The following is a 121,896-nucleotide window of genomic DNA, read 5'->3' as shown; positions in this document are numbered from 1 at the left end:
GCTACACATAGTTTTCTGCAACACGTTTTTATTTCTAAAAGCTCAAAGAAATTGATTTAGTGACCATGGTTTCGAATTTTGTATTCTCTACTATATTGAATACCAAAATGCTTTTGTTATTGTAATGTATTAGTTTTTGTGATTTTGTCTGAAATCACAGTAAGTACAACTGACAACTTGTTCCCTCCTTTCATTGGAAAGAAGTGTGAGAGGGAAAACTACATATTACTATATCTTCAGTCAAATTACCGATACATTCCTTATAGCGCAATTCTTTAATACCAGTAATAGACATTTAAAACATAACACTTTTACTTTATCTTTGTTGCTATCCTTTTAATTAATTTTTATCTTATTTTTCTACTAGTTTGGTTCAAATTTTATATTTATTTGTTTTGTAAAATCAAGTTTGGTTTATAGTATAAACAGCAAACACTTTTATCAATGAAACTCACAACACTGTTTGAGATGCTCATTAACTTTATTCTACTAAACAAAAACACATGCATAGGGAGACTTCATTGCAGGACCAAGAGGTGTCTCAGAAATGATCATTTCAAGGTGAACTTCATTCTTCATCAAGTCCTTTCTGAAAAAAGAAAGAGGGGAAAAAGAGGATCATTAGTGATCATTTTTTGATTTGAAAAGGAGAGCTGGATTGTAAATGAAGTGAAAACAGTCAATACTCACTCTACAGTGATTCTGCAGTAAGACTACAATGCATGCTTTCGCTTTTATTTTTGTCAATGATCCTTGAGATAAAAAGCTAGAATTTGTGTTGGTGATCTGTCAGCAGGATGCTAAGAGTCCTACTATTCCGGACTAATACTTTTTTTTAACATGTAAACATACAAACCTTTGATCCCACATCACGGCTTTTGGCGCGTAGCTTGTTGACTTGAGACTCAGCAATGTCAGCTCGCTCCTCAGCTTCATCGAGCTCATGTTGAAGTTTGCGGAACTTGGTTAGATTACTGTTGGCCTGTTCCTCCTGTAGAATAGAAACACAATATTGTTTGTAAAGAAAATATTCAGTCAGTGGTCAGATGTAAGAGCGGTATTTAAAATCTGTATAACTTACAGCTTCCTCTGCAGCCTTCTTGTAGGACTTGACCTTTAGCTGCAGCTTGTCCACCAAATCTTGAAGACGTGCTAGATTTTTGCGATCTTCTTCGGTCTAATTAGTACAAATTTTTACATAGTTTTGTTTCTGAGTATAACTTCCATCAGACAAGCTAACTGGTTCAGAATTAAAGTTACCTGATAAGTAAGCTCCTTGATACGCCTTTCATACTTTCTTATTCCCTTCACAGCATCGCTGGCCTTTTTCTGCTCATTTTCCACCTCATTTTCAAGTTCCTTGACCTATAAAATTCAGATCCCACAACAAAATTCAGATAACATCGCTTAAATTTAGACCAGCTATTTATTTGATATATAGATGCTGTAGTCAAAGAGATTATAGGGTGAGACTCAAGTGTTATACCCACCCTGGCCTCAAGCTTCTGAATTTGCTTCTTGCCTCCCTTCATGGCGATCTGCTCAGCTTCATCCAGGCGGTGCTGCAGGTCTTTGATGGTTTGCTCCATGTTCTTCTTCATTCGCTCCAGATGAGCGCTGGTGTCCTGCTCTTTCTTCAGCTCCTCTGCCATCATGGCAGCATCAGTGATGGCCTTCTTGGCCTTCTCCTCTGCATTCCTGCACTCCTGCACTGCCTCCTCCACTTCAGTCTGAAGCTGGGATGTATCAGCCTCCAGCTTCTTCTTTTGATTTATCAGGCTGGTGTTCTGGTGTTCAGATGATAAATATGATTTTTTAAATTCCTGAGTATATTTTTAATAGATAGTTTCTGTATCAAGTCTTCTCCAGTCTTACCTGTGAGTGCAGTAGCTGCACTCTCTCACTGACATCCAGCAGCTCTTGCTCTGCAAGTTTGCGGCTTCTCTCCGTTTGATCCAGAGCTGCTCTCAGCTCCTCCACTTCAGCCTGAAGAAGGTTGTTGCGTCGCTCAACAATGGCAATGTTTTCCTTCATATCATCACTGGCTCGCAGAGAGTCGTCCAGCTGAAGTTGAGTATCCTTGAAGATAAAAACCCCCAAAATTTTAACTGATGTTTCACTTTGGTTTTGATTTTTGTTTCAAAGAAGTAGAACTGCTTGTTTATTCAGACCTTCAGATGGGCATGGATGGCCTTAAGTTGTTTCTGGGCCTCGGCTGCCTGCCTGTTAGCCTGGCTTAGCTGGATCTCCATCTCATTGAGGTCTCCCTCCATCTTCTTTTTCAGACGCAGAGCCTCGTTCCTGCTGCGTGTCTCAGCCTCCAGAGAGCTTTGAAGAGTATCCACAGTTCGCTGGTGGTTTCTTTTCGATTGCTCCATTTCTTCATCTTTCTCAGCTAGCTTGCGCTCAATGTCTGCCTTTACTTGGTTAAACTCAAGTTGGGCTCTGAGAATCTTCCCTTCCTCATGCTCCAGTGTGGCCTGTCACAAATAGAAATTAGACACAATGACTACATAACTTGTAATTAATTAATACTCACAACCTAAAATCTTTCAAATTTGAAAAAGGCCACTATGCAGCAGCTTACCTCTGCTTCCTCCAGAGCTGTCTGTATCTCAGACTTCTCTTGTTCCAACTGCTTTCGAATCTTCTCAAGCTCATGAATATTCTTTCCACCCTCACTAATTTGTTCAGTGAGGTCAGATATTTCCTCTGAGGGCATATTGTAAGAAATAAATGCCGTTATACTGTGAACAAACGGTTCATATATGATTTTAATGGGTAATTAAGTCACCTTGTAAGTTCTTGTTCTCTCTCTTCATGGTCTCCAAATGTTCAAGAGATTCTTCATAGGAGTTCTTCAGTTTGAAGAGCTCAGTGCTCAGAGACCTGGCATCTTTCTGAGAGCTCTCCAGCTCTGTTTGAGACTCCTCGTACTTCTGTTTCCACTCTGCCAAGACCTACAAGAAAGTTTTCATTTTAGATAAAAGATTGACCTTCCGCTTCAGTGAAATAACAAGTGCCGGATGAAAACCTTGTCAAAGTTTCTTTGTTTCTTGTCCAGAGCAGCAGCAGCAGCATTAGACCTCTCTACATCCACCATGAGATCTTCAATCTCATTCTGCAGCCTGTGTTTGGTCTTCTCCAGAGAGGAACATTTAGCATTCACTGCTTCAACAGCCTCCTCAGCCTCCTGCAGACGCTGAGCCAGCTTCTTTCTAGGTGATGAAAATATGTATTTGTGGTTAAACGCTCTTTACCTTTGCTGAGTTAGTGGACTTAGTGTATTTAACTTACTTGGCCTCTTCTAGTTCTTCAGTCCTCTGGATGGCATCAGTTTCATACTTGGTTCTCCACTGAGCCACCTCAGAGTTGGCCTTGGACATGCTACGTTGCAGTTCAGCTTTAGCCTCCTGCTCCTCCTCATACTGCTCCCTGAGCAGGTCACAGTCATGGCGAGCAGACTGCACTGCATGGGCTAATGCATTCTTGGCCTAAAAGAAAGTGTATCTTTATGCACTGGGTGTAGCAATGGTCTCTACCTAATGAGGTTACACTGATGATTATTTGCTACCTTGACTTCTTCCTCCAGTTGTCTTTTCAGGTCTTCAATTTGCTGAGTGTACGGACAGTTTTTCCTCTCGTGAGTTGAGACACCAGAGAATCCTTTTCCTCAAGCTGCCTCAAAAGTTCACCTTATTTAAGCATAACATTAAATTCAGTACCGCACACCGGCACAACTAAAATATGCTGTTCAGGTCTAATGCATACCGTTCTCAGTTTGAAGCTTTGCTCTCTGCATGGTGAAGTCATTGATGGCACGCTGTCCCTCTTCTGATTTTGTTTTATATTCATTCATCTGGTCTTCCAGAGACCTGCACATTTTCTCCAAGTTGTTCTGTGAACAAAAAGCAGTAGATGGCCAATCATGTACTCAATTATAAAATTAATGTTTGATTTGGCAATGAGAACAAACCCTAATACCTGAAAGTAACTTACCTTTGCCTTGACAATTTGTTCCATATTGGAGACCACGTCATCCAGCTCCAGTCTGAGCTCACTCTTCTCCTTCTCCAGTTTCTGCTTGACTCTCTGCAGGTTGTCAATCTGCTCTCCCAGCTCAGCAACACTGTCGGCTTGTTTCTTCCTGAGTGTGGCAGTAGTGGATTCATGGTGCAGAGTGGCCTCTTCGAGGTCTCTGCGCAGTTTCTGGAACTCGGCCTCCCTCTTCTTGTTCATCTCAATCTGGGCAGCTGTGGCTCCTCCAGCCTCCTCCAACCTCTCACTGATCTCCTCCAGCTCTCTGGCCAGGTCAGCTCTCTGCTTCTCCACCTTGGCTCGAGCAGCTCTCTCTGCCTCGAGCTCTTCCTCCAGCTCCTCAATACGAGCCTAGACCAAAATCAAGGCACACCATGCCATGAAATTTTGTTGCTCTAAGTTACTTTTCACCACTTTTCACACTTTGTTCTATTCTTTTATCACCTGCAACTCCTTCAGTTTTTTCTGGAGCTGGGCACTCATTACTTGTTCATCTTCTATTTTACCGTTCAGCTGACTAATCTCAAAATCTTTCCTGTGGATGGAAAAAATATATTTTGCTGGTACAAAATAACTTTGTTATGAAAACCTGTGTTAGACGTTCAGTTCTTAATTCTTACTTTTTCAGCCTCTCTTTCGAGCTGCTGCTTATCATTTTCCAGGTCCATGATACTTTCTTGAGCTAACTTGAGGTCTCCTTCAAGCTTCCTCTTTGCTCGCTCAAGGTCCATACGGACTTTCTTTTCTTGCTCTAAAGACCCCTCAAGCTGTGGGGAAAAAAGTAAATATATATAAAATGTAAATACATAAAAAAGTATTATTATTTAAAAGTTCTTACGTCATCCACTTGCTGCTCCAGCTTAGCCTTGGCCTTGGTCAGAGTGTTGACTTTGTCTTCCTCACTCTGCAGGTCGTCCAGAGTTTGTTGATGAGCTTCCTGTAAAGCTTTCTTTTCCTTGGTCAGCTTGGCAATGATCTCATCCTGAGCAGCCATCTCTTCAACAAGGTTCTTGACCTGTTGCAAGTAAATGATGCTATTACAAATTCTGTGCACAGTTTAGAAACATGTCTCTTTTTCATACCCTTATTTTCAGAAATAGAAATATCAAGTACCTTGTTCTCAGTGGCATGCTTCTCCTTCTCCACTTTAGCTAGAGTTAACTCTAAGTCATCGATGTCTTTCTTCAGCTCGGAGCACTCGTCCTCCAGCTTCCTCTTCTTAGCAGTCAGTTCTGCATTCATCTCCTCCTCATCCTCCAGCCTCTCTGTCAGCTCTTTGATTTTGGCCTCCAGCTGAATTTTGCTCTTGATCAGCCCCTCACATCTTTCTTCAGCATCGCCTAGATTGTCTTGCTCCTGAAGACAAAAAGTATGACATACGCATTAAGTCGACAAACACACACAATACATGTGATGTTGATATTTGTTGTCATACTGTAAGAAACTATCCTTTAACATACAGCCTGAACTTGGAGCTGCAGGTCGTTCTTTTCTTGGAGAAGAGTGACCATTTTCTCTTCGAGTTCTTTCCTGCGGGCTTCTGATTTTGCATAAGCCTCTTTCAGTTTGGCAAACTCTTCCTTCATGTTGGCCATCTCTTTCTCAGTCTCTGCTGACTTCAGCAGAGGTTTGATCTTGAAGAACATCTTCATCCAGGGCCAATTTTTGACCCCCATGAAGGCACGGATGTTCCACTGGATCACAAGAAGAGCATCCCTGCAGACATTTGACTTGTAAACAATTCTGTAGTAATCCAGACTCTGTTTATTTAATGTCAATTAATCGTTTTTTCTGTCTCCAGTTTGTGAGTTTGAAAGTATCCATTATATCTAAATAAATCTGAAAATATTAATTGTCAGAGTAAATTGTTAAATGTTGCCATTGTTGTACTTAAATTTGTAAACTTTTCCTTAAACAGCATGTTTAGGTATTCTTTTGTTCTCCTCCCCGGCCTGTTGAATGCTGGGGAGGCTGTAATGTTTAACCGCAGGCACAGTCCATGTGAGATTCTGGTTTCCTTATCTTGTGATGGATGTTCACTCCCGGCCATTTAGAGGCTCGCCTATGCTTGTATATGGTGAACCATTAAAGTTAGGCCATATACGGGTGTGGGGAGATGGCCTGTGGATAACTAGGAAATGTGGTTAAACAGTTGTAAGCATATATTGTGTGGCGGGAAGTCATGTATATACACACACACACACACACACACACACACAGTGCTTTAACCTTTTGTGACCATATGGGTGTTACAATGGGTGGTGCTTGTATTCACTGAATAAAAGGCTGCAGGGAAGGCTGTTTCTTTGAAGTTGGCTGGGAAACAGGTGAGGAGCGTTCAGCTCCAAGAGCCTGGTTCCAACCAGCCTTCCCTTGCTATCAAGTAAAGACCGGTTTTGATGCATTCTCAATCATCCAGGAAAATAAATCTCCAAAAGTTGATTCTGTTCATCTGGACGTAGCGTTTTCTGGGAGAAACGTTTCGTCACTCATCCAAGTGACTTCTTCAGTCTCAGCTGACTGCAGGTTTCCCCAATCTTATAAACAGTACATTTGCATAATGACTGAAACCAGCCCACTGAAAGAACAATGGGCTGTGAGGTCAGTTCCTTAATCATAATTATGCAAATTCTCATGACCATTGAACAACAACCACTGACCAAAACCCACTGACCAAAGACCACTGATCAATGGCCATGAGTACCATTCACAGAGAGTTGGGGAATGGCTGCAATCACAGATGTATATACATCGGGGAAACCAAACAACCTCTGGCAAAGCGGATGGCACAACACAGAAGAGCTACCTCGTCAGGCCAGGACTCTGCAGTCTATTTACACCTACAGGCCAGTGGACACTCTTTCAAGGATGAGGATGTACACATCCTGGACAGGGAGGAACGCTGGTTTGAACGTGGAGTCAAGGAGGCCATTTACGTGAAAAGGGAAAGACCATCTCTGAATCGAGGAGGGGGGCTAAGGGTACATCTTTCGCCATCTTACAATGCTGTGATTGCAGCCATTCCCCAACTCTCTGTGAATGGTACTCATGGCCATTGATCAGTGGTCTTTGGTCAGTGGGTTTTGGTCAGTGGTTGTTGATCAATGGTCATGAGAATTTGCATAATTATGATTAAGGAACTGACCTCACAGCCCATTGTTCTTTCAGTGGGCTGGTTTCAGTCATTATGCAAATGTACTGTTTATAAGATTGAAACCTGCAGTCAGCTGAGACTGAAGAAGTCACTTGGATGAGTGACGAAACGTTTCTCCCAGAAAACGCTACGTCCAGATGAACAGAATCAACTTTTGGAGATAAAGACCAGTTAAGTTGTTGTCTTGCTTTCTTCATGGGTGATGAGTCTCTGAACTAGCGGGCCTGCTGAAGCGTAGAACCTACATTAATGAATAAATAAATTACGTTCTTTATTTAATTTGTACCCTTTATGAAGATGTTTTCGGTGTTCCAAGGAAAATACAATAGCTTGCTAGGATAGTGTAAGGTATTGAGACTATAATACCGTGTCAGAGGACTTTTACACCAAACTCATTTGGTTCAAACTTTTGGACTTCACCTGATCCTAAAAGTAATGTTGTGAAACCTCCTCAAAACTAAAGACCCTAGCACACAACCTAGCGGTGTTTTTGACTTTCAGTTAATGAAAGGAAGATGAATGCTACCTTTAGTAAAATGTTTTGTCATTTCTTTGATATTCCATTTTTCATGTAACTTTTGAACTGATTTGAAATCGGAGTTTCATTGTACCAAATACCTGCGTTCAACAATCTTCTGAAATTCAATTCTTGCAAGAACACCTCGGGATCTTGCTTGTATCCTCGTGATGATTAGAGCTAAACGGTCATCTCGCATCTCCTCCAGCAGTCCAAGCAACCCAGCTTTGAAGAATACCTAAGATCAAGAAACCCATGTTGAAGGCACTTTTTGTGTGTGTTAGAATTACTCTTGACCACTTTATTATCATCATGGACATGATAACACCAAGAATAACAGCATATGCCAAAATTTGTTCTATAGTACTAACCTTGGTGTGACCCAGTTTGTACTGGTTGTGATCTATATCCAAAGAGCCCAAAAGCTTCTCTGAAGCCTTTTTGTTATCGATGAACTGTCCTTCAGGAATAGCACTTGGGTTTAAAATGCGATACCTGGAAAAAAAAGTGAGCATTTCAGCTTTATTTTATATTACATAAAATGTCAAACCACAAAAACACACCAGAATGGATAACTAAGAAATTTGATGTTGCTTTATCTTTATATTTTCCAACTGTCGATGTATCTAACAGACACCTCTGCTTGAAATCTCCATAGAGGATCCTGTTGGGGAAACCCTTTCTGCAGATCCTGATGCCTTCCAGCACACCGTTACAGCGCAGCTGGTGCATCACCAGAGGGTTCTCCATGGCCCCTGGAGTCTTGGTCTCGTTGGGGATGATGCAGCGTACAAAGTGAGGGTGAGTCGACCTCAAGTTGGTCATCAGCTTGTTCAGGTTCTCCTGATAGCACATCATAGAGAAAAGAATTGCCATTGTCCTTCAAAATACATTACAATTCGAAATGACTTTTAAGGTCCTAAAATCAGGAATAATGTTTCTATTAACCAATTTATAACATGTACAATTATACATATCTTACCCTGTGCAAAGCTGATACAGTTTGGAAGGAAGAACCTTTCTTCTTGGTTCCACCTTTGCCCTTCCCACCAGATTCAGCTGTAAGATACAGTTGTTATTTGTGGGAAAGTGGGCAGGGGAGGGTTGGGCCAATAGCTTATTACATGATGCTTTAATAATCACTTGTAAACTAAGATGCTAGTAATTTTTTAAAACCTACCTGAATCAGCTCCTGCATAATTTGCAAAGAGAGTTGCAAGCAGTTTGACGGTAGACTTTTGGTACAATGTCACAACAGTCTCATTCAGAGGATCCTTGTTCTTCACCAACCAGTTGTTGATATTATAATCAACAGTTCCAGCGTAGTGAACCAGGGCAAAATGAGCCTCTGGTTTTCCTTTGACAACTCTGGGCTTCTGGAAGTTGCTGGATTTTCCCAGGTGGTTGTCATAGAGCTTAGCTTTAAAGGTGGCATCACTGGCTTTGGGGAACATGCACTCCTCTTCAAGGATGGACATGATACCCATGGGCTAAAGGACAGATAGTATAAGTGTTTGTTAAAGACTATATTTGTATTAGTTTTAGCTGAACATGTAATTGTACAGTGTCACACCTTTTCAATCAGGTCGATACAGGCCTGCAGATCCATGCCAAAGTCAATGAAAGTCCATTCGATGCCCTCTTTCTTGTACTCTTCCTGCTCCAGTACAAACATGTGGTGGTTGAAAAATTGTTGCAGTTTTTCGTTGGTGAAGTTGATGCACAGCTGCTCAAAGGTGTTGAACTGAAATGAAATGGACCACAGTATGTTCATGATTAAAAATGCATCCTTACATTAGGGACAACCATTTATAAGATTATAAGAACTTATTTTTCCAAACTCACATCAAAGATCTCAAATCCAGCAATGTCAAGCACCCCAATAAAATACTGGCGAGGCTGTTTGGTGTCCAGGGACTGGTTGATTCTCACTACCATCCACAGAAACATCTTCTCATACACTGCCTTTGACAGCGCACCGATAGCATAGTTCACCTAACAAGGAAATGCATAAAAGTACATCTTGATAAACTTTAGTGAATTATTTTGGAATTCTCCAAAAGTTTCATATTATCTCACCTGGGCCACATTCTGTCCCTTGGTGACCCACTCGTTTCCTACTTTGACTCTTGGGTGACAGAGACCTTTGATGAGGTCAGCAGAGTTCAGGCCCATCAGATATGCAACTTTGTCAGCATCTGTGGCAAAATAGCAGTTTTGATTTAAAGTCATCAGTGCCCACAGAGATGCTCACTGACTGTAGTTTGTCTTCTCTCACCTTCAGTACCATCGGCCTCTGCTTGCTCTTCTCTCTGCTTCTGTTTAAACTTCATGTTGCCATAGTGCATGATTGCACCAGTAAGCTTGTAAATACTGTTCTTCTCTTCTTGAGTGAAGCCCAAAACATCAAAGGCTTCCTGACAAAAATCAAAAACATTATTTTACTATTTTCTTTTTTGCTTTTGAATTTTTGACTAAAATTGCTGCAGTGCATCTAAGATTCAACTCACATCAGTGGCCATCAGCTCTTCAGAATCATTGATAGAGGCTACTGTTGTCTCTCCTTGGGAGATGAAGGCGTAGTCATAAGGGTTGTTGGTGATGAGCAGCATTTCTAAGGAGATAGAAAAATATAAAATTACAAAATGTCTAGCTGTTTTCCATATAGTGATAGTTCTTAAGGTTAATGACTGTGTACCCAGAAGTTCAGGCTTTATCTGAGACAGGATCTGGTAGAAAATGTGGTAGTCCCTTTCAGCTTTGAGCTGGAAGGTCACACGAGACTTTTCTAGAAGGTCTATAAGAGAAATCAATTATTTGTAACTTATCTGGTATACAGATAAGTTGCATGTAATAGTTAAGTCTACTTTCAAATTTTCCACATAAACACAGTTACTTACAAGTTTCAATGTCAGCAGAGGCCAGCTTTCCTCGGTTGTCAAAGTGAATACGGATGAATTTCCCCTGTTAGGTGGAAAAAAGCAGATTTTAGTTTTGTTTATTCTGTTCCACTTAGGTATTGTCATTTATCATCATATAGCCATGCACAGGGTTGGTTGACAAAGGAGAATGCTAGGGATAGAGTGAAGTTGAGGCAGATATTCCACTGTGGTGACCCCCAAAGGGAGTAGCTAGAAGAAAAAGATGGAGATGATAAAGGGAAAGAAGAATCTAAAGACACTCACAAATCTGGAAGAGTTGTCATTCCTGATGGTCTTGGCATTGCCAAAGGCCTCTAGAGCGGGGTTAGCCTGGATGATTTGATCCTCCAGGGTTCCCTGATGTGAAAATCAAAGACAAGATCTAAAGTGCAAAGCTTCCCAAGTGGAATTGTGATTGTGAAAAGCATCTTGAGGCACTTGTTGCTGTGATTTGGTGCTATACACATACCTATGAATTGAATTGAATTGAATTGAATTGAATTGAATTGAATTGAATTGAATTGAATTGAATTGAATTGCAAATGTTTGAAAACCTTCTTCTCTGCAGCTGGATCTTTCTTCCCACTTGGGACAGCAGCAATGCTGGCAAAGTACTGAATGACACGTTTGGTGTTGACAGTCTTTCCAGCTCCAGATTCTCCACTGAGTCGAAAAAAGACATACATTTCAAGACCAAGAAGTATATCTCTTAACTGCTGAAAAAAGACTCTTGTTGGTAAAGTTACTTACGTGATAAGGATTGACTGGTTTTCTCTGTCTGTCAGCGAGAGAATATCAGAAAATCAAGGAAAATGCGACAATGTCCAAACAAAATGTCATTCAAGATGAATGCTAAAAGGGATATTTGTACCTGCCAGCATGTACTGGTAGGCATTGTCAGAGATGGAGAAGATATGAGGAGGAGCTTCAGTCCTCTTCTTTCCTCTGTAGGCAGCGACCACCTCCTGGTTGTAGACTGGCAGCCACTTGTAGGGATTGACAGTCACACAGAACAACCCAGAGTAGGTCTGATAGTTGGTGAAAAGAGAAGAGCAAAGTGTTAAATATGTAGAATTTGTGGGAGGGCAGTTAGTGTGTTGTGCTGTCAGCTCACATAGATCATCCACGCTGCGTAACGCTCTTTGAGGTTAAACAGCACAGCTGGTTCATGGAGGAAGGTGAACATCGCCATGTCTTCAATTTTATCGAACTTTGGCGGGTTCTGAGGGTGCACATCGCAATCCTTCACTGTGACAGTCTGCAAATGGAAATCAAACAGTTAACAGCCATGTTAACCAAAACAGCACCAAAGTCCTTTGTAGACACATAAATAAATAAATAAATAAATAATTTTTTATTTATATAGCACCTTTCAAGACAGAATCACAAAGTGCTGCACATAAGATTACAAGTCATAAAAAGATTTAAAAAGAGAAAATAAAACAGGCAAAAAATTAACCAAAAGCAGTTTTAAAAAGGTAAGTTTTGAGTTGTTTTTTAAAAACAGCTACTGAGTCCACAGTTCTTAATGCTTGGGGGAGAGAGTTCCACAGTCTAGGGGCCATGTACACACTTATGCAGAACCTGAACTTTATTCACCTTTCCAAATTCAGTGTCAGCAGTGACTTTGTCGCCATCGCGGCTAGTGATGGTTGCTTTAACGTACTCAACTGCAGGGTCAGGAACGAAGCACTCTTTCTTCATATCAAATGGGCGAGTCTGGGCCTCCAGACGCTCCCTATCTGACTTTCTCAGGTAAGGAGCCGCCGCCCCAAACTCTTTCATGGCAGCATCCCCCATTTTTCAACCTGTTACAAATGTGAACGTTAGTCTCTAACATGAATGCAAGCTAGAATCATTCATTGACGATTATTGACGGTGTGAACTGCAGTCGTTTAGCCATCAGTTACCAGGTAAAGTGTGAAAAGAGGCAGGAATAAGCTACAACATCAAAACAGAAGAACAGCAATCATGTCATTACAATGCAGTGTTCTGCTGCCAAGTCTTGTATTATGACATTCATGTGAGTGTCACACGTACCACTCTCATAACTGTTGCAGACCAAGAATGCCACCCACCCACCCACTCATGACATTTTTTTTATTGCTGCAATAGTGTGGTGTCAGTCAAAAACTAATATGTACAGAGGCAAAAGACTTTCCAGTCAGTTTTATTTACGTTGCCAATTACAAAATCTCAGCTTTGCCTCAAGTTACAGTACAATCTTTACACCATTCAAAACTCATGTTTTAATACTTTGAATTTCAATACAGAATTATGGCATAAAAACTAGGGGTAACAACGATACTCCTATCGATATTGAAACCGTTCGATACAGTGCTTTCGGTTCGCATATGTATCAAACAATACAAAATTTTAATTATTTTATCAACTTTCCTTCTGACGGTGCTGTCTGTGTTGAGCGCTCAGTGGATCTGCGCTCGACAGTGCAGCCTAGGCGGAGTAGTCGAACGCAGATTCACTGAAGGCAGGGCAAGCTAGCGAGACAGAAGTTAAGCTCTCCTTGCAACATGGCAAATTGAACCTCCCCCACCCTCATTCAGATGTGGGTTTGGAACTATTTTGGTTTTCATGTGAAGTATGACCCTGAAAGGTAAGCGCTTCATGGACTAAAGTAAAACAGTATGTTGGATGTGCCAGCAATGCTCAATTACATGGGTGGGAACTAGTGTGTTAGCGCAGTTAGCTCGTTAACGTGTTGGCCGTCCAGCCCCAAGCACGGGGTGATCCGCGGTAGCTGTTAACGGAGATTTGCCGTGTTGTGGCGTTAACGTCATTTCAACGAGATTTACGCTGACAGCACTAGTGGGAACACAACGAATATGACTGCACATTTACTCTGACATCATCTAGTGCAAAGACAAGTGGAGCAGACAAAAACAACAAGCAGGCATGCTACAAACTTTAACCCGAGTCATTTAGACAGCCGTTAGCACATGATTCTCCTTATGGGGACCTGATATGTTTAATATGCTGCTGAGAATATAGCCCAGAAGAAGCTATAGTATAGCTTTTATTTTGGAAAGAGACATTTCTCTGTAATAAACTCTCTTTTCCAAAGATGAGTGATTCCTCAATCAGATACAGGGCTCGCAAAATCGCTGGCCCGACGTCCTGGGGCCAGTGATTTTTCTATCAAAATCTATCTCTGCCCTGCCCGTCGGCCTATCGTAGGAAGGAAAAGTCTATGTCAATGCTTTTGCATTCTTTCGGAAATGTAGCTGGGTAATTATGTCATTGGCATCGGTGAGCCACTGTCAATATGTGACATATTGAAATTGCGTTTGAATTTGCGCTTGTTTTTTGCTTTCACTTTGCAATCACGTGAACTGTGTATAGAGAGCGACAGCACTGATTGGTGAGTGATGATAATTTGCGCACCAGTTCCTCTGACATCGTCTTATCAATCGTTAACTTACTATGCAAACGTGACAAGTGAAATCTCCCGCAGCTTAAACATGTGAGAGGTTGATCGCGCAGAGAATCGCTGAGCGTTATGTGAGTGCCTGTGTAAAAGCAGCAGGATATATATTTTAGTTCTGCTGAGCCAAATAAGACAGGTCAGGGTGAAGAAGTGACAGCCAAAGAAAAGCTTACCACAAAACGGAAAAGTTATGACAAATCAGACTATAAGGCAAAAAGAAAGTGCGGCTTTATGGTTTCATGGACAAAAGAATTTCTGTGGCTGCAATATGACGAGCTAAATAACCAGGGCTGCACATAAGTGGTCCGCAGGTGCGCATTTGCTGTCAAAATAAAAAACGCGCACAAGATAAGAAGATGCAACGCGTGTTTGCGTACATAAGATTTTCAGGAGGAGGACAGACATTTGCTTAAAACTCTTAAAGATGTCGAAGAAGCTCCTTTAAGCAATTACTTTGGTGTTCCTCCACCTCCAAAGAAATGTCGGAAGGAATCCAAACCACAAAAGAAGCGCGTATTCTCGGAAAAGTGGTTGCAGGAGGTGAGCTGGCTTCAAACAAATGATGAACGCACAGAGATTTGGTGCAGAATGTGCTGTGAAAATTTAATAAATGACAAATTAAAAAGGCATGAACATTTTTTTTTGTATCGAAAAAATATCGAACCGTGACACCAAAGTATCGAACCGAACAGTGAATTTTGTGTATCGTTGCACCCCTAATAAAAACCATGATGAGAATAGACACCCACTTACTTAGAGTATTAAAAATAAATCGTGCACATTTCTAGTTAAACCACAAAAATGTAAGTCCTAACTGAGGGTCATTCCTGTTCAACTCAAACCAAGCACAGCTTTTACCTAGGGTGGGTTGGATTCCAAAAAGAAGAGCAGGATCTGTCAGGACTTGCTGTTTAGACCAGAAGAAAAAGCAAAACAAGAAAAATTCCATTACCACTACCACACAGCATCATAATTTATTACCCCACACTAATACGATGTACATGTAAAGTATGGTGACCTTCTATTCTGAACATTAAATTATATGTAAATGTTTTGCTTACCTTTGTCTCTAAACCTTCAATCAAGTGAAGCGATGAGCCCTGCAGCTGACATCTGCCCTTCGTCCTTTAATAAAGGTTCTTTATCCACCAAATATGGCCTGAATTTTTGGAGAAAGGTTACACATTAAAAAAGCATTCTCCTAATTGGGTAAGTTGTACTGCTGCTATTTGTTGCGTTCACCTTGTGACAAGCAGGGCGAGAACAATACAGGACAAAAAAAGGGGAGGGCAAGAGGTGGGGATCAGGGACAGGCTTGATATCAAGTGACTCTTATTTTATTCGTTTAATTCGTAACGGGTAACTTTATATATTGTTTGTAATACTGATGAAATTTAATACTTCAAGTCATATTTACAATCTTAATATTTATATTTGTCTGGGTTTTACTTACTAGAATATTCCACATGTATTCACTATGTCTGATGAATCTTCAGCCTCCGTTCTATAAAGTCATTATTGTCACATGGTGTTGGTTGTTTGCTTACAGCAGCTGATAATCTTTCCTGATTACAACTTGCATACAAGGCAAAGCAAATGGTCTGTTTAGATTCAGGGGTTATGACAAAAAATAATCATTCATAATTCATTCAAAACCTGGTTACAAACACTAACTTTGATTTTACTACTTAGCACCAGTCAATTCAATGCCCCTTTTCCAAATTCCAAACAAAGTAGACAAGCAAAATGAATAAGACTAATTTGCTCCTAAAATATTGTACCTCTTGAACAGCTTTGGCCTCATTGCTCATGCTAAGATGTTAATCAGAAAGGCAAACTTCAGCAAAGGTCAGGCATGTGAAAGGAAGGTGAAAAGCATTTCTGGAGTCACTGCTGCTGAAACAAAGTATAGCAGCTGTTGTCAAGTGAGAGCTAAGATCACTCACCACTGTTCTGCCCAGTTTGGTCTTCACCCTTTGTCTCACAGTGTCGTCATGGCATTGTTCCCTCTCCTTTGGCCTTGAGGACAAAGATAACCCTGTGAAATTCTTCTCTGGATTTTTTCTCTCTGATTGTGAAGGGCGGCAGTATAGCAGAAGTGCATCCTTTGATGTCACGATGGACGGGGGTAACAGGTGCACATCACTGAAAATGCTCCATATGTTGAAATGTATCTGTTTGATGGTGTTTTCTAAATGTTTGCATTAAAGCACTGGGAAGTTTTAGCTAATTAGGGTTTTATGCCGAGTATTTTCTGTGCCCACAGTCATTGAACATTAAAATTAGATGAACATTGTCGTGGGGAGAAGCAGAGAACAGATTTTATTTTGATATCCTTTATGTGACGCAGACAGATCTCCATTATCAGCCCTTAATAACTGAGGGAATTAGAAATTTGGTTTCCTATGGTAAAATGAGAATGACTTTCACTGTGGTGCAGAGCAGTGTTCCAGTGGATCAGAGATTGCTTTCACATTGTTGGACTCATTCTCATTCTCAGCTGTTTAAGCCCCTGTGGAAATCTTCATCTGCTCTTTGGTCCCTTCCTGGCTTCCATCCCTCATCTAGCTGCCGAACCGCTCTAAGGTAAGGTCATGTGTTCTTTCGTGGAAAAAATAAATGGTGTCACTTTATGCTGGGGGTGTCTGTCTAATAATCCTAAAGTATTTCTAAACATCAAAGGCCTAGATGTTAAGTAGTTGACGCACAGAAGCCTGTAGCACAGAGGTGACGGTATTAAAAGGCTGTCAAGCCCCAAGAGTCAAAGGAAAGACAACAAAGCCACGGCTTAGATGGTTGTGTGTGTCTCAAAGTCCTGGATAGGAAAGAAATAACACGAAGCAATTTGCTTATTTTCTTATAATCTCTCCATTAATAGTGAGACCTTTGAAAGACAGGGCTGTGTTAGATCAGGGTCAGCCTTCACTAAACCACTGACAGCACAAGAAGGTGTGCTTCAGTCTCTACTGTCCTGCTGCAGAAGCATAAATGAACGGTAAGCCTGTCAAAGATTCAAATAGGAATACATTTGCTGTAAAATGTGCTCTTATTTTCTTAGACATACTCTAGTTTCTTTTTTGTGTGTTTATATGGTTTATTTCCATCTATATTTGGATGTAATGTGATACATTTTCTCTGAAAGTAGCACAGTGAAAATTGATGTCTTTTAAAGAATAATTCTTATTAGTTGTTTTGTTTTACAGCGTTAAAACATCCGTATATCACAGTGAGAGATTGTAAGCAAACCTGAGATATGTCCAACAGTTGTTTAGTGCATTAGACACGAGGCTTCTTTAACCAATGTTGTTTAATTACAGCCTGGTCTAAATGATCAGGATATTATGTTACAACAATTATACTCAACTAATTACACTGTTTTTATATTTGACCAGATTATAATGTGTTACAAAAAACACACACAGAGATATAAAGTTAAAAATGCACATCATAAATATAGTAAATAATTTACTCTTGAATTCTAATACTGTCCTCCTCTGGTTTTAGGGAAGATTTTAATCATATTTATTCATTTTCTGCTGTTCAGAGTCACATTGTTAGAGTATTTTAAACTGAGAGTATTTTTTTCTCTCACCCTTTTACTTAGTGAAAGTAACTATTTCTAGCACTGCCGTCCACACTCACCAATGGTCCTTGTGTATATAGTAGCATAAGATAACAAGTGTTATTGTGCTGATGGCAAAGAACTCATCGCGTTACAGTTATTTCATTGAACAAGTGTCACATTATGAAGTCTCTTCACTAAAAAAGCTTTGCAGCTAATTTTAAGACATCAGGATCAGTGGTATGGGACAAGACTGAGTAAGAGGACATACAAGCACTTTTACTTTGAAAATGACACTTTATTGGGGAAATAATTTTTAGGCTTCATTCTGTTTAGCAACCATAAAATTACCATTATTCTTCCCTCAGATTTATTATAAAAAACAACAACATTTTTTAGACCATTGCAAGTAAATTTAAGCTGAATACAGACTCTCATTATAGCTTTTCTATTTTTTTCCTAAACATATTTTTGTCTACTTTGAGTACTGCAGCTCGATAAATCTCAAAAACTTGCTGGATTGAGTTTTAAAGGCTTCACGCAGAATGAAATCTGCATTTGCAGAAATCTATGCCTGTGGCATATGCTGTATGAATGATTGTAAATAGGGTGGAAAATATTTTCAGAATACCCACTAACAGTTAATAAATACAGAATTCAACACAAGGTGGCAGAAGTTACCCACCTAACATCACACCCCAAACATGATCCTGTGTAAAAAAATATAGTGATTAGTAACTGATTAGCTTCACATATTGTTAATGTGGTAACACCTTACACTTAATATCAGTTTGTCCTTAAGTTCTTTTGGTACTTTATAGAATTTTTATACCTTCAAAAACATTGGTATTTTGTCAGTGATGAACACGTGAAATGTAAGTTTTATATGTTATTATTGACGACTTTATGTGGTGCTACTTAAAAATGAATAAGCACACATTAATTTGAATGCACTTTGCTTTATTCTACAGTTACTTTGGAGACAAAGGAGAACCAATAGAGAAGATCCCAAAGGTCTTAGGTGGCCGTCTGTGAGTTTCACTCCTCATCTAGCCCTTTCTGTGATGAAGAATGATAAGAAAGCAAACAATGAGAGACAGATTAGTGACTGAGGACTAACAACACTCAAACGTGTCAGACAATAAGTACACCAGTAATTGCTGCCTTAAAACTAATATTCCCATCGATCCATCCATTCGCTTCCGCTTATCCTGTATCAAGGTCGCGGGGGGGCTGGAGCCCACCCCAGCTGTCTCATGGTGAGAGGCAGGGTACACCCGGACAGGTTGCCAGTCTGTCACAGGGCTAACACATAGACACAGACGACCATTCACTCTCACATTCACACCTATGGGTAATTTAGAGTTTCCAATTAACCTGCCCCACTAACTGCATGTCTTTGGATGGTGGGAGGAAGCCAGAGAACCGGGAGAGAACCCACGCAAACACAGGGAGAACATGCAAACTCCACACAGAAAGACACCAGCGTGATGGTGGAATTAAACTCAGGACCTTCTTGCTGTGAGGCAACAGTGCTAACCACTGTTATATTAAAATACATCAATAGAAAATAATTTTATTCACTGAGAAGCATAGGCTTCCATAGTTGAGTGTCGCTGATGAGTGTCTGTACTTATCATTTCATTCTATACTAATATTTATAACCTTCCAAGCTAAAAAGTTACAGCTAAGCCAAAAATGTGTTTTTATCTCTACTTTTATCACAGATAACATTTTACTCAAAATAAATTTATTTTATTTTCATGTTTAAATTCTAAATACCAGCAATGATCTTACATTCAACAAATTCACTGAAAATACTGCAAGTAGCAACAACAGTGAGAGCTGGGCTTAAAATTCAGTTATGAGACTGATGAAAATGAAGTATTGCTTTGTCTGCCGCTGTGCTTGAGTTTGGGATATTTGGGGCACTTTTGGGTAATTTGTAAAGGCCTCCACCCGTCAAATACATCTTAACCTTCCTTATTCTGTTATTCTTTGTTATATAATATTATACATTATATATAATAGTCCTCAATTCATCATATCAGTGTCTACCTCCAGAAGAATTTATTGTTTTGACATTTAAACTGATATTTTCTTCAACTATTCTAATCTACAAGATTAATATTTTGATTTTAGACTATTATTGATTTTTTTTCAAGAATGACCATTTTCATTTGCAGAGAATACAATGTTATTAAATCACACTGCAAAATCTAACCAATAAGGCAAGGCTTGAGAATAAATAAGTAAAATAAGCAAATAACATAAATCAGCAGGACTCTCTATGATGACATCACAACATTGATGGCTGTCCAGTGCACTGATATCAGAGAAAAACAACCACTTGGCAAAAACAACATCAGTGCGTGGGTCAGGATTCTGTTATTGCATCATGTCGGCTCGGACAAAATCAACACTCAATGTTTCATGAGACCAGAAATGTAGCTGAAAAATCTTGAAAAGCTTCTCCACATTTAAGGCTCAAGGCGTGTCTATAACTCACTGAGTTAGCTAATTCCAAATCTGAATTATGATGCTATAACTGGAAATTTAGACGTTTTTGTTTGTTTTGTTGTTGTTGTTTTTTTAATTTGTTGGTTTTTAAGAAGGTAAAAATATGGGTAAGTAAAGCAACACAGACAATATGTTAGCAAGCTTCATTCACTGCATAAGAGGACAAATTAGTATCTGTCCAAAAGCTGGAAATACATAAACACACAAATTAATCACGAGGTCTTTAAAAAGAACTATACATATATTTAGTGGATGGCAGGAGATAGCTTAAAGCTGTTTGTTACATCCAACCTCCGCCCTTTTTATGACTCATATACTGTTATATTTTTTATTTTTTAGCTTCGTAAAAAACAAACATGTAAAACTACATATTTTTAGTGAAAACTGTCACCTGAATGAGACAAATGAAGAAGGCTTCTGTGAGATGATAAAATAATAATAATACTAATAAAATAAACTTGCACTACTAACCAACCACTAATGTAAATGCCACTAAAACAAACCATACAACTCAAAATAAATGGATTTTTAAAGCATCGCTTCAAATGTGTTTATTGTGTCCTTTTTTAATGAGCCATTTTACAGATTGCAGAATAAAAACAACTTTAAATTAATCGTGTTGAACTGATAATGACGCGGTGAGTTATCGTGAACATCATAACAGGGGTGGAAAACTAGAGAAGCCGCTTACCTTAGAGCCCACGTCACGACTCTTGGCACGCAGCTTGTTGACCTGAGACTCAGCAATATCAGCTCTCTCTTCAGCCTCGTCCAGCTCGTGCTGCAGTTTACGGAACTTGCTCAGGTGAGTATTGGCCTGCTCTTCCTACAGGATTCAAAAACAACGCAGTCCACAATATTAAGAGGCACGGGGGAGTCGACGTTTCTTGAAGCCACATGATCGTAAAATAAAAGGTGTCGGCACAGATGTAGCCAAAATGTTTGTGTTGCAGCAAAAATATGATATTTTATGTATCGAACAGCTATGTTTAAAACTGCGAAAACTTAAAGTATGGGAAGGAATATTTAGGTTAAAAGAAAGAGGAAAAAATCAAAGTTAGAGACAACTTTGTTAGGAATAAACTCACAGCCTCCTCTGCAGCTCTCTTGTAGGCTTTGACTTTGAGCTGGAGTTTGTCAACCAGATCCTGCAGACGCAGAATATTCTTGCGGTCCTCCTCAGTCTGAGTAAGCCATGGAGACAGATGAGAGAAAATAATGAACCTTTGTAATATTTCCGAAAACTCTGTGCGAATTATTTTGTTAATCTGTGTGTAAAGGGGCAGGATAAGAGGACTCCTGTGACTGAAAATGTATATTTGCCTAAGATGAAGCAGCACATCTAATAATTTATGTCAAGTAACAGGAACACAGACCCCTTTACTCATATCACACAACTATACATTAAATGTGCTATTAACTTCCTGTTGCTGAAACTGAAACACAGTAAAGGTAAAAATGTGAAGATATTAAATTCTTTAATAAGAGTCACACCCTGGACTTGCTGCTGACGTTAAGGAAACTTGAATCAATGTACAAAATTAACTATAGCAGGTTTTCATTTGTGTAGATTTCACAATAATAATAATTGATTTGAGAAATTACTGACTGAGTATATATATATAGTATATATACTCATATATATAAGTATATGAATATATATGAATATTAATTATTTATGTACTCAAAATGTCTAAAAAGAAAAAGACCTGGTATGTGAGCTCCTTAATGCGTCGCTCGTATTTACGGATTCCCTTCACTGCCTCGCTGCTTTTCTTCTGCTCCGACTCCACCTCGTTCTCAAGCTCCCTCACCTGAAAAGATGCAAAAATCATTTTCTACAAAGACTCTGGTCCACCACAAATTTTAAAGTATAAACATTTATTACAATTTTAATAAAAACACATCAACTAAAAGACAGTAAACTAAATTAAGTAAAAAAAAAAAATACCTGTGATTTTTCACATTTGTGTACTTGTGATTCTTACCCTGGCCTCGAGCTTCTGCACCTGCTTCTTGCCTCCCTTCATGGCGATCTGCTCAGCTTCATCCAGGCGGTGCTGCAGGTCTTTGATGGTTTGCTCCATGTTCTTCTTCATCCGCTCCAGATGAGCGCTGGTGTCCTGCTCTTTCTTCAGCTCCTCTGCCATCATGGCAGCATCAGTGATGGCCTTCTTGGCCTTCTCCTCTGCATTCCTGCACTCCTGCACTGCCTCCTCCACTTCAGTCTGAAGCTGGGATGTATCAGCCTCCAGCTTCTTCTTTTGGTTTATCAGGCTGGTGTTCTGTATATTATTAAGGTGTGCAATGCAAGAATATGAGAAAAAGTGTCCATCTGCACTTTAGAAAACGTATTCATACATCTGCATGGTTGCAGTAAACAGAACTCACCTGTGAGTGCAGTAGCTGCACTCTCTCACTGACATCCAGCAGCTCTTGCTCTGCAAGTTTGCGGCTTCTCTCCGCTTGCTCCAGAGCTGCTCTCAGCTCCTCCAGTTCAGCCTGAAGAAGGTTGTTGCGTCGCTCAACAATGGCAATGTTCTCTTTAAGGTCATCGTTGGCCCGAAGAGAGTCATCCAGCTGAATTTGGCAATCCTTGACGAGACAACATTATTCACATTAAAATTTATACCCAGTTTGAATGTAAAACATCTGAAAATTCTTTCACTTTTTTTTAGTTTACCTTCATATGTGCATGGACAGCCTTAAGCTGTTTCTGGGCCTCGGCTGCCTGCCTGTTGGCCTGGCTTAGCTGGATCTCCATCTCGTTCAGGTCTCCTTCCATTTTCTTCTTCAGCCGCAGAGCCTCATTCCTGCTGCGACACTCGGCTTCAAGAGAGCTCTGCAGGGTGTCGATGGTCCTCTGCAGGTTTCTCTTGCACTGCTCCATCTCTTCATCCTTCTCGGCCAGTTTGCGTTCGATATCAGCTTTAATTTGATTGAACTCAAGCTGGGCTCTTAGAATCTTACCCTCTTCATGCTCAAGAGAGGCCTAGTGGGCAAGAAGTTGCAGAATTACACATAATGGCAGTTAGTTTTACTTAAAAATGTCTTATTAATTATTCAGAGCATGTACCTCAGCTTCCTCGAGAGCAGACTGAATCTCACTCTTCTCCTGTTCCAGTTGTTTCCGTAACTTTTCCAGTTCATGGATACTTTTGCCACTCTCACCAAGTTGCTCAGTGATGTCAGAAATCTCCTCTATGGGATGTCAAACACTGCGATTAGGATGACTTTAAAGTTTAATGCTGTGTCTACAGATCTTGTGCACAAACACCACCAGCAGATCCTACCCTGTAAATTCTTGTTCTCTCTCTTCATGGTCTCCAGATGATCCAGAGCTTCCTCATATGAGTTCTTCAGTTTGAACAGCTCAGTGCTCAGAGCCCTTGCTTCCTTTTGGGAGCTCTCCAGCTCGCACTGAGACTCCTCATACTTCTGCTTCCACTCAGAAAGAACCTGCAGTGTAACAAAGGCCAACAATAAGTCTGTGTTTGCCAGATTGATTATTCCAATTGACTTATTCCAATATTAGAAATAGTGCTCAAGGAAAGACAACATTTATAACATTCACATTCACTCTTAACAAATGTGCTCAGAAGGGGGCAGCCTGTTGTGGATTGTTGTGGATGTGAACTACCACACGCTGCATGTGTGTTTATATTCTGCTTTAATAGCCCCTGTGGGTGCTAAGATTTTTTCTAGTGTAAGGCTTTAGAAGCCACCTTGCCTATTGATACTTTTGTCACAAACACTTCAGTGTGTTTCACCTTATCAAAGTTTCTTTGTTTCTTGTCCAGAGCAGCGGCAGCAGCATTAGACCTCTCTACATCCACCATGAGATCTTCAATCTCATTCTGCAGCCTGTGTTTGGTCTTCTCCAGAGAGGAACATTTAGCATTCACTGCTTCAACAGCCTCCTCAGCCTCCTGCAGACGCTGAGCCAGCTTTTTCCTTAAGAAATCATCATTCAGAGCTGTTTAATTTAAATGCAGCTGTGTGGTGGATAACTAAACTCTGAATTCAACTGCTACAAGTGGCTGCTTGGTCATCCAACAGACAAACTTTTTGTTCGTCTTACATTTTAGTAGGAACATAATACAAACAAAAAGCTGATCTGATAGACGAACGGTAAAGTGTCTTTAGGATAATAAACCATCTATTTAAATTTCAGACTCTTACTTGGCCTCTTCTAGTTCTTCGGTCCTCTGGATGGCATCAGTTTCATACTTTGCCCTCCACTGAGCCACCTCAGTGTTGGCTTTGGACATGCCACGCTGTAGTTCAGCTTTAGCCTCCTGCTCCTCCTCATACTGCTCCCTGAGCAGGTCACAGTCATGGCGAGCAGACTGCACTGCATGGGCCAGAGCACTCTTTGCCTGTTAAAAGAAAGTTATATGAAGAGGTGACACTTTTTAACTGTCTGGTGCTGTCAGCCGGCACTGAAACTTTATTTCACCTTGGTCTCCTCTTCCAGTTGTCTCTTTAGATCCTCAATCTGCTGAGTGTAGGACATTTTCCCTCTTGTGAGTTGAGACACCAAGGACTCCTTATCCTCCAGCTGCCTCGAGAGCTCACCTAATGTTAAGGTAAATGTAGATTGTTATTGTTCAGACCCAAAGAACACAAAAATCCTTGTCTGATTTCAGAATAACAATTGAGTTTTCCAGGTTTAAACACTTTTATACAAAATTGAAGTGGATAGTGTTTTCTATCATAAAAACCAACTACATGTAGGTTGTAGTAAAGGAAAAACATACCATTTTCTGTTTGAAGTTTAGCTTTCTGCATGTTGAAGTCACTGATGCAGCGCTGAGCCTCTTCAAACTTTGTCTTGTACTCATTCATTTGATCTTCCAGAGTCCTGCATGCTTTCTCTAGATTAGTCTGAAATTCAACACAAATGTTCAATATGCATGTATTATATCTATGTCAACATGGCTATGTTAACATTGGAGAAAAGAAAATTACCAAATAATGTGATTTTAGCACACCTTTGTCTTCACAATATGTTCCATATTGGAGACCACATCATCCAGCTCCAGTCGGAGCTCACTCTTCTCCTTCTCCAGTTTCTGCTTGACTCTCTGCAGGTTGTCAATCTGCTCTCCCAGCTCAGCAACACTGTCGGCTTGTTTCTTCCTGAGTGTGGCAGTAGTGGCTTCGTGGTGCAGAGTGGCCTCTTCGAGGTCTCTGCGCAGTTTCTGGAACTCGGCCTCCCTCTTCTTGTTCATCTCAATCTGGGCAGCTGTGGCTCCTCCAGCCTCCTCCAACCTCTCACTGATCTCTTCCAGCTCTCTGGCCAGGTCAGCTCTCTGCTTCTCCACCTTGGCTCGAGCAGCTCTCTCTGCTTCGAGCTCTTCCTCCAGCTCCTCAATACGAGCCTAGATCACAGTCAAAATCACTGTTAAAGACTTTGCTCACTAATAAGTGTTAAACTAGTTTTGATAGTATCACATATTAGTAAGTCATTACCTGAAGCTCTTTCAGTTTCTTTTGAAGCTGAATGGCAATGGCCTGCTCATCTTCAATTTTATTATTAAGCTGGCTGAGCTCAAAGTCCTTCCTGTGGGGAAGAAGGAAGGGCCACTTATAGCACTACTTATATATCTTTACTTAATCTGTTTGGAACTATTAGGATGTGAATGTGCTTACTTTTTCAAATGCTCCTCAAGTTGTTGCTTGTCATTCTCAAGGTCCATGAAACTCTCTTGGGTCAGTTTCAGGTCTCCTTCCAGCTTTCGCTTTGCTCTTTCAAGATCCATCCTAATCTTCTTTTCTTGTTCCAGAGAACCCTCAAGCTGAATGTTATTAGAAAGAAGCAAACTAATGTCTCCATAATACAAAGGAAAATGGTTCACCAATCAAAAAGTTAAGCTAAAGCGGATAAGTTCATTATAATTCTTACATCATCCACTTGCTGCTCTAGCTTAGCCTTGGCCTTGGTCAGAGTGTTGACTTTGTCTTCCTCACTCTGCAGGTCGTCCAGAGTTTGCTGATGAGCTTCCTGTAAAGCTTTCTTTTCCTTGGTCAGCTTGGCAATGATCTCATCTAAAGCAGCCATCTCTTCAACAAGGTTCTTGACCTGTTGCAGGTAAATGATGGTGTTACAAATTCTGTGCACAGCTTAGACACATGACTCTTTTTCATACCCTTGTTGTCAGATATAGAAATATCAAGTACCTTGTTCTCAGTGGCATGCTTCTCTTTCTCCACTTTAGCTAGAGTTAACTCTAAGTCATCGATGTCTTTCTTCAGCTCGGAGCACTCGTCCTCCAGCTTCCTCTTCTTAGCAGTCAGTTCTGCATTCATCTCCTCCTCATCCTCCAGCCTCTCTGTCAGCTCTTTGGCCTTTGCTTCCATCTGAATTTTGTGTTTGATCAGCCCCTCACATCTTTCCTCGGCATCTGCAAGATTATCTTGCTCCTAATATTTGATGATATCCATTAGCGTAGAAGATACAATATCCATGGTTGAGTGTATAAGGAATACTGTGATTAGACTTACAGCCTGAACTTGGAGCTGCAGGTCATTCTTCTCTTGGAGAAGACTGACCATTTTCTCCTCTAGTTCCTTTCTTCGAGCTTCAGATTTTGCATAAGCTTCTTTGAGTTTTAGGAATTCTTCCTTCATGTTGGCCATCTCCTTTTCTGCCTCAGCAGATCTCAGCAGAGGTTTGATCTTGAAGAAAAGCTTCATCCAGGGCCAATTCTTAACCCCCATGAAGGCACGTATGTTCCACTGGATCACAAGAAGTGCATCCCTGTCAAAGATCACCCATTAGTACAACCAAACTCATTATGATCAATAACGTTTTTTTCTGCTCCCTTCAGCTTATTTATATTTAAGTCTGTCTGACCTCCTTTCATAAATCTTCCGGAATTCCACTCTTGCGAGCAGACCTCTTGATCGAGCCTGGATTCCCGTGATTATGAGGGATAAACGGTCATCTCTCATCTCTTCAAGTTGGCCAAGAAGACCAGCTTTAAAGAATACCTTTAAGAAGCACGAATGACATTAATGTATTAGTGTTGAAGAGTTGAATTACAGATTTACAGAATTACAGATATTTCAAAATCTCTATCTATCTACTAGATAGATGCATTTCTGCCTTTTTCGATACCTTAGTGTGACCAAACTTATACTGGTTGTGATCAATATCCAAAGACCCAAGAAGTTTCTCTGCTCCTTTCTTGCTGTCGATGAACTGGCCCTCAGGGATAGCAGCAGGATTCAGGATGCGATATCTGTAAAATCACAGGTGTAAGTGTCTAGGAGCTTAGTATTACAATTTTTTGAAGGAATCGTATAATATGTGATCCTTTTCTTCTTTAAATAAACATCAGTTAACCCAAAAGCTCTTTGAGATTAAAATCTCTCTTTGAAGAGACACATGACCAAGAAGTGGAATGTAATACCTCTGCTTGAAATCTCCATAGAGGATCCTGTTGGGGAAACCCTTTCTGCAGATCCTGATGCCTTCCAGCACACCATTGCAGCGCAGCTGGTGCATCACCAGAGGGTTCTCCATGGCCCCTGGAGTCTTGGTCTCGTTGGGGATGATGCAGCGTACAAAGTGAGGGTGAGTCGACCTCAAGTTGGTCATCAGCTTGTTCAGGTTCTCCTGATAGCACATCATAGAGAAAAGAATTGCCATTGTCCTTCAAAATACATTACAATTCAGTATGACTTTTAAGGTCCTAAATTCAGGAATAATGTTTCTATTAACCAATTTATAACATGTACAATTATACTGATATTACCCTGTGCAAAGCTGATACAGTTTGGAAGGAAGAACCCTTCTTCTTGGTTCCACCTTTGCCCTTCCCACCAGATTCAGCTGTAAGATACAGTTGTTATTTGTGGGAAAGTGGGCAGGGGAGGGTTGGGCCAGAAGCTTATTACATGATGCTTTAATAATCACTTGTAAACTAAGATGCTAGTAATTTTTAAAACCTACCTGAGTCTGCTCCTGCATAATTTGCAAAGAGAGTTGCAAGCAGTTTGACGGTAGACTTTTGGTACAATGTCACAACAGTCTCATTCAGAGGATCCTTGTTCTTCACCAACCAGTTGTTGATATTATAATCAACAGTTCCAGCATAGTGAACCAGGGCAAAATGAGCCTCTGGTTTTCCTTTGAGAACTCTGGGCTTCTGGAAATTGTTAGATTTTCCCAGGTGGTTGTCATAGAGCTTAGCTTTAAAGGTGGCATCACTGGCTTTGGGGAACATGCACTCCTCTTCAAGGATGGACATGATACCCATGGGCTAAAGGACAGAAAGTATAAGTGTTTGTTAAAGACTATATTTGTATTAGCTTTAGCTGAACATGTAATTGTACAGTGTTTCACCTTTTCAATCAGGTCGATACAGGCCTGCAGATCCATGCCAAAGTCAATGAAAGTCCATTCGATGCCCTCTTTCTTGTACTCTTCCTGCTCCAGTACAAACATGTGGTGGTTGAAAAATTGTTGCAGTTTTTCGTTGGTGAAGTTGATGCACAGCTGCTCAAAGGTGTTGAACTGTAAATAAAGTGACAACAGTATACTTGTTTTTAATACTAGTGTTTGTCCTGTCTGTGTTATTTCTTTTGTTGTTGTTGTTGTTGAATTGAGGATTCTTACATCAAAGATCTCAAATCCAGCAATGTCAAGCACACCAATGAAGTACTGGCGGGGCTGTTTGGTGTCCAGGGACTGGTTAATCCTCACCACCATCCACAGAAACATCTTCTCATACACTGCTTTAGCCAGTGCGCCGACAGCATAGTACACCTAATGCAGAAATCCCCCTGTAGCTTTAGAATTTACAGATAAACCCATAATGTAAACCTTATTCCGCTGTTGATCATCTTATTACCTGCTGCACATTCTGTCCTTTGGTGACCCACTCGTTTCCTACTTTGACTCTTGGGTGACAGAGACCTTTGATGAGGTCAGCAGAGTTCAGGCCCATCAGATAAGCGGATTTGTCCGCATCTGAAGAAAAAACATGCAAATTTAATTCTTTCAATGTAAGCATCAGATACAGACACGTTTAAGTTTCAGGCTTTGAAAGAGCTCCTCTCACCTTCTGTGCCATCAGCCTCTGCCTGCTCTTCACGCTGCTTGTTCTTAAATTTCATGTTCCCATAGTGCATGATGGCACCAGTCAGCTTGTAAATGCTATTCTTTTCTTCTTGAGTAAAACCCAGCACATCAAAGGCATCCTAAATTAGAAAAGGGGTGTTTCTTACTTATTTTTACATAGTATCAGAGTGTACAGTGTAGAGTTACAGAGAAGATCCAGGGATAACATGGTATTTGCTCTCCGAGCCTTCAAAATCCTGCATTAAACTAGGACTGTCATCTGACATCAGATATTTAATCCAGTCTATTCAAGTTGTATTCGCTCACATTTCATGATTCAATGATACTCGGTTATAAATACTCCTAAAAGAAATATAAAGTTAAAGCTGACATCTGGAGTGAAAATTTTTTGTGTGTTATTTGAATTTACAGCCTGTCAGGTTTAAATGTAGAATACCCAAAGCATTAATTGAACTAATATGCCTTAATAGCGGCACAGGTGCATATTATTGTTGCATTTCTACTCACATCAGTGGCCATTAGCTCTTCAGCATCATTGATTGAGGCTACTGTTGTCTCTCCTTGAGAGATGAAGGCATAATCATAAGGGTTGTTGGTGATGAGCAGCATCTCTGAAAAGGAGAACCAAAGTTGGATTTTTCATTTTAGTTCTACAGGAGTGTTGTTGCTGGTTCTCGCAACTCAGGTTTTTATTTACCGAGAAGCTCGGGCTTCCTTTGAGACAAGATCTGATAGAAGATGTGATAATCTCTCTCAGCCTTGAGCTGAAAGGTGACACGGGACTTTTCCAGGAGATCTGTAAAGATGTTTGCATTATGTAGGTAGCTGATCATTGCGAACATAGAAATAAATTGGATGAAAGCACAGGAAAGGGACTTACATGTCTCTATGTCAGCAGAGGCCAACTTCCCACTGGCTGCAAAGTGAATTCGGATAAATTTACCCTGCAATGTACGAAGGAAAAAAACATTAAGAGCCTTGGGCAGTGTCAGAATATTACTGTATACCTGGAGTATTTAGGAACCACATTATACTTTCACAAGTATGACAACTTCACCAAGCTGTGCAACATGGTAACTGCAGGTAGTGACCGAAGTGTAACTAGTAAAGTGATAAAGGTGAGCCGCCCCACATAGATTTCCATCTAGAAAATCTGGGATAAGGGTAACACTCCAAGCATGAGTTTCATTCTGCCTGATTACTGACTAGTCTAAACTCAAGACAAATAGATACAGTACAAGCCTAAGCATAAAAAAACAATCAAATGAGTTACTGTTATCAACAAAACTTTACAAATCTGGAGGAGTTGTCATTCCTGATGGTTTTGGCATTCCCAAAGGCCTCTAATGCCGGGTTAGCCTGGATGATTTGATCCTCCAGAGTACCCTAAGAAAAAAAAAGCAAAGCCTTTATTCAAAACACTTACACTGCAGGAAAAGCTCTACATCCTGTAAATTGAAGATTCAAACCTTTTTCTCAGAGCCTGTGTCCTTTTTCCCACTTCCAGCTGCAATGCTGGCAAAGTACTGGATGACTCTCTTGGTGTTGACAGTTTTCCCAGCACCAGATTCTCCACTGAAAACACAAATAGAATGATCAAACAAACAGGACACATTATTCTTCTGGCTGTTCCCTGCACGTCAGCTCCAGTATATCCACCATCCCTCCTGTGCACATGTTCAAACCATCTTAGTCTCGCCTCTTTAACTTTGTCTCCAAGCTGCTTAGCTTGAGCTGTGCTCATTTCTAATCTCGGCCATCCTGGTCATTCCCAAAGAAAATCTTCACATTGTCAACTCTGCCACCTAAAGCTATTCACCATACGTCATAGTAGGTCTCACTACCAAATTGTAAATCTTCCTTTTCACTCTTGCTGCAATCCTTCTGTCACAAATCGCCCCTGGCTCTCATCTCCACCCACCCTGCCTGCACTCTGTTGTTCGCCTCTCTAGTTGACCCCAGGTATTTAAATTCATCTGCCTATGCTATCTCTTCTCCTTGCATGTTCACCCCTCCGCCTGTCTCGCTCTCATTCACCCACACCTCTCCAGACTTTCTTCCGACAGCTCCCACTTTCACTACAGATGACAGTGTTGCCTGCAAACGTTACAGTCCACAGAGATTCCGACTCAGACCCTATTCCCGTTGCCTCGCCTTGAACTCAAGTAGATAATCCAGTCATCTCTATAATAAGCCACCCTCTCTCATTGTACTTGATTTGTCTATGGCAACAAGTGAAAAGCACTATATGAGTTCATTAGAATATGCAATACGTATTAACTGTTTTAGAGATATTAGCGACATTTTAAAGCCTTCTTTTGAATTTCTTTCCTATTAAATTAATGAAATGATGCCAACATTAAATCTTTCCAATATCCCATACTAAGATCTTCTGTTCAAGGACTTCATTTACATACTAAACTGACAAAGCACCACTTAAGCTAATATTCCTGTGGTTAAGTAGACCATCGAGCATGTCAGCAAAAACTGAAAGGTTTCCAGATGCCACTTAGTACAATTCTCACTGTATGGTTTACTGTAATTACCAAGATCAAACAAACAGAGTCAAAATGAATGACTTACGTGATGAGAATTGACTGATTTTCTCTGTCTGTAAAAGAGCAGGACATATAAGTATTTTAGGACAACTCTTACTACAAAATCTTACTTTAATTTCAACATACTTCAACAATGGAAGGTAAATTACCAGTTAGCATGTACTGATAGGCATTGTCAGAGATGGAGAAGATATGAGGAGGAGCTTCACTCCTCTTCTTTCCTCTGTAGGCAACGACCACCTCCTGGTTGTAGACTGGCAGCCACTTGTAGGGATTGACAGTCACACAGAACAACCCAGAGTAGGTCTGATAGTTGGTGAAAAGAGAAGAGCAAAGTGTTAAATATGTAGAATTTGTGGGAGGGCAGTTAGTGTGTTGTGCTGTCAGCTCACGTAGATCATCCACGCTGCGTAACGCTCTTTGAGGTTATACAGCACAGCTGGTTCATGGAGGAAGGTGAACATCGCCATGTCTTCAATTTTATCGAACTTTGGCGGGTTCTGAGGGTGCACATCGCAATCCTTCACTGTGACGGTCTGCAAAAAAGGACACAGTAGGTCTTAATATGGACTTATTTCCAATATATTGAAAGAGATCTATCAGTCTAGGATGAATTATGCCAAACAGTTTGAGAGGAAAAGAAGAAAAGCACAAAACGAAGAAAAGGATGTATAACCCAGTTAAGTCGGTTCGGTGAACAGGAGTACACTGGAGGACTGCTGTACCTTTGACAGACATAAATAATTATGGCTATCCACTTTAATGTGACAATACAAATATTGGCTCGTTAAAAAGGTTGCAAAAGTACCCATTCATTACATAAATGCACTCAAGGTTGGACTGGCTCTTGTCTAGTCTTATTGTTGACTCAAAGCTTTATTCGTTTCATAACTTAGAGTTAACCAGCTAGTCTGGAAGTTCTTAATGCAGATCCTCGCAGCTGCAAGGCTACAGTGTGAACTTGTTGGAGTCTTTTAAATGCTTTTAATTCCACTTTGCATAAGAACCTTAACATATAAGGAAAAAATAAATATTTTACATATTTGTGTGTGTGTGTTTTAGCCAAACAGAGGCTGTAAAATAGTAAATTTCTTATATAACACTTTTCTACTTAAGCATTCAAAGCCTCATTCACCGATTAATACAAGCACTTTTTCTACACCCAAGAAAAATCTAACTTTCACACACATCCATACTCCTGTGAACACATCAGAGAGCAGCGTGGCGTTCAGTATGCCCAAGGATATTTAGGCATGCATACTGGAGACTGGAGCAGCCAGGGACCAAAAGCCAACCTTCCAATTAGTAGATGACCTGCCCTACCTCCTGAGCTACAGCCACTGTATGCTGATATTGCATCTCAAAATATAGAAGAAATTATGTAAAGCTGTACCTTTTACTACTTGGTCCTAAAAATGGTACACATGATTACCTTGAGGTGTCAAAGTTTGTCCTAAGTGGAAAAAGGTTGATTGAAATATATTTTTATTGTACTCTTGCTTCTGAGTGTGTTTGACAAAATAAACAAAATTTCATATTTATGTTCAGTTGAACTCAGCTGTGTCATGGAAAAAAGGCTGTTCTGGTTGTATCTATACTACATTTGTTAAAGGAAAAATAAGTTCACACCATTTTGTTCTTAGTTAGGAAACCAGCTGTATGAAGAGCAGCTGTGCCAACAAATCACTCACCTTCCCTTTCTCAGTCTGAGCAGTGACTTTGTCCCCATCACGGCTGGTGATCGAAGCCTTCACATATTCATCACTGGGGTCAGGAACAAAACACTCCTTCTTCATGTCAAACGGGCGAGTCTGGGCCTCCAGACGCTCCCTGTCTGACTTCCTCAGGTAAGGGGCCGCTGCCCCAAATTCTTTCATGGCAGCATCACCCATTTTTCACCTTGTGTACAACAAAAAGGGACAAATTACTTATGCTGCAGATAAAGATTTTTCTTTTCCTAAATTTTTTACATAACGTTATATTTCCATTTTTCTCCAGTGTCCAATTGGACACACGCTTACCTTTATCCTTACTGAGAAGACTGAGGTGTAATGGTCCTGAGGAAAGATATAATGGAAAATGGTGAGACTGGTCTGCGGCACAGATAAGCCTATAGCATCAAGATCTAATTTCTCTGTTTGTGAGCACCCGTCCTCACGCCTTACCTTGAGATAGAACGGTGACCTGTTGGAGTTTCACCATGAGTTCTCCTTATAAGCAAAGCCCCTCTGCCAAATATGGAGGAGCGCTTTAAGGCCCAGGAATGTTTTTGTGTCTGGTTGGGCTGGGAGTTAGTGAAGGGAGGTGGTTAATGAGTGGTGGAGGGTAATATAGAAATCAGCGGGGATAGAGTCTTATCAGTGATGGAGTCTCCCAACGAGGCCATATTAGGAGCTCCGTGCATGCAGTGCTGTGATTAATCATAGGTATCCTCAAGCAGCCAGGGGACCACAATTCAGTCTTTAAATAGACATGGGGAGGAATTCCTCTGTCATCATCCCTTAAGTGTGCTTGTGTTGCAGGAACAATACATGTCGTACCGAACAGAGGCATCCTCGTTTAAGACAGGCAGAACTAGCACAGGGTGAAGAATGTTTAAATGTATTTAAATGATACACAGATCCTGCAGGGGTCGAAAAACTCTTACCAAAAATGTATTTTAGTAAAACCTTAAGATGTGTATATATTCATCATAGGACAGATACTAACAAAAAGCTGTTCTTTCTGCACATCACTGTTATACATGGTGATTAAATAAAATGAAATAAAAAATACAAAGATCAAGAAATCCTTATTAAGGCCCTGCCCACACATGCATGAGATTTTCAAAAAAGTTTTGTCCTGTCATCAACTTTTCTACAACATTTTAGACTTTTTGGATGAACTCTTGTACTTGGCATGCTCTTAGTAGTGCTATCCTTTTTTTCATAAAACCCCCTATGTATGTCTGTGTCAGTGTAGTGTAAGACAAGTAGATGACAACACTGAATTTATCTTTTTTTTTTTTTTGCTAAAATTCAGAGTGGAGGCGATTTAACTTAGTTATTATGTATCAGTTTTGTTTGTTTGTGTATTCTTTGAATAATTTAATCTGATATGATCAGAAATAAGTGAGTTACAGATTGAAACGTAAGTAAGTCAGCTTGAAACCCAAGGTAGTTGTAGTGTCTAAAACCCAACTATAAACTAGGTGTGAAAAAAATCATTTAAATAAAAATAATAATAAGTAGTAATAGTAACTAATAATAATAACTTTAACAATGAAAACTAACTGAAGCAAAATTTTGTACTTACAAAATATAGGTAATTTAGCAATTTAAAACAATTATTATAAAAAATGCTTTGCGTGTAGTTTGTAGTATCTGCTATAAAACTAGCAAAACAAATATGTGATGCAGCCAGAAGTAGTTTTTATGTTTTATCTATTTTTCTAAAGATTGTGCAAATTTACAAAAACCCCCTTAGATAACAGTAATTACGAAACCCACCAAAAACAAACGCTAACTGCAATAAAAACTAAAAACTGAAACAACAGTGGAAACAGAAATGAGAAAAAATGTGAAAATAACCCCAAATAAAGCCTTAGTGAAAAATGTGTAACCATGTAATCCCTGCTTAGAGCAAAAAAGCATCCTTTGAATATTTTCCCATCCCAAGGATGTTGCTGAAACACAAAAGACGGCGCACAACGTATCTGGGCAGATATTTCAGAGAAGTATGTTATGTATGGTTCTCAATTACTTTAGGAGCTTAGGGAGAGGCATCGTATTGTGTGTAGTTATCACAGAATGAGCTTTGTGGTAACAGAAACAGACATCACATACTGAGTAAGTCGGTCTAAATAAAGAGCATAAGCATTTGAGCTCAACTAGGCGACAAGTGCGGAGTAACACAGACAGAGGTCTGCCACAGGTGACATGCTTGAGATTCACTGAAAGGCAATGATGATGACACACACCAGAGGGCTCAGCATCGCACTGAATCGGTCGTGTTGTGCAAAGGTTACTGTAAAAGGCACCTCCCATTATCAGGCAGCAGCTAGCAAAAGCTGGCCCCATGGTTACAGCCCCGTTTAAATGGCATTGTAACTTTGAAGACAAAGATAACTGTGTGAAATTCCTGCGGCACTTGATCGAGGAGAACAGCCACGGCTTTCAGGGTGCTGCTATTGCTTGCAGCCAGGATCAACTGTAGCAGATGATGGTTTCACACTGATGTCAGTCTCACATAAATCTCCTGAGAGTGACAGATATTATCCCACAGCCTATCAAGTGAGAATGTCCCTGCTTCTTTGTGGAGTCGGAGCTTAACTGCCTTCAACATTGTAGCACGATTTACTTTAGGTCATAATAATGATATGATATGTACATTAACAAAGAAAAAAAGAATGCATTAAAACTCTGTTAAGTATAATCCCATCGCTCAAACCTACTGATATATAGTCCCATTAAATGTTATCTGTATAACTTTAACAATATAATACTGTTTAATAATGTGCAACTTACACACATGCATACATTATGCATAGCACTCATCACAGCCAGCCACTAGCACCAGTAATAACAGCTCCTTGAAAGGTTAAGAGATAAAAGGAGGGTCAACGGCTGCTGACAAGAGCTGAGATTATTTCCATTCTGATAACTTCCCCGGCCCTTTTATTGACAGCTGGCGTCAGCTGGAAGTGAGAGATGCCATGCCCTGCTAAAGAGCAAGTGGAGATAACATCAACATCAACCTTAAAGGTCAAACGTGACTGAAATATTTTCTCTATGTCACAACAAATACACATTGTCACCACATACAATTAATTAAATACAAGGTTGGCCTTGGGCCCAGAGGACGTCCACACGACAGGCAGCTATTGTTACAAACTGTATCAGTGAGTATTGTGATTTTTTTAAAAGAAAAAAGCCCACTTACATAAAAACAATGTTTTTAATGTGCTTACTCTGTATTTCACTGTAGAGTATTTATAAAAGTGCTGTGTAAATAAAGTTATCACTGCCATTGTGGGTTAGTTTTGCAGTCTGTCTAGATCTGGAAACAGGAATGTTTGGAAGAATTTCAACAATGAAATTAGAAGATTAAAAAATGAGAAGATTCTATTGAGAACTTCAAGATACAGTCTAATATATAGCTTCATATGTGGTCTAATTACAGAAGCAGGGAATTGCTGTGTCATTCATGGCTTGTTTTATTCCCTCGAGCGTCAGCTCCGATATCTTGTTAATCACACTGATAATCTTCAGCGCATGCTGTGCTGTCTGTGGTGTGAGCAGAGGTGTGAATGTGCTTTCATTAGCTCATAGACAAACTTCTGTACCTGTGGGCCCAAACAAGAAGTTAAAGATATGGGATGTAATAAGAGAAGACAAAGGGCTCCCTAAATTCCACACAAAGGGATTCTGGGGCCTCCCTCTCCTCCCTCCTCCTCTCCTGCCTCATATCTATATTTAGTCTCCAGCGGAAACAACAACCACTAAGACCTGACAGCAGCACCAAGGCAAAGCTCTAGACAGGTAAGATTAGCAGTTTCTGTAAATGATAAAAGCAATGGTGCCTCTACACCATAGGTGTCAAACTCTGGCCCGCGGGCCAAATTTGGCCCGCAGCCTAATTACATTTGGCCCGCGAAGCCAATACTAAATTATTATTAGAGCTGGCCTACTGGTATTATACAGCTAATATATATATTGTTTAGTATTAAGCTTTGCTTGTTCCATATTCAGTTTTTCAGCAAAACTTGTTTGAGTCCATAAGAAAAGATTCATTCTTAAATCTGGAGGAAGATTTTTTTTTCAATAAATATTAATGTTAGCCCGCGACTTTGTTCCAGTTTTGAATTTTGGCCCACTGTGTATTTGAGTTTGACACCCCTGCTCTACACCATTGCAACTATTAGGGATCAGTAACAGCTGCATTTTCAAATATTATGTTCAAGACACTGTAAAAAAAAAAAACATTAATTGATTAAAAAGTAAATAAACCAACAGAGTCGAACCTGCTAGATTAAGCATGAAGATCCTGGCATGCAGTTTGTATTGCATCCCATTGTGTTTATTTTTCTGTCGATGTTTGCTTGTTAATCCTCTGGAATTCTCCCCAGGCCTTTGGAGCAGACAGACCTGGGCAGGGATTCACTGACCAGCTGCAAGTGATTACAGGCGGTATTACAGTAGGTCCAAGTATGAGCACTGGTTTATGTTTGACCTTGAGGTCCAGGCTCTTGAGCTGTCTTGACCTCTATTTTAAGAACATGAATTTTGTTTTATCTCTCATCTCTTTTAGTTATCATCACTATCTCACTGTTTAACTTTTCTATTCTTTCCTACTTCTTCACTCGACTTCAAATTTTCCCATTTAGGCCTAGAGCTTGATATATGCCAGTGCTTTGGATTTTACACCATAGCACATGTGTTAGCGTGACATAAAGCTTTCCAGTAAAGAACTACAGACCTACATTACTTGCTTTTAATGCTATTGCAATAGCCAATATTTTGCGAGTGTAGACAACTGCTGTTTCCTTGTTTTCACAGCACTGACAGAATCTGTTCTGAAGCCTCTCCTTATCACATTTTATTAAAAGTGATTATTGTTCATGGTCTGGTCAGTTTCACTATTATAGATTTAACTGAACACTTGTCTGCATTTGTAATTGTACACTGGTGTGCTCTAATCCAGTGTACAATTACAAATGCAGACAACAAAGCTGAGAAATCAAGATTAACCCATCCCCAACCACACCCAGGTGCTTTCAGCTGTTGGATTGACCCAAAGCAATTCTCCCATTTATCATATATCTATCTACAGTAGCTTGTGGATGGGCCTGTGTCTAGAATCCAACTGGGATGTGTCATGAAACCTAAATGTGTTAACTACGAGCCACTATCCCATACCTGACTCATGGTTTATGTTATAATCTACTTCAAAGATACTTATTTACTGTAAATGCGAGTTAAGAGAGGACACCTTCAAATGTATTTGACATCAATATTTTTTAGCATCTAGAACATTGTAGCTGCATTTTCACCATTAATAGGTATATATAAAATGTTATGTTTTTAACTACCAGTTAATACAGTATAATCCATGTACTATTGCATTATATTGCATGTGTTAGAGGTCATTCAAGTCTTGTACAATTTGTCATGAACCCACTTTGAAAAAAACAGAACGAATACAATGTTGTGCAACAGCTTAATGAGATTTTATTAGCACTACAGGTTGTAAATAGTGATAGTTGAGGGGATCTAAAACACACAGCAGACAAAGGGGTTTCTGTTGACTCCAAAGCTTCACTCCTCATCAAACCCTTTCTGTAGCAGCCGGGGGAGGTTGGAAAAGAAGAAGAGAAACAGCTGTCAGGTCTCCAGATTAGTGCGGCTTTAGTGCAACAAAGCAACTATATATACATACATATATATATGTATATATGTATATATAATTACAAAGTGATATCAACTGACAGAACACATACTCTATCTGTGCTAAAGAACGAACAGCAGAGCAGCAAACGAGTTAAATGCAGCCACTAGAGGGCAGCACGTGTCAGGGTCAGATGCTGCAAAGTGCATGTGTCAAACCTTGGATCCGACATCGCGGCTCTTGGCACGAAGCTTGTTGACCTGAGACTCGGCGATGTCAGCTCTCTCTTCAGCCTCCTCCAGCTCATGCTGCATCTTGCGGAACTTGCCAAGATGAACATTAGCCTGTTCTTCCTGTTAAGGTTAATGAAACAAACCTGAGTATTTGGAGACAGAAGACGACACCACGTGTAGACTTCACCTCAAACATTACCACACTTACAGCCTCCTCTGCAGATCTTTTGTAGGCTTTAACTTTCAGCTGCAGCTTGTCCACTAGATCTTGAAGCCGCATGATGTTCTTGCGATCTTCTTCAGTCTGTGGAAATGAGAAACAAGGTTACACATTTGGCCTGTGAAAAATTGGCAACCTGTCTAGGGTGTACTCTGTAAGGGCTCTGTCAATCACTCCCATAACCCTAAAGCGGATAAGTAGTGAAGAAAATAAATGGATGGATGGTTTCAAACTTACAAAAAATGCTTAATACAACCTGGGAAAAGGATGTTGATAGTTTCCACAAACCTGGTAGGTGAGTTCCTTGATGCGACGTTCATATTTACGCACCCCCTTCACAGCCTCACTGCTTTTCTTCTGCTCCATTTCCACCTCATTTTCTAGTTCCCTTACCTGGTTGGGGACATGAAATACAGATAACTCTCCAAAAAAATTCTTTCAAGAATTGAAAAATTAAATTTCCCAGAAATAACACAGATATGTAAAAGAAGTGCTCACCCTGGCCTCGAGCTTCTGCACCTGCTTCTTGCCTCCCTTCATGGCGATCTGCTCAGCTTCATCCAGGCGGTGCTGCAGGTCTTTGATGGTTTGCTCCATGTTCTTTTTCATCCGCTCCAGATGAGCGCTGGTGTCCTGCTCTTTCTTCAGCTCCTCTGCCATCATGGCAGCATCAGTGATGGCCTTCTTGGCCTTCTCCTCTGCATTCCTGCACTCCTGCACTGCCTCCTCCACTTCAGTCTGAAGCTGGGATGTATCAGCCTCCAGCTTCTTCTTATGATTTATCAGGCTGGTGTTCTGCATACAATAAACAAAGACAAATGATGTTGTATGATATGCAGTATTTTTGGTCAGCAATTTAATATGAACCTTTCTGTCTGTGTCACCTGTGAGTGCAGTAGCTGCACCCTCTCTGTAACATCCAGCAGCTCTTGCTCTGCAAGTTTGCGGCTTCTCTCCGTTTGCTCCAGAGCTGCTCTCAGCTCCTCCACTTCAGCCTGAAGCAGGGTGTTGCGTCGCTCAACAATGACAATGTTTTCCTTCATATCATCACTGGCTCGCAGAGAGTCGTCCAGCTGAAGTTGTGTGTCCTAGAAAAATGTTAGATCCTCTGGTTATAAATAATCCATTACAGAAATAGAAACATGAGAAATAATTACTTTTTAATTTACCTTCAGATGCGCATGGACAGCCTTAAGCTGTTTCTGGGCCTCGGCTGCCTGCCTGTTGGCCTGGCTTAGCTGGATCTCCATCTCGTTCAGGTCTCCTTCCATTTTCTTCTTCAGCCGCAGAGCCTCATTCCTGCTGCGAGTCTCAGCTTCAAGAGAGCTCTGCAGGGTGTCGATGGTCCTCTGCAGGTTTCTCTTGCTCTGCTCCATCTCTTCATCCTTCTCTGCCAGTTTACGCTCCATGTCAGCCTTGATTTGGTTGAACTCAAGCTGAGCTCTTAGAATCTTGCCCTCCTCGTGCTCAAGAGAACCCTAAGATGGTCGTGAAATCATATTTTGAACTGTTCTTTTTAAAGTTATAAATATATATACACATAAGAGACTGGAGGATATTAGGTTTTAGTCGCACCTCTGCTTCCTCAAGGGCAGACTGAATCTCACTCTTTTCTTGCTCCAGCTGCTTACGGACCTTCTCCAACTCATGAATGGTTTTTCCCCCCTCACCAAGTTGCTCAGTGAGGTCAGAAATTTCCTCTGTGTATGAAAGCGGCTGTGTTCAGTGTACTTTTCTTTCGTACCTGTATGTGTGTGTGTGCATGTGTTGTGAATGTGCATTCAGTTACCCTGAAGATTCTTGTTCTCTCTCTTCATGGTCTCCAAATGTTCAAGAGACTCTTCATAAGAGTTCTTCAGTTTGAAGAGCTCAGTGCTCAGAGACCTGGCCTCCTTCTGGGAGCTCTCCAGCTCACACTGACACTCCTCATACTTCTGTTTCCACTCAGAAAGAATCTGAGATAGACATTGAGATAGAAATGGTATGAATTTAGGCTTAAATCACTGACCTCTCCATAGTTTCCCCTGTATCTGCACTGTAACAACTCTTTGACAAAGCAAGAGGTAGTTACCGGTATTTGTTACAGACATGCCAGGTTTATAGTTCAACATGAAGAACAGAAAGCATGATTTTAATGATTAATGTGTTTGCTGTAGTTTAACGATAAAATATGAAAAATACTTTGTCAAAGTTTCTTTGTTTCTTGTCCAGAGCAGCGGCAGCAGCATTAGACCTCTCTACATCCACCATGAGATCTTCAATCTCATTCTGCAGCCTGTGTTTGGTCTTCTCCAGAGAGGAACATTTAGCATTCACTGCTTCAACAGCCTCCTCAGCCTCCTGCAGACGCTGAGCCAGCTTTTTTCTAAAAGTGAAACACAACTGTTTTTATATTTTGGGCCATTATTTAGTTACTGAACATTTGTACTCTGTAGCCTTCTATAGATATAAAAATCTATCGAAGGCTTGCAGACGTATGTATGTTTACGCTTGCTTCCAATTACATATTAGAAGCTTGTTTTATTTTGTTTTTGCCTGAAAGGGAGCTTCAGGAACAACACTTTCCTTTCAGAAAATGTTAGATTTTACATTTGTTCAGATGACCACAAGAAGTCAACTATGTACGCGGCATTTTTTAACTTTCGAATATAACCAACTAGTATTGTTGTTTTTCTGTCATTCTGGGCCAACGACATCCAGCAAAGGACCCCACGTGCACTGTGGACATTGGGGTGTATGCTCATTACTTGAACTCCTTGATCAAAACGGCTCAAATCAAAACATTGAAGACATAATTATCGTCATCACAGCTGTCGCCACTCAGCAAAATCTTCTGCACCAGCGTTGGTATTGGAGGAAAAAAAAGCTACAAAAAACTGTTTTCAAAGTTTCCTCCAGAGGGTCTCGCCTTATCACGTATACCTTCTCTACCTATCACCTGGAAATCTCAGAGCTTCTGTACTGATACATTATTGAAATGGCACTGAAGATCAAACACTCGTGTCTTCAACCCATCCATGGTACCCGTGCAGCAGGTTGTAAAGATTGGGACGTGTACAACATGCCACGCCACCATTGGATAGTATAAACAGGTATACACAGGCCTTAAAGCAGGTGGTCCTATCTTTACTGTTCTTCTTTTGAGCTCTTTATCATATTTCACAGTTTAGATTAATATCCTTGTTTGTATTTAACTTACTTGGCCTCTTCTAGTTCTTCAGTCCTCTGGATGGCATCAGTTTCATACTTGGTTCTCCACTGAGCCACCTCAGAGTTGGCTTTGGACATGCTACGTTGCAGTTCAGCTTTAGCCTCCTGCTCCTCCTCATACTGCTCCCTGAGCAGGTCACAGTCATGGCGAGCAGACTGCACTGCATGGGCTAATGCATTCTTGGCCTGGATGGATATATATATAGTATATGTATAATGGGGGCAATTATCTTGCAGCTTGGGTTTTTATTTTTAATTTATTTGGATCTATACTAGTTTTGCATACCTTTATTTCCTCTTCTAGCTGTCTCTTTATATCTTCAAGTTGTTGGTTATAGGAATTCTTTCCTCTAGTCAGCTGAGAAACGAGAGATTCTTTCTCTTCCATCTGTCTTAAAAGCTCATCTAAAGAGGTTCAAGTTCATTATATTCCATTGTTCTGTATTAAATGCGTATGACATTTTAAGTGAACACAGGATAATACAAACCATTCTCTGCTTGAAGCTTGGCTTTCTGAGTGGTTAAGTCACTAAGGGATCTTTGATATTCATCACACTTGGTCCTGTATTCATTCATTTGATCCTCCAAAGTTCTGCAGGTCTTTTCCAGTGTAGTCTGAATATAACAGTTCACAGACAGTCTAGATGTTAATCTGTTATTTGAAGAGTGACCAACCACATTTTTAAACTTACCTTAGACTTTACAGTTTGTTCCATACTGGAGACCACATCATCCAGCTCCAGTCGGAGCTCACTCTTCTCCTTCTCCAGTTTCTGCTTGACTCTCTGCAGGTTGTCAATCTGCTCTCCCAGCTCAGCAACACTGTCGGCTTGTTTCTTCCTGAGTGTGGCAGTAGTGGATTCATGGTGCAGAGTGGCCTCTTCGAGGTCTCTGCGCAGTTTCTGGAACTCGGCCTCCCTCTTCTTGTTCATCTCAATCTGGGCAGCTGTGGCTCCTCCAGCCTCCTCCAACCTCTCACTGATCTCCTCCAGCTCTCTGGCCAGGTCAGCTCTCTGCTTCTCCACCTTGGCTCGAGCAGCTCTCTCTGCCTCGAGCTCTTCCTCCAGCTCCTCTACACGAGCCTGGTGCGAGAATAACATGTTGAAATGAGTCAGTACTTTAAAAAATACAGTTAAGACAAAAAACAGTGCACATTTTGTCACCTGTAGCTCTTTCAGTTTCTTTTGCAGTTGAATAATGATGGCCTGTTCATCTTCAACTTTGCTGTTCAGCTGGCTGATTTCAAAGTCTTTCCTGCAGCATTTTTTCTTGTCAGTGTTAGGCAACAAAACAGTGTACATGGTATTCAGTGATGATACTGACTGAACAATGTTGAGATGAATGCTTACTTTTTCAGACGCTCCTCCAGCTGTTGCTTGTCATTTTCAAGATCCATCACAGACTCCTGGGTCAACTTTAGATCTCCCTCTAGCTTCCTCTTAGCTCTCTCGAGATCCATTCGAATCTTTTTCTCTTGCTCAAGAGATCCTTCAAGCTTATGGCAAAAATGAAATATTATTGCATTTCTGAATAGCTTAATGCCCAATATAGAGTCATCTAAGTAGCATAATTTCAAAAAGTTTATATTTTACATCATCCACTTGCTGCTCCAGCTTAGCCTTGGCCTTGGTCAGAGTGTTGACTTTGTCTTCCTCACTCTGCAGGTCATCCAGAGTTTGCTGATGAGCTTCCTGTAAAGCTTTCTTTTCCTTGGTCAGCTTGGCAATGATCTCATCCTGAGCAGCCATCTCTTCAACAAGGTTCTTGACCTGTTGCAGGTAAATGATGGTATTACAAATTCCATGCACAGGTTTGAAACATGATTCTTTTTTGTACCCTCATTGTCAGAAATAGAAATATCAAATTAGTCATACCTTGTTCTCAGTGGCATGCTTCTCCTTCTCCACTTTAGCTAGAGTTAACTCTAAGTCATCGATGTCTTTCTTCAGCTCGGAGCACTCGTCCTCCAGCTTCCTCTTCTTAGCAGTCAGTTCTGCATTCATCTCCTCCTCATCCTCCAGCCTCTCTGTCAGCTCTTTGATTTTGGCTTCCAGCTGAATCTTGCTCTTGATCAGCCCCTCACATCTTTCTTCAGCATCACATAGATTGTCTTGTTCCTACCAAATAGAATTCTTGTTAGTGCTCACTTTAATGACACATTTAAAACAATATACAACTATGGTGTCATTCTTACTGCTTGAACTTGGAGCTGCAGGTCATTCTTCTCTTGGAGAAGAGTCACCATTTTCTCCTCTAGTTCTTTTCTTCGAGCTTCAGATTTTGCATAAGCTTCTTTGAGTTTTAGGAATTCTTCCTTCATGTTGGCCATCTCCTTTTCTGCCTCAGCAGATCTCAGCAGAGGTTTGATCTTGAAGAAAAGCTTCATCCAGGGCCAATTCTTAACCCCCATGAAGGCACGTATGTTCCACTGGATTACTAATAAAGCATCTCTAGAAGTTTTTTCAAGTAAATTAGGGATTCAGTTAAGAATAAAATCACAAAACAATAACTACTGAATGTTTCATGACTAGTATCACGCAGTTGTAGAAGATACCTGCGTTCCACCATCTTCTGATACTCAATGCGAGACAAAACACCACGGGATCTGGCTTGAATCGCTGTGATGATTTTGGAAAGACGCTCATCTCTCATCTCCTCAAGCAGACCCAGCAAGCCAGCCTTGAAGAACACCTAACAACAGCAATGGGTTTTAAGGTTGGAAAATCCTGTTTTTATTTTTGGACATTTTTACTGATATGAGTAACATCTGAGAAGATACCTTTGTATGCCCAAACTTGTATTGGTTGTGATCAATATCCAAAGACCCAAGAAGTTTCTCTGCTCCTTTCCTACTGTCTATGAACTGGCCTTCGGGAATGGCAGCAGGATTCAGGATGCGATATCTAGAAAATGATGATGTAAACTTGTGCTTATAGTGCAGTGGAAATGCTATCAAAGTTTTGAGATACCCCTACTGAAAGTAGAATGAAGCACACGAGTGTTTTTCATATTCTCTAAGGTGTCTAATATATCAGATTTCTTCTTGTATAAAAATATTTTACTGCATAATTAGTAAAAGAAAAAAACTGCAATACTCTGAACTCATGTAATTTCGTAATGGAATGTCTGATTCTTTCTGAATTGGTGTGAGAGTCAACAATGGGACTTTATACATTTCTGAAAAACAGAACGCGAATTTCTTAATGTATTAGGTAAATTTACTACTTTCAAATATTTTTAAGTATGAAAATCTGTGCTTAATGTACTCATGTACTTTTCAACTTTTTTTTCTTTTTGAAAACTTGACGACATGATGATTATTGCTCATTTGGAAGTATTTTTCTTTATAGTTTTTCAAGAAATTGAGTACAAGTTTACACTAAAGAGCTTAAAGCTAGCAACTTAGGTAACTCACCTAGCTTCTCCATACTAAATGAGTTTTTCAATTTTTCAATCTTCAAAGACTTACCATGGATACAGAAATACATCTGTAAAGATTGTGGCTCATTAGGGTTGGTTTAAATTACAAATGAAACGTACTTTAATGTGAAAAAAAATTAATCCAACTACCCTAAACCAGTTACTCATGAGCTCCTATCAGTTGAAGCCTATATGGTGCCCAATCTGCAACAATCTTTTACAGTTTTATTTTGGGATTTTTTTAGTTAATTTAGGCTGCATATCACAATATCTGTCAATGTAAATATTTTTGCAGTAAAATATTTTACACAAGCACTAGTATTGTTCTTGACAGCACTAACAAGATCCCATTTCATATATTAGACAGCTTAGACAGTATGAAAAATTGTTTGTTTTTCTTGTGGTCTGGGTATCTCGCATGTGGGAGCATTTCCAACCTGTGATCTTAATGAGGTAATACCTCTGCTTGAAATCTCCATAGAGGATCCTGTTGGGGAAACCCTTTCTGCAGATCCTGATGCCTTCCAGCACACCGTTACAGCGCAGCTGGTGCATCACCAGAGGGTTCTCCATGGCCCCTGGAGTCTTGGTCTCGTTGGGGATGATGCAGCGTACAAAGTGAGGGTGAGTCGACCTCAAGTTGGTCATCAGCTTGTTCAGGTTCTCCTTTAATGAGGTAAAACAGATATTTAGAAATACTAATGATAGTTGCATGTAAAAACCATTTAGTCTAAGAAATATAAAACATAAGCAGTACCCTGTGAAGAGCAGACACTGTCTGAAAGGAGGATCCTTTTTTCTTCTTCTCTTTTTTTCCCTCGCCAGCTTCAGACATAACTGTTGAGAAAATATGTGTTGTTAGTACTAGACAAGAAACCCTACAAATATCTTCAAACTAGATATTCATCCAGGTGTACCTGAGTCTGCTCCTGCATAATTTGCAAACAGAGTTGCAAGAAGTTTGAGGGTAGACTTTTGGTACAATGCCACAACAGTCTCATTCAGAGGATCCTTGTTCTTCACCAACCAGTTGTTGATATTATAATCAACAGTTCCAGCATAGTGAACCAGGGCAAAGTGAGCCTCTGGTTTTCCTTTGACAACTCTGGGCTTCTGGAAGTTGCCGGATTTTCCCAGGTGGTTGTCATAGAGCTTAGCTTTAAAGGTGGCATCACTGGCTTTGGGGAACATGCACTCCTCTTCAAGGATGGACATGATACCCATGGGCTGCAATTTATGAGTGAAAAGGCAAAATATGAGTGTTTTTTTTTTAAATACCATATTTGAGCTGAACATGTAATAGTTCAGGGTCTCACCTTTTCAATCAGGTCGATACAGGCCTGCAGATCCATGCCAAAGTCAATGAAAGTCCATTCGATGCCCTCTTTCTTGTACTCTTCCTGCTCCAGTACAAACATGTGGTGGTTGAAAAACTGTTGCAGTTTTTCGTTGGTGAAGTTGATGCACAGCTGCTCAAAGGTGTTGAACTGTAAGGAAAGAAAGAAAGAAAATGTATTCAATTGTAATCTTTCTGTACATATTATGCTGGGAGAGATGCAGTTTACTGTGATTACTCACATCAAAGATTTCAAATCCGGCAATGTCCAGCACCCCTATGAAGTACTGGCGAGGCTGCCTGGTCTCCAGTGACTGGTTGATTCGCATTACCATCCACAGGAACATCTTCTCATAAACAGCTTTTGATAGAGCACCAACAGCATAGTTCACCTGTGGAATGGGAACACAAGGACCATACAAGAAGCCACAAAGCAAGGAGGGTGTATTCCTCATTTTTGAATCTAAATCTAACCATTTAAAGATAACTGTATTGAAATATGCCTTCTCTTATTCTCTGACCTGGGCGACATTTTGTCCTTTGGTGACCCACTCGTTTCCTACTTTGACTCTTGGGTGACAGAGACCTTTGATGAGGTCGGCAGAGTTCAGGCACATCAGATATGCAACTTTGTCCGCATCTGAAGAAAAAATAGAATATTTTGATTGGTTTGATTCTGTGCCAAAGTGCCAAACAGAACCACACTGTACCTTCAGTGCCATCAGCCTCCGCCTGCTCCTCTCGCTGCTTCTGCTTGAACTTCATGTTACCATGGTGCATGATGGCACCAGTCAGCTTGTACACAGAGTTCTTTTCCTCTTGCGTAAAGCCCAACACATCAAAGGCACTCTGTAGAACAGCATACAATAATGTCTCAACATCCTTAAAGTGAAAATATCACTTTAAGTAATCGGTCCAAAACTTCTACTGTGCTCTATTAGACCAACACGTGGACTTAAATTAAATGAATGAATTGGAATTAAATGAGAGGTTATAAAATAGCAATAAGTGAGAGCCTGACATCTGTTGCCATGAGTTCCTCAGCGTCATCAATGGAGGCCACTTGGGTTTCCCCCTGTGAGATGAAGGCATAGTCATAGGGATTATTGGTGATCAGCAGCATCTCTGGAAGACACACGAATGAATGAAAAAAGGTGATAAAGGTGGGCATGTGACAATATAGAACCTATGTTTTATATCTTTTTTTATACCGTTCCATGCACTAACCCAAGAGTTCAGGCTTTTTGTTGGACAGAATCTGGTAGAAGATGTGGTAATCTCTCTCTGCCTTGAGCTGGAAGATCACACGAGACTTCTCCAGAAGGTCTGACAAACGTGAAGTAGAAGGTATTTGTGTTAAATATACCGTGTGACTGTTTGACAAAATAAATATTATATAAGTGTTGAAAGAATGTTTGTTCTTACATGTTTCAATATCAGCAGAGGCTACTTTTCCCCTGGTGTCAAAGTGAATTCGGATAAATTTACCCTGAAAAGATAATGTTTGCATTTAAAAACATTCCTCTCACTGACTAATTCCATAGAAACATAATAGTCACAATACTCATGGTTCAGTTGTAAAAATATTTGTCACTCACAAATCTGGAGGAGTTGTCATTCCTAATGGTCTTGGCATTGCCAAAGGCCTCCAGAGCAGGGTTAGCCTGGATGATTTGATCCTCCAGGGTGCCCTGTCATAAAGGAACACTGTGGTTGTTAAATGTGTGAATATTTAGAGGTTATCTCTTTTTTCTGTGTTTTCTTTTTAAATTAAGAATCTCTTTACTAGCAGATTATATGAAATCAGGAGAAACATTTGTAGTCTTTGCAGGTCTTAAGCCATCATCATTGATGAGAAGCAATCCAAGCCTGTCACCCTGGTTAAAAGTGAAAAATTCTTTTGGTTACTGTCAATTAGAATATCTATTTCTCTACTTGTTTTCCATGGTTACCCTGAAGAACAATTTTAAAAAGCCTAACATGTTTTGATAACATAGAGTTTGAGGTACTTTGCATTTGCATTGATGAGCTCTTGGACCTAAGACAGAGTTTACTACTTACCTTGTCCTTGACACTTGCTTCCTTCTTAACACTTCCAGCCGCAATACTTGCAAAATACTGGATTACTCGCTTTGTGTTGACAGTCTTTCCTGCACCAGATTCTCCACTGCAATTGCAAAGTCACTCATCAATACGTAAATGCACCATATTGTAGAATAATGTTGTGTTGTGTATCCAAGACTTTACATACGTGATCAGAATTGACTGGTTTTCACGGTCTGCAAAAAAGTACGTATGCAAAGGTTATGTCAGTATATGTCCCAAAACTTAAACCAAACTGTATCTTATTTATTTATTTATTTATTAGCCTTTATTTAACCAGGAAAATCCCATTGAGATTAAAACTAGGCAGCAGCAGGTGTCTCACAGTTACAGAAATTACTCAAACACAGGCAGCAACAACACATATGCAACAATAAGTGAAAGAATACAAATAAAATTAAATAAAATTAAATTCAAATAAAAATAAAAATAAATAAATAAATAAGTAAAAAAAAATTGTTAAAATGACAATCAATCTAATTGAAACAGTTGCATGTTATGGACTTGGCCTCAAGGATTCGTAGTTTAGATTTAAAAGCACCTATTAATTAAAGTATCTATTAATATCCATCTGTACCTGCCAGCATGTACTGGTAGGCATTGTCAGAGATGGAGAAGATATGAGGAGGAGCTTCACTCCTCTTCTTTCCTCTGTAGGCAAGAACCACCTCCTGATTGTAGACTGGCAGCCATTTGTAGGGGTTGACAGTCACGCAGAACAACCCAGAGTAGGTCTGAGAATATAAAGAAAACCATTGCTGTTAAGGCATAAATGCATTTCTATTTCTAATTTAGAACTTTGTGTTTGGATTTGCTTCAGGCTTTGGACATGCCGCTCATTTGATGGTAACTCCTAGAACATTGTTGTGTCTAGATTCAAGATTCAAGGTCTTTATTGTCAATGCAGTGTGCTAAAATGCCACTTCACCCCAAGCCCCCCGTGGTGCATTTATAAGAATATAAAAAACATATCTCCAACAAATATGAGACTAGAAATTACAAATAAGGAATAACTCACTAAATTTGGGTAAAGTTAAGAGATAAAAAGTACTATTACTAACTATATCTGTGTGCAATAAACAAAGACAGGACAGAGGCAATATGAAGTGGCCATGTGCAATTACCAGTGTTGGGAAGGTTACTTTTAAAATGTATTCCATTACAGATACAGAATACATGCCCCAAAATGTATTATGTAACGTATTCCGTTACGTTACTCAATGAGAGTAACGTATTCTGAATACTTTGGATTACTTAATATGTTATCATGCTGTTTACAACTACATGAATGTACTATTGCTGTGATTTATTACTGTTACTGAAGGTCCGCGGCTCCGAACCGTAGTAAAGGGACCTCTGACTAATACAGTGGGTTCTGTGTCGGGCTCGTAGCCGAAAACTAGCTTTACTTTGTTGTCTGGATCAACTTTGCTAGCGAGAGACAACGAGAGGCGTTGAAAGGCTGCTCCAACGGAACTTATTGTTTCAGAGGAAAACACGAACACGGTGTACAGTCAAGTCTTAATAGCTTACTTACAACTGGGCTCGTCAGGCACTCTTCTTGGCTGCAGTGGTTATTATTATATTTACATGCTTCCAGCTTTTTGCTCGATGACAGCTCGTACTTTTCCTTTTTCTCCCTCCCTCGCTCACAGACACATAACGGGTATGGCAGTCCATTCTCCCTGCAGCACGGACTACACTGCCTATGATGCTACATTCTTTAGGGCAGTAGCATTCTGCCTATTAGCTTAGCACAACAACAACAAAAAGGCCTCTCTCACCCAGGAAACACGCAGAGAGAGAGAGAGCGTCACCCTGTAACCATGGCAACTGTAACGCTGCCGCCTGGAACTACAGAACGTAGCTGTCAAACAACCCAAACAGTCCTGACCCGCCACAATATGAAACAGGGAAGTACCGCCGTGTAATCCATTTATTTCAACAAAGTAACTGTATTCTAAATACCACCTTTTTAAACGGTAACTGTAACGGAATACAGTTACTCATATTTTGTATTTTAAATACGTAACGGCGGTACATGTATTCCGTTACTCCCCAACACTGGCAATTACAGTAAAGTGAGATGATTGTGCAGTAGGAATGAATACCAGGTTCAAGTTATGAGTCAGGATATTGTACACAAGACGGGACGAAGACGTGCAAGATGTGCAAATATAGTATAATTTAGATGTGTTCAGTAACTATGTGACTGAGTTGTGCAAATAAGCGTATTGTTCCTAGTTTGTAGTAGATTTGTGGAAGTTTTTGAGTTTTTTGGGGAGTATTGTAAGGTGTTTGTAAAAGTGTTTGTGTTTATCAGTCCTTTGGTGGTAGTGAGTTGAGGGCTTTGACTGCTTGGGGGGAAAGCTCTTGCTTCTATGTCAACATTTTAAGTACATTCCTAGTTGATGGAATACAGTATTTGCTAAAGTTAGAAAAAATGAAGCTTCTGAATATTTCTGGCAGCCCCCAATATCAAGCTTAACCACAGTTCATAGGTCATCTTCATGCCAACGTTCCCCAGCCGATCACTTATTGCTTGCCTACAGTTCTTACACATCTGCTATCCTGTTTGCAACCCACTTATACGCTTCTCTTCAGTTTCATGCTGTGTCTGATTTAATCAATGCCATCTCATTCCTGTTCTTTTCAGAACATTTTGCTGCTCCTCATCTGGTGAAAGCACCAGACTGCAAATAGGTTTTACCAGGTTTTCCTTGTTTTTGACTTGCTGACTACTCACATAGATCATCCATGCTGCATAACGCTCTTTGAGATTAAACAGCACAGCTGGTTCATGGAGGAAGGTCAGCATGGCCATGTCTTCAATCTTGTCAAACTTTGGAGGATTTTGTTGCAGAATCTGCGATTCTTTGACAGTCATAGTCTGGAAGGAAGAAAATAGAATGTGTTTTGATGATTTGGGTTATGAAACCAAACGTTAACCTCCTGTTGTCTGTGTTACCTGCTTGTTCTGCCCTGTTATTGTCAGCATTACTTGTGTAGTGTTACAGTGCATACCACAGGCTGTCATTGCCAGATGGCAGCAATACCTCGCTTCATCACTCAGCTGCTCTGTGCTGTGAGTGGAGACTTTAATTGCACTAGTAGACAGGCTTTAAATCATTCATAGATTTACACTCAGATTATCACTTTCTCCCAGACATGCACTCATATGCACTCACATCTAATGTGTTTCCTGTGCTGCTCTAACTGACCTGGTTACTGGAGTGTCTCCAGTTCATCAAAATCACCTGACAGATTTAGTTTTATGGTACAGAGTGGTGTACTGAATGATCAAGTGGACCAGGCAATCGATTGCCTACCACTACAGTATGTACGGTAGGCTAAGTAAGATTATATTTGACTTAACTGCAGTCTCACTGTGCGATAAGAACGAGGGCAAACAAAATGCTAAAAACAGCAACGAACTAACCTTCCCATTGTGGGTCTCTACAGTGACCTTGTCTCCATCTCGGCTGGTGATGGTTGCCTTCACAAACTCTTCTACTGGATCAGGGACAAAGCATTCCTTCTTAATGTCAAAAAGACGCGTCGAGGCCTCCATACGTTCCTTCTCCGACTTCCTTAGGTACTGGGCAGCCGCCCCAAACACAGACATCTCTGCATCCCCCATCACAGCACTAATATACATGCAAAGAGTTGGTTCAGAGCTTGATACTTTTTCTTTCTTTTCTTTAAAAATTTACTGCACTCCATACTTATGCAAATGAAAATCTAACTTATTTTCTTTGTCCAAACCATATATAGAATTTCCACTGATGGAAATATATAATTGCCATATAATTGACTCTGTAATATAAGTTGTTATAAAAACTTTAAAGAAAGATCATTTACCAGTGGGTTCAACTCACTGAAGCTCAGACTTCACTGTATGAAATGATGATTCACCTGCAGTAACCAGAGAAAAAGAGTGTTTAATGAGATTCTGCAACATCCTTTTGGGTCATGTAAATGGACTGGATCTTATAAAGTGCTTTTCTACAATACTTAAGCAGTTAAAGTGCTGAATACAACGTGTCTCAGTCACCCAAGTATTTTTTCTACATGCTTTTCTACTTAGTGCTTTCTATCTAACATTCACACTCAGATGGGAGCAACTCAGGGTTTAGTCTCTTGCCCACTTTGGCATGTAGCACCCAGGGATCGAACCAGTAACCTTCTAGATTAGTAGATAACCTACCACAGCCATACAAAGTACACCAGTCCAGTGTTAGCTAAGTGTTAACACCACATTTAAACCTGTTTAGTTTAGACAATGGGAAAATAAACCATGATAACGGCATGCAAAGTATAACCAGACTTACAGAGGCCAGGTGAAGAGAAAGCAGCTGGTAGACCTGCAGGCAAAGCTGGGATCAAATATATAACCCCAGATAACCCTACCTTACAAGGCCAAGGGCACCACCCTGACCTGATAACACACACACACACACGCACACACACATCATTTTCATCACTTATGACAGGGCTCTCCATGGTCATGAGATGATGTCTGGCTGCCCTCTCTGCTTGTTTGTCTCCACCTCTCATATCCAAATAATGGGATTTTTGGGAACACCGCCAGGAACTTTCTGCAGCATAACTCATCTGTGACTCACCCAAACATAGCTTCTCTATCTCTAATTCTGCCACACTTTTTTCCTGTCATCTCTTGCACTGAATTCTTCTTCCAAGTGGGGACTGGTCATGGATGGAAACCAGATTCCATTTACTGCCTGGGCAGAAGGGGAGAAAAGGACAGAATGACACTTGAAAGGCACAAATTGCCACCTTATTTACTTATAGTTACTTATAGTCTACAATGACAATACAACTCAGAACTGTTCACACTTGTCGCGAATGATGTTCATAATGACTCGTTACAGCTGATGCACTTCACAGCTCTGCACACAAGGTTGATACCAGCGACTGAAAACAATCTAAGGGAAAGTAATTTCAGAATAAATGTGGGCCAATAGCCATGTTAAGCTGAAATAGTTTTACATGGAATGACAGGCAATTTGAAAACAGACCTGGTATAGTATGAGACTAATATATGTCGGACTTTCAGATACTCAGGAAAGTCTGCCCTTTCACATTTTTCTCAAATTTGTTCATGTTTTAGCTTTTATAATTATATTGGATGAGTAAGAAGTGAAATTGGATAGTATTAAGTAAATTAAAGATTGAGACATGCTTTGCTAAAGACTTGAGCCACCCCGTTTTTTTTAACACTGATTATTTTTTTGTTATTTTAAAGGCTCGTCGTGAGCAACAGGTTTTTAGGCTTTCTGAAAGTCTTGACTGCTTTGTTAGTTTTTTTCAGTCAAGTCATTGTAACAGACTATTTTCAAAGGAAAGTTATTTGTTGTTGTTGTTGTTGTTGTTGTTGTTAAGCCGCTGAAGACTGACCTATGAATCATTCAAAGCATACAAAAGGCACCTAACTCAAGGTGATTTCCAGTGAGCTATTAGCTGATCCACTCTGCAGTCCCACCTGGAAAGTGTCCGATTGGTAACAGCTTAATTTTTCAGTCTGACAATGATCCCAAACACACTCCCAATGCAGTAAAAACATTGGATAGAAAAAACACGCAAGGAACACTATCAGTCATAGATCGACTTAAATCTTGTGCACGACACTGTATACATCTTTTTTGGTTTTTACATTTCCAACACAGCCCCGTGGGATTAAAAAGCTTTTCCAAGCCCTGAACATTCTGTTTTTTGTTTTGTGGAGTGTGGAGTGCATCTGGTTTTGACAGATACAACTGTTTCAAAGGGTTTGTGAGATTGTGTGAGAACAATTAGAAGTTCATATAGTGCCAAATCACAACAGCAGTCAACTAAACATGCTTTATATTGTAAAGCATGTGCCCCTTTGATTGACAAAGCCAATCAAAGGGGCACAGAGAGACTGATTGACAGCCTAAACTCCAGGAATTAAATGACCCCCTTTGATTCTAGGTGAGGTTGTTTTTCTGGGGAGAGGTTGGATTTAGCTTGGTGATTGAGTGGTGGTCAGTGTTTTGGAATGACTCACTGAACCAAAGCTTGTACTGATGGTGAACAAGTGACAGACGACTTGGAGCCATGGGCTTCGAATACACTTTCTAATAACAGTTTTATTTTTTCAGTTATTATACAGGAAGTTCCACTTTTGATTTTACATGTGGTTGAATTTGATTATGTCTCACAAGATGTCTCAAAGATCTTCTGCACACTCACAGTTTGTAGATTATGAATCCTTATAGATGATGATTATACTGTAAAGAAAGAAAGCGGGAGCGAGAATGACATTTGTATATATGAAATTAAAACTTGAAAATATTTAAAATGTTTAAGCACGAGCAAAATTACATTAAAATAAAATTTTCAAATATGTCTAATTAAATTCTGAGTACACTGAAAGATGTTTGAACATTAACCTGTGACTGATAGTAATACTTTAATCATCCACAGGATAGCCTTCTGAACACTTGCATTTTAAAACTGCAATCCTGAAATGTTCTATTTCTTAGTTTAATTTGAAAACATTTTAACACCTGGCCACATGCGAATCAATGCCAACAGAGGAAGCTATACTGCATCACCACCTCAAGGATTTTCCATTCCTATTGTAAGTACAAAAACATATTTCTGAGAGTACTGGTTGTATTAATGATATTATGTCTGTCAGTTCAGACAGGGTATTATTAGATGCTATTCTTGGTAGCAAATTCTTACACCCATCACACCTCACTGAAGTGATTAGTTGGTCTATTTAAAGCCTCTCACAGCTGCATTCATTCTGTGAAATTCACCCCACCCCAACCTTCCTCTGCTTCAGTCAGACTGTTTTTGTAATCACCACAAACAGGTCAAATGGATTTTACAAAGACAGACTTTCATTTTAAGCTTATGATTCAGTCACTATAGAGCAAAAATAGGTGATTTTTTTTTTTTTTTTTGGAAGACACATTGCCTCCCACCTGGCGACCTGTGCAGCTGCTTTGTGACTGAGTTGCCCAAAGCCTGAGAGTGACCAGTGAAATAATTTAATAGAATCACCGAGCATACACAGATATATCTTAATCACAAGGAGGTTGCTTCCTATTTTTGCTCAAATCACACTAACTGCAATCGTTCCCAGTCAAGCTTTGCAAGTATTACTATTTAATTTATAAACTCCAGATCTGACAGATGCTGAAAAAAAACAAGCAAAGAAACTACCCCGACCCCCCCACCACCACCACCACCACCACATTAACAACAATAACCAAAGCAGGGGACAACTACGCTCTCTTGACCTGTATAGTGCACTCTATGTAGTATTTGAGAGAGCCCGTGCAGAGCTGGACTCCTGTCGGTGGCGCTGTCACTTGGTGTTCGCTCGCTCTGTGGTATAGTATCACTTCCTGTTCCTGCTCAAACACAGTGGTGTTTCTGAGTAGCTTATTTGCTTAGCAGTTTAATTAACAACTTTTAAATACATTCTTTTTTCATAGTATAATCTTCACGTGCTTCATCCGAAGCACACTTTCTGTGTACTCACTACCTAATTTATAGCCAAAGTATTCACTCACTGTCTCTGTACTGTTTCGCTAGCTTAGCTCGTAGCCGACTCGTTAGCACCATGGCTACTTCACCTGTCCCTCCTGCACTTTCTTGCTCATTGTGTCAGATGTTTAGTTACTCCTCGGCCTCCTTTAGCAGTAATGATATCTGTAACAAATGTAGCATATTTGCAGCTCTGGAGGCCAGGATTACTGAACTGGAGACTCGGCTTCGCACCCTTCACTCACCCTTAGCTAGCCAGGCCCCTGTAGCTGGTGCAGCCGAAGATAGCGTAGGCCCCGCTAGCTGTTCCCCGGCAGATCCCAAGCAGCTGCGGAAAGAGGGCGGCTGGGTAACGGTGAGGAGGAAGCATAGTCCTAAACAGAAGCCCCAGGTACACCACCAACCCGTTCATGTGTCTAACCGTTTTTCCCCACTCGGTGACACACCCGCTGGGGGTCAAACTCTGGTAATTGGTGATTCTGTTCTCAGACATGTGAAGCTAGAGACACCGGCAACCATAGTCAATTGTCTTCCAGGGGCCAGAGCAGGCGACATTGAAGGAAATTTAAAACTGCTGGCTAAGGGTAAACGTAAATTCAGTAAAATCATAATTCACGTCGGCAGTAATGACACCCGGTTACGCCAATCGGAGGTCACTAAAATCAATATTGAATCGGTGTGCAACTTTGCCAAAACAATGTCGGACTCTGTAGTTTTCTCTGGTCCCCTCCCCAATCAGACCAGGAGTGACATGTTTAGCCGCATGTTCTCCTTAAATTGCTGGCTGTCTGAGTGGTGTCCCAGAAATGATGTGGGCTTCATAGATAATTGGCAAACCTTCTGGAGGAAACCTGGTCTTGTTAGGAGAGATGGCATCCATCCCACTTTGGATGGAGCAGCTCTCATTTCTAGAAATATCGACAAATTTATTAAACCCCTCAAAATATGACTATCCAGAGTTGGGACCAGGAAGCAGAGTTGCAGTCTTACACGCCTCTCTGCAGCTTCTCTCCTCCTGCTACCCCCCCCAAAAACCCATCTCCATAGAGACTGTGTCAGCTTCCAAAAAGACAAAAAAACAAACTAAAAACCAGCAACAAACAACTTAAACATTTACAAAGAAAGAACAATACAGTATCCACATCTGAACCAAAGAGTAAAACAGTGAAATGTGGATTATTAAATATTAGGTCTCTCTCCTCCAAGTCTCTGTTAGTACATGACTTAATAATTGATCAACAAATTGATTTACTCTGCCTTACAGAAACCTGGTTGCAGCAGGATGATTATGTTAGTTTAAATGAATCAACACCCCGAGTCATTCTAACTACCAGAAATCTCGAAGCACAGGCCGAGGGGGCGGTGTGGCAGCAATTTTTCACACCAGTCTATTAATTAATGAAAGACCAAGACAGACTTTTAATTCATTTGAAAGCCTGATGCTTAACATTGTCCACCCCAGCTGTGAAACTCAGAAACCAGTCTTACTTGTTATCATCTATCGTCCACCTGGGCCTTACACAGAGTTTCTGTCTGATTTCTCAGACTTTATATCTAATTTAGTTCTGAGCTCAGATAAAATAATTATTGTGGGTGATTTTAACATCCATGTTGATGCTAAAAATGACAGCCTCAACATGACATTTAATCTGTTGTTAGACTCAATTGGTTTCTCTCAAAATGTAAAAGAACCCACCCACCACTTTAATCACACTCTAGATCTTGTTTTAACATATGGCATAGAAACTGAACATTTAACAGTGTTTCCTGAAAACCCTCTCCTGTCTGATCATTTCCTGATAACATTTACATTTACAATAATTGATTACGCAGCAGTGGAGAGTGGACTTTATCAAAGTAGATGTCTTTCTGAAAGCGCTGTAACTAAGTTCAAGAATATAATCCAGCCACTGTTATCATCTTCAATGCCCTGTACCAACACAGAGCAGAGCAGCTATCTGAACGCTACGCCAACAAAGGTCGATTATCTTGTTAATAATTTCACCTCCTCACTACGTACGACTCTGGATACTGTAGCTCCAGTCAAAACTAAGGTCTCTAATCAGAAGTACCTGACCCCGTGGTATAATTCTCAAACACGTACCCTAAAGCAGATGACTCGTAATCTGGAGAGGAAATGGTGTGTCACAAATTTAGAAGATCATCATTTAGCCTGGAGAAATAGTTTGTTGCTTTATAAGAAAGCCCTCCGCAAAGCCAGAACAGCTTACTACTCATCACTGATTGAAGAAAATAAGAACAACCCCAGGTTTCTCTTCAGCACTGTAGCCAGGCTGACAAAAAGTCAGAGCTCTTTTGAGCCAACCATCCCTTTAACGTTAACTAGTGATGACTTCATGAACTTCTTCACAAATAAAATTTTTATCATTAGAGAAAAAATTACCAATAATCATCCCACAGATGTAATATTATCTACAGCTACTCTTAGTACCATTGATGTTAAGTTAGACTCTTTTTCTCCAATCGATCTTTCTGAGTTAACTTCAATAATTACTTCCTCCAAACCATTAACGTGTCTTTTAGACCCCATTCCTACAAAACTGCTCAAAGAAGTCCTGCCATTGATTAATTCTTCGATCTTATATATGATCAACCTATCTCTAATAATCGGCTATGTACCACAGGCCTTCAAGGTGGCTGCAGTTAAACCTTTACTCAAAAAGCCATCTCTAGACCCAGCAGTCTTAGCTAATTATAGGCCAATCTCCAACCTTCCTTTCATATCAAAAATCCTTGAAAGAGTAGTTGTCAAACAGCTAACAGATCATCTGCAGAGGAATGGTTTATTTGAAGAGTTTCAGTCAGGTTTCAGAGTTCATCACAGCACAGAAACAGCTTTAGTGAAGGTTACAAATGATCTTCTTATGGCCTCTGACAGTGGACTCATCTCTGTGCTTGTCCTGCTAGACCTCAGTGCAGCGTTCGATACTGTTGACCATAATATCCTATTAGAGCGATTAGAACATGCTGTAGGTATTACAGGTATTGCACTGCAGTGGTTTGTATCATATCTATCTAATAGACTCCAATTTGTGCATGTAAATGGAGAGTCCTCTTCACACACTGAGGTTAATTATGGCGTTCCACAGGGTTCAGTGCTAGAACCAATTCTGTTTACATTATACATGCTTCCCCTAGGCAGCATCATTAGAAGACATAGCATACATTTTCACTGCTATGCAGATGACACCCAGCTCTATCTGTCCATGAAGCCAGATAACACACACCAATTAGTTAAACTGCAGGAATGTCTTAAAGACATAAAGACTTGGATGGCCACTAACTTTCTGCTTCTTAACTCAGATAAAACTGAGGTCATTGTACTCGGCGCTGAAAAGCTTAGAAATATGGTATCTAACCAGATTCTTACTCTGGATGGCATTACCTTGGCCTCCAGTAACACTGTGAGGAACCTTGGAGTCATTTTTGACCAGGATATGTCCTTCAACGCACATATTAAACAAATATGTAAGACTGCGTTCTTCCATTTGCGCAACATCTCTAAAATTAGAAATATCATGTCTCAGAGTGACGCTGAAAAACTAGTTCATGCATTTATTACCTCCAGGCTGGACTACTGCAATTCATTATTATCAGGATGTCCAAAAAACTCACTGAAAAGCCTTCAGTTAATCCAAAATGCTGCAGCAAGAGTACTGACAGGGACTAGAAAGAGAGAGCATATTTCTCCTGTTTTGACTTCCCTTCATTGGCTTCCTGTTAAATCCAGAATTGAATTCAAAATCCTGCTCCTCACATACAAGGTCTTAAATAATCAGGCCCCATTTTATCTTAATGACCTTGTAGTACCATATCACCCTATTAGAGCACTTCGCTCTCGCTCTGCAGGCCTACTTGTTGTTCCTAGAGTATTTAAAAGTAGAATGGGAGGCAGAGCCTTCAGTTTTCAGGCCCCTCTTCTGTGGAACCAGCTTCCAGTTTGGATTCGGGAGACAGACACTATCTCACTATAAGATTAGGCTTAAAACTTTCCTTTTTGCTAAAGCATATAGTTAGGGCTGGACCAGGTGACCCTGAATCCTCCCTTAGTTATGCTGCAATAGATGTAGGCTGCCGGGGGATTCCCATGATGCATTGAGTTTTTCCTTTCCAGTCACCTTTCTCGCTCACTATGTATTAACAGACCTCTCTGTATTGAATCATATCTGTTATTAACCTCTATCTCTCTTCCACAGCATGTCTTTTATCCTGTCTTCCTTCTCTCACCGCAATCGGTCGCAGCAGATGGCCGCCCCTCCCTGAGCCTGGTTCTGCCGGAGGTTTCTTCCTGTTAAAAGGGAGTTTTTCCTTCCCACTGTCGCCAAAGTGCTTGCTCATAGGGGGTCATATGATTGTTGGGTTTTTCTCTGTATCTATGAAGCGCCTTGAGGCGACTTTTGTTGTGATTTGGCGCTATATAAATAAAATTGAATTGAATTGAATTGAATTGAATTTTGCATTGTAGTAACTGTAGACTGGGATTTCTAATCGATTTAAAGGTTTCAAGCGTATCTGAGACCAGAAGTTTTGAAGAAACTCCCATTTTGCAATAGGAAGGGATATTGATTCATCTATTCTCAGTGTTGGGGAGTAACGGAATACATGTACCGCCGTTACGTATTTAAAATACAAAATATGAGTAACTGTATTCCGTTACAGTTACCGTTTAAAAAGGTGGTATTTAGAATACAGTTACACAGAACCCACCGTATTAGCCAGAGGTCCCTTTACTACGGTTCGGAGCCGCGGACCTTCAGTAACAGTAATAAATCACACAGCAGTTGTAAACAGCATGATAATATATTAAGTAATCCAAAGTATTCAGAATACGTTACTCTCATTGAGTAACGTAACGGAATATGTTACAGAATACATTTTGAGACATGTATTCTGTAATCTGTAGTGGAATACATTTTAAAACTAACCTTTCCAACAGTGCCTATTCTGGAGAGTGTCCTGTATATTTTAGACAGTAATTTAGGGGTTTTGAGATAAAGGAATTGTACCACATTTTCTTGTTTGCAATTTCACTTGATTGGGCTTAAATTTCTTTTTCAAAATAGATTTCATTTTTTGACATTCAACAAATCCAGTTTTGATAATCCATATTGTTTAACTAATGTTTCCAATGGAATAAAGTCTATTCTGTAATTGGCTAATGGGTGCTGGGTCAAGACAGTTTATCTACAGCCAGCTTGAAGGCCTGTGGTACATAGTCGATTATTAGAGATAGGTTGATCATATTTAAGATTGAAGCATTAATTAATGGCAGTTTTGTAGGAAAGGGGTCTAAAAGACACGTTGATGGTTTGGAGGAAGTAATTACTGAAGTTAACTCAGAAAGATCAATTGGAGAAAAAGACTAAATGAATATCAATGGTGCTGAAAGTAGCTGTAGATAATATTACATCTGTGAGATGATTATTAGTAATTTTTTTCTCTAATGGTGAAAATTGTATTTTTTAAGAAATTCATGAAGTCATTACTAGTTAACGTTAAAGGGATGGTTGGCTCAACAGAGCTCTGACTTTTTGTCAGTCTGGCTACAGTGCTGATGAGAAACCTGGGGTTGTTCTTATTTTCTTCAATCAGTGACGAATAGTAAGCTGTTCTGGCTTTGTGGAGGGCAGCAAACTATTTCTCCAGGCTAAATGATGATCTTCTAAATTTGTGATACACCATTTCCTCTCCAGCTTATGAGTCATCTGCTTTAAGCTACGTGTTTGAGAATTATACCACAGAGTCAAGTACTTCTGATTTGAAGCCTTATTTTTCACAGGATCTAGTATCTAGAGTCATACAAGGTGAGGAGGCAAAGTTATAAGCAAGATAATCAACCTCTGTGGGAGTAGCGTTCAGGTAGCTGTTCTGTGTTGGTACAGGGCATTGAAGATGATAAAAGTGGGTGGATTATATTCTTAAACTTAGTTACAGCACTTTCAGAAAGACATTTACTGTGATGAAGTCTACAGTCTGACATTAAAGACATTAAATTTAGTGACCTCCGATTGACGTAACCGAGTGTCATTACTGCCAACATGAATTGTAATTTTATTGCAGGATGATTTTACGAAACCAGTTTGGTCAGGATGTATTAAAAGGGGGGTTATCTTCACTAATCTTTTTGAGAGAGCTTTGCAGGTTATTTTAAGTGATATTGGGCGATAGCTGGTAGGAAATACAGGGTCTTCCTGGTTTTAGCAGGGGACAAATTTTGGTAGAATTCATATTTAGTGGTAGTATGCCATTTTCCTTGATTTCCTGCAACATTCCATGGAATACTGGTGCCAGAATTCTTTGTAGAAATCTGCTTAAAATCCACCTGGACCTGGAGCCTTATTATTGGGTAAACAGTGGCTTCCTGGAGTTTTCCTCATGTCAGCGGTAAATCCAGTGCTATTGCTTGACTGTCTAACAATTTCAGAAGGTTTATGTCAAGAAACATCAAGAAACTGATCGATTTTGTCATTGGATGGGTTTACATAAGTGAATATAAAGTCTTGTAAAAGTCTCTGAAGGTGTTATTTATTCTTTTAGGGTCATATGTGTTCCCAGATAAGTCGTTAACGGCACATATGGTCGTTTTTTCTTTATTTATTTTCACTTTCTCTGGTTCACTTAAGATCAACCTGATTTATTATGTTCAAATATTTGCAAGCAAAGATTTCATATAAAATTTTTCTGTTAATAATTTTATTTAATTCTAGATTTGCTTTATGTATTTTGTTCATCATTTCCTGTCACAGGCAGGAGACAGACTTCTTCTAAGGATTTGATGATTTCTTCTAATTCCTGAATACATTTGTTTACTCTTTTCTTTTTATCTCATGAGAATGAAATTATTTTACCTCTCATCACAGCTTTCCCTGCTTCCCAGAGAACAAATGCTGATGTTCCAGGCACATCTTCACCGTCTAAGCCCAAAAATACTGAATAAAATCTTCATCTTTTAGCAATGATCTATAATCATCACGTTTTAATTTCATCTGTAGCTGTGACAGGTCTATGAGTCTATCTGCCTGTAGTTTTTTTAAGCTGGATAAACAGCTCCATGCACATTCCATGTGACCAGTATACTCATACTTGTGTGTGTATAGCTAATGTTGCACGCTACATGTGATGCTCAAATGAATGAGAAAAAAAGACAGACATCAGTCGAGTGTAAAAAAAAGTGCACGAGGTTACATAGAGGTGCAATATGTAGACAAGAGTGGTGTTTGGTGTTGTCTGATTATGTGTGTGGATATTAACTTCAGCAAGCAGGAGGTCCTGACAACTCTGGCACTAAAACTCACTAAAACAAAGCTGACACATCCACAGGATTCAAAATTAAATTTGTCTGCTTGATATACTCAGCTAATCATATGCACATCAGCTGTTCAAGGGCAGTTATTTCAACGCACGAGGACAATGCCTGGCTTTAGACTGCCACATTCATGTCACTTCTAGTTCCTATGAAGTAATCACAAGGTTAGGGTTCAAATCCCTTACAGACCACAGAAAAATTTCTTTTTCCACTTGACTGTACTCTAAATGATAAATATCGCCATGAATTTGTTACAAATATAACATGGAAACTTCAATTTTATGGAAACTTCTTTTTAGCGTTATCCTAATTTCTTAAAGAATATTTGCCTTTTTCCAAGCCGCCACTGTAAATATATGTAAGAATGTATTCTTAATGAAGAAAAAGTAAGGCAAACAGTAGTTCAACTTCAGCTGATATCTCTTGAAAACAAAATACAGATTTTCCAAAACCTCTATGTTTTATGTTGAACACATTCTGTTGATGGCATCAGTCAGATTTGAAACACTGAAAAAATAAACCAAAATCTGCAGTCTGGCTTTGTGAAGTAGTTGCTGTTTAAGTTGACTAGTTCAAGATTAGCTGCTGACTTTTTAATAACAGCACTGTTAATGAATGGTGAATGCAGAATGGTGGAGTCATTTTGGTATATGTCAGTTTCTGTGCACCTTGCACCTTTGAAATCCTACTGGAGGAATGAACACCTGAATGTAGAAGATCCTCTACTACTATAATCATCATCATTAATAAATGTAAACTAAATCTGTTTGGTCTGATATGGAAAATATGGAGGTAATTACTAGCAGTCTTCTACTCTGTTGGTGTTCTTTTAAGTACTTTCTAACCACCACACACATTCACACTGTGATGGATCACTGGGGACAATATGGCATTCAATTTCCTTAGCCAAAGACATTTTGACATGTGGACTGAAGAAGCTGAAGAGTGAACCACCTACCTTCCAACTGGTGGAACCCACCCGTGCCACAACCGCTCGCTGAGCTTGCTGAAGGTTAGCAAGAGATTGTGGGTTGGGTTAAAACGTGAACTTGAGAGTGAACTTAAACAACTACTTCTTACAAGCTTACAACTACTTCCTTCTCTCACTTCAACCTGGTTGCGGCAGATGGCCGCCCCTCCCTGAGCCTGGTTCTGTCGGAGGTTTCTTCCTGTTAAAAGTTTAAAAGTTTTTCCTTCCCACTGTCGCCAAAGTGCTTGTTCATAGAGGGTCATGTGATTGTTGGGTTTTTCTTTGTGTGTATTATTGTAGGGTCTACCTTACAATATAAAGCCCCTTGAGGTGACTGTTATTGTGGTTTGGCTCTGTATAAATAAAACTGAATTGAATTGAATTACAACTAAGGCATGCTGAAGAGCATACATCAGCATCAGCATGCAACACAGGGAACCTTGAAGCAGATGGACTACAGCAGCTGAAGACCACGCTGGGTGCCAATCCTGTACAGCTAAGAACAGGAACCTGAGGCTACAGTTTGCACAAACTCACCTAAATTGGACAATAGAAGATTGGAGAAAAATTGCAAGAAATGATTTGTTTCAATATCTGCTGCAGCACTCAGAGTGTTGGGTCAGAACTTGGTGTGACCAACATGAAAGCAGAGCTTCCTCATATCAATGGTTCAGGCTGCTGATGGGGGTGTATTGTGGGAGAATATTTTCTTGGTGCACTTTGGCTGCTTAAACTCCAACTGGGCATCATTTAAATCACAGCCTGAGTGTTGTTGCTGACCATGTCCATCCCATTATGACCACAGTGCACCCAACCTTTGATAGCTGACAGTAACACACCATGTCACAAAGACCAAATCATCTTAGACTGTTTACTTGAACATGACAGTGAGTTCACTCCACTCAAATATCCTCCACAGTCACCAAATCTCAATCCAATAGAGCACCTTTGGCATGTGACATCAGAATGTACCAAAACGTCTGAGGAATGTTTCCAGCAACTCTTTGAATTCATGCCATAATCAATTAAAGTAGTTCTGAAGTCAAAAGAGAGTCCAACCTGGTACTATCAATACATAACCTTGAGGCGACATTTGTTGTGATTTGGCGCTATATAAATAAAATTGAATTGAATTGAATTGAATAACCAATGAATTGTCAGGTGAGTGTATACCAGGGGTGGGCAACTCCAGGCCTCGAGGGCCGGTGTCCCTGCAGGTTTTAGATGTGTCCTTGAACCAACACAGCTGATTTAAATGGCTAAATTAGCTCCTGCAGTTCTCCAGAGGCCTGGTAACGAACTAATCATCTGATTCAGGTGTGTTGACTCAAGGTGAGATCTAAAACCTGCAGGACACCGGCCCTCGGGGCCTGGAATTGCCCACCCCTGGTGTATACTATAATTTAATTGTTTATTAACAGTAAAGCAACTGTTTATTACAATTTATTTCACTATTAATTTACCATTTATTAACAGTGTTAACAAACAGGACATACTCACATCATCATGTTCATTAAATCCTTTAGTGACCCCTCATGAATGATGCTATCACTCAGAACATTTATTTACTCCTCTGAAGTGAACCTTTCCTCTAAGAGAACGACTGGATCGAAACCATACAGAGTCAAGCATACTTTTTTAGTTACTAGTATACTAAGTTTAAAGTAGCCTATCAATAGAATGTAGCGCTCACCTTTGTCCTGTCATTGTTTATGTATTAAGCATGTGTGCACTTTATTAACTGCCGGTGTGATAGATTAATAATAGACCTTTTATTTGCTACTTTGCCTGACCCCGCTGCTTTCCACTGCATGAGCAGACTGGGTGAACTGTGTTAGAGCCTGTGTGCTGTCCACACTATCAGTAGCATTCTCCGCCTGATAGCAGGTGGGGAGATAAAGGCTTGCTTTTACAAGAACAGATGTGAGCCATGCACAGAAGATATAGTCATGGAAGAAAAAATATCCACCACAACTACACGGAGAGGCTGAAGCGGTTATTGTCACAGGCTGGTATAATGTTACTTTTTGAACAAAATGAGTTTAGTGAGTAAAAAAATAAAGTAAAAAACATAAAAATGAAGAATGAAAGAGGACTCCAGCATGTCTAACCCTGTCTGTCCTTTCTGGCTTTCCAGTTTGGAACATTTTCAGCAGCAGGACAGAGGAGATCAGGTCAGCAGCTGTTTGTGTTGCCAGTCAGTCTTTAAGGGGGATTAGAGGCGAGATCCCGCAGCTGACAGCTTCGATGACAGCCTGGACGCCACACAGATAGCCGACCCTTTAATGGATCTGGAAGTGGGAGAGGCAACACAGCATTACTAGCTTTCTATCACATCAAAGAGAAATTCAGAGTCACACAGTACAGAACAAGCTTGACAGATGTAGGAAAAATTTCAAAGATTCTGGAAAGAAAATTCCCTAGAGATGTGTCCAGAGACACCATAACAATGGCCAAAACAGTTGTGAATGACTTAGCCAAGTTGGGAAATGTAGTTCCAATAAAAACAATCACTCCAACCTTGCAGAGGAATGGAGTGCGAGGTTGCACTTCACTTGGCTGCTGGTTTAGCTCACTGGGATGAGCGGGTGACCATATGCTGCCTTGCAGAGAGCAGCTGGCCTAGGTTTGGGTCCAACCCATTGCCCTTTGCAGCATATCTTCCCTTTCTCTCTCTCCCTCTGTTTTCCTGAGAAGAGGGAGCATAATTTCATCAAGGTGCATGGAATCGTGAAGAAGAAAGCTATGTGAAGATTTTAAAAGAAAACCCCAAGCAGTCAGCAGGATAACTGGCTCTGGCTCATCATTTTGTCCAACACGCTGACCCATAATGCTCCCTTTGAAGAACTATTTTCATAAGTTAACATTATTAACTAGGCGCTTACTTGAAGACATATAAGAGACAAGTGTCAGTTGTCTATTTTTTTTTTTTTTTTTTTTTGCTGGATAACAATTATTATATAATTATTTTAAGTTCAATCAGAAAGATCTGTGGTCACATTTCTGTCTGCTTTCCAGGTTTTTGGTGGCTAATTTAAGTTTTACATCACTTTCCCACTCTTTCTCCAATCATCTTTCTCCCTGCGTTCTCAAGGCCAATCAGCCTCCACTCCCCATACTTTAAATCTCACTGCATCTGTCATTCTGCCTTGCAGATGCCTTCATGCAACCCACCTCCTCCCCATCTCCTCCTTACCTTACTTGTTACTCAGGCTCCATCCAAGCCTCCATCTTCATCTCCACCACCAGCATCTAGACTCCACTGGGTCCTGCTCTAACTCCTATTATTCTGCTGTGTTGGGCCGTCGGACTTTAACTGCCAAATAGATTAATTGAAATCTGTATATCAATAAATCATGTTCAATTCTGTCTCCTTTTTAGAAGTGACTGTTGGCATCAGAGGGGTACTGAAACTTGTTTTTTTTTTTGACATGCATAACTCGAAATTTTGAGTTAGGTATCTTTAAATCCCTCACTGCTCTATCTGCTCTACAGTTGTACCTACATGATGCCTCCATTACTTTGTGTTGTCGACTCTGTGGTCTGCTACAGCTGAACACAGGATTGTCACACCAGAGGATCGCAGCAATGGCATCCTCGTAAACAGGAGCATGACTCATTGTCACAATGATATCACCAGATTTTGAAAAGCAACTACGAGTATTGAGATTGAAAAGGGATGATGTGACCATTGACTTACTATGGTGTGTGTGTGTGTGTGTCATATTATAGTCATATTTTAGGGACCCATCTTCCTTTGGGGGCACAAACCAAGTTTACTTAATGAAAATCACCAGACTGGTGAAGGCTTATTTAAGTTCAGGTTATGTTTAGGGTCGATACTGTCCATTACTTGTTACATGAAAGTGACTGTGACTATTACACCTGTTGCAGTAAACTGTTATGTCTCAGCTGATCCACAGAGTGGCAGGGTTTTTGTTCACCCCCAATTCAACAGCATACACTATGCATATAAGTTCTAATATATTATATAAATGTACCTGTCCACTGGTCGATCACATGAGCATGTGGAGGCAGGGAGTTCATAGCACAAGCATGCTCCCAACCTATTATAAGATTGTGCTTTGCATTATTATATATAATGTGGTTTTTTTATCCATTATATTTTTAAACATGAAGAAGTCACAAGCAAAGTGAGACCACACCACAGCACATGTTTAAACAAGAACATGTATGTATTATTGTAGGGTCTACCTTACAATATAAAGCCCCTTGAGGTGACTGTTGCTGTGCTCTGTATAAATAGATGGACCATGACAGTCTCAAAACAACATTTCTCCATATTTAATTTTAGGCTAATGTTCATTGTCCAATAATGCGTATTCAAATACAAATAGCCTTCAACAGATCGCTCTTCAGTCAAAACTCCAGTTCTCCAAACTGAATATTAAAAAAGCGTAGCTCTAACTACAAGATAATGGTTCTCATTGACTCGCAATAATCCACATTTTTTAAGACGCGTGGGGTGGGGGATTCTTTCAAGTAAAGAAAAGCTTTTCCTGTAGGTGTCAGCAGCACTACAATAATGAAATCCAAGCACAGAGGGGCTCCGTATTGCTCTTGGGAGTGCTGTTGCGCTACAGACTGCGCCACTGAATCGACCTCTCTGAATGACCTATCTTACAAACGTTTGCAATCATGTGGAAAAAAGAATCTCAAACTCTTCTTCATCTCACGATGGTGGAGCTGCTCGGGATAGAAGTAACAATGCAGATGAATGGTCAAATAATAAGTTAAAGGAAGATGAACCTGATTTCATCATCATTTCAACTGCTGTAACAAAAGAATTTGCCACATCTCAGATAAAGTATTTTTAATACTTTATCTGAGTATACTTTTAATATTGAACAGATAAGAGAGTGTTATCCATTCATCGGAGCTTATCCACTATTCATTGCTTCTAGCAGACTAATCTTAATGGTGCATTAAGTGTTGTCTTGACATAGGCTGTCCAGCTTCATTGGCGGATTGCACTGGACCATTGGTTCAGTACAGGAGGCAGGACTGACAGTGGGCACCAATCTTGAACAAGGGCTTAAAAAAGAACATGCTGAAAGAGTTACAGTGACATAAAAAGACAGAGGGGGAATACTGTGGTAACGATACTCCTCCTAGAACACAAACATGTTTTGTAACTTACTCAGCACACTAAACGTAGTCTTGGTCAGGTATCAAAAAGTGTGATTCAGATCCTTTCATGTCATGGATTTCATCAACAAAGCCTGCTCATGAGATGCTGGTTACAGTTATGTAATGTATTTCCCAAAATATTGAATTTATCAGAACTAATTTTCTATGAAGTCTACATTGAAGACAAAGCTATTGACTGTAAGTAATTAATTCAACAACACTGAGACTGCTAAGCAGGAAAGATCTAGTGCTGCTTAAAATAAAGTTTACAGAATGGCATACAGTTGATATGTAGTATGAATATAACTGAAAATTAATCTGACTAAAAAGCAAAACAGCTATATATTTAAAAAGTAAACAAAAACAAAGACTTAATAACAACCAATGCAGATGAAATTACAAGAAAAAAATAAGAAAAACTGGACTTATTTAGAGCATGCTAAAACAGCACAACAGTACAACGTAATAATAATAATAATAATAATAATAATAATAATAATAATAATAATAATAATAATGCCATTTATTGGTATGATGTAAGAGCCACTAAGAGTTGGAGGATCACTGTGTATAACAGAAATTGTTACAGAGAGAGCTCTGTGGACTTTAAGTGACTGGGTGCTGAGAGGACAGAAGTGCCTTAGTCAATTTGGCTCAATTAAAGAAACTAAATGAAACAGAATGACAGCAGAGAGCAAGAAAGGACAGCAAGTGATTGACAGAGACAGACTTTTACAGCAGCTGAGCCTCAGCTCGGATACAGTACAAAGGTTATAGCTATTAATACACCAGGACACATACAAACACACACATAATGTGACACATTTAATTTAATTGATGTCACTTCTGGTTCATGACGCTGCTCAAGTCAGCATTGCTCAGTTTACTCTCACCCTTTAACTTTGCTTTGCATTAATGCGAATAATCTGAAACCCTATGATATCCATCTTACTGTCAAGGAATCCATGTCAGTGGTTCGACCTTCAGCTACTCCAATATGAGCAATGTGACACCTTCAAGGCCCAGGATACATATGACCGGGTAAGAGCACACTATGCATATATTGGGTGCTTGTGAATGACAAGAGCACTGAGGGAGAAGCTACTGTTACACTGAAGATAGCAGAAGAGTATTCTGGAGCTACAACTATGGGATGTCCCTGAGCATTTTTGAAGAATCAGGCGTGACCAGTGACAAACGCACAGTCTCACAGTCGCATGGCAGGAAACCAGGAAGGAGAGAACTTCTTCAACAGAAGCTCACTCAGCTCTGAACTAAAGCTGTGAATGGAGAACAGCAAACTTCCCTGACTCAGTAGAAGTGCCTGCTGGACTGAAGAATTTTAGGGCTGGATTTCATGGGTTGTCAAAAGCCAGTTGTCAATTCATTCATACATACCCCTGGAAGTGAATACTAACATCACAGCAGCTAACATTAGTGGACTTTTATCACACCCCTAAGCAAAAGTGGATTTCTGGAGGATCAATCATCATTAATAATCATGCTCCAATGGATCTAATCTTTGAAAACTGCAGTTTGTTTCCCCAACTTCAGTGACTTTATTGTGCATTTGCATTTGTCTGGTCATTGCTGCTATCTCCTGGACTACATAAGATGGTGAATTCTTCTTGTTTCTTCTTGAATTCTTCTGCAAATGTAATGTGTGGTTAGCGTTACATGCATTCTGTAGAGGATTACAGATTCATCACATGAAACAGTGAACACTGTAGGGTCTGAGGTGGATAATCTGCACAAACACACTGCTGCATTCAAAGCGAGCAGCAGGTGGCTTTTGTATATTATTTGAAATTCAGTCAGCATTTTGGTCCAAATGTTCCTCAGCACAGTCCTTGTAGTCCTGACAGACCTGGCAGCCAGGTTTATGGGTGCCACCTTGTTCCGGCGGCACTTCCACCTGTTGTTGTCAGCACTGGTGATGTTCGGTCCCATGCTGAGTCTTTGGGTGTCTCACCACAGCATCTTTGCCAAGAAGAGTCACTTCCTCTACAGGTGAGACTGCTTCCTGTTACACTTCCTGTCAACTTTGTTCTGTTCTGATATTTAATATTTCATATTCAGTCGATATAATTTCTTCTTCCATCACGTCCTGTCTCCACTGCTCTCATCTCTGTTCTCCTTCTTCCAGGATGTTCTTGCACTCTGGTTGGGGTTGGACCTGCATCTTTGTTGGCTCTTTTGTTTTCCTCCTCTCCTTTTCCATCCGTCGTTCCCTGTCTCTCTCCATCCGCCACCTCTCACGGCTTGCGGTGGCCGGTGGACTATGGCTTGGTTTTTGCAAACTCTTGGACCTCCTGGAGAATGCCACAGGAAGCTGCTACGAACCTTTAGAAGCTGGAACAGCGGTCACAAATGGCCAGACTCTGCTGGTGCTGCGAGAGGGGGAGAGCAAGTCTGAGTGTCTGAAAGCTGGAATGCTGTGGAGGGGATATGAGGTTTCTGAAGACATTTTCCTTCTCTGCCTTTGCTGCCTGCTGCTGGTAGAGGAAACAGCTGTGTTTGGACCTTATTTGAGCCTTGGGGGAATCTCAGATGCCCCGCTGAGAATCCTCTTTCTGTTCTGTGTTCTCCTGCTCTGGCTCTGGATCTTCTTGTTGCTCTGTCTCTTAGCTTACTTTCCTCAGTTCCCCACCCAGCTGCTGGGGGGTGCTCTTGGCTGTCTCAGCTGGAGAGGACTATATCAGGGTTGGTACCGCCTGGGGCCCAGCTGGTACTGCCCCGGGAGGCCTGGTTTGGGACTACTTAACATAAAGGCTGTCGGTAATGACGTGGAGGATGCACAACTGAAACAACCGAATCACGATCACTGCAATTAACTTAAAAAACAAACAAACAAACATTTGAGAACTAACTGTAAAATAAATTGAATTCCAAACAAACAGATGTACCATGTGGGTTATCAGTCCTCTTAATTCTTTCATGTCAAATATGTTTATTTATCTTTTCTGTTACGTACAACCGATGATTCACATCTGCTCGTCCTTTGAAAGCTAGAATTGTGTGACAGCCAAATCAATCCAGCACTGGAAAGACAAATGGAGAACACAGAAGCAGATTTACGGAGACATTAATTTGGTTGAGTTTTCTCACTTTCTGTTTTGTCCAGATTTTTTGCTGTGGACTTCAAGGAATGAAGAAGTGTCAAAAGCTACAGTCCTGTCACTTGTAGCCAGAGGTGGCAAAATATAGACATTCTGTTCTACAGCAGAAGTGCAGTTCTTTATCATAGCGAGACTATCTCTGCACTCTGTTACATATGGAATATGTACGGGACCCCCATTGGCCGTGACGTCATACCTCGTACATATGGAATATGTAATGAAGTTCACTCACTCAGAGAACAAAGGTTACAATGTAACCGTACAATAGTTGCATTAAAAAAATACTCCAGTAAAAGTTGATGAGTAGTGATTAAACTTCTTTACTCAAGTACAAGAGAAAAAGAAAGTGAAAAGCAGCTCCTTGAAGGACAATTCTACTAACCATTTTTATGCATTGATAACTGGACCTGCCGCTATATTAATATAATATTAAAATGATATTAGTACATGAGAATACACATATTAGTCAAATCTAAATTCTAATGAATGCACCCAGCTTGAATCTGTTGTTTAGGACACAATAAGTAAAATAGTTTTTTCTTTTAAAGAATGTAAAGTGAGATTTGGTAAGTGGGGGAACACTAAGATCTGTTGTAGTGGCTCAACGTGGGGAAAATGCTAACACTCACAATAATTTCGAATGTAAGCTTGAGTAGATTTTCTTTGTAGACAAATTGTGATCAGCTTAGCTGCTGCTCTTTGTGGATTTAAACGACTGACTTCAACATGTGTTTCACAGCCATCTCGGTGGAGTTTCATTTCTTACACTAACAGTATACTGGATGTTGCCTTTATACTAGACAGGTGGATGAATTCATTCAGTGAATGAATCTAAGCATCATCAGCTTAAATGCAAATCCATCATCTACACTATATGTAACTTACACTGACAACTACAGCCACTGAGTAAATTCACCAGATTAATGCAAGCTAACCTGTTTATCCTGCACATAACTACCCTGAATGTTCATGAAACATTTGATGAACACATAATTAGTGCATGGTACAGTAGTACCATTTGCTCCAGTTCTTCTTGTTCTTGTCCCCACGCTTTGTTAGACTGCTGACCAAGTCTGTAGGGGCTACTTTGGGGTTTAAAGTTAAAAAACCAGGCTGTGAGACCACACGTGGAACAAACATAAAGTACCTGCAAAGCTGTGTGCCATGGGTCCTTGATGTCATACTGTTTTGTATATTTTGTTTTTCAGGACATTTCACAGTATAACAAATAAATATTTTATCAAAATACATCATACACTGATAAAATATGTGATTCAAAATGATAAAATCACAGATAACCTTTGAATGTTATTTTTGTGTGCAGTTTGTTACAGAATGTGTCGCTAGCCAAAGCTCCAACTGGCGTTTTTTTTTTTTTCGGGGAGATAAAAGAAAGAGAGTTAACTTCACTCAGAGATGGAGAAAGATGTAAGAAAAGAAAGGACAGGAGAGGAAGAAGAGAGGTTATGTTTAATGGTAAGAACTGCTCAGTGAAACATGATAAGTTCCAGTCTGTGTTTTTGGTGATGTTTGTTGAGCTGATAGAAATGTTGTAGAAAAATTATGTTGTGTAGAAATGTTACACTCTTTGTGCTCATTTCTCTTTAGCGCTAGCTAGATCCTGACTACAATATCACTGGTGCCACCCACTTTTATACTTTTATACTTTAATAATAGTATAATCGCTATAAATGATACAGTTGAACCTAAAGTAATGAGCCTGTTTTGAAGACGTAAGGAGTAGGTAGTATAGATATTTGTGTTAAAATGTAGGGAGTAAAAGTAAAAAGAATTTTTAAAAACATGAAAAAAATTAATACTCAAATGAAGTACAGATACCTGAAAATTCTACTTAAGTAGAGGAACAAAGTATTTGTACTTGTTTGTTATTTTTAACAAGTAGAATAGTATAAACATGAACAGCAGTAAATCAGACCAGATGACCAAGCAAACTTTAAAAGCCATTTTTACAGGGAATTTTTTTTACTGGAAGAAAGTCTAGTCTCACTAACATCTGGCTGTTAGTCAGAGTTCATAGTTCATAGTTCATAATTCCATGACTTTATTTCTCCTGTTGACAGTTTTTTTTCTAAATCTTGTGCTCATTTAATAGATATAACTTCTATTTGATTTTAACTTATGCTAATGCATGATCACTTTATCTAAAATATATTTAATAGTCTTCGATGGGAGTGAAAAAGGGAAAAAACTGTCAAAATAACTTGACTTGGTGTGAAGGCTTAAATACAACATTCAGACTGTTGGAGGTTAAAACAAGCTTATGTGAGGCAATTTAAAGTCAAAGCTCACTATAACCAAAGCCAAAGGAATCAGGCAGGTGAACAAAAAACAAAGGCACAAAGCATTATAGGGTTACGGGGCTCCGTAGGCCTTGGGAGAGAGCTCCGGGGAAAGAATCTGGTGATCAGGCCTTGGCCCTTAGGGTGTAACCGGTTTCTGCTTCACTCTGCTCTAACAGGCCAGCCCAAATAAACTCCCCCACTCTGCATAGTGGTGCAGGGTGGATAAAGAAGTCACAATTTTGATTCAAAGTGCCAGTAGATTTTCTTTGTGTATAGGCTGTAATCACCTGCTCTGATGTTTGCTGCTCTTTGTAGGTTTATGTATATGTACATATGTATCTGTTTAAAATGATACTAAGGCTTAGGATTCACCCCTATTCGTTGTTAGAGGTGTGTAAAATTCTTACACTTGCTCGCTGATAATTTCGCAATTAACCCTTCAAAAATGGTTAATACTGGGTCAAAAAACAAGACAGAAGAGAGAGATTAAGGCGATTGAGGCCTCCAACTGTGGATCCAAAACAAATGGCAACCTCGGGAGCAAACTCTTATATTCCTCTAGTTAGGTTTCCTTCCTTGTACAGAGGGTACATTTCTTTTCTATTTTTTTCTAACTGGCCCACCTTGTGTGACTCACAGGCAATGTTCCCTCTAAGCGGCGCACGTGCGCAATTGCGCACTGTTGGCACGGTCTCTACGCACAGAAAATCTGCGTTGCGCACAAAAAAAAAAAACTAACCTGAATTGAAATTAAAATTAATACTTCAACAATCATGTTTTGCAGTGTTAGTCAGTAAGTGACTGGCTGCTCCCATATGGGATTAGAACGATGCCACCTTATCCCATAGTCCAGCCGATGCGTATATACGCAGCCAATCAACGTCGTTGACAGGCTATGACAGCGTCCTTATGTGCCGACACCGGAGTTTTAGCTAGCAAAGCGACATGGCTGATGTGGAGTGAAGCCACGTTAATGACAACGTGTACAACAACCAGTACAGTAGATTTGTTGTGTGTGTCAGAACAATGAGGTGACTACTGAATGTTACAGGTGTTACAGGCAGTGTTGGGAAGGTTACTTTTAAAATGTATTCCATTACAGAATACAGAATACATGCCCCAAAATGTATTCTGTAACATATTCCGTTACGTTACTCAATGAGAGTAACGTATTCTGAATACTTTGGATTACTTAATATATTATCATGCTGTTTACAACTACGTGAATGTACTATTGCTGTGATTTATTACTGTTACTGAAGGTCCGCGGCTCCGAACCGTATTAAAGGGACCTCTGGCTAATACGGTGGGTTCCTTGTCGGGCTCGTAGCCGAAAACTAGCTTTACTTTGTTGTCTGGGTCAACTTTGCTAGCGAGAGACAGAGAGAGGCGTTGAAAGGCTGCTCCAACAGAACTTATTGTTTTTGGAGGAAAACACGAACACGGTGTACAGTCGAGTCTTAATAGCTTACTTACAACTGGGCTCGTCAGGCACTCTTCTTGGCTGCAGTGGTTATTATTATATTTACATGCTTCCAGCTCCCGTTTTTGCTCGATGACAGCTCGTACTTTTCCTTTTTCTCCCTCCCTCGCTCACAGACACATAACGTGTATGGCAGTCCATTCTCCCTGCAGCACGGACTACACTGCCTATGATGCTACATTCTTTAGAGCTATGCCTGTAGCATTCTGCCTGTTAGCTTAGCACAACAACAACAACAGGCGCTCTCTCACCCAGGAAACACGCAGAGAGAGAGCGTCACCCTGTAACCATGGCAACCGTAACGCTGCTGCCTGGAACAACAGAGCGTAGCTGTCAAACAAAACCCAAACAGTCCTGACCCGCGACAATATGAAACAGGAAAGTACCGCCGTGTAATCCATTTATTTCAACAAAGTAACTGTATTCTAAATACCACCTTTTTAAACGGTAACTGTAACGGAATACAGTTACTCATATTTTGTATTTTAAATACGTAACGGCGGGACATGTATTCCGTTACTCCCCAACACTGGTTACAGGAGTGATACATCTCCTGTTGTCAGGCCTGCAGGTATCAGGCTGTTGTTCTCCTTTATCTCATAGTGGACAGAAATATTTTTGGAGTGGCACAAATAATTTGTGTGGCATCAGATTTGATGCAGAACAGCTGATTGTTCTGTAAATAGTTTGAAATGTTTATTTAAAAATGCCATGGCTGCGTTTAAAAAAAATAGCTGCAAAAAACTTTGTTTGCCAAACTGAGTTACTTTTTTGAAGAAGTAACTATATAATTAATTGCCCAACATTGGTCATTATATAGTGTATTTTGCAGACAGAGTTACAGGACTCTCCCAGACCACAGACTCATAATACAATTCAGAGCTTTATAATAAAAAAAAGTAAGTTGTGTTTTCGAAATTGGAGTTCAAGTTATTTTTACTTCCAATAGTGTTAACATACTACACAGCTCATGAACAAGATTTATTTATTAATTTTCATTGTAAGTGGGCTAAAACAGTTAATTAAAAGTAGTCTAACATAAATGTAAACGCTGTAATTTGATTATTTTAATAAACCATGTAACTTGGATGGATTAGATGCTGGCGTGACCACAGAGCACACGTCTGCTGTCGCTCACAGTGGTCAAAGGGATCGCTCAGGGAGTTTGTGTGTTCGCTCAGACACGTGAAAAATTAGAGGGAACATTGCTCACAGGTGACCTGACATCTGTAAGATCTATTTATATTATGCTTTTCAAGAACAAAATGCACCTATACAGTTCATGGATGTAGCAACCCAGCAAACTACTATTTATTGATAACTTATCACACCACCCTCTAGTCCAAATACGGTTACCAACACTACTGTAGCCATATTGGTAACATTATGACTTAAAGCCAGTGGGTAATATCGATGTTTCTTCGCCCATCTTCTGTATACAATAAATAGTTTAAGAAGACAACTGAATGTCTTCTTAACTTATAACAGCATTTTTATTATTGCTGTATATTTTAAATACATTCCTTCCAGCATTGGCTGTAAAGACAAACTCTCAAGAGACATTTTTCCACCTTAATTCATTTTATTGATAAAACATCTCCAGAAAGAAAATATATACAAAACTTCAGCCATCAAAGAGCAGTTGATGGCTGCCTCGAAGTCTGACATCAAATCAGCCGTTCAAGTCCTTACACAGTTTTCACAGCACTCGAACATGTTGGGAGTTTGTCTCGTTCATCTAGCACATAGAAAGATTGTGAGCTTCTTGTTTGAAAAACAGATAACGTTTCCAATTTATGTGTTTTTCTGTAGGGTGTAAACTCAGTTTTCAACTAAATGAGTTCAATAATCTATCAGAAATGTTTCTAAAAGACAGTAATTCCTTCATTTAAAATAATAAAAAAGAAAAAGATGAGAAGGATCGATGCTGTGTATGTACAAAGCACTCACAGGAAGTACATGACAGAAGACAATAAAGGCATGGTTTTCATTTTTGTTTGCAGATGTCAATCTCAACGTTGATGAATGTGCATCTGCTGGTCATTCCATCACCAAATAACTACAGTTTGTTCCTCAGTGGCATAATTCAGTGGTGGTGGATGACACTCAAGTCTGCAGTACTCCAGCTTCTGAGCGCTGGTCAGCTGCAGCACCTCAGATGGTGTAAACTACAGAGCAGCTTCACTGAATGACTGACCTGCTGTTTGTTGCTAACATGGTAAATGTTACAAACAAGTCCGTGAATATTTTAGGTGTTTAAAGAGGAACGTGTTTGTATTATCAGTCTTAGTGAGAACTGACACAGGAAATGAAAACTGGTCTCTAGAAGGTGTCAGTGTGTCGTTAAGATTTTGGGGATAAAAAACAAAAAACGTTTTTTAAAAATGAAAAATTTCAGGGGGGGGGGGGACATTATCAAGAGAATGAGGGGATGGGGGAGTCAACAGAGTCCAGAGCCTCCCAGTGACTATTCATCATGGCATCGTAGAGCTCCTCGCTGCGCTGCATGAAATCTTTGTTCCACAGGTCGACGTCACACTCGGGAATGGGCTCTAGAAAAAAGAAACAATGTAAATCCTCACTCTGTGTCTCCGACATTTCTCTGGATAGATTTTTTTCCCCTAATGTTATGTGACTCAGCCTTACCTTCTGCATTATCCTCATCTATGTCTTCAGCCTCCACATGGCTCTGCTGCAGAATGACATCAGGGATCAGAACTACTTTCTCAAACATGGAAATAAATCTGAAAACTGCCTGGATGTGATAATACATGGCACTAATTAACACAATATAAACATGGACAATGTGTCAGCTGTATACAGTGAACATGTTCATGAAACATGAAAGATCAACAGTTTCACGTAGGGCTGCACGATTAATCGTTAGAAAATCGCGATCTCAATTCATACTTATGTGCGATCTCATTTCCAAATGACAACGATTTAAAAAAATTTTTTTAAAAAAAGACTATGACGATTGTACCGCATTTTGATCCGGGACGTAATCTGCATGAAAACAAGTGCTCACTCTTCCTGCTCAACAAATGACAAGGGCGGAGCCTTATACCACGTGATACAGAAGCTGGCTGCTAAAATTGGCAGGGAAAAAACAACGGAGAGCACGTCAGGGATGACGAGAAAGTGACAGGAGAAAATCCGTCCCGGTCAACCACCCAAACATCAATAACGGGAACCTTATACAACGCTTCCCTATACACGTCGAACTCCCGCAGGCACAAAGAAATTATGGAGGCTATTACTTATCACCTGACCAAAGATATGGCTCCATCAACACTGTGCAAAACGAGGGATTTAGGAAAATGATCAACACCCTAGACAAACGCTACACAGTGCCGTCCCGCAACTATTTTTCTATTGTTGCTCTACCTGCTCTATACACGCAGTGTCGAGCAACGGTGGAGACGCAATTTCAAGCAGTACAACATTTTGCTGCAACGACAAAACGTGAGACATTTGTTATTTTTATGTTTGTTTATTGTTTTTATGTTCAGTCTCAACTGTTACGAAGTTGATGTGCAGTTAATAAGTGCAATAAATATTTATACTGGAAAAGAAAATCGTGAGAGAATCGTGATCTCAATTCTAAGCAAAAAAATCGTGATTCTCATTTTATGCAAAATCGTGCAGCCCTAGTTTGACGTCTGTACGCTTTGTAGTCCGTTAACTCAGCAGTGTCACTTGTCCTGTGTACACTGAAGCTGCTTTGTTCAATTGGCCCATTCTGGGTGAAGAGAGCTGGTGTTTGGATGAATTACTTGTGAGCATTCTATATAACATGATAAATGATGTAAATGAGAATCTTAAACTTTTGGAAGGAAGCTGATTGTTCTTTAGCAAAGGTTAGCAGTTTCTCACGCTAAAAGTCATTTTGCTAAGCTTTGCTAACTTCCTGAAATGTCAGTGTTCCTTTAAGCACTGGTGTGAAAGCGTTCCCCTTACCTCTACGGCTCCTGACATGTCTGTGGACATTGGTGGCATCCCCATGGGAGGTGGTGGCATCATGTGACCTGGTGGTGGGTATCCATAGGCTCCGTAACCGTAGTTGTAGCCACTGTTGTAGCCGCTGCCATAGCCGCTGTTGTAGCCGGTATTGTTGTAGCCACCATACTGGTCGTAGCCCCCCCACTGAGAATAGTAACCCTGGTTTCCACCACTATGGCTGCCATAGTAACCAGACTGAGTCTGGTTGTAGTTGCTCTGGTAATTCTGGCCCTGGCCCCCGTGGTAGCTGCTCATCTTCTGGCTGTAAAACAACAAAAAGAACAATTTTTGGTTTGTTTGAAGGTTATCTGATGAAAGATCTTCATGAATAAACATGTCTCAGAGGAGCCTGGATGGATTTAAAGGTGTAGACATGCTGAAACAGTAAACTGGACTATACTTTTGTTACAGACAAATATAAATCAGTCATACGGTAATGGTAAAAAGTACACCTAAGTAAGCTTTTGGATATCTATATAATAAACCTAACCGGGTCCTTAGCAGGTGTTAAAGTTTAGGTAAACACTACATCAAACCAGTAACACATGGCATACTGCATCATGTCAATTAGCAAAAACAGAGCCAAAATGTAGAAGGTCTGGACTTTGACTGGTCCCCTCCTGGGAAGATGTCTTGAATATTTTAAACTTGTGAATAATCTTTGTCACTGGAGAATGACTGACTTCAGAATGTTTTGAAGTGGCCTTCTAACCTTTCCCAGACTGATGCACAACAATAACTGCTTCTCTAAGACCTTCTTAGCTTTGTGTTAAAACACACATGAACTCTCCAGACCAGCAAACTGCCAAAACATCTGCTTTTACAGAGGTGGTCACACTTAACTACATCTATTTGATTATTATCATAGTTCTTTGTCAATTATGAGACTATAATCTATTGTTGGTCATCTCAGGTTGCATTTACTCATTTTAAGACTTATGTTATTATGTCCTAAATCTTGAAATTTAAAGAGGGTCTACTTTCATTTTACATGACTGCATTTTTCCAGTCAGGCTGACTTTGAGGCAGATTGAATTTTAAAGTGTGGATTTTAGTTCAGTCTTTTGGTTACTAAAAGACTATCAAATAAGACCTGATAATAAGAAAAATCCCAGGTTTCTATTCACCAGCACTGACCCTATGCTACAATCATCCTAGGCTCTGGTCACTCACCTCTTTTCCCTCTCGATTGGTTATAAAGCACTCTGCATTTAACAATTGGTTATTATTAAACTCTGACTCTCTTACTCAGAGTGTCTTTTATCCCACCTCCCACTGCTTTTCTCTGTCCCCTCAGTCTAACCGACTGTAGTAGATGGCCCTCCCTGAGCTTGGTTCTGCCAGCGTTCTCCTTCCTTTCTTCCTGTTAAAAAGGTTTTTTTTCCCTTTCCATCATCAAGTGCTTGCTCATTGGCCATCACATGAATGTTGGGGTGTTCCTCTCCATTATTGTAGACTCTTTGCCTACCAATATACAATCACTTGTGGTGATTTTTGTTGTGGTTTGGCGCCAAGTAAATAAAACTGAGTTCAGGTGAATCCAAACTCCTCTGTCCTATTTTCTTTGGCACTTTCTCTATTCTAGTCTCTCTTATCGTTGTCTGGGTCTTACCTCTTTGCAACAGCAATACTGAGCCTGAGTGGCTTTCCTCCCAGCATCGTACCCTGGCACTCCTCGATCGCCTTCTTCTGCTCGCTCTCCTCTCCAAACTTGACAAAGCCATAGCCTCTGCAAGTCAGAGAACAGTTACGCCTCCTTTGCACCGCCAACGCACACTCCATACTTGGCATTTAATAGCCACTTATAATGAGAAACAGAATATAATGGGTATTATTATGGTAGAACTGAAACTTGTTGTTTTACTTTTAACATGAGGTAGCATCACTTGAATTGTGAGTTGCTCTTGCTTAGCCTATATGGGGAAAACAATAGTTTTAGCATTAAGACGGCAAGAAAACATTTCTTCAGCCTTTTTTTTTTCCGAAAATAGATGAAGATGCACTGATGGTCAACGTCCATAGCACTGCTATCCAAATCATTATTATAGCACAGAAAACAGAAAAGAAATATTACAGTATACTCTTACAACATTCATACAAGAAGGCAATACATCATACTATAGGAAGAAATACAAAACTCACAGTCAAACAGAATAATACTGCTGCTGCTGTCACGTGCACCTCAATGCGCTGACGTACCTTGAGTATCCATACTGGTCGGTGACTACTTTGGCTCCTTTGCATGAAGGGTACTTCTTAAAAACTTGATGCAGCTGGAAGTCATCTATCTCAGAAGCCAAGTCGCCCACGAAAACTGAGAACTCTGGCCTGAGAGAAGCAAGATCAAATATTCTTACTCAGTATTAGAGCTGGGCGATATATCGAGTTTTTAAAAAACATCGATATATTTTTATACGAGATATAAGATGTGACAATATCCTTTATATCGATATAGTCTATGTTACGTTATAACTATACTTGTGGAGCCGCAAGTTTGCCTCTCTTTCGTCCACTTTTGTCTTTATGCAACGTTACTCGGCCTCGCCTCTCCTTCACTGAACACAACTCCCCCTCCTCCCCCATCGCTTCACCTGCAGGAAGCGACAAGATGGACACGGCAAATCTCCGTTAACGAGTTACTGCACATCGCCCCGTGCGTGGGGCTGGACGCCGTCAACGTGTTAGCTAGCTAACCACGCTAACGAGCTAACCACGCTAACGCCATGCAGCCCAGAGGCGCTGCACAGCCTAAAATCCTTTCGTTTTCTCAAAAGTTGACAGCTCGCCTTATGTATGAATTCTGGTTGTGCTTGATGGCCGCGAACCGATTTTATGTGGTACACAGCGCTCAGCAATCTGTCAAAAAATGTTTTAGTACGACTTTGGTAAGCTACGGTGCTGCACCGCTTGATGGATTGTCGGAACATTACGGCTACCGAGGAGCCTCGCGGAGTGATACGTACTGTGCTTCAACGTAATATTACCCTACTGTGTATAAGGACCATAAATGGCACCTGTTAAGAGACGTGGTTATGAAGAGGATTTCAAACTCCAGGCTGTCAGTCACACAGTAGAAGTTGGGAACAAAGCAGCTGTGAAATCTGTCTTTGTTACTATGCTCAGCGTCTTTTAGTTTACATTTTGACTGCACAATTGTGAGCTTTTTGTTATGCACAAAAACAACATTCTTTTCTTTTATTTATGGAGCATGATTATTTAATAAATGCTCATAATTTATTTTTGAGTAAATTTTATGTACATCTATGCTCTATGTTAATAAAGTGCCTGTGTGACATCTGGGACACAGCTTTGACTAAGAACTCTCTTTTTGTTCTTACTTTATGGCTTTAAAAAAAAAAAAATCGAGATATATATCTTATATCGCCGTCCAGGTAAAAAATATCGAGATATGAATTTTGGGTCATATCGCCCAGCCCTCATCAGTGTGATAGACTGATATACTGATATGTTGACTGCTTTAGCCCACATCCCACTTAACCCTCTGGGGTTGCCGGATGCACCGGCACGTCAAAATCACATGACCAATTTGCAGCGCGACAGAGTCTCCATTTCAACTTGGGTCGAAAGTGCAAACTTCAAACTATATACAAGTTTTTGAATTGTGTCGATGGGCCACGTAAAACCAGAGTTATGATAAAAAAAATACACGCGATTTTTTTTTCTGAACAAAACAGTGGTGTTTACAGCGGGAAGAACGGTAAAAACTGCGTTTTCTACAGACAGCGCTAGCAAGCACTCTCTGCTTGCGAGTAAAAAAAGAAAAAGAAAAAACACCCCTTCCCTATTGGTGTTAGAGTTTACCATGTCAGCCAATCAAAAAAATTATAAGGCAACATATGACATTTGGTTGTTTAGGGAGAGGGGACGTTTTTAGGAGTGACACCCGCGACGGAAAGCGGGCGAGAGAAAGACAGAGAGAGAGAGCGAGTTTTCATATGTGAGACATTAGTGACGTTTAGTGTGTTTAGTGAGGCTGTAGTTAGTTTGTTGTGTAGTTATTGTCTTGTATTGTGTGTCAGTTAGACGCCTGAGGCCTTGGCTGCATTTTTAGGTAAATAGTACCATATAACTTTGTTGTTTGCAAAACATAATTTTTAGAAATGTACAATTTCTATTTGCATTTCAAGTTATGAAAATGATTTGTTAAACATGTTTGTGGGTTTTACAGTAAAAAAAATACAACTTTTTTCTACTCGGATTTTGAATTTTTTGTCTGAATTTAGATCAGCTGTTCTAATATAGTATACCAAAATAAAAAAAATAACTCAAAATTCAAATATTTGTGGTTGTGCTGAAAATAATGATAACCAAACAAGGCAAGAAAAACATATTTTAAAGGTGAAATACAGAGGTAAAATCAAAAGTAGTCAAAAACGGCCAATTATACCCTGGACCCCAGAGGGTTAATAAGGACTGTTATGCAAGCTATCCTTCGTATTTAAACAGGAAGTGTATCGGAAGCTGGATAATTTATGGAACAACTTTGTTCAGTTTTAGATTATAAAAATGTAATTGCCCATTTCCTACCTATAATACAATCTGGACCCCCTCCCATGATGCATGTCACCCTCAGCTTTCACTGTTTATACAATAAGGACCAGAAGTTTATGGACAACATTTTTTTTGTCACGTTGCTTCTACACACCACCACAGTGGATTTTAAATTAAGCAATCAAAATGTGATTGACGTGGAGGCTTTCAGCTTTAATTCAAGGTGTTCAAGTGAAGTGTTGTGTTAATCGCTTATGAATTACAACCATTTTACTATATACCCATAGTATCTATTTTAAAATCCTAGATGACTTCCTTCTTGAGTTATTGCATTCACCAGATTTTTTGACCTCAAGGTCAGAGGCCTTAATTTGAAACTCCTACGGTGCTTCGTTCTCAGGTTGGGTGGCCCATGTTGCCCGCCCACCCACCTGGCAAGGTGATGGCAACACCCCAGCAGCCTTTTATGGCTGAGGGTAAAACAAAATAAATCAATAGAAAACTGTTATTGTCCAAAAATGTATGGACCTGTATGCCACTGCTGCATGTCATTAACTTCTATCTTCTCTCTGTTCTCATTTATTTTTTGCCCCGATTGCCGTCCGTTGTTTTCGTTCCTCTTTTCTGTGCCCTCTCTTCCTCCAGCTAGACAAGTTAGCTGGAGGAACTAAATTCTACAGAAAACTGCCTCCAAAAGTTTGGAGTTATGTAGCAAACAAAGACTGAATGGAAGTAAAGCCTTACCCTGCTTCTGGCCGTTTCCCATAGGTGGCATAGTTTAGCTTAAACTTCCGGGGCTGCACAAAGGAAGAGAAAAAACACACACTAAGCTAGGTAGACACACCAAAGACATGTAGTATAGCACTGATATTGCTGGAAATAAAAAGTGGAGTTACTATGGTTGTTATTTGGGTTTACATACCTCCACCACCCAGACCAGCCTTTAGCCCAATCCTCAGTTAGTTCCTACCAGAGACTCTATTCACCAGCTTCAAACAAAGTACATTCATGTACAAGCCTCTTAGCCACCTTCAGCAGCAGATACAGCCCAGTGAACAGGGGAGCCCAGTAGCTTGGCCAGCCCACGGGGCCAAACGCATTTCAAACCAAGGAGCAAGCAGCTAAAGCTCACAACTTCCCAAACCACTTGGAACTGAAATTTGAAAGATGGGATGCCTTTTTTTGTCTTGCATCACCAGACTTAACTGGACCAGCCGTCTCTGCAGTTAGTATGAGACAGCTGCACTTAACATGATGTTTAACTAGTTTTGCTTCTTGATAAAACTGGTTTAAACGGACAGGGAAATCATCACAGTGACAGCACTAAGAGCAACAAAAATCTGGTGTGTTCACAGAGACAATAACAACAGGATGTTAAACGGACTCCTAAGCACCTAACACTTCTGTGTTTCTGTCCTAACAAAGCAGGACCAAGACTAGTTGAGCTCCACTATCCACAGATCAACGGTTAAGTACTGTTTGATAATTCTACTGAAAAAGGAAGGCGGTATTACATGTCAACAATATTTTTGTATTTATGATGAAATAATAATGATGATTAATATATGTGAGTAAATATCAACTGCACTACAGGACTGACCGGGTTTGATCCAGGAACCAGTTTCCCGTTGAGTCTCTGGACACACCGCTCCACACTCGCTTCATCTGCCAGCTCCACAAAACAGTATCCTGCTGAACCGCTGCACAAGAGAACAAACAGTTAGCTATTTTTAGTGTTGAACGAGAAAGAGGCGGGAAAAACGCAGACAGATCAGGCATAACATTATACCACTAACCACTAACATATGAAGTGAATAGCACTCATTATCTTTTCATCATGGCACCTGTTGGTGGGCGATATATTAGGGAGCCACTGAACATTTTGTCCTCAAAGTTGATGTGTTACAAGCAGGAGAAATGGGCAACGCTTAGAATATGAGAGTGGAGTAATGCTTTGTGCAATGTTCTTCTGGGAAACTTTGGGTCCTGCCATCCATGCGAATGTCTCTTTGACACTTGCCGCCTATCTAATGAGTGCTGCAGACCGTGTGCAACCTTTCATGGTAACTCTTTCTCCTGATGGCTGTGTGGCTATTTCAGGAGGATAATGCGCCCTGATAACAGGAACAGGAACACAGCAATGAATTTGAGGTGTTCACTTGGCTCCCAAATTCCCCAGATCTCAATCCAATCAAGCATCTGTGGGATGTGCTGGACAAACAAGTCTAAGTTCTGCAAGTTGTGAGGTGTGGCCTCCATCATTTAAAGGATCTGTTGGTAACATCTTGGTGCAGATACCACAGCACAACTTCAGTGGTCTAGCGGAGTTAATACATATACATTTAGGCTGATGCATATATCCTACCCTGTTATCCTGTGAGTGATGATCTTGACCCCAAATGGAGACTCTCCCATAGCACTAAAGGCCTGTTTGATGAAGTTCTCATCCATATATGGGTCGAGCTACACACAAATACAAAGAAACATCATACGCACCACATTAGGTTTTGTGCAATATAATACAATGCATGTTTATGATTTACTGTATGTTATTACGCAGTAATACAGTACAATGCAACAAAGCATGGCTCTTTGTTCTAAGGCTACATTCACACTGCAGGTGAAAGCATATCAAATCTGACTTTTTTGACCCTATGTGACCCATGGTATGAAAGTGTGAAGAGCACAAATCCGATATTTTCAAATCCGATCTGGGTCACTCTCGTGTGTGGTACTGAATCCAATACATATCCGATGTTTTAGAAAGCGAGTGCTGTTTGAATGGTCATGTCGCATTAAATCCGTCTTTTACATCACTGACACAAGACAGACGCTAACTATCAGCGCCAGAGAAGACATCGTGAACGCTTCCTGGCCATCCAGTGTAGATGTCAGTGAAACTGTTGGGAAGACAACGTTGGAGAAACGTGAACATTTTATTTGTACTGTATAATCTGCACATTGTGACAGAAATCTGCAACTATCCTTGGAAGCACCGCTCCTCTCTAAAACAGCAATAAGGATCATTATTAGGCCATATGTAAATAACAAAATAACTTTATAACTTAAAGCAAAATTGGGAAACGTAAAGTCCGAAACAAGTCTTTATATTAAGGCCATCAGTCAAACAATATTGTTTGCTCTGGGTCTAAACAGAGCGCGTTGTGTGTGACGTCTTCTTTTGCGCATGCGGGCCGCTTTGAGGGTTCACACTAGAGCGCGTTTGCTGTCACATTTTATTTGTAGTGTGAACAAGCAGACAAAAAAAAAAATCGGATTTGATCAAAAAAAAAAATCGGAATTGAGCATTAAGACCTGCAGTGTGAACATAGCCTAACTGCCACTTGTTTCTACTACAGAAGCTACTACAGAATATTTAGTAAAAATAACCAAATTAAACCTCATTTTAGCATTCCTATGTAATTAAGCGGTTTCGAAATCACATGAGAAAAGGCACAACTAACTAACATGACTGACAAAAAGCGACACATTTGGGATTTTGATGTCGCCCAAACCCACAGCAAAAGTCACAATGCACAACCATTAAAACTGATTAAACTTCCTATAATTTATAATCTTTATAATCTCTTTCTGCTATTTGCACATTTTCTACTGTAAATTTCTAAGTTAATTTGTAAATTTCTGTAGTAACCTGTAAATTGTAAATACTGTAAAACTTTTTTCTGTCATTTAATGGTCGGGCATTGCACAGCTACAAGCATTTCACCCCCATGTCATACTGTGTATGGTTGTGTGTGTGTGACAAATAAAATTTGAATTTGATCGATCATCTGTGTGTCTTTAGCACAGGCACAGCGCGCCTCCAGACCGAGGTTGTTGTTTTTTCTTTTTTCAAACTAAAAAAAATTGTCCTTTTGCTTAACCCTCTACCAACTTTGAGTTTAGAGAATAATTTTGTGTGTGGCACTTTTTACGGCTTAATCTGTTAATCTTTGTTGGCGTTATATTTAAACTTTAATGATTAGCTCGCATCACTTGCTAAAGCTCGCTACAATACGAGGAGGAGCCTGGCCACAGACAATAACGTAGACATTAGAGTTGTTTGATGCCTTGTCGTCGTTAATCGTTAATATGTGGTATTATTGAATTATGTTACACCAAATCTTTTCAAACTGTGTACACTGGAACACAGTTTAGTCCAACATTTTACAAGTAGTAGGTTACCCTAACTCAACCTAGCTAGCAATCGCCACACATAGCTAAGCTAAGATCACACACAGAAACATGGATTTCAAACATACATCACCCATCCAGAGACTCGTCTGTCTGTTGAACATCATGGATGCGAGATAAGATGGTAAGAGTATATATTCGTGGTACAAAAAGCAAATGTTTTGTTAAATATTAAAGTTATCTACACGGTCACACTGGACACGTCCATTCGTTGTTCGACTTCCGCCTTAGCCAGCGACGTGTGCTCCGGTCTTTTCAAATTAAAAGTCTCACTCGAAACTATTGTAGCTGGCGTAGACCATAGGTCGAAATAGTCAGACTTGGGAAATAAGTCAAATTAATAATCACACAGATACATGTGTCTTGATTAATTTATATTGACATTTTGTAGCATTTCGAGGTTTACAAGGTGAAAATAAATATATCAAGGTGTCGGACATGTGTGATATGGACGCATTGCGCAGGCCAAAAGTTGGTCCTCATAAAAATATTGTCACACTTTCCTCGATGGAATATTTCATATTTTATTTCCACAACTGTATTTATTACAGATCCGTACGAGTTAACCTGACATGCAGCTTAAAAATAACCAGGTTCCACCGAGATTTGAACTCGGATCGCTGGATTCAGAGTCCAGAGTGCTAACCATTACACCATGGAACCACCACACTTGAAGCCACCGATGTATTCAAACACCTTTCTTTCTGTTATGTTATTAAAACTCTACAAAAGTGCTATTTTTATATCATGCTTGAACCGTTTCAGTGCTACCATGTGTCTGCTACAGTAATATCAAAGACTACGCAGCCCATTCCTTCATGCACACATATGCTTTATTGAGAATTCACAGCAAAAGAATGATTAATCACTCACAGAGCAAACCGCCTGACAGGAACCCTCACTTCATAGCCTTTAAATAGCACACCAACTTTCATTAATTGCTTCTGATTTAGTTGTCCACTACCCTTTCATGTAAAAAGCCCCAGACCACACTGGAATAAATATGCCACCCAGCTTCCAAATTCAAAGAAACAGTTTATTATTATTGCCCTTATGTGCTGGTTAGAGGCAGAGTGAGTGGTCAGGTTAACCACACAACTGATTTGACCTCTGTATGGCTGGAACCAGAACGATTTAAACAGGTGTCAGAGTCCTATAGAAGACACAGTATTTAAAACCAGTAAACTGAAGTGGCTATCAACTCATTGCTACCCCACTCCAATCACAAGTCATTTGTTATTAGTTTTATTTTGAATAAAATGTAAATGCCCTGTCCGAACCAAATGCAAATTGATCCTACTCTTGTTAGAAAGGCAGGGACAGCCAGGTAACTACACAGAATAAAATAAAACAAAACAAATTCAAGATGAGTAGGGTCTGTCTATATTGTATTCAAATTCCCACCCCTGGTCGGAAGTGTGAACACTGGTTTACATGCATTTCATCTGAAGCATTGCAGCTGAATACGTCACATCAGAATGGAAGGACTCTGGTAAATTTCCAAAAGTTACACGATTTGGTAACATTTGGTCAACTGATTATCGTTTCTAAAAGTGTCCGACAGGAGCAGGACATTGCACCCACTGTGCTCAAGGCTTAAGGACCTGAATACACAATTTAAGCAAAAGTTACAGGTGTCTATGAGCATGGTACCCCTGTTTAATGTCTAATAATTGTATCCTACAGATTTACTGTAGATTGATTTTCCTAATGAAAACCTGCTGCCTACAAGTGTGTGAGGAGAAGGCAACAAAGGTCTGTAACTGACTTCTATCTTAATAATATTTTCTTATATTTTTCTTATTTAATTCAAAACTTATCTTGTAGAACCAACAAACTAATGGAAATAGCATCACTTGAAGACATTTTCACACATGAAGCTCCAGGGTTTTCTGGTTCCAAACAAACTACATATATCATCACAACTGGTTCACATTCAGTCAAGGCCAAGATATGTGGGAATTTACTGTCCATTTTCTAACCATTTGGGAAGGGAAAAAAGATTTAACGCTTGAGTAAATTAAAAAAAAAAAATCTACTGCAGACTTTATGCAGAAAAAATCTTCACCTCAGAAAATCAGCTCAGGATATTTTCCACAGTTGTACGTTCTTATATGTAGCACACATGTGTTCTTGTGTTAAAATGACTTTAGATTTCTTGCAGCTCCTTATGGAGCCACCAGCTTAGAAAACAGTTCTCACACAAAAGCACAAGGTAAGGCAATGTACAGCACTCACAAAAACACAAACACAAAGAAACATTACCCAAGTACTTGAAAAGTCTCTCTAATCCCTGCCTACAGAGAATGACGCTTGGTATATCAACCGATGTTAGCATAGAAACATTCATTGACAGTCTAGTTTGGTGCAGATCAAACACACTCAAATCAGGTACAATGGAAATTTGTCACACTGTATATTTTACACTTAGCAAACCCAACATCTAACAGCCTTCAAACAGCTGCAGTACCATCAGTCTGTAACAGACCAATCCCACCATTGAACTTTTGGAACAACCCAAAAGGTCCCAAGTCAAACTAAAGGAACAGGTCACTCACAAGCTCAAGACACATCCTTGACTTTGTATTTCACTGGGATTCTTCACAACGTAGCATTATTTCACAGTGAAACAGTCCAGCTTCAGGGGTTATAGAAATATCAGACAGACGGTACAGAAAGACTTCAGAGCAGTAAGCAGGAACAGAGGTTCATCAAGCCTGTGACATTTTCAGTATGATGAAGTATTAAGAGAATTAAAAGGCTAATCAAAATTCAAAACCATGCACATAGAGTCAGTGTACAGTTTAGCATCCACCAAATCTGGCACCGGCATTTCAGCAGTTTTTCCCGTCAATTAATTTTCCAAGTGTGTAGACTGCACAGTAGCAGAAATTGTTTTCAAACTGGAGACGATATACATCAGTCCATCTTGGGTTGTTTTACATACACATCTGTGAAATACATTTTTTAGAAAACTTACATTTAGCTGATGGCAACATGACACCACTAAAACACACAATTGATTTTCTTGTGACGGTCTGCTTTTAAATTGATGTCAATGAATGTGACTGAGCTTATGTGGTGGGACTTGTACACTGCTCTCAGCAGAGGTGAGATCCCCTTGCTGTATAATCTGTAGTCTTTAGCTTTGATGCTCTGGTCACGTATGTAAAACGGTGGAGGCGAGGCTGTGCGAAGTAGCTGAGAAGGTGCTGACTGACGTCACGCTAAGTCTGACTCATGTATTTGCAGGAATCTGAAGGTGAATGCAGAAATATAGGAACTTTTGCATTATTTTAGCTGATTAAAGCTCCCATCACTGAAAGAGAAAGGAAGGACATCATGTGGTGTGGGAAAAAGTCCCTTTACTGTACACATTTAAAAATAATAATCCAATTTAAATCTGGTATGGTTGTTCAATCTTGCAGTCATATCAGACTCCCATACTCTCTGGGAGTTCATATTTGGACTTCACAGAGAGCAAACCTGTGTCGAAACAACCAAACCTTCATGCAGCTCTCAGGATGAATAGAAACAGGCCGTGAGTCACAACTCGCAGACTAAAAAGCAGCTTTCAGTGTCCAAGCCCAAAGGTGGTCTATCAGGTCAGGAGCATGCTACATCATCAATTTGTATTTGTCCCAGGATCAGACTGTAAATAGCCTTTTGATTTTTATAGGAGTAGAAGCAGACATTTAGGACTACATCTTGTGAAATAAATGTGCTGACTGACTCGTGACTGAATATATTTTACAGTGTAGCTGGGATCGGCTGCAGCCCTCCCACGACCCTGACAAGGATAAGCGGAAGAGGATGGATGGATGGGTGTATATATTACAAGAGACCCTGGACTACAGTTTGATAGACCTGCAGCTCAAGTGTGATTAAGAACAGCAAAGTAAACTATTACACCAAGTGAACTGTGATGTGTTCATATAACATCGTGTAGTTAACCCGATATTACAGTGGAAGTTTATGATATGAAGACATATGGAGTGTATTTGCCCAGTCTCAAATAATACTACTACTATGGTACTATTAGTACTACTACTACTACTACTACTACTACTAATAATAATAATAAGGAGGGGGATTACTAAATCTTGATGAGTATTCTAGTGTCCTTGCCTGTAACATGTTCTTTTCTTATTCTTTTCTCTTCTGATTGTTGTGATAAAGACGATGAACACCAGAGATGTCCCTCTGTGGGTTTTGTTGCAGTGTTCAGTGTTGTGCTTCTCAGTTTGGGGGGTGGGGGGTTGTTTTCCACTGTATGTCCTTGTATACAAGTTCCTGACAAAAGGAAGACATGTCGGTTCTCCACACTGCAAGAAAGTATGCTTTCAGAGGAGTGAGTATTCAGAGCCATTGTGCCAGCTGTTGCAGTTTCCAGTCATAGCCAATTTGGCTCCACAGTCCTGCTCTTTTGTCCATGCTGGTAATCGTGACTCCAGTGCAACTTGATGGTAGATGTTTGGTGTCCCATGATGATGAAATCATGCAGGCCTGATTATGTTTCCAGCCCACTCTTGCTAGCTGCTGTGTCACCCTAATCAAACCACCTATGGTCCTGTCTCCGTGTGTTTCACTGCTTGTCATTGTCTGTGTTAACTGGTAGTCTTTTCAGTAAGGCCTCGTGATCTATACCTACACTGGCCACCAGTCCTCCTTCATTTACTGGAGTTCCTCTGTAGTCGATGTTCTCTCCCTTTAGAGTTGTCATTTGGCCCCCTACAATCACAGTGATCACATGATTGAAATGGTCATTGGACAACAATACGTATTTCATTTCTTTTGAAGTATCTGTTTAGGTGTAGTTAAGCCAACATGCAGCCTAAGGTAATAACCGTTACTTTCATTAAGGAGGCTGCATGATTGGTTCAGTTTGCTGTTTGGATTATCCAAAATATTATGGACAGTTATATAAAAATAGAATAATGTATTAAATCTTTTCAAATGAAACTGGAACCAGAAGCTTCTTGACGAGGACTCTTGCTTATTGTGTAGTGATCTTTTTAGCCTCGTCTGAGACCTACCATCTCACAATGCTCTTGTTAATTTCATGAAGTGGGAAAACAGGACAGGCTGAAAAATCTTTGCTACGTTACCCAGTTCGGTCAGTAGTGCAGCACCAGCACAGATGTCCCACTTCTTAATAACGGTGGTGTGGATGTAAACATCTGCCTCCTCTGTAAGGCTTGTCTCACTTGAATGTGTGTCCAGCAGTGACAGTACTTTGTATCCTGAGAAAGACAGAAATATTAAACCATGTTAGCATCCTCATCCGCCATAGCTGAGGTATGACATCTTCTACTGGTGTTTGAAAGCAGGAAAAAAGGAAAAATTTTAAAATTTAAAAACATAAATTAGGGGAAAAAAAGCAACAAAAACACACTAACTAACTGACTGCAACACAAAGTCTTTGTGTGATTTGAAAACTAGACATTTAAGTGCGATTAAAGCCTTTGACTTTAAAATATTAAATAAATGTAAAGGACCACTCACCTGCTCCACCTGCTTCTATGATTGTTGTGCTGTTTCCAAAAGCATTCCGAATATAATTTTTAACTTTTCCAGAGTGCGAACGTGATACTATCACTTTCTTAGGGCTGGCGTTGTAGGATGAGCGGCGATTCACATTTGATCCATGACCTACGACTGCCCAGGCTGAAGGAGTGATGAAAAATACAGAGAGACAGAAGACAGAAGAAGCTGTAAATGTCTCTTTTTCAGAGAGAAAAAAAAAGTCTTTTACATTTAAAAAATAAATAAATAAATAAAAAAATGTTCTAATAAATGTTTGCAAAAAAACCCCAAATACATTTAAAGCAATTTGGCCCAAAGTTACACATGTTTTTTGTATATGTTCAACTTTTCCAAGTGACTGACAAATGCCAATATGCAGGTGTGTGCAGTGTAATAGTGGCGCTCTGAATACAAATAAACACAATAAGTCTTCTGGATTATTTTGGCTTTAAAATGGTGTATGCTGCTCATTGCATTAGCTGGTGAATGTTTAGAACATAAAGAGGGAGATCTGTTTTTAGGAGCTGAGACACGAACACAGAGGCTTCAAAATGCAGAGCAAGAAGCTTTTTCTTTTCTTTTTTTTTTTAAAATGTACAATGTATGCACAAAGTGTATCAGGTGTTCGGTGCCTCACAGCAAAATAGCCAAACTATTAATGAAGGCGACACCTCGCAGACAGTCAGATAGAGCTGCCTGTGCCTTCAACTGTCAGTCCAAGCAGCCATGCTCCCAATAACAGTAGTCCTTAAGAAAATCCAGAGGGCTAAGGTTTTTATACCAGTCTATTAAAAAATTCTTTATGGCCAAATTGGGCATTGTAACAGGGAAGTCTACAGAGAATGTGATACTTTTAGAGCCAGACTCTATTGGCCAAGCTCCAAAGGAAGAGGAACGAATGGTTTCCGGCACTTGACATTTGATTAACTGTGTAGCACCAAAATTTGCTGCTTCTGCACCGTAACACAGCAACTGTGACGCAGTTGTGCTTTACAGTTTACTTACCAAGATGACTTCCCAAATGGGAAGACCAATAACTTCGAAAAAGAAAACGCCCCTGAAAACTCACCAAGTGATGGACTTGGCCAATCACCCAAGAAGCTGACTTTGCTCAACAATTATATTATTGGACTGGATGTGTAACATTAAAATGTGGAGCCTTGTTTAATGTGAAAGCTGCTGAAGCTCTTAACCTTACCAGTGAAGCCAGCAAATGGCTGGTGTACAACTCCAATCACAGGTTTACCATCTACAGCCACACACACCATGGTGGTCACATATTTCACCAGATTCTCTGTGGACAGATGAGCAAAGAGGCAGAATGAGGATAAGACAGAAACAGATAAAAAGTCATCTTAATCTAGAATAAAATGCATGAATCACAATAATTTATGCTGTTGTTAAAACCCAAAGGGTCCCGTGGCAGTTTAAATGTTTAAGCTTGATATACAAGCGTTTGAAAATGACTCTCTCTGGCTTTACTTTTTCCACAGAAATGTTCCTTAACAACACAGTTATGGATCCCAGCACAATACAAGTATCACTTTCATATTACATTTGCATGGCACTGAAAGCCTTTCCGCAGCCTCGCATGCTACTTCTTAAGAAATCAACATGCTTCCGTTTAGAAGAACACGTCACTGTGGTCGGTGGAAACGTTGGACGTCGGCGACTGATTGTCAGTCACCTAAATCAACGAATCATCTCTAAACACACTTCTGCTTTAATTACCGCCCACTGCACGCTTTTCAAGCATACAGCAACCAGCATACTAATTTTAAACTAAAGTAGGTCATGTGCACAGCCTGTCATCACCCACAGAGACTCAGTATGCGCATACATAAGGACACGTTCACAGAGTCAGTCTCACAAATACACATCAGCACCCAGCGTGTTCCTCCATCTGGGAGGCTGCCGACGAAACAGGCCAACATTTAAACTGTTACCCAGGTACATCGTGAGAAAGAATGCTAATGACTTGATATATTTTACAAATAAATTATTATTCAATTTTAATCTCATTTTAATATAAATTATTCATTTATATTAAAACGAGAATACAGCGGAGTTTCTCCTGCTCTTTATTAATAAAGAGATCAATCGTTGTCATATAACACTGTTTAATATAACAATACTGACTGTAAAGACATTTTATCATGATATATTTTTCTTTATTTAACAAATAATGAGCTTTAGAATAAACCAAAATATCTCAGTTGTGCAATTCTGAGCAGATTCTGATGTCCAATGGCCTTTTTTGTGTCGAGGAAACAAACAGATCTTTACTGAACTTGTGTAACTGGATTTCTTTTAATCAATTTCCAACAAATGATTTTATACAGTATTGTGCAAAAGACTTGAGCAATCCCTTATTTGTCTTATGTTCTCTTGTCCACACCATGCCAAAATACACCACGTTTCCATCTAACAGCACTTTCAGAATCACCTTTGGTGCAGAAATACTTTTTAATGCCTATGAAAATATATTTATTATTTTTGCAGATTCAATTCAAGAAATGGGAATTAATTACATGTTTTCGAGACAGGGTTACTGCACCGAGCGCTCCAATTACCATGGACTACTGTTGCCTTCACCCTCCACATCTTCTCGAGCCCTTCTCTCAGTATTTCTCGAGCGTCTCGTGTTCCTTCTTCCTGATGTTGCTGTCATTAAGTATTGCTACATCTATCACTACAGCCGTCTTCCTCTGCTTGTCCACCACTACTATGTCTGGTTGGTTAGCCAATCCGTATCTGGAAGTCCCACAGGATCTTAGCTCGGTCATGCTCAACCACCCTAGAGTGTGTGTCCCATTTTGAATAGAATAAACAGACACACACAAATCCTCTATAGTCTATTGTATCTTTTGTTTTGTTTTGAAAATGGTAGATTTGACATCATCAAACATAAAATAAACCTCACTGAGAGCACACAAGCTGCCACACTATTAGTTGAATATACCATTCTCCTGTGGATGAGGCTGGCTGAGCGTCAGTGATATGCACACCTGTATATTCCTGTGTCGCGTCTAGAGGATCGATCCACACAGTAATGCTCTCGACTGGAATGTCACTGCTCCCCTTAAACTTCTCACTTATTGCAGCTGGAATGTTCTGGCTCCAGTGTATTGAATTATCCTCCATGTTGTCGTGTTCTTCACTGTTCACCTAAAAACAAACACACAGAGAGGGAGATTAGTCCCAGGCTACGTCCACACGTACCCAGGTATTTTTGATTTTTCTATGCGTTTGCACCTTTCGTCCACACGTAAACGCCGTTTTCGGTCACTGAAAACTGAGATTTTTAAAAACTCCGGCCAGGGTGGATATTTTCTAAAACTCCGTTTTTGCATTTACATGTGGACGAGAAAAACGGAGAAAACGCAGCATCAAAGATGTGCGCATTTTTTGACGTCACACTGTGCGCCATGTTATTGTTTCGGTTAAATGAATTTCTACAATACTGTTAATTGTCTCTGCAGTGTTTAAATGCTTACATATACACACACAGTTACTGTCCCTCCACACATACGACTCGGTTCTGCTTCTATGCCCCAGCTTTGTTTACTTTTTCCCACCGAGGCTTCTAGACTTCTGATTGGCCAACATTTTTGCACGGTTAGGAATATATCGCAACCTGTTGCTTTGGCATGTTCCTAGCAGCGTTTTCCTTCGTTTCTGCCTTTACGTGTGGACGGGATTATTTTTTAAAACAAAAATGGAAAATCTCCGTTTTCAAAAATACCCGTGTACGTGTGGATGTAGCCCCAGTTTGTGATTTAACTCCCAGATTTGTGGAGTCGCTTATAAATGAGAGCCCTCACCTGCCAACAAATACAAGGCATGATAATTTGTGTTTTCCCAGGAGATTTCAAGGCAGCATGCAGAAGTAAAGAAATCTGGGCTCACCGTAACTTCAGGGAATGTGTTCTTCAGTAGGTAAAACATCTTTCTGTGAGACTGCAGGTCGCCCATAGTAAATGGATCGTTAACTCCTTCCTTTGTTTTGCCCTTTGATTTCTCCTGCAGGACATTTTCTTCACGCACCTGCTTTACCTAGAGAGATTTACAAAACAAAACAAAGCTCACAATTTCACCAGCTAATGATGGCTGTGTGTGGCTTACTTTTCTCTATAAATTCATTCATTATCCAGTTTATTCTACACTTTGCAGATGGTTTGCTTGATATCTTGTGAAGGAGTCGTTTAGAAAGGTTTTTTTCTTTTGAAACATAAAAACATCAATATTTAACTACAATCAAAAACTTCAGCTAGTTGTACGCATAAAGTGTGTGGTTTAGTTTGGATGGGAAGAGATCACTTAGACCAGCCCAGTCCAGACCTGGATATACTCCTTCACATTACCGGCTAAAACTGAAAAATTACAATTTCTGTTGTCCCTTTGCCTGCTTTTGTGTTCCATCAGTGGGTACAAAAACAACCACAACATTTTCTGACACAAATTTGTCAGTGGCGAGAAATTTTATTTTCAGTCATATGGGGCCTAAGTAAAATTGAACTCTTACCTCTTTGCCACCTAGTTCTGCTGCCTCCACTGAGACAGCCAACAGGTCCCTCAAATCCACTGTTCTTCTCTGCCTGCATGGATAAATGGACAAAACGAGAATCGTTAGCTTCCCAATGAAACCGCTTCAACTTTTCCTCACAGCTAACCTGCTGAAACTGTATGAGCCTTATCCGGTTTTATATGATGCTAGAATTTCAAACTCAATATTTAGTAGTACTTTTGATACTATGGGGAAAGCTTTGAGCTCATCTTGAAGTAATAGCAGTAATGACAAGTAAGTCATTTCTTGACAAAGTAAACTTGTTAATTTTTTTAATCAAATTTTCCCAGTTACACGTTAGTTTTACTCAGCTACGTATTTAGGATCAAGTTTGGAGGTTTTAATCATTTCATTACAGATCATGACAGTAAATTATATTTTAGAACCTAATGATAAACAAAGGGTACAGCAAACAATACAATACCTAACACATCCAAATAATTTAATTATTATAAAAGAGCAGCACTATGAAAATATTAAAAATGAACTTTGGATAAAGTGAGCTTATGCTAAAATAAAAACAACTGAAAAAAATAAGTTCACACTGCTCTGCCTCAGTCGCAGCTCTTCAGGCCTCAAACAGTCTGATTTGACTGCTCCGTTCTGGATTTCACTCTTTAGTCCTCCACACAGCCAGCCACGTGTCGGCTCTGCCACAGCTCAATATGCAAACCATTCAGCCTGCAATATTTATTGATCTTTTATCCAACTACAGTCTGGTAGCCACTACCTTAATGACAATGATTAATGTTGCTATCGGGTGATCGCTAATCAAAATTCACACGCACACCAGCCAGGTTGACATTTCTACTAACTATTTAATAATTCAATGTTGTTGAAATGGGAGCTTGAATGACCTCTGACATTTCACTCATTTTCAGTCCAGTATTTGAACCTGATCATTGTGAGATAAATATATTTCTTTCCTTCTTAAACCACTTAACACTGACATATAAATCATTCACACATAAAAAAGGCATCCAGCTCAAGTGATGAGCCAGCGTTCTGCCTACACATGAAAGACAACGTAGCAAATTTAAGCACTTTATTAGCAGCTATAATAAATCTCAACAGTTTACTCCAATTTCTTTAGTTGAAGTTACAAAAATACCCAAGATAACAGATAACTTTAAGCTGAAAACCTGGAATATCTCTGCATGGTACGAAGTGCATCCTTAGCAAAATAATGTTGAGGAATCTAAACAAGTAGAGGACAAAAGAAAAAGTGAGAGGCCTAAAAAATAAAGATAAGCAGTATCTTAAACTCTTTCATTTTTCAGCATGAAAAAGATCCCAAAGACTCTGCAAACATAGTAAAAGAGTACCCGGATAGAAAAATGGACAATGGAACATCATCAGTCATGGATTGGCATTAGAGCTTAGAGCTGGGATTTAAACATTATTGACTCAGGGTGGGATGATTTTGACAAGAGAACGGAACAAAACGCAGCAAACATCCAAAGAAGAACTTTGAATGTCCTTCGACTACTTAAAGAAATTATAGGAAAGATTACCTAAGAGAGTTCAGCCTTTCAAACTTTTTGAAATTACACAAACATGTTTTTGTTGTATGCTTGCATGTTTCAATAAATTGCTGCAGCTATTTAACATTTTTTTAGTAAGAAATGAAGGCTGGATCAAGACTTTTGCACAGTACTGAATGTTATTCTTCATTTGCTGGCTGGTCTTGTCAATAAAGAACTAGAAAAGGGATGACATAGCTTCATCTTAGCCTTGTGGTTATAGGTGTGGGTATTTAGCCAAAGATTTGGAGATTTTAAAATGGGCTGAGGCAGTGTTTAGTTTCGAACAGTGTCACAGAACTACATCGAGGCTAGTCCTAGACTTTTTTTTTTTTTAAGCAAAACATACCAGTGCTATCACAGTATTCACAAAACCCACACTGATTACAACCCTCTTAACTAAAGCCAGTTCTCTCTCTCAATTATTTTTTTCCCTAAACTACACAGAGTCGTTTAGAAAGGCATATTCATATTCATTCTGCAGGACAACAAACCCAACTGCACAGGCAAAATCATTCAGAGTCAAGTTCAGAACAAAGAGCCCTGCCACATGTTGCATGTGCCTCACAAAGCCCTGCATCATAGTGGGGCTGCATGAAGTGACAGCCTTGAGAAGAACTAAATCCACTGAGACTGTGGCAAGTTATTTCCTTAAATTACTGAAAAATAAAGACAATTATACTTTAATTTTACTGCCTGAAACTGTCAAGTGTTACATGTAAATGTAAGAGTGATATGAGCCTGTGTTTCAGATTACCTGGTGACAGCGAGGTACCAACTGCTATCTGTTCTCAGAGTGGATGTTAGTGAGCTCTCCCTGTATGCTGCCAACGGGGAAGTCCAGCCAGATTAACCTGGCTGTCACATATGTGCACCTTCTTCATTCTGACCAGATTTCAGCTCAACCATGAAGATTAACATCAGAGTTTGAGTTACAATTACATCAATTCATCTGAGACCATCTGCCAGAAGGTGTTAATAGGTTCCTTTCTAAGAAACCTTACAGGTAGTTTCTTTGTAAGGGAACGATACATAAAACCACTGACACCTGCAGACGCCATGTATGATGTATTGTGTACGGTGCAGACATGTGACGGGGTAATCTGGTTGGACTGCCCCGCTGGCAGCATTCAGGAGCGGACTAACATCTGCTCCGAGTACAGATAGTATAAAGCAGGGGTCCCCAATCCCAGTCCACGAGGGCCGGTGTCCCTGCAGGTTTTAGATCTCACCCTGGGTCAACACACCTGAATCACATGATCAGTTCATTACCAGGCCTCTGGAGAATTTCAAGACATGTTGAGAAGGTCATTTATCCATTTAAATCAGCTGTGATGGATCAAGGACACATCTAAAACCTGCAGGGACACCGGCGTTCGTGGACTGGGTTTGGGCACCCCTGGTATAAAGTGTATGCTGCAGTTGTAGGGCTCACTAACAGCAGATCCCATAAAAATGTGTGCGAATAAGAACGTCAGGGAGAGAATTTACTGAACTTTGGCGAAATTACGAACACGCATCAGCTGTGTCAGCTGACAAGAAAATAAATGCATTTTAGAGACATGTACATGAGAATAAAACCACAGACAGACACTCTACGAGCAGTGACAAGTTTTGTCACTTACTGTCACTTACCTGAAGGCAGCCAGGCGGCTGGAGATGACCCCGGAATACAGGTGGTAGATGACACCGACTCCAAGGAGACAGAACACCGCCACACCGAGCGGTGACAACCGGATACCCATCGGAGCCATGGCTACACGGAGTCTTTTCGGGTTTTTTAGCCGTAAAATGATTACTCAAATCCAAAATAAAAGCACACAAGTGCTTACAGGAGCGACAGAGAAGCTAGCTGACGTGGCTGTCCCCCGCCGCCAGTCACGAAAACCTAGATCCGCGTTGCCTCACAACTGCCAGCTAATCTTCTGATAAACACGTCGACTGTGCTAAAACAAAGCTGCGAAACAAGCTGTCAAATAACCCAACACACTGGCTATTTTTTAGCAGCTGACTAGCCGTTTAGCATCGTCCGACAATGTCTGAGAGAATTCACCCAAAAACGAGGCCACCGCTCCCGTTTAGAACGACATGCCGATTCTCGGACAGTTACCCCGCTCCTGCTTCTCGCTGTTAACTAACTGAAACGAGCAAAGTGTTCACTGGCGTAAAAGGCACAGCGGAACAAACACACCTCTGTTCACTCATTTTCCCTATGTACCTACAGATGTCACGACTGCTCACTTCCCTTCCGGGTTATTGCTGCTTTCGTCACTGCTGTCAGTTCTTCTACGTCTTGACATTTTTTTTAAAAATTGCCGTTTAACTTCCAGATAGCACTTATTTTTATTACTACTAAAATTCTTCCATTTAGAAAAAATACATTAGGATGAAAAAACTTACTATAGCCAATAAATATTAGATAAGCTTTGGAAACCGATCTTTACCTAACAAAAAATTATATTTTGTCACAAAAATGTTCATTATTTATGAAAATTATTAGTTTTTAATATTTTTTTTAATAAAATTGGGGTTTTTTTTAATCCTAATGCTATCCTAATTTGACTTCTTATACATATTAGCGAGTTATAAATGCATAATATTGACTTTGCAAGCATATAGCTTGTAGGCTTGCAAAGTTTCTAATAAGTGACTTCCTTATTTCTTTTTTTTTTTCTTTTAGGAGAAACTGGTTCCCTTTCTAGTTAAAGGTGAATGACATGCACTAAAAACAATATCTTCAGTAGACAAATTCACAAGTTTTATGTAACACTACACATACTGTGCACTGACAATGACGGATGCGTCTACAGTATGTGCAAACCTCCCGTTTATTTAAATAAACGAATGAAAAAATAAACATGTTTATTATTTATCTATACTCTGTACTAATTTATTTTACGAATCCAGATTACTATCAAAGTTGGCTAGTTGCTAGATTTGTCTGGCCACAGAACAGTTTCCACTTTGCCTCAGTCAATTTTATTAACACAGATAGCACAGCAGTGCTTTTGGATCATATTCATATATGGCTTCTTCTTTGCTTTAATCAGTATATTTTGGTGCCACAGCAAACTGTGTACACAGTTCTGGGATTAATCACACACACAAATTTCAGCCTAATTGTTGCGCACAGAGATTTTGCCAGATTCTGGTATATTATGCACAGATATGAAAAAAATTCAGTCATCACAATTTTACATTGAGGAAATGATTTTGAAATCATTCTATAATTTGTAAACAGTGTTCTTCCGACTGGTGAACCTCTATCCCATTCTTACTTCTAAGAAACAGATTCACTAAGATGCTCTCATTATTGTTTCTGACCTGTTAGTTGTATCTAGCGACCATCAAATTCAAACTGAGCTAATATTTCCCATGAAATGATACACGTACTGAGACTAAAATATGGGTTTATGTCATTTTCAAATCATTGCTTGCTGTTTTTATTTACATTACACAGAAGATGTATGAAGATCATCATGAAAATCATAGGAGAGAATCTCTGACTTTTGGATTTTAAAGTTCTGCACATGCTGAAATTGAACTTCTTGGCATCAAAAACAATGACATTATAGATTTATTATTATTTCATATAATGCCTCATTTGAACATGTCAGTAAAAAGATATAAATATCTAAAAAACTTGATACGAAGGACCACAAACATAGAGGGAAGGCAGCATATCTCTTGCATCTCTTGTCTCTGTTGTTTTGCCATCTGCCACAGATCTTACAGCCTCAAAGTCTTTTTGCTGTCTGCTGATAGTCTGCACATCTCCTCAGCCTCACCACACCTGGGACTACACAGACATTCTTCGATGTCTGTGGTTCTTCTTAATCACTTTCCCTCTTTTCCTTGCTTTGTTGGCCATTTAACAGAAATGTGGTAACACTTCAGGTCCTCTTCAGACACCAAGTCGGGTGCACGGCTCATGAGGTCATGGCCGCGGAATGACTTGGGGAAGGCGATTACGTCGCGGATGCTGGGAGCTCCGACTATTATTGAGACCAGTCGATCCAAACCTAGAAAAGGACAAAGAAATAAAGAGGCAACTTGATCAATATACTGTTCAATATTGCACAATTTACTCTGAATTCACTGTTCAATTGTCCATGCAGGCTTCACAATACATGCAATTTATACTAAGGACCTGGCAGAAAAAAGCTTGATCGTGTTCAGTCGAATGGTACAGACAGATACAGCTGAAATGGGCTAATGTAAGAGTCAGACAAGTTCAGCACAGCTGTGCATGTGTCAAGTCACATCTTCCAAACCCAAATCCTTCTGCACAATAACTGACTTGCTCACAGTTACTGAAACTGTGCTGCTCTGCTCTGAACATGTTATTCAGATGTCACTGTGTGCCAGTTAATGACACAAACAGCGACACAGTGTTGCCACCATGTGGTCAAACCAGAAAGTACAGCTTTCAACTTTATCATTTCTATTCAAACACTTCACACAAAACAAATACCAAACAAAGAACCACAAGACTCACAAACTACAGAGCAGTTTGGATTGTGTCTCTGCAGCATGTCTTTTGTCCTGTGTCCCTCCCCTCACCTCCAACCGGTCACAGCAGATGACCGCCCCTCCCTGCGCTTGGTTCTGCTAGATGTGTCTTCCTGTTAAAAAGGAGCTTTTCCTTCCCTCTGTCACCAAGTGCTTGCTCAAAGGACATTTCAAGATGTGGTGATGAGGTGACCCTGAATCATCCCTTAGTTATGCTGCAATAGACGTAGGCTGCCGGGGGATTCCCATGATGCATTGAGTTTTTCCTTTCCAGTCACTTTTCTCACTCACTATGTATTAATAGACTTCTCTGCATTGAATCATATCTGTTATTAACCTCTGTCTCTCTTCCACAGCATGTCTTTATCCTGTCTTCCTTCTCTCACCCCAAACAAAGAACCACAAGACTCACAAACTACAGAGCAGTTTGGATTGTGTCTCTGCAGCATGTCTTTTGTCCTGTGTCCCTTCTCTCACCTCCAACCGGTCACAGCAGATGGCCCAGCCCCTCCCTGAGCCTGGTTCTGCCGGAGGTTTCTTCCTGTTAAAAGGGAGTTTTTCCTTCCCACTGTTGCCAAAGTGCTGCTCATAGGGGGTCATATGATTGTTGGGTTTTTCTCTGTATCTATGAAGCGCCTTGAGGCGACTTTTGTTGTGATTTGGCGCTATATAAATAAAATTGAATTGAATTGAAGATTGTTGGGTTCTCTCTGTATTATTTTTTAGAGAGTATTTACAATACTCTGCCGCTGCCTTACCCCCAGGCCTCGGACCGGTACCGGTCTGTGAGTCGTTTGATACCGGGCCGCGAGAGTTGAGGCTCAGGTGTGAAATGTGTGGTTTTCGGGGGTTTTATTGGTTTTCACCGTTATTTTGTTATCGTTTTTATCGTTAACTCTGTTTTCCTGGGTCTTTTCACGTTTGTTATGAATAAATCTTTTTTCGGTACCGGTACTAGTTTTATTTTGTTGTATTTATCCGCGACACCTTAAAGGCCGGTCCGTGAAAATATTGTCGGGCATAAACTGGTCCGTGGCGCAAAAAAGGTTGGGGACCGCTGCCTTAAGGTGATTGATGCTGTGATATGGCACAAAATATATAATAACAAAATTGGAAAAAAAAACCCAAAAAACAGCCCCCCCCCTCAAAAAAAACAAAACAAACACACACAGTTACTCCATATAACTGAAAAGACCAGCCTTAAATTATTCATTCACAAACTCTAATGCACAAATTGTAATAAAAGTACCATCCAACTGTAAGTGTCTCTCCTTCTCTGTTCAACGTACCATACATGCAATACAAATGACATTAAACAACAGATAAGAAGGAAAAAAGGAAGTATAAGAAAAATGTTAACTTAAGTTTGAACAACAAACATTCTGAGAAATCTCATACAGTTATGAGCTAAAAGATAAAAATCCCACAAATGAATTATAAAACACTGATCCATCCTTATTGTCTTGGTCCAGCACTGTAAATAATTATGTGGACTTTAGCTCCTGGCGTTGTAGCACGAGACAGTGGTTTGTGGGCTGAAGAATGACCTGCCTAATGAATGGCATGGGAACACTAATAATTACCCAGTTAGTGCTATAGTGGGGATTTATATACAACTAATGGAGAAACAAGTGTAACTAAAACCAAGCATGTTGCCATGGATATGTGTTAGCGCTAAGGGCAATTCAAGAAAATACACTGATCTCTTTTCAGTGGTTAGGGAAACTGGACCTCCTACAAACAGCATTTAGAGTGAACGCAATGATATCAGGTTGATACTGTGTGGTTAGTAAAAACCCAGTGTATGCACACATGTAAGTCATATACGAACTCAGTGATAAATCAAGCAGAGTTGAGCTCACCCAGAGCAATGCCTCCATGAGGCGGCGCTCCTGAATCCAAGGCCTCGAGGAGGTGGGAGAGAAGTCCGGGGTCCTCCTGAAACACAAAAACAGTTGGAAACAGTTAGTGTTAACACTGAAGCGTCCCACTCTTTCATAAGTGAAAGACTGAACTGCACCAAGATGGAGGAAGCCACTGACCTTAAGGACATTCTTCAGCACATAAAACTGCTCCGAGGCTTTGTGGATGCGAATGGAGCCTCCTCCGATCTCACAGCCATTTAACACCAGGTCATAGTGCTGACCACGAACCTGTGAAATACAGAATTTACAAACAGAATATACATCCTGCATTTTTCTACATAATTAAAAATAACTAATAAAGTCCTACACGAGTACCTTATGTGGATCCGTATAGAGTAACCGTGTGTCCTCTGGCACTGGTGCAGTAAATGGATGATGAGCTGATTCCAGCTCCTCTGGATCATCTTCTTTGGGCAAGAAGAGAGGAAAGTCCACGACCCACAGGAAGTGGAAGGCTGAGGGGTCACGCACTACCACACCATGAGACTCCAGGAGCTTTGCACACTGCAGGCGAAGATGCCCCAGCAATGGGCACTGAGAGCAGAAAAGAGAGTCAGATGACGGGAGCGTTTGTATGAGCTCTGTGCTTCTTTGTTTGACAGCTGACTCAAACCAGCCTCTTACAACAGTGTGGTGGGAGCCTGCTGCTATCAGAAGCAGGTCTCCTGGCTTGGCTTCAGTCCACTTCAGCAGCTCGTCTGTGACAGACGAAGACAGCAGCTTCTTCAGGGGAGACTTCAATGTCCCGTCTGCTCTGACCAGCACCAGGCTCAGCTCCTTAACGCACGAGGAGAAAACACAACTTGTGACTTTCTACTAGTGTTTGTAACACACAAGTGTTTATCTCAGAACAACGTGAGGCGTAAAAGCAAAGAAAGGATAAGAGACCTACCTGTCCAAACTGAGTCTTGGCTATTTGTTTCAGTTCTTCCAAATCCTTCCCAGTGAAAAGTTTCTGTTACAGGAGAGAAAACATAATGTGAGACACACAAATTCGCACAAAAACACATCTTCTGTTCTACATTTTCAGCATTCTCTGCCACAGGAAATGGTTCTGTTCTTACTGCTCCACTGGGGACACAGACGGCCCGAACGGAGCCTCCTGGTTGGCCAAGAGCTGATTGGAGGAATTCAATTTCCGTGGAAAGGAAGATCTGACTGAGGTCTATTAGCTGCACAAATAGACAAATAAAAAAAGAAATCATATAATTCACTCATGTTGTACATTAAACAAAAGAGTAGAAGATGTAGCATGTTCAGTAAGAACATAGTTGCAGTTAGGACCCCAAGAAATCAAACACCTTCATGTTGAATCTGGTGTCGGGTTTGTCCACACCGTAGTCCCTCATGGCCTCTTCATATGTCAGTGTTTGGAAAGGAGCCTTAAGAGGACCACGTTCTGCAGGCCAAGAGTACTGCAGCAAACCCTCCACCAGTGACATGATACCTGCCTGGTCCACAAAAGACATCTCTATGTCCACCTGGGAGAAACGACAAGAGGATTTTCAGAATTCAGACAACATGACATATCTGTTATTAACCTCTGTCTCTCTTCCACAGCATCCTGTCTTCCTTCTCTCACCCCAACCGGTCGCAGCAGATGGCTGCCCCTCCCTGAGCCTGGTTCTGCCGGAGGTTTCTTCCTGTTAAAATGGGGCGATCGTGGCTCAAGAGTTGGGAGTTCGCCTTGTAATCGGAAGGTTGCCAGTTCGAGCCCCGGCTCGGACAGTCTCGGTCGTTGTGTCCTTGGGCAAGACACTTCACCTACCGCCTACTGGTGTTGGCCAGAATGGCCGATGGCACAATATGGCAGCCTCGCGTCTGTCAGTCTGCCCCAGGGCAGCTGTGGCTACAACTGTAGCTTGCCTCCACCAGTGTGTGAATGTGAGAGTGAATGGGTGGATGACTGGACGTGTAAAGCGCTTTGGGGTCCCTAGGCGGGACTAGTAAAAGCGCTATACAAATACAGGCCATTTACCATTTAAAAGGGAGTTTTTCCTTCCCACTGTCGCCAAAGTGCTGCTCATAGGGGGTCATATGATTGTTGGGTTTTTCTCTGTATCTATGAAGCGCCTTGAGGCGACTTTTGTTGTGATTTGGCGCTATATAAATAAAATTGAGCACGGGGCAGCACGGTGGTTAGCACTGTTGCCGCACAGCAAGAAGGTCCTGAGTTCAATTCCACCATCAGGCCGGGGTCTTTCTGTGTGGAGTTTGCATGTTCTCCCCGTGTTTGTGTGGGTTCCCTCCGGGTACTCCAGCTTCCTCCCACTGTCCAAAGACATGCAACTTGTGGGGATAGGTTAATTGGATAATCCAAATTGCCACTAGGTGTGAATGTGCGAGTGAAAGTGAGTGCGAATGGTTGTCTGTCTCTGTGTGTTGGCCCTGCGACAGACTGGCAACCTGTCCAGGGTGTACCACGCCTCTCACCCTATGACAGCTGGGATAGGCTCCAGCGCCCCCCGCGACCCTGAAAAAGGATAAGCGGAAGCAAATGGATGGATGGATGAAATTGAATTGAATTGAATGACATGATCCAACATGTCACATGTATGTGACAACTATGGGCCAGACTAATCGGACTATATGTTGCTCAGTATGTACTCAGATTACAGGAGAGACACATGGTACTCACACAATCCTGAATTGAAATCTGAATTGAAATCTGTGATAAAATATCATAAGAGCAAAGATGGCACCAGTATGTGTTTGCAAATCGTATTTTGGTGCAAAATCAGCAAACCTTTTAAATTACGCACATCATTATTTGCAATGTTTTCACTCACAGCTGTCAAAGAATTCCAGCAGCAGCAGGATCCAAACAAAAAAAGAGCTTTAGAATCAACTTTAAACATCGAGACAGGCTCGATCAAGATTTACAGTAAATTATATTGTGTGCTTTACTTCAGGCAAGTGAGCTGCCATGTAAAAAGTACAGTTTAATTTAGGGATGCAACGATACCATTTTTTTCAAACCGATACTTGGACCTGAGTACTTGCCGATACAGAGTACAAAAACCGATACTTCTACCACACACACACACAAATGCAGACAAGTTTTATTTTATTCTCTGCCGATAAAAAATAAAATCTTAATAAAAATGACCACAAAAAAAAAATAAAAAAATTTCTTCGCTTTTCCAAAACCTGAGTTAAAGTAGGCTGTTCCGGTCCACACTGCTGACATTTTGTTTAGCCTAGCTACAGCAGCCTCCAGTTTCTCAATTTTTATCTGGAGACACCAGTCTCACTCGTCTAACCCTGTGCCTGTTTAGCGCGGGATGTCCCCCTAGTGGCCAATCTAAAAAACTACAACAGAAATGACAAGCCACCCTCTGATTAATGAAATAAGTTGGTATCGGTTCATGGTATCGGTTAACTTTTACGAGTATGAGTACACACACATTTTACAGTATCGGCCCCGATACCCGATACCAGTATCGGTATCGGTGCATCCCTAGTTAATTATTCTGTATTATTTTATTTTAAATTAGTCCTTTAAGTACTTTATTGTTAAATTTCTTAGCATTTTAAATGATTATTTTTTAGCAGTTTTATGCAACAGTAGGGTGATAAAATATCAAATCTTAGCAGTACCTTTATATATAACTTTTGTGGATTTAAAAAAAATCCATAATGCTTAGGCTCAGCAGAGGACAAAAATATCCAATTTGTCACATTAGTTTGAGAATGCTGGACTACATCCACGAACGGTACGCAATTAGATTTGAAGCATAACGTTTTGATACGTGTTAGGATTCCTGTTTTTCACACAAGTGGCCTGGATTCAACACCCAGTATGCTCACCTGTACTTCAGGCAGGTGAGCTACACTACACAGTTTAATTAGCTGTTGAATGCACCAGTCAGCTGATAAAATATTCAAACTAACAGGTGGTCTACACACACAAGTGGTACGAAATCAGGTTTGAAGTCAGACATTTTATTTCAGAAACTGAACAAACTTCTAGCGGTTAAGATTTCAGATTTTCACACAGGCAGCTGAGGTTTGACTCCCAGTACAGGAAAGGACAGTTTAATCATATACTCAAAGCTAACAGGACATCAGCCGTTTTCTCTTTTTCACGCATCTCTGTCAATTGTTTTGATTTGTTGCTCATACCGGCTCTGAGCTCTGGATAGCTTTTGCAACTTCTCCTGTTTTTTTTTTTTTGTTTTTTTTTAATGTCCATGTTCAGCTGTGTCTGTGAGTGCACACAACTATTTGCCTGCACTGCTGCGCGTGTGCTGCATATGTCACACATGCATGAAGAGGACTACTTGTAAATAGATATATGGGAGGTTGGCCAGCAATTTCAAGTATCTCATGTCTAAATGGTAAATGGACTGGTTCTTATATAGCGCTTTTCTACTCTGTCCGAGCACTCAAAGCGCTTTATACAGCTAATTCATTCACCCAATCACACAAGCACTTCTAAGCTTAAGTGCTAAGTAGCTAACATTCATACACATTCACACTCCGATGGATGCATCAGAGAGCAACATGGGGTTAGTATCTTGCCCAAGAATATTTGGCATGCAGACTGGAGCAGCCTGGGATTGAACCACCGACCTTCTGGTTAGTGGCTGATCCGCTCTGCCACCTGAGCTACAGCCACCCCACACAGTCTGAAACAGACTGAAAAATTTATTTTTCTTTTTTTAAACTGTGGCGCTTCAAACTTGTGTGTATTCCATCTCACCTGGGTGAATTCAGGCTGCCTGTCTGGTTTGGAGCCTTCGTCTCTGTAGCACCGGGCTATCTGAAAGTACCTGCCACAGAGGAGACAGAGACAGAGGTTGTTGGCCATTAACAGCAGGTTCTGACTCTAATGTGGTGGTGAAATTCTGTTATGTGTGCAAAGCTGTCAGCAGTGGAAATCAGTCAGGTCTAAGAGCTTTATTTCAGTATGGGAGTGCAATCATCCTTTGGTTCTTCTCCCTGGTATATAGGCAGTGACATATAGGATTAATACCCCTAGGCTTTTTTCTCTTTTATCCAAGTACATGTTTCACACACAGAGTACGAATCTCCAGTATTTGCTCCATGCCTACTCATCACATTTTAGGCTGGTATAGCAAACTTGCTTTAACCTCCTAGGACCTGGCGTCCACATATGCAGACATCATATTTTGGGTTATTTAGAACAAAATACTCAATTTTGCTCTACAAGGGCCTGATATCCACTTACGAAGACATTAAACTGCTACTGTTCTATCGAAATTTTAAATGAATATCCTCATATGTGGCTCTCATTTTTCTTAGAAACAAAAAATCAGGTAAAAAAAACAAAAAAAAAAAAAACAACAACAACAACAACAACAACAACAGGTAATTGTTTGTTTTTACATTCATCGGGTCCCAATCAGCCCAAACATCAAAGAGAAATTAAAAATGCATGCCGTGGAAGAGTTCGGGTCTTAGGAGGTTAAAATGGTTTCTTATTAGCCGATGGTGGTCAGAAGTTTGCAGATGCTCATCGTGGATGTAAATGTGACAGTAATTTTAAATAACTTCTTTGAACTGTTTTTTTCCAGGGTGGAATGATACATGTACTTTATGTACAGCAAACATCTTTAATAACAAATATAACTTGACTATTATTTCTTTAATGTCCCTTAGAATGCTTTGCCTCGACGAGACGCTTTGAGTAGCCGTCAACAAGCTTGTGGCATAATTCTCGATGGATATTTGACCACCACTTCTTGGTAGAATTTTACTTGGTAGAGTTCATTTAAATTGGTTGGTTTCCTGGTCCCAGCCTTTATGTGTAACCAACAAATGTTCAACTAGGTTGAGGTTGGAGTATTGGGAAGATCGTTTCAACTGTCCAGCTGTGGATTTGTTCAAAAATTTGGAAGTAGCCCTCCTATATTATATATTTACCTGTATCACTGGTGGCAAAACATCCCTAAAGCTTGATGCTACCACCACCATGCTTGATGGTTGGTATGGTCCTCTTAGATTTGGAAGTCTCATCTTTAATCCTCCAAACATACCCCTTGTCATTGTAGCCTAATAGCTCAATCTTTGTCTCGTCCAACCATAAAACCTCTTCACTTTCTGGGTCAGCACCCTCTCAGTCCATGTAATATAAAACTTGTTTCACTTGGGAAAGTGGCACTAATGTTCAAGTTCATGGCAGTCTTAAGCCCTGTGCTTCCTGGGTTGTTTCCTGAATAACCTAATCAATTTCCTCTCCTCTGAGGGAGAAATTGGTCTTCTTCCAGACAATCCAAACAATTTGCATTTACATGCAGTTGTTTGAATTTATTATCTTGCAGTATTCAGTTGTTTAGAAAGGTCTCCAATAGACCTTCCCAGTTTGTATACATCTACAGGTCTCCTTCCAAGACCTTAAGTGAGTTCTTTCCCCCCATTCTTGAGTACTGGTCAGTCCAATGAATGCTGTCAAAAATCATTTTTATACTGGCAAAAGGGCAAAATCATGATCACTAACCAGTAGTTAAAAGACACTGTAGAACAGCGGTCCCCAACCCCCGGGCCTCGGACCGGTACCGGGCCGCGAGAGTTGAGGCTCAGGTGTGAAATGTATGGTTTTCAGGGTTTTTATCGGTTTTCAGCGTTATTTTGATATCATTTTTATCGTTAACTCGGTTTTCCTGGGTCTTTTCACGTGTGTTATGAATAAATCTTCTTTTTTTTGTTTTATTTTGTTGTATTTATCCGCGACACCTTAAAGGCCGGTCCGTGAAAATATTGTCGGGCATAAACCGCGTCTGTGGCGCAAAAAAGGTTGGAGACCGCTGCTGTAGAACCTTGTACATACATACATACATTAAAGACGCATGTACGTACATCATCATTAAAAGCCCCAAATTACCATGACATTCATGCTCCCGGCGAGTGGATGAAAACTTGTGACCAGAACTGTATGCTCATTAATCGTTCCCAGGGACCAGTGCAGCGTTTACAAACAACAAACATCTTTCTGTTAAATAGCAGATTATGGAGCCTGCACCCACCTGTCTACACCAGCCACCATGAGAAGCTGCTTAAACTGCTGTGGACTCTGGGGTAAAGAGTAAAATAATCCTGGCTCTCTGGAGGGAACCACAAACTCTTTGGCTCCCTAAAACACAAACACTCATTAAGTTCATTAAAATATCAGATATGAAACCATAACATGTAAGCCAAATTAGGTTTTTGCTGTTATATTTATATTTAATAGAACCAAAGATTTTTTTAGAAACTGTTCTTATAGACCATTAAAGGTGAATTGTCGTGCAAGTTTCTGCTCTTTAACCTGGTAAACATGTAAAAATGTCTACAAATGTCTTACCCCTGGTGTCCTTTTGAACAGAGTGGGAGTTTCCACATCCACAAAGCCTATTCGTTACAGCAAAACAACAACAACAGCAAAAAGCATATGAAAATCAGAGCTTGCTACAGCAAGAAGAGATTATTTCCTGCACCTGGTTTCCTCTTACAGGCAACAACATCAGTGACAGTCCTGTGATCTTTTATGTCTGGGCAAATTAAAGACAGAACACAAACATGGCTGTCCATACCGTGCACATTACAGAGATACTCCCTCATCTTCATCACCAGCTCGGATCTCAGTCTTAGGTTCTTCTGCATCTGTGATGACCTCAGGTCCAGGTAGCGATACTGCATCCGCAACGACTCAGACTTCTGGTAAGTAAAAAAAATTTAATTATTACAGTGTGCTCAATAGTCCACGTCCATGTAACGTTAAGTTACTCACTTTGACAAAGTCTTTTATCTCAAACGGCAGCTTCTGGCACACGTTGAAGACCTCCACATTCTCTGCCAAGACTTCGATCTCTCCTGTCGGCATCCCCTGGTTTAAACACACGATTCAAAACAGAATTAGGTGAAAATCACCAAAAGTCTCATTATATAGCTACAGAAAGCAATTTAAGATTGATGAAATGGTATCAATTCACCAGATTATTTAGGACAGACAGTCACTCCTTGGAAAAGAAAGTTTCTGATCCCTGTCCTTTACTACGTTCATTAAAGGACAGAACATTATTATGCTATTTGATAAATATAGTGAAATATATTGATGAGAGAGTGTTGGTACTTTTTTTCCCCTTCCGCGTTTAAAAGCAGGCACTCAGTATATTAAGCACAGTGTGACTGGATGCTGTAGTAATTAGGATTCCTGGCTTATGTGGGTTAAACTCAAAGTACAGGAACTAAACTTTCCTCACTACCCCCTGCAGGTGGGTGGTGTTTCACTGCACCTTCAGAAGCATGTACAGACCTTGTTCTCCTGCCCCACTGGCCGGTTCCTGACTGTTCCTGTAACCTTGATGACAGACTCGGGCGTCAGATTGCACAACGTGGCTTTCAAAGTACTTGGAGACTTAAAACAGAGGAAACAAACTATTTAGTTCTTTATTTTACAGCACAGCGTTCATTGGTTATGTTAGTGTATTTTGTTGTTTTCTTCCGTACTTCCTGAGGAATTAGAATTTGTGTCAAGCCGCTGAAGTCTCGCAGGATGACGAACAGGTCCTGCCTGTAGGGGGCAGAGACACATACTGTTTCTCAAATTTATATGAGACGCTTTGAAGAATGATGAAAGAACTGTTTTTAAGATGGTCTTAGTTCTCTTGGCTTTCTTGAGATCTTTCAGAGTTTTACTTAAATATTTTTTGGCCTTTTTCTGCTTGTACTTGATAGGGTACAGTGAAGAGTGACGGAGAGAGAGGGGAACACGTGATTCAAACCTGTGCTGGCCACTCTCAGACATACGGCCTGCTCATCCCAGTGAGCTAAACCAGCACCCAGAGGTTTTCTTAAGACGTTTGCTGCTTTTTCACTCATTTCCAGTCCAGTCCTTGCACCTGACCATTTTCAGCTGGTTGTCATGAAGCCATTCTTAAGCAAGGGAAAGAGGGAGAAAAGGCTGGGGAACGCCAAATTACACAAGAACCGGCAAAGGTCTTATAGAGCGATTAACCCAAATTGGACACTTTTGGTTTTGGAGGTGAGGAGAGAGGTACAACAGTGGGTTACTACAGCCATCTGTAAAACACACTGGGGGCTCAGTCATATCAATCAACCAATGGCTGACTACCTGAGATACTGGACCCAGCCACACAGAGTGACTTTCTTCCCCACATCATCTGATCGCAGTTCTCCACAGGTGTGACTCCTGAACGACAGACTGCTGGGACCTGATCGTAAGATGGATTTGGGACACAAGTCACAAGTTACACTTTGATACTCATTTTAAGTACTTACTGAAACTGAAGTGAATTTCTGCCGCATTAACAGATATGCAGAAATGTATAGAATTACAGTTTTTACAGAGACGGAAGAACAAATGTTTTACAAAATAATAAAAGTGTCCAAAAGTCTTAGATAATACAAGCAAACACGTCTCCTACAAAGTGGCAGATTCAAAAGGATTCTAATGAAACATGAATAATGTGGACAAGCCGGAGTCAACTGAGAATCCTGTCCAATAACTACAAATGTAGACAGGCGAAGACCAGTAGAAGAAGTAGTGGCATTGGGCGTACGCACGTCACGTCAGTGTAGAGGCTGGAGTACAGCCAGCTGATGAGTACCTGTGGAGGGCGGAGCAGCCCCGCAGAGTCCGTATGAGCAGCTCAGATGTCCGAGCTGAGGTCTCCACAGCAGCCGACCTTGACTGGGAGTCGAAGCTGAGCTCTGATACCAGACAGCATGAGCTCGGAGTCCTGTGAACACACTCCGCAGCACCAGCCTGCCTTTTGTTGCCATTTCTTTCAAAACACAGAGTGAAGCTCAGGCTGAAGAGAGCATGTTATTCAGAGCCGTGTCTGTCACACTCCTCAGAGTAACAGGCTTGCAGAGTCCTTAAGGTTGTAATGTGAGCATTGTGAAGCTCCGCGGCAGTGAGAACAGGTGAGCTGCCGTTACTCTTCCTGGATCCGGATAAGACTCGTGAGAAGTTTTCACGACTGCCTGCTCATGAGGATGGGTTGCTGTGCTTCCGTGCATCTGTTCAGTCTCATCCAGTCATGTGGCAATCGGCGTATTTTTACCGGACGTGACGTCACGCTGCTAGACGAGAACAGTCAACCTGCGACATGATCGATCTAACTCGCGAGGAAAAAATCCACAAGCTTTCAAGATTTCATCAATCCCCGATTCTTTTTGTAGAGACAACGCAACTTTTAGTTTAGTTTTACAAGAATGTTATTTAGTCTGTTGCCAGATTCTTTATACGCAACATTAGAATTACAAAACCAACCCTGAGTTTGTTCTCTTCTTAACTCGTTAAATTTGTTTGAGAAAATAAACCACAAAAAACATAGATTATAAAGAGTGGCGTCAAACTCGTTTCACATCGTGGGCCACACACAGCCCACTTATGATCGAGTGGGCTGTGTGCCACATGACTGGATGAGAACATTAAAACGGGAAAAGCAAGTGTTTGCCTTATTGGTTAAATATACTGTTTGTTTATTTATTTATAAACTGTGTACACAGGAACAAGAATAACTTAATGTATTTTTGCTTAATTGGCTGCATTTTTGTGTTATTCTTGTGATTTCTTATTGGCCTTGTTTATTTAATGCAGGCCAGGTGAACCTTTTTGGTTTGGAAAAGGATGGCGAGCCAATGAACGGCTAGGAGCAGGACTCTCATTCTGCAATTGAAGCTTCCACTGGTTGGGTAGGAAGCTATCAAAGACGACGCTCTGTCCCCATTTTCCAAATACACTGATTTCCACAATCATACACACCATTCCCCCCGTTTATGGACAATAGCGCTTGGACATCTCTCATGGACATTCAGATAAAAGTCATGGACTTCAGTGTGGATCAGTGGTTTTGATATTAACATGTGTTATTTATGGGGAACTGTTTATATATATATATATATATATATATATATATATATATATATATATACAGTGGGGCAAAAAAGTATTTAGTCAGCCACCGATTGTGCAAGTTCCCCCACTTAAAATGATGACAGAGGTCAGTAATTTGCACCAGAGGTACACTTCAACTGTGAGAGACAGAATGTGAAAAAAAAATCCATGAATTCACATGGTAGGATTTGTAAAGAATTTATTCGTAAATCAGGGTGGAAAATAAGTATTTTGTCACCTCAAACAAGGAAAATCCCTGGCTCTCACAGACCTGTAACGTCTTCTGTAAGAAGCTTTTCTGTCCCCCACTCGTTACCTGTATGAATGGCACCTGTTTGACCTCATCATCTGTATAAAAGACACCTGTCCACAGCCTCAACCAGTCAGACTCCAAACTCCGCCATGGCCAAGACCAAAGAGCTTTCGAAGGACACCAGGAAAAGAATTGTAGACCTGCACCAGACTGGGAAGAGTGAATCTACAATAGGCAAGCAGCTTGGTGTGAAAAAATCAACTGTGGGAGCAATCATCAGAAAATGGAAGACATACAAGACCACTGATAATCTCCCTCGATCTGGGGCTCCACGCAAGATCTCATCCCGTGGGGTCAAAATGATCATGAGAACGGTGAGCAAAGATCCCAGAACCACACGGGGGGACCTGGTGAATGACCTGCAGAGAGCTGGGACCAAAGTAACAAAGGTCACCATCAGTAACACACTACAACGGCAGGGAATCAAATCCCGCAGTGCCAGACGTGTTCCGCTGCTGAAGCCAGTGCATGTCCAGGCCCGTCTGAAGTTTGCCAGAGAGCACATGGATGATACAGCAGAGGATTGGGAGAATGTCATGTGGTCAGATGAAACCAAAGTAGAACTTTTTGGTATAAACTCAACTCGTCGTGTTTGGAGGAAGAAGAATACTGAGTTGCATCCCAAGAACACCATACCTACTGTGAAGCATGGGGGTGGAAACATCATGCTATGGGGCTGTTTTTCTGCCAAGGGGACAGGACGACTGATCCGTGTTAAGGACAGAATGAATGGGGCCAAGTATCGTGAGATTTTGAGCCAAAACCTCCTTCCATCAGTGAGAACTTTGAAGATGAAACGAGGCTGGGTCTTCCAACATGACAATGATCCAAAACACACCGCCCGGGCAACAAAGGAGTGGCTCCGTAAGAAGCATTTGAAAGTCCTGGAGTGACCTAGCCAGTCTCCAGACCTCAACCCCATAGAAAATCTGTGGCGGGAGTTGAAAGTCCGTGTTGCTCGGCGACAGCCCCAAAACGTCACTGCTCTTGAGAAGATCTGCATGGGGGAATGGGCCAAAATACCAGCTACTGTGTGTGCAAACCTGGTAAAGACCTATAGTAAACGTTTGACCTCTGTTATTGCCAACAAAGGTTATGTTACAAAGTATTGAGTTGTATTTTTGTTATTGACCAAATACTTATTTTCCACCCTGATTTACGAATAAATTCGTTACAAATCCTACCATGCGAATTCATGGATTTTTTTTTCACATTCTGTCTCTCACAGTTGAAGTGTACCTCTGGTGCAAATTACTGACCTCTGTCATCATTTTAAGTGGGGGAACTTGCACAATCGGTGGCTGACTAAATACTTTTTTGCCCCACTGTATATATAATTTCTATATTGCTTGGTATAAGCCATAAGCCAGAAGAATTTGCTTAGTTGTCTTTGTGCACCCCCACTGGGTTTTTGATTAATTGAATAGCTGCAGCAGGAGTGATTATTTAGTTTTCCTTTTCTTTTCTTGTTATTTTTCTTTGGGGGTTGGTTAAATACATGGTACCTGCATGTATTTATTAATTACTGCCCATCAGCTCCAGTAGCATTCCTAAATCTTCTGATTAATAATGACCATAATATTTCACTCAATACCTAGCCTGTATTAATTCATTAGCGCTTCATCAGTGTTACACATGACAGCCCACTCGATCATAAGTGGGGTGTGTGTGCAGTGAAACTCCACAATAAATGTGTAAAATGACAGAAATTTGTGATAGTTTGTTCATTGCACTGAGTTCTAACAATGCAACTGTTTTAAAGCATCTTCCTAACTGCTTATCTGAGATGAGATATATCTCCCCTTATGGTTTGTTTTCCGTTTCTCCTTGTATATGTGGCCTTAATGTATTATTGCATTCTGTTCATTAATTCTGTGTCTCTACAGATGTCTGTATCGAATGTCTCTGTATTTTCCATATTTATATTAATTTTTACAGTTCCCTTTGGCAGTTCATTGTATCATTTGATACATTTGATGAAGTGCCTTGAGGCGACTTTTGTTGTGATTTGGCGCTATATAAATAAAATTGAATTGAATTGAATTGAATCATTTTAAATTTATACAACACTAATTTCTATATTTGCATTTGTACTTTAAGTATTATGACAGTGCTATTATATTTCCCCATTTAAAAGCTTATCATCATCATGGCCAAATCTTCAAATAATCAGGTCAGTGTGTATGTAAAAAGTAATCCCTTTAAGCCCCAAGTTCAGGCGTCACATTTTCCAAACAGCCGGTTTTCTGGTCTTGACAGAGAGACGCTGTCACTACTGTGGTCATCTCAGGCACACAGCCTCACCCTTGTGCAGTTTAAACCTTCTATATGTGAGAAGTAAGAAGAAGATAAGAAGAAAGCTTG

At 40.2% G+C, this 121,896-nt stretch overlaps 6 protein-coding genes, 1 non-coding gene and 1 pseudogene across 10 annotated transcripts; 1 reads left to right on the top strand and 7 right to left on the bottom strand.

Moving 5' to 3' along the window:
* Positions 1-462: 462 nt before the first annotated feature.
* Positions 463-3,430, bottom strand: LOC146498398 (myosin-7-like). Its single transcript, XM_085141182.1, has 11 exons — positions 3,298-3,430; positions 3,035-3,218; positions 2,795-2,960; positions 2,588-2,712; positions 2,172-2,480; positions 1,876-2,079; positions 1,491-1,787; positions 1,261-1,365; positions 1,082-1,177; positions 857-991; positions 463-589 (listed from the first exon to the last, which is right to left on the bottom strand). Exons 1-11 carry the CDS (start codon positions 3,384-3,386, stop codon positions 569-571), a joined length of 1,731 nt encoding a protein of 576 aa, XP_084997308.1. The 5' UTR covers positions 3,387-3,430; the 3' UTR covers positions 463-568.
* LOC146498397 (myosin-13-like) lies at positions 3,298-15,298 on the bottom strand (annotated as a pseudogene). Its single transcript, XR_014870825.1, has 28 exons — positions 15,137-15,298; positions 14,934-14,982; positions 12,230-12,438; positions 11,745-11,888; positions 11,502-11,658; positions 11,381-11,408; positions 11,185-11,293; positions 10,895-10,987; positions 10,610-10,673; positions 10,408-10,506; positions 10,220-10,323; positions 9,988-10,126; positions 9,789-9,907; positions 9,555-9,704; positions 9,283-9,453; positions 8,890-9,199; positions 8,692-8,768; positions 8,347-8,552; positions 8,081-8,204; positions 7,811-7,947; positions 5,499-5,754; positions 4,877-5,394; positions 4,659-4,805; positions 4,483-4,573; positions 4,000-4,389; positions 3,772-3,898; positions 3,575-3,695; positions 3,298-3,494 (listed from the first exon to the last, which is right to left on the bottom strand). The product of XR_014870825.1 is annotated as a myosin-13-like (transcript).
* Positions 15,299-18,580: 3,282 nt separating this feature from the next.
* LOC146498396 (myosin-7-like) lies at positions 18,581-54,174 on the bottom strand. 3 transcript variants are annotated; one of them, XM_085141186.1, is made up of 39 exons: positions 54,025-54,174; positions 53,555-53,608; positions 53,133-53,340; positions 52,440-52,583; positions 50,271-50,427; positions 49,842-49,869; positions 49,652-49,757; positions 49,189-49,281; positions 49,016-49,079; positions 48,818-48,916; positions 48,612-48,715; positions 48,301-48,439; positions 48,112-48,230; positions 47,833-47,982; positions 28,511-28,681; positions 28,118-28,427; positions 27,921-27,997; positions 27,576-27,781; positions 27,281-27,404; positions 27,017-27,153; positions 26,665-26,920; positions 26,341-26,583; positions 26,066-26,242; positions 25,813-25,958; positions 25,633-25,723; positions 25,152-25,541; positions 24,918-25,044; positions 24,617-24,735; positions 24,340-24,536; positions 23,928-24,111; positions 23,451-23,616; positions 23,234-23,358; positions 22,841-23,149; positions 22,549-22,752; positions 22,146-22,442; positions 21,867-21,971; positions 21,246-21,341; positions 20,849-20,983; positions 18,581-18,696 (listed from the first exon to the last, which is right to left on the bottom strand). In XM_085141186.1, exons 3-39 carry the CDS (start codon positions 53,331-53,333, stop codon positions 18,676-18,678), a joined length of 5,817 nt encoding a protein of 1,938 aa, XP_084997312.1. In that variant the 5' UTR covers positions 53,334-53,340; positions 53,555-53,608; positions 54,025-54,174; the 3' UTR covers positions 18,581-18,675. The 3 variants fall into 3 exon arrangements, with proteins under 3 accessions (XP_084997312.1, XP_084997313.1, XP_084997311.1); XM_085141185.1 differs by lacking the exons at positions 18,581-18,696; positions 20,849-20,983; positions 21,246-21,341; ... (20 more) ...; positions 28,118-28,427; positions 28,511-28,681 and adding exons at positions 38,992-39,122; positions 39,390-39,524; positions 39,613-39,708; ... (20 more) ...; positions 47,172-47,481; positions 47,571-47,741 and having other exon boundaries at positions 54,025-54,070; XM_085141187.1 differs by lacking the exons at positions 47,833-47,982; positions 48,112-48,230; positions 48,301-48,439; ... (9 more) ...; positions 53,555-53,608; positions 54,025-54,174 and adding exons at positions 28,784-28,933; positions 29,019-29,137; positions 29,229-29,367; ... (8 more) ...; positions 33,498-33,705; positions 33,828-39,100.
* A 16,253-nt stretch (positions 54,175-70,427) lies between these two features.
* On the top strand, positions 70,428-76,869 carry fitm1l (fat storage inducing transmembrane protein 1, like). The gene is made up of 2 exons (XM_085141227.1): positions 70,428-72,696; positions 72,833-76,869. The coding sequence occupies exons 1-2, from the start codon at positions 72,518-72,520 to the stop codon at positions 73,518-73,520; spliced, it is 867 nt and encodes a 288-aa protein (XP_084997353.1). The 5' UTR covers positions 70,428-72,517; the 3' UTR covers positions 73,521-76,869.
* Positions 76,870-79,927: 3,058 nt separating this feature from the next.
* On the bottom strand, positions 79,928-90,981 carry trnau1apb (tRNA selenocysteine 1 associated protein 1b). The gene is made up of 9 exons (XM_085141225.1): positions 90,368-90,981; positions 88,471-88,568; positions 87,706-87,805; positions 86,850-86,902; positions 83,793-83,921; positions 83,206-83,322; positions 81,552-81,855; positions 80,238-80,283; positions 79,928-80,143 (listed from the first exon to the last, which is right to left on the bottom strand). Exons 1-9 carry the CDS (start codon positions 90,404-90,406, stop codon positions 80,007-80,009), a joined length of 1,023 nt encoding a protein of 340 aa, XP_084997351.1. The 5' UTR covers positions 90,407-90,981; the 3' UTR covers positions 79,928-80,006.
* On the bottom strand, positions 90,891-90,962 carry trnaq-cug (transfer RNA glutamine (anticodon CUG)). Its single transcript has one exon. It is a non-coding gene; the product is annotated as a tRNA-Gln (tRNA).
* A 133-nt stretch (positions 90,982-91,114) lies between the features above and the next one.
* Positions 91,115-104,175, bottom strand: bpnt2 (3'(2'), 5'-bisphosphate nucleotidase 2). The gene is made up of 8 exons (XM_085141224.1): positions 103,551-104,175; positions 100,351-100,423; positions 99,735-99,881; positions 98,834-98,993; positions 97,024-97,119; positions 95,805-95,966; positions 95,408-95,542; positions 91,115-95,030 (listed from the first exon to the last, which is right to left on the bottom strand). Exons 1-8 carry the CDS (start codon positions 103,667-103,669, stop codon positions 94,885-94,887), a joined length of 1,038 nt encoding a protein of 345 aa, XP_084997350.1. The 5' UTR covers positions 103,670-104,175; the 3' UTR covers positions 91,115-94,884.
* Positions 104,176-104,996: 821 nt separating this feature from the next.
* dars2 (aspartyl-tRNA synthetase 2, mitochondrial) lies at positions 104,997-118,368 on the bottom strand. Its single transcript, XM_085141688.1, has 17 exons — positions 117,925-118,368; positions 117,429-117,528; positions 116,804-116,867; positions 116,610-116,711; positions 116,085-116,180; positions 115,888-116,011; positions 115,659-115,705; positions 115,342-115,448; positions 113,058-113,127; positions 109,654-109,833; positions 109,417-109,524; positions 109,245-109,307; positions 108,977-109,129; positions 108,668-108,886; positions 108,470-108,580; positions 108,290-108,365; positions 104,997-105,937 (listed from the first exon to the last, which is right to left on the bottom strand). Exons 1-17 carry the CDS (start codon positions 118,097-118,099, stop codon positions 105,753-105,755), a joined length of 1,980 nt encoding a protein of 659 aa, XP_084997814.1. The 5' UTR covers positions 118,100-118,368; the 3' UTR covers positions 104,997-105,752.
* Between the last annotated feature and the right edge of the window lie 3,528 nt (positions 118,369-121,896).

This window comes from Neolamprologus multifasciatus, chromosome 18 (assembly GCF_963576455.1).
Source record: "Neolamprologus multifasciatus chromosome 18, fNeoMul1.2, whole genome shotgun sequence".
In the NCBI taxonomy this organism is placed as follows: Eukaryota; Metazoa; Chordata; class Actinopteri; order Cichliformes; family Cichlidae; genus Neolamprologus; species Neolamprologus multifasciatus.
This window is presented reverse-complemented; position numbering and strand designations above follow the sequence as displayed.

Coding starts and splice junctions, on each gene's coding strand:
- LOC146498398 (XM_085141182.1), bottom strand. CDS start 3,386: ATGTCCAAGGCCAACTCTGAGGTGGCTCAGTGGAGAACCAAGTATGAA. Junction 2,713..2,794: donor AGAGAACAAGAACTTACAAG/GTGACTTAATTA, acceptor ATATGCCCTCAG/AGGAAATATCTGACCTCACT. Junction 2,481..2,587: donor CAGCTCTGGAGGAAGCAGAG/GTAAGCTGCTGC, acceptor TATTTGTGACAG/GCCACACTGGAGCATGAGGA.
- LOC146498396 (XM_085141185.1), bottom strand. CDS start 53,333: ATGGGGGATGCAGAGATGTCTGTGTTTGGGGCGGCTGCCCAGTACCTA. Junction 48,716..48,817: donor CAAAAAGCCTGAACTCTTGG/GTTAGTGCATGG, acceptor TGTGTCTTCCAG/AGATGCTGCTGATCACCAAT. Junction 47,983..48,111: donor AAGGACAAAATGTCGCCCAG/GTCAGAGAATAA, acceptor CCCATTCCACAG/GTGAACTATGCTGTTGGTGC.
- fitm1l (XM_085141227.1), top strand. CDS start 72,518: ATGTTCCTCAGCACAGTCCTTGTAGTCCTGACAGACCTGGCAGCCAGG. Junction 72,697..72,832: donor AAGAGTCACTTCCTCTACAG/GTGAGACTGCTT, acceptor TCCTTCTTCCAG/GATGTTCTTGCACTCTGGTT.
- trnau1apb (XM_085141225.1), bottom strand. CDS start 90,406: ATGATGTTCAACAGACAGACGAGTCTCTGGATGGGTGAT. Junction 83,323..83,792: donor GACCAGTATGGATACTCAAG/GTACGTCAGCGC, acceptor TCTGACTTGCAG/AGGCTATGGCTTTGTCAAGT. Junction 80,284..81,551: donor ACATGTCAGGAGCCGTAGAG/GTAAGGGGAACG, acceptor GTCATTCTGCAG/CAGAGCCATGTGGAGGCTGA.
- bpnt2 (XM_085141224.1), bottom strand. CDS start 103,669: ATGGCTCCGATGGGTATCCGGTTGTCACCGCTCGGTGTGGCGGTGTTC. Junction 100,424..103,550: donor AGCCGCCTGGCTGCCTTCAG/GTAAGTGACAGT, acceptor TTATCCATGCAG/GCAGAGAAGAACAGTGGATT. Junction 95,543..95,804: donor CATAGAAGCAGGTGGAGCAG/GTGAGTGGTCCT, acceptor TGTCTTTCTCAG/GATACAAAGTACTGTCACTG.
- dars2 (XM_085141688.1), bottom strand. CDS start 118,099: ATGGCAACAAAAGGCAGGCTGGTGCTGCGGAGTGTGTTCACAGGACTC. Junction 116,012..116,084: donor AGATAAAAGACTTTGTCAAA/GTGAGTAACTTA, acceptor TTTACTTACCAG/AAGTCTGAGTCGTTGCGGAT. Junction 108,887..108,976: donor CAGGCTCCCACCACACTGTT/GTAAGAGGCTGG, acceptor TTCTGCTCTCAG/TGCCCATTGCTGGGGCATCT.